The sequence below is a fragment of the Mixophyes fleayi genome, chromosome 1 (assembly GCF_038048845.1).
Source record: "Mixophyes fleayi isolate aMixFle1 chromosome 1, aMixFle1.hap1, whole genome shotgun sequence".
Classification (NCBI taxonomy): domain Eukaryota; kingdom Metazoa; phylum Chordata; class Amphibia; order Anura; family Limnodynastidae; genus Mixophyes; species Mixophyes fleayi.
In genome coordinates, this window is record NC_134402.1 from 221,155,948 (window position 1) to 221,300,126 (window position 144,179).

The following is a 144,179-nucleotide window of genomic DNA, read 5'->3' on the forward strand; positions in this document are numbered from 1 at the left end:
ATGGGCTTAATTTGCATCAAAATGTATGTTAAATTATTATCTTTTATTTATGAGGCACCACAAAGGGTCTGCAGTGCCATACATAGAGCATGGGACAAATCAGTACACGGTCTACAGGGCAGTACAAAAACAAAGTGCAATAAGTAGAAACACAGCTGAGAACAGGTAGAGGCCAAAGAGGTGAAAGTGCATTCCAGTGCAACGATAGGAGGCAGGTGGGGAGTGAAGTAAAAGAGGCTGAACTTGTGCCCAGTAGTGTGGGTGCCATAAACAGAATGAGGGCATTGATGGGAGATTCAAAGGAGTAGAGGAGAGACGTTGATGGGAGATGCAAAGGGGTAGAGGTGAGACAGGGGCAGGAGTTAAGTCTAGAGGTGGAGAAAAGAGGCTACAAAGCAGAAGACAGAGGAAAACAGAAGGAAGAGGACCCTGCTCAAGGAAGCTTACATTCAAAAGGGGAGGTGGAGACTGACAGGAAACAGGATGTTAAACGCATAACTCTAACCCCAGTAAGTAAGTAGTCTTATTTTGCTGCTACAGTCATACTCAGTCTGATTTTTGACTGATTTTTCTTTTTAAACATCTGCAATACCCATTTTGTATATCAAGATGACAGCTACCGGAGAGGACATTAGTGTTCATTTCGTTAAGGTAAACCACACTTTTATGTCCTAAATTCCACCCCTGTAAATGGAAACAAATATGTATATACAGTGGCTATAAAAAGTATTCACAGCCCTTGAAGACTTCTATGCCTGCATCATAAAATCAAACATTGTATTTAATTCAGGTATTATTGTCACATATTGACAATAAATGCTGTATAATTAAAAAAAACAGGATTTTTATAATTACCGTAAAATCTCTCTCTTTGAACACGAGTTGGGGGACACTGCTCAACATGGTGTATAGAGGGCGCTCTGAGAGTAATGGCACTAAAAAAAAAAAAACTTGTGTAGCCTGCTCCCCTCCCCTCTATGCCCCTTCCACTGCAAGAGCTCAGTTTATTACTAATCAAGCCACAAGAGGGCAAAAAAAACACCACAACACAGAACAGACAACAGACTTGTCAGAAGAAAGGGTGGAAGCGCAGTGTCCCCCAACTCGTGTTCAGAGAGATTTTACAAAAATCCTATTTTCTTCTTCACACTAGTTGGGGGACACTGTTCACCTTAGGGATGTTCCAAAGCTGCCCCTATGAGTGGGAATGCTCACAATGAGTGGCACGTAACACTTTACGGCCAAAACTTGCATCTTTTGAAGCAAAGCCGTGGAAAGGAACCTGGTGAAAGTATGAACAGAAGACCAAGTAGCTGCCCTACACAGCTGCTCAGCTGAGGTCCCATGCCGCGCCGCCAAAGAGGCGCTAACCGACCTTGTGAAATGAGCCGTCAGACTTTCAGGATCGGAAAGCCCTCCCAAATGTACGCCTGCCGGATAGTAGTGGTGATCCATCTAGCCACCGTCTGCTTTGTGGCCGGCCAGCCCCGCTTGCAATCGTCACACAGGACTAGAAGACTATCAGTCTTCCAAACCAAAGCTGTACGGTCCACATAAATCCTCAAAGCTCTGACCACATCTAAGGAGACTAAGTCCTGACCTGAGGAAGAACCAGCAGAATAATGTTCTGATTTATGTGAAACCTCGAGACCACCTTTGAAACAGTGGCTTAGTTCTAAGCACTGCACGATGGAAAATCAGCAGAGTTGCCAGACATGACAGGGTTGCCAACTCCGAAACCCGTCTGGCCGAAGCAATGGCCAACAAAAAGGTCACTTTACATGAGAGAAGTTTGAAAGAAACAGACTCCAAAAGGGTCAAAGGGCGACTTTTGAAGCGCCGAAAGGACCAAGTTTAGGTCCCACGGAGCCACTGGCGAAACAAAAGGCAGTTAGAAATGAAGTACCCGATGTAGAAATGTCTGCACCTCCAGTAACAGAACTATACGTTTCTGAAAATACACAGACAACGCCGCTACCTGAACCTTAAGGGACGACAACCTCAATCCCTTGTCCAGACCATCTTGCAAAAAAGACAACACCCCGACTAATCGAAAAGAATTAGTAGGCACTTTGATCTTCTCACACCAACATATATATGCTTTCCAAATAGGGTGATTAATAGTGGATGATCCCGATTGTCTCCTCTCTCCAAAAACCCAATCGATTTAGCTCCGGATGAAATGGATGAATGGACCTTGACTGAGAAAATCCTTCCAATCTGGTACCAGTAGAATCACTGGAACCCTTTCGCCTCTCACTTTCTGCAAGATCCGTAACAGCAGCAGAAGTGGAGGGTAAAAGGTTCACCAACTTGAAGTTCCAGTGTACCGTCATATCGTCCACCAAGAACGCCTAAGGGTCTCTTGACCTGACACAATACCTTTCTACCTTGCGGTTGTGCCCAGAGGCCATTATGTCCATTTCTGGCCGACCCCATCGAAAGACTATTTGAGTAAACACCTCCGGATAGAGCGACCATTCGGCTGCGTGAAGGGCATGCCAAATTAAGTAGTCAGCCTCCCAGTTGTCCACTGATGATTTATGTAAGCTACCGCCATAGCATTGTCCGACTGTATTCAGATCAGCCGACGTGCCAGGAAGGACTGTGCCTGAACAGAGCATTGAATACTGCCCGTAGTTCCAGAACATTTATAGGCAACCGTGCTTCCTCCGGCATTCAACTCCCTTGCAATCTGAGGTGAAGATTGACTGCCCCCCATCCCAACAAGCTGGCATCTGCCGTTACCACAGTCCAGTCCCACACAGAGAAAGGACGCCCCTGTTAGGATGTCCCTCCTCAGCCACCAGAGAAGAAACAGGCATGTTGTCTGTGACAACCGAAAGACCTGCGTTTTTAAGCGGGCATCCGACCTTGACCACTTTGCTCATTTCCATTTGCACAAGTTCCAGCAGGAGATTCTGGCAAACTACAGAGCCTTGAACGAAGAAACCATGCGACCCAGTAGCTTTATACACTGAAGTACTAAGACACGATTTAGAGATAAAAGATCTTTCACCTGACGCCGGCACTTTGTCTACAGGGAGAAAAACCCTCTGACAATTTGGGTCAAACAACAATCCCAGGAACACTATACGTTGGGCTGGTATCCAACTGGATTTTTTGTAGTTGATCATCTGTGTTCCTGCAAAATGGTCCTGGTCAGTTGCAGATGTACCGACTCCGCCTTGATCAGCAGGCCAGCTAGGGTAAAATAGTCACCCCCCTGTAAACGCAGCTGAGCTGCTATTATAGCCATCACCTTTGTGAACACTCGCAATGCGGTGGGCCAAACCGAATGGGAGAGCTCTGAACTGAAAATGCTCCAAACCCACCACAAACCACAAGAAACTTTGATGACCTGTCCATTTCGGAATATGTAGGTAAGCATCCTTGATATCTAAAGATGCTAAGTACTCGCCTTTCTTCATGGAATTTATCAAAGATCTGATGGACTCGAAAGCTGGGTACGCCTAAGCAGGTGTTGAGGTCCTTCAGGTTTATAATTGGTCTGAAGGACGGATCCGGTTTTTGCACCAGAAAAAGGTGAGAGTAAAAGCTTGACCTCTCTGCCCCAACGGGACTGGAACAATCACCCCAGCATCCCGAAGTAACTGCATAGCTCCCTGCAAAGCATGTCTTTTCTCTGACTCCCTGGGAAAAGGTCTAGTAATGAAACGCTGTGGAGGTGCCCCCACTAGGTCCAAAATGTATCCCCTGGACACTATACCTTTCACCCAGGTGTCTGTGGTGGACCTGAGCTACTGCTCCTGAAAGAGCAGTAGACGTTTTCCCACCACCGGAGACCCCGGTGGAGGATGCAGGAAGTCATGCTGCTTGTTTTTCTGCTGGCTTAGGGACAGGGCGACATCCTGTCTAGGCCTGTCTGTCTCTTTGCCCCCCCTCCCCTTGTAACTGGGGCTAGGCTTCTGGAAGAACCACCTCTTGAGCGACCAACAAACCAAAAGAAGCAAAAATGCCTCCCTTTTGCTTTTGACACAGCTACCTAAAGAACAGCGCTCTTCCCCCCCCCCCCCCTGTGGCCTGAACGATTAATTTGTCCAAAGTTGAACCAAACAAAGCCTCTGTCATATGGGGCAGATTTCAAAGCTCTTTTGGAATCGGCATCCGCCTCCCAAGATCTTAACCACAATGTGCGCCTAGCTGCCACTGCTAAGGAAGAGGTTTTTGACAACCCCTGACCCTCATTCAGAACCGCATCCCCTAAAAACTCAGCAGCATCTTTAATATGATCTGCCAATGGAGCCAACTCAGTTTTAGCCACGCCAGACTGCATTCCTGCATGAAGGGTAGTGGCCCATTTTTCAACAGCTTTAATGACCCAAGCTGCCGCCAGCACTGGGCGCAGGGACACCCCAGACACTAAATAAATCAATTTCAAAATCGCTTCACACTTTTTGTCAGTACTGTCTTTAGGTGACACTGCATTCGGCAACATTAAAACCGTAGACTTCGCCAAGTGTGCGATAGGGGCATCAATACTGGGATGAGTCTCCCATGATCCCACCTCGGAATCTGGAAAGGGGTAGAAAAGTGTGTATCGTCTAGGAATATGAAATTTATTAACAGGTTTAAGTCTGGCCTTGTCCCAAATTTCCAACAGTTGCGCAAGAGGAGGGAAGAAAACCGTTCTTTTCTTTGCCTTTTTAAAAATGGAGGTCTGTGATACAGACTGTTCCCCATCCGATATGTTAAGAACCTTTTGCACTGCCAGGATAAGGTTCTCAATGCCCTATTGTACATATCCTCCTCACCTGTGGGCAAGTCATCAGGGTCAGAATCCTCTAAAACAGGCCTGTCCAACCTGCGGCCCTCCAGGTGTTGTAAAACTACAAGCCCCAGCATGCTTTGCCAGTAGACAACCAGTTGATAGCTGGAAGGGCATGCTGGAACTTGTAGTTTCACAACATCTGGAGGGCCGCAGGTTGGACAGGCCTGCTCTAAAACATCACCATCTCCCAATTCTGATGGATCCGTGTCCGAATCTACTAACTCCTGGGCAATAGGCAGACCCAAGCTTTTACGCCGTCCACCTGCCATACTCGAGTGAATGGAGCCATTTCTTTGCAATGTTGCTGCTCAAACAGTCAGGATCAATTGGTGACCATTGGATAACAGCATTTTTAAAATCATTACACAGATTCTCGATGGAATGGAGGTCTGGGCAACTCTGTGATACTGATTTATCTGTGTTTAAGCCCCTCCATGGTGGCTATTGCTGCATGCTTTGTGTCACTGCTTTGCAGCAATATAAATTTTCCCAAAATGCCAAAGGTCTCTTGCAAGCTTCAGCAGGTTTTCCACTAATAGGTGTCTTGCTCAATCTATTTTGTCCACTATCCTGACAATTTTTCTAGACCATGACGTTGAAAAACATTCCCATAGCATTAATCTTCCATCATCATAATTCACAATAGATATAGTGTTGTAGGATAATGAGTATAGGCGTGTGCCAAACTTAGTGTTTAGTGAGGAGGCTAAAAATTGTACTCCATATTATCAGATCATAGTCCCCCCTCCACTGTCTAACAAACGGTTTACAATACTTAATGGAATTTTTTAACAATATTTTTTTTTTTTTTTTGCCATCCTTGTCTAGGAGTTTGGTGAGGTGCTGGGGCTATTGCTGCCCCGTGGACAGTTTCCCTCACCTCTGCTATGCAACACTAAATTTTACAAAGACGCCTCACCAATAATTGTCCGTCCTGTTTTCAAGATGACTTGGTCTAGACAAATTCAATTGTGTTATATTCACTATTTTTTTTATGATGGATTTAGTTTTGTAGGGGATATTAAGTGATCTTCATAATAAATGTTCTTGTACAAAAAGCATTAACTAACTCTAAAGCCTCTTACACACAGATGTATTTATTTTGGAAATTAAACACTTTTCAATTATGTGACATCAGAAGACAAGCAATTCCTGCAGGCTTTATTTAGGTATCTTACAAAGGCAGAATATTATTGTTTTTCATTTGTAATTAAGCTTTATTTAACATTGGCATATTTATTTACATCATGAAACATGCCAAAGCAAGAGTTTGAATACTTTATAGACACTGTATATAGAGGGAATGAGTGGGAACAAGACCACATGCTTTGGGATATCTAGGTTACAATATGGTATGTGCATAAAGCAACCCTCTTCAGATTTTATCTCTAATAAAAATAAAAGTGTATAGATATCAGTTCATCTAATTTTGTGTGTACAATTTGGCAAGGATGCCTTCTAGTTTAGAGCTCCTGCAGCTAAGACCCAGTTATTGCATGATAAGCTTTTTTTTTTTACTAAAAGTAAATCCACCTGTAAACACATACAAAAATAAAACAAAATACTTACCTTTGTTTACTTTAACCATTATGAAGAAAAGGTAACACTGTGTATTACTACATAGGAGAGTTCTGTGACTTCTAACTATCTAACAAACTGCTCTTCAGAACTATCTGCCATTATATTTTTCTTTTATTTGTAGAAATAATATAAAGAAGCATGAATTTTCCAATGTCATCATTCAGTCATTTTATTAAAACATGTTGGCCATGGACAACATTTGGCTGTCAGAATTCTTCTTACAATACAGAATGACTAACAGGAGGGCTCTCGAATCTAGAAACAGTTTCTGTAAATTCCACACAGAGCTTGAAATATTGTAGAGTCTGAAGAGATGTATTTTGAAATTCATTTAAAAAATGACAACAGTTAGGATCCTCTTTCTGTTGGGAGCCACAAATTCATTATTGTTTGTCCATAACCATACATTTCATTTTCCAACTAGCAAGTTCTCTGTACACCTGAAACATAATCGGTGTCATTTTAAGTCAGTAAATCACAAATGGGTAAATGGTGCAAACCCATGAATACACCCTCTGTATAAATTATATGCAGACAAAGACAGGTCAGGGAGGGAGGGAGGGAGGGAAACACCAATATATTGTAGGTTTATTTTTCAACAGGAGCAGAAAGACTAGATGTCCAAACCAGATCAGCCCTTTGTGCTACCTTGTGGAAAGTGACACTTAATGGATCCTTTTGGAGATGGTGGATGAGGAATAGAACACTAGTTAACATTTCAAAAAAAAATAATTCTCCATCAAAGTTTGTTAATAGCACAAATCTAAGAGGAAGACGGACTGTGGCATGGTCACTTGGTACTTCCTACCCAGTTTCTTTAAAAAAATTACAATCTCTTGGCATGCTGGAAGCATCTCATTGATTCTGCTCCTCATTACTTGCACTTGGTGTTCGGCTTCTGATCTGACTGCGTAACTGTTCTATTAGTTCTGGATTTTGCTGCTGCATTTGTTGGGCAAACTGCTGTCCTCTAAAATATAAAAAAATAAAAAATAAATAAATAAAACACATTTCATAAAAAGAAATTCCTAGGCTTCAAATCATTAATCTCCAAATTCTTAGACTAAAACATTAAATACAAATGATAAGCAACAGATATACTCCATCAAATAAATGGATGCACAAAAACAATCGTTCTTATTTAATGAACATTTCAGTTTTGAGTGGCTCTGTCCTTTAAGCTAGCCTCCAACATTAATGTAACACCTAGGTATGTTAATAATTGAAAAAAATATACAGAGAAATAAGGTGTTCTGTGGTGAGCAATGGACATAAATCTACATATTTTAATACTTCAACTTTCACTGCAAGAATTGCAAAATAATGTAGGTGCTGCATTTCAATAATAATGAAAATGCCTAAGGGACATTAACTAGAAAGTAGAGCCACATGTGGAATCCAAATACCCAGTTTAATATGCCTACTACAATGTAGGAAAAATGCCTCTGTTGTGTTGAATTAAGATGCAAAAGCTACTGAAAACAAAGTGGGAAGAAGAAAATAAATAAAAGAGAGGAATCTGTACATACGCTTGTATAAGACTAGCTAGGTCAGTAGGAGGTGTGTTTCCTGCAGCTGCTGCTCCAGCCATAGGATTGTTGGAACCAGAGATCATTCCTGACATTCTGAAAACCAAAGTACAGAAAAGAGTTAAGTGTATGGGATAAGAGATCAGAACCAGCCCCACAAGTGACAGTTCCTCCATTCTGGCTTTGGCTGCTCCCACACTTCACTTCTTTCCTCCAGACATAACTACATCTAGTGTCAATTTTCAAACAAAAAGTCAGTGCATTATGCCTTATTTAATTTGTACTGCTTCCTGTAATTCCTGTTCTATGGTACTGGTGTTGCACTGCTCATTTTCAAAATCCATATATAGGAGTTGGTAGGAAGGGGTGAAGGTGATTGTTCTAAAATAGCAGGGGTTGTCCAGTACTGGACCACCCCTTTAAAGGTAAGTGAAATACATGTTACATGTTCTCTATATTTTAGTGCTAATTCCCACCATCCCTCTTGCTCCACTCTTAACTAAATTATGGGGTTTCCTGTCCAAGGACCTGTTTCCTTGCACTGTTGGAATCCATTAACTGGACTCCAGAACAGAGGGCTCGCTGCCCAAAAATGCCACAAGCTGAGACCTATGTTGGCATCTTTTTCTAATCTCACTGCTGCGCTGCTTCAGGCCGCTAACTTTGTTGGTCGTGTGGTGATAGCACTGCTCAAATGTCATTGGTTTGAACTGGTGTAATGGAGACCTATTAAAAACATTGATCCCTACAGTGCAATGGAGGAGGGCCCACGGCGGGACCCATGTAATTCATGTAAGGGGGAGAAGAGAGGGTGGGTGTTAACTTTTCAGCATTTCTATTACAAAATGTGGAATTGCCTTAAAGCCTTGGTTATGTCCTCCTTTAACCATCATTCTAGTACACTACAGTATTCTTGATTCCATCACTTCTCATACCTTTGCTTCCATTTATATTCTCAATTGTTCCTGGTCTTATGGAATTTCTCCCTCTTAATTTAAGCATGCACATGTCATACCAATCCTTGAAAAGGTTAACTAGTCTTATTTGTCCAGTTTCTATTTTATCTTCTATCTGCTAGCTCAGAATTTTTGGAACATTTTGTTTTTGTCCTAAATGCCTCTTTCAATTGTATGGCGTTTTGGGCAATCTAGTTTTAACCGAGATCAACTAAAGAGGAATTACATTGCATATCTAATAAATAAAATTCCAAGATCACTTTTCTACCCTGATGCCCCTTTCAACCCAATTTATTTCCATACTCTTCACTCAGATACTACAGTACTAGACCATTCGTTTTGAAGTTGCTTATTCATGCCCTATTGCTCTTTTTCTGTTTCAAGAACTGGAATAATGTCCCAAGGCTTTGCACTGGGTCTTCTCATTTTACATTCTTTCTAGGATACCTTCCTGTATATCCCATAGACTGTAAGCTTACGAGCATGGCTCTCTTCCCGCTCTGTCTGTATATATTAACCAGTATTGTTTTATTACTGTTTGTTTCCAATTGTAAAGCACTACAGAAATTGTCTAACCGCAAAACTGCTCAGATTTACAATTAAGCATATTCTGATTCTCATGGACACATGTCTTAGGTTTAATTGCTATAGTTTGTGTGATTGATTTCCTTCTAGTTAATATTATTGGCCTCCAAACAAACTCCTTAAACACACACGGTGTTATAGTAAACCTTATCTCTCTGCACACACGGGAAACATAGCTAACTATATACTAAACATATCTAGAGATAATCTTGTAACAATGGTGTACCCACTTAATTTATAGCTTGGAGCGTATGTCCAGTATTGGGGTATCAAATAAACCCTCTAACGATTATGGGCATTATAACGAACTGTGACTCTTTGGGGGGGGTATTCAATTGTTCGTCCGGACCTCAGAAAAACTCGCGCTCTAAAACTATTACCGTTAATAAGGTAATATCGCGCGTAAATACCGTTCAAACGGTAATTTACTCGCTGAATTTCAGCTCGCAGCTCAGGGAGCTGCGAGCTGAAATTCAGCGAGTAATTACCATATTAAACGGTAATAGTTTTAGAGCGCGAGTTTTTCTGAGGTCCGGACGAACAATTGAATACCCCCCTTTAAATCGCTAAGTGGTATCGTCTTTAGCCTCTAGATAGTATAAGTATGCTTGTCAACACTGCACGTAGCAGAGATCGTATTAGCTAGATATGATCTATCCCTGTATGCAGCGTGCAATAGCACTCCTGTCCACTCCTATACACAAGATTCTTAGGGGGGTATTCAATTGTCCGCGGCTTCAAGCGCGGAAAAACTATTACCGTTAATACGGTAATCTGTCGCTGGATTTCAGCTCGCAGCTGAGCTGCGAGCTGAAATCCAGCGAGTAAATTACCGTATTAATGGTTTTTCCGCGCAGGATTACCGGATTTTCGGCAATCCCGCGGACAATTGAATAGCCTCCTAAATGTGTTCGCTTGAGAACACCTAGGGAGACCTATTGGACTGATATATTTATAAGCGTGACTCATTGATAGGTCCCGTGAGGACTGTATACAATTGCTCGTAACAAGCGCTATTCAAGCCTAATGCAGATCTAATGGAGCGGCATCTAAAGCAGGTTTTTTTTTACTATTTCTAACAAGTTTGTTCATTTGAATCAAAGGCAATCTTAAATATAAGATAACTAGGAATATTAGCAAAACTTCTGACAGTAAACGCGGCGTCTGCCAACGTGCGTTTCGCTATTAACTTTAACCTTTGCCTCGTTAAAGCTAATAGCAAAACGCGCGTCGGCAGACGCCGCGTTTACTGCTCAGTGGTTGACAAGCATACTTATACTATCTAGAGGCTAAAGACGATACCACTTAGCGATTTAAAGAGTCACAGTCCGTTATAATGCCCATAATCGTTAGAGGGTTTATATGATACCCCAATACTGGACATACGCTCTAAACTATAAAATAAGTGGGTAAACCATTGTTACAAGATTATCTCTAGATATGTTTAGTATATAGTTAGTTATGTTTCCCGTGTGTGCAGAGAGATAAGGTTTACTAGAACACCGTGGGCTAGATTTACTAAGCTGCGGGTTTGAAAAAGTGGGGATGTTGCCTATAGCAACCAATCAGATTCTAGCTTTCATTTATTTAGTACCTTCTAGAAAATGACAGCTAGAATCTGATTGGTTGCTATAGGCAACATCCCCACTTTTTCAAACCAGCAGCTTAGTAAATCTAGCCCCGTGTGTTTAAGGAGTTTGTTTTAGTAAATCTGAGCAGTATCGCGGTTAGACAATTAAAATTGTCTATTTTATCAGTTCCAATCTTATTTCATGTTTCAATCCAATATGCACTTTTTATATTTCACTACTAGAAAGTTTTAATGTATTAATATAATAAAGAGAAATTTAACAGAATTAGAATATTTTTCAAATATATTTTTCCATTTGAGTGCCCCACAAGATCATTTCTTTTCTTTCTTCTCTACTTTGGTTTATAGTAATTCAATGATTGGGTGCACCTGTCCTCGGGATGTATATTGTATTCTATGAATGCTTGATTAATATATACATTTGTGAGGAAACTTATGGATACCTGGTGCGGTCTCCTTTTCTTTTGTAAATAGATGCTATATAAATAAATTATGATTGTATTTAATGGAAAACTACCATCAACTCCCACAGCTCAATCATACCTTACAGTTGGAGTTGGAACTATTAGCCCTGTGTCATGCCCACAAATTGCCTGTTAATAACCGAGGTAGCAGGATTATCTCATAAAAGCAGATAAATCCTTCATTTCTTGTGTCAAATGATCACCATTTGTCTTCAAATATAGACTGAAATCTTGCATTCTAAATCACTAGCAGTGTGCAAAACCCAATCATGGCTGCACGTCCCCTGCCCTGTGAGCAGCAATTTTACATAACTACACGTCCACCTAACCATTTGCGACCAATTTCCTAATGTATGATGTCTGATCTTTTGGTCATTTTTATGTCCCTTCCCCCACACCTTCTACTTTAAGGTTTTACTGAAAAGGACTTTGCAGAAATTGCAAAGCAAGTGCAAGTAGTTATTCACTTAATATTGCCACTACCACACTAATACCCAATTTACAGAGAGGTACGTGGAGTGGAATTATAATATCTCTCCAATTATGAGAATATATTTAACTATGCAACAGATTTTTAAATGGAAATGTTATGATTGTTGTCCTTTAAACACAGAACACAAAACTTTGTGTAACATATTTGCACAATGTACAATGAATACTACAAAAACTTACAACTGCTGTACTTGTGGGTTATTCATGAGATTCGATGCCTGAATAAAATAAAAAGAAAGAATGTAGATGATGAATACCATCAGACATATTACAGATGTTGTCAATCATGATTACATCATGCACAGGATTACACAAAGCTAAGGTACTACCACTTGTAAAAGGGCATGCTCTTTTGTGAACTGCGATCTCCAAGTCACTCCTATCTACAAGTTGATGTGCTTGTATTCGCAACAGATTGTCAAACGCACCCACAAATTTGTAATTCATCATATAATAGGATTTTTATACTTACTTAAAATCCGTTTCTCTTATGCATTGGGGTACACCGGGGACATTGGGGTAGAGAGTAGGGACAGGGCGATCTGGCACTTTAAGAACTTCAGTTAAAGAAGCCCTAGCTCCTCCCTCTCTATACCCCACTTCCTGTTTAGCCAGTTTATGTTTAACCAAGCCCCCAGAAAACGGAGAGAGAGAGAGAAAACAGGAACAGAGAAAAACATTCTCTCAAAAATAAGACATGTCAAATAGTAGGAGAAACCAGAGCATTAACGGTGGGTGCCCGGTGTCCACCAATGGACTAAGAAAAATGGATTTTACGTAATTATAAAAATCCTATTTTCGCCAACATCCTTTGGGGGACACTGGGAACATAGCGGACATCACAAATCCGCATCACGGGAGGCAGCTCTCAGAAGAAACTGCACAAAACACCTTTCTTCCAAAACTTGCATCCTTGGATGCAAACACATTAAACTTGTAAAAGCAAGTGCATGTGTGTAGAGAAAACCACGTGGCTGCCCGAAACAACTGTTCACTCGAGGCTCCATGCCGTGCCACCCAGGAAGCACTCATAGACCTCGTAGCGTGTGCCTGAAGATTATCTGGAGCAGGCTGTCCAGCCCTACTATAAACCTGACGGATTACCGCCGTAATCCACCGTGCAATAGTCACCTTGGAAGCTGACCAGCTTCATAGAATCAGTCTTGCGCACATTCTGAGTCCTACGCACATAAATGCGCAAGGCTTGGACTACATCGAGAAAACAAAAAGAAACTTCGTCCTCCGAATACCTAGATGTAGTCTGGGCAGGAATGACAATGTCTTGATTTAAGTAAAACCTAGACACTACTTTAGGGAGGAAAGCAGGCTTGGTCCGAAGAACTTCCCTACCCTCATGAAAAACAAGAGGAGGAGATTTGCAAGATAAGACTGCAAGCTCTGAAACTCTTCTTGCCGTAGAGATGGCCAAAAGAAAGGCAGTCTTCCAGGTCAGAAATTTGAAATCTACCATATCCAAGGGTTCAAAAGGCTGATGTTTCAGCACCAAACGTAAATCCCACGGTGCTACCAGAGGTACATATGAAGGTTGCACATGGAGCACCCCTTGAATGAAAAAGTTTGCACATGCAGCATCACAGCGAGTCATCTCTAAAAGGAGACCGAAAGGGGCCGACACCAGACCTTTAGGAGAAAACTAAGGCGCAACCCACACATCCAGGCCGTTCTGCAAGAACAAAAGCAACATAGCCAATCGAAAAGAAGAGGTAGGATACCCCTTTTTTTCACACCAGGCAATATATGCTCTCCAGACTCTATGATAAATCTTTGCTGAACCCAGTTTCCGAGCCCGAAGCATGGCTTGCACCACATGCTCAGAAAAACCCTTATTTCTTAGGATCATGGCTTCAACAGCCGTGCCAATAAAGCCTGATGTTCCAAACCTAGATGACAAAAGGGTCCTTGAGTTATTAGGTCTGGGTGTAGCGGCCTCTTACCATGGATAGCACAACTGTGTACCAGGCCCTGCGAGGCCAATCCGGCACCACTAGAAGACCCGGAACACCCTCACCTTTTTTTTTTTTTTAAACACCCGTGGAAGCATGGCTACCACTGGGAAAAGGTACACTAAACTGTACTTACAAGGAACAGACATGGCACCTACTGAGACAGCCAGAGGATCTCTTGCGCAGGAGCAGAAGAGGCCAACCTTGTGGTTCAACCGAGACGCCATAATGTCGACGTCTGGCTGACCCCACCTGTCTACAAACTGGCGAAACACCTCCGGATGGAGGGACCATTCACCGAAATACAGAGTCTGACTGCTTAGGAAATCGGCTTCCCAATTTTCTATTCCTGGAATAAAGATGGCCATAACCGCCGGAACGTGAGCTTCAGCCCACTGAAAGATCTTGTGCGTCTCTCGCATGGCTAAGGGACTCCTGGTGCCGCACTGGTGATTGAGATATGCTACCGCCATGGCACTCTCCGACTGAGTCTACACCTTCCTTCCATGCAGCAAATGCTGCGCTTAACAGAGCACGGAACACTGCATACATTAATTGGAAGCTTGGATTCCATAAGAGTCCAAAGACCCTGAAAGCGAGTGTGAAAACAGACGGCACCCAAACCCCGAAGACTGCGTCCGTTGTGATCAAGGTCCAATCCCAGATTGGAGAATGGACGACCCCTGCAGAGAATTTGTTTTTGAAACCACGTAAGAAGCGAATGACGCACATGTGGAGACATGCGAAATACCTGGCCTGATAGATTCAGATGGGATTTGTTTCATTTCGACAAAAGTTCCACCTGAAAGTCCCATGCATGAAGCTGAGCAAACTGGACCTCCTCGAATGTCGATACCATCGTGCCCAAAACGCGCATGCCAAAATGAACAGAGGTTTGTTTTGCCGACAAAAGAGATGTCACCATCTTCTGCAAGGCTAGAATCTTGTCCAGAGGTAAAAACACCCACTGTTGTCGGGTGTCGAATAAAAGTCCCAAAAAGTTCATCCGTAGAGATGGGATCAACTTGGACTTTTTGAAATTGAGAATCAACCCGTGGGATTCATGAGTCTGGATCACTACTTGAATATGAGACTGAAGTACCTCTGGAGCCTTTAAAAGAAGATCTTCCAGGTAAGGGATGATCGCAATTCCCTTGGACCTTAGCAGAGCAGCCATGACCGCCATAATCTTGGTGAAGATCCGCGGGGCTGTGGCCAGACCAAATGGAAGAGCCTGAAGTTGGAAATGCTCTGACCGAAGCACAAACCTCAAGAAAGACGGATGACCCTCCCAGATGGGAACTTGAGAGATAGGCATCCTTGATATCTAGAGCCACCAAGAACTCTCCCTGTTCCATGCCATGGACGACCGACCACAAAGACCCAGTCTTCTTGTTCATTCAAAAAGTGGGTAATGTAATCCCTGAAATGACAGGTGGTTGTGGTAAACATCAGAGTGGCTCAACTATTTCAATAATTACTAAGGAAGAGAAAAAGAAGAGAGTTAAAGGCTGGTACCATTTTAGGTTACATGTAACCTATATTTTGCAAAGTATTTACACCCAAGGTTTATTTGAAACTATTGTTTTACCAGGAAGTCTCATTAATTCTACTTACCTACCCATATAATCATTGTGGTTTCATTGGCTAAAGCCACAAGTAATTTCATTGGACAGAAGCCCTACAATTTCATCGCCTCTTTACAACTGTGACATGAATTGCAGTCCAGGAAAACCCCAGCTCGTGATGAAGATGCATTCCGTACTCCAAGTAAATGACCATCAACAATACTTACAATGGACGGAGAGAAAAGATAATAGGAGACACCGTTGTATAAAGGTCGAGATAGGAAATATTATTGGGAAGCAGTGATTTTTCAATGAGGGGTCTCGGCTGACCACCAACAACACAGGGTATAAAAGAGGAAGTGGAGAAATATTACATAAAAGAAAGCAGTTTATATTAGGGAAGGCGGGAACAATGACCTCCACTGCAAGAGACACTAGTATAGTAAAAGGGGACTTTAATACTGTGGCAAAAGGTTTTAAGGGAAGAGTGTATAAAATGAGCACGGATAAAGAGAGAAAGCACAGTAATGTAAAGAGGATGTTTATCATCTTAAGGATGGTATTTAATAAAGTGTCATGGGTCCGTTTAACATAAAATTGTAATTTTGATAGCAAAATGAATGAATCAATCCCAGCAGTTATCTTCCACATATATACTTGTAAAGGTGTGCTTGATTTAACGGTCAATTCATTCTTCTGAAAGAATCATTCTACTAAAAACTGCTCATTCCAAATTCTATTTGATATCCTGGATGTAATTCTCTTTATCGGTTTTTAGTTTTAATATATGAAAAACAGCAAAAAATTGGACTTCTCTAGTTATTTAGGCTGGAAGTAATTCTCAGTAGCTTAGCTAAGGAAAACTAATTAACACCACTATTATTGTTTTGCAAGTATGTTAAACAGTACCACATCTAAAAGATATTATCAATATCATGATACATTAATATTTATTGATTACAATATATTTAATGTGTGCAGAATACAGTACATGTACAATAAACATGTATATTCTTTATCTAAAAATGAGAAATGTGCTTCCAAAGTAATACTACTTTTATAGTGCATTTGTGGAGCAATGAATAGGATTGCTTTAAAAATGAAAGAATGCATTGTATAAAAAATTAAGCACATTCCACAAAACAAAACACTATACCAGAGTAGTTAGATATGCCAGAGTAACCTAGCCCAGTGCTATGCAAAAGCTACGTGGATGAACTATTCCATACACAGTGGCCAAGTGATTACCACTTCTGCCTCATAGCACTGGGGTTATCAGTTCAATTCCCGACCGTGGCCGTATCTGTGTGGAGTTTGTATGTTCTCCCAGTGTTTGCGTGGGTTTCCTCCGGGTGCTCCAGTTTCCTCCTACACTCCAAAAACATATTGGTAGGTCAATTGGTTGCTATCAAAATTGACCCTAGTGTGTGTGTGTGTGTGTGTGTGTGTGTGTGTGTGTGTGTGTGTGTGTGTGTGTGTATTTAGACTGGAATTTACAGGGACTGATGTGAATGAGTTCTCTGTACAGCGCTGCGGAATTAGTGGCGCTATATAAATAACTGATGATGATGCAATGTAAAGCACAACAATATGAAATAGTAACAAACCACTTACCATGCTCATAAAGCCGGGATTGTTGAGCAGTCCAGCTAGATCAAAACCTCCAGGAGCTCCCATCTGTAAGAAGCAAATATAAACTTTATATTTCTTATACCCTGGATTTATCCTCGTTACTCAAAACCAAAGGATGGCAACGCACCGGACTGGGCATCTCTTTCATTTTCTGTTCTGCAATCTTAAGATTCGATTTATAGGTGTCATTCTCTGGATCCAACTCCAAGGCCCTTTGGTAAAAGCCCACAGCTTCAGAATGCTTATTGAGACTTGACAGAGCCAGACTGAAACAGAGAAGACGATTCTCATAGCAAAGAAAAGCTGAAGAGTGAAAAATCTAGATACATATAAAGACATGCTTGTTAATTTATCACAAGTAGTTCTTACCCCATTCTACCAAAGGCTTTGCTGTAACTGGGGTCAATTGTAATAGCCTCTTCACAGTCTCGCACAGCGCCAGCATAGTTTCCCAATTTACTGTAAGCTGCCGCCCTATGCAATACAAAAATGTAACAGGTTAGCAATACATACATAGTTAAATTACTTTACACCCTGTGCATGTAAAAATCTAAATTTTAGTGAAATGTTTTTGTTCTTTACATAAATATCCAAGGGTTATGATGCCATTTACCAGAGTCTAAGAAATGTTACTATTTTAAACCACATATTTGTTGCCACCTATTGTCTTTATTTTGAACTTAGAATATATTAAGTGATGTGTAATGACATTACGTCTTTTTTCTGGCCTCCATTTGGGTAACCCCAGCCATTGGGGTATTGAGTGCAGTCAAGAGCAAAGGCATTTTTGATCTTTGAAATTAAACATAGCCCATCCTCCTCCATACCGCACGCCTTAAGACAAGCATCCAGAGTCAACCCTCTGCCTGCTGCCCAGCATTACTTATCAAAGTCAGCAGTGAGGAGAATTTAGCCAGATCAACCTGCAAATAGGTGCTGCAGCAGCTACACAATACCCAGAAGCAAAAGGCAGTTCCAGGTGCTGGTGAAAAGAGAGGATTTTTACTTACCGTAAAATCTATTTCTCTTTCTCCACTGGGGGACACTGCCAGACATTGGGGTATAGTAGTAGGATTGGGAGTTTAGGCACTAAAAACTCTTTGATTTTTACTCCCCTCCTCTGCTATGCCAATCCTCTCCTAGATACCTCAGTTTTGACTAACCAAGTGTACTATAAGGAGCTGCCCAAAGGACAAAAGAATGTAAATCGAAAACATTCATAATCAGATCGTCTACAGAGCAAGGGAGGGAGCGCAGTGTCCCCCAGTGGAGAAAGAGAAATAGATTTTACGGTAAGTAAAAATCCTCTTTTCTCTCTCCTACCACTGGGGGACACTGCCAGACATTGGGGACATACCAAAGCAGCCTCATGGGAGGGAATGCTCTGGAGCGGCTGCATGTAATACTTTCCTGCCAAAGCTTGCATCAGAAGATGCGAAAGCCTGCAATCTGTAAAACTTTACAAAAGTATGAACAGACGTCCAAGTGGCCGCTTTGCACAGTTGTTCAGCCGAAGCCTCATGGCGTGCCGCCCAGGATGCACCAACAGCCCTGGTCGAGTGAGCCCTAAGCGTCTGAGGAACTGGCCGAGAAGCTCGGACATAAACCAGACTAACAGTGGAAGTGATCCACCGAGCAATAGTCTGTTTAGACGCCGGCCAACCACGCTTCTTGACGTTGTATAAAACGAACAGATCCTTTGTTTTTTACGAGTAGAGGCTGTGCGGTCCACATAGCACCGGAGAGCCCTAACCACATCCAGTAGATGAAGATCGTAATCAACAGAGTCAGTTGACAAATCCAGACGAAATGCCGGAACCACAATCTCCTGGTTGAGATGGAACCTAGACACTACCTTTGGAACAAAGGAAGGTTTAGTACGTAACACCGCTCTATCTTCATGAAACATCAAAAATGGAGAACTACAACAGAGTGCTGCCAATTCAGACACCCTCCTAGCTGAAGATATAGCTAGAAGAAAAACCGTCTTCCAAGACAGATGGTGCAATTCTGCGGTAGAAGGGGCTCGAATGGAGGAAGACAAAGAGCCCTCAACACTAAATTCAAGTCCCAAGGTTCTACCGCATGAGAAAATGGGGGTTGAATATGAAGGACTCCTTGTAAAAAGGTCTGAACCTCACTCAGAGGTGCCAATTTTCGCTGAAAATAAATTGACAGTGCAGACACCTGAACTTTAAGGGAACCCAGTCTGAGTCCCTTATCCAGGCCCTCCTGCAAAAAAGCAAACAGTCTAGACAGGCTAAACCTGGAAGTATGGAAACCCCTGGATTCACACCAAAGGATATAAATCTTCCAGATCCTATGATAAATAGCCGCAGAAGATGACTTTCTTGCCCTAATCATGGTGGCAATAACTCATGACGAAAAACCCTTAGCCTTAAGAACTAAGGATTCAGCAGCCACGCCGTCAAAGCCAGCCGATCTAAATTGAGATAATGAAGAGGGCCCTGAACTAGCAGATCTGCGCGCATGGGCAGACGAAACAGCTGATCTGCTGACATTCCCAGAATGTCTGAGAAGCACGCCCTGCGAGGCCAATGAGGGGCTACCAAGATTGCCTGATCTTTTTAGCTTTTTTCAGAACACGAGACAGCATCGGAAAAGGTGGGAACAGATACACCAGCCTGAAGCTCCACGGAATCGCCATGGCGTCTGCTGCGTATGCTCGAGGGTCCCGGGACTTTGCACAATACCGAGGGACCTGACAATTCAGTCTGGAAGCCATGAGGTCTATTTCTGGTAGACCCCATCTCTGGACTAGAAGAGCGAATACCTATTTGCACAGGGACCACTCCCCTGGATGAACTTTCTCCCTGATTAGGAAATCGGCTTCCCAGTTGTCCACTCCCGGGATATATACCGCCGAGATCTGGGGAACGTGATGTTCCGCCCAGATTAGAATCTTGGCAGCCTCTTGCATGACTGCCTTGCTGCGAGTTCCTCCTTGATGATTCAAGTAAGCCACAGCCGTGGCATTGTCTGACTGTATCTGCAGGTGTTTTCCTTCCAGAAACCACTGAGCTTTTAACAGAGTCTTGAGAACAGCTCTCAACTCCAATATGTTTATGGGAAGAGCTGACTCCTGGGGAGACCAGAGTCCCTGAAACCTTAACGGTCCCGTGACTCCTCCCCAACCCGAAAGACTTGCGTCTGTGGTCACTAAGGTCCAGGGGCCCGATTTGAGGTTCTGACCTTTGCTTAGCTTGCTCGTGGAGAGCCACCATGTTAATGACAGTCGAGTTAAAGGAGACAGTCGAATGAACTGTCTGTCCAACTGTTCCTGTGACCCCGACCATTTCCGGAGAATCTCTAACTGAAGAGACCGGGAATGAAATTGGGCAAACGAACTGCCTCGTACACCGACACCATAGTTCCTAGAAGTTTCATGCAGGAGAGCATGGACACTCGAGGACGATCCAATAATACTCTGAATCTCCGCTGGAGGGCGATGATCTTTTACTGAGGAAGAAACACCCTCTGAACCATTGTGTCGAACACCAATCCCAGAAAGCGCATGCGCCAAGCTGGGATGAGAGACGATTTTGCCACCATTCAGAATCCACCCATGGTCCTCCAAGAACTCCATTGTGGTCTGAATCTGGCGAGATAAAATCTCTGTAGACCTCGCCTTTAAGAGAAGGTCGTCTAGATATGGAATTATCGTGACTCCCCTTCGTCTCAGGGCACTTGCCATAACTGCCATGATTTTTGTGAACACTCGAGGAGCAGAGGCCAGACCAAACGGAAGGGCTCTGAATTGAAAATGATCGGAACTCACCGCAAACCTCAGGAACCGATGATGCTGTTCCCATATGGGAACGTGTAAATACGCATCTTTTATATCGATGGAAGCTAGAAACTCTCCCTCTTCCATCCCTGCAATGACTGTCCGAAGAGACTCCATTTTGAATCTCTGGACTACCACTTGCTTGTTCAAGGACCTGAGATTCAGTATAGGGTGAAATGTTCCGTCCGGCTTCGGAACCAAGCAGAGATTGGAGTAGAACCCCTGACTCCTTTCTGGCCCTGGCACCGGAACCACCACTCCCGCAACCTGAAGCTTCGCCACTGCCTCCAGCAGGGCCTGACTTCTGAGGGGACAAGCGGGCACCGGTGAGGAAAGGAACCTTATTAGTGGAAACTGGATTAAGTCTATAACATATCCTTTCGACACCACTCCTCGAATCCAAGCGTCCGACGTGACTGACCACCACTGGCGCTTGAAGAGAAGAAGCCGTGCCCCCACCACGGGTACCCGCGTGGGGGCCAAGGAGTCATGCTGCAGGTTTTTCACTGGGACGCGACGTTTCCCGTCTGGGAGCGCCCCTACCTCTGCCGCCGCCTCCTCTGGAAACCGCCGGCTGACCCCTTGGTGGGCCGCCACAGCCCTGAGAGAAGGAGCGAAAGGACCGAAACCGAGCTTGACGCGGTTTACGAAAGCCCATAGGAAGAATATTACTCTTCCCTCCTGTGGCTACCTCAATCACTTTCTCAAGCTCCGGCCCAAACATAGTGACTCCATCAAAAGGCAGGATTTCCAAGGACCTCTTTGATTCAGCATCCGTCGTCCACGAACGTAACCATAGGGAACGTCGTGACGCCATAATAAGGCCGCCAATTGTGGCAATGACTGCTACTGCATCCATGGATGCCTGTCCCATATAATCCGCCGTCTCCTGAATGTGCTCAGCGAGAACCAGGAGATCAGGTAGCGGAGCATTACTTTGGATGGCCGAGATCAACTGCTCTGCCCATATCTGCACCACCTTATTTGCCCATGCCAATGCCATTGTGGGCCTAAACAAGCTACCGGAAGCCACATATGCGGACCGGAGCGCATTGTCACACTTTTTGTCAGTGGGGTCTTTAAGAGATACTCTCTCCTGGGTAGGAATGGCAGAGGAAGTGGACAACCTGATAATGGGTCTGTCCACCTTAGGAGACGCCTCCCATTTAATACAATCCTCTGTTGAAAGAGGGTAAAAACTCTTAAATCTACCCGGCATAACGAACTGTTTTCCTGAGTTTAACCAAGCGTTAGTCACAATCTGTACCATCTCTGATGACGGTGGGAAAGACATAACCTGAGATTTAGTCCTTTTTAAAATGGAGAAACCTGAGGGAGCCGAGGGTGTAGGGTCAGCAAAACCAAGGCTATGCCTAATACCTAACACCAGGCTTTCAATATTACCCACGAGGTGGTCATAATACTCAGTGAGTCTTCCTCCTGAGTATCCGAGACTATATTCCCATCCTCATCTGATGGGATATCTGAGCCTGGGCTACAACCCTGGTTTAGATCCAGTGAGGCCCTTTTGGCTCTGTGGGAAACTGCAAGTGGGCGATCATCACTATGAGTCAGAGAACTCTGTGAGGATGTGCCTGCAAATTCTGTCTGGTCACTCGCCCCTGCTACATGTGTGGAGCGCTGCCCTGCAGTGAGAGATACCTGAGATTCTGTAACTACATTCTGACGTATCTCTGCAGCCTGTAACATCACCGTAGTAAACTTCTCCATGGTTGCAGCAAAGGATTTAACCCAAGGCGGCTCTACCATGGCTACCGGTGTTTGAGCTGGGGAGGGACGCTCCTGAGATCCGGTCTCACAAGCAGCGCAAAGGGCACCTTTGTCATGCTGTCCTTTTGAAAGTTTTACTTTACACATGGCACAAGTAAAATACAATGCAGACCCTCCAGAGGATCCCCTGTCAGAGGACTCCTTGTTAAACATTACTGGTTAAATACAGTATAAACTGATTATGACTAGACAGATAAATGATTATTGTCTAAACAGTTAATGTCAGAATACAGCTATACACAATTTGTAGCCAGATCTATATACCCGGATACAAATTAGCCCCACAGTAACTTTTAACCTCTCCCGCTAGGTAGAACAATCAACCATGAATGTTTAAAATGTTTTTGTACACAAACAAACACAGGATTTAACGATACCAGTCACAGAAGAGGTAAATGAGAGGAGAGAAGCGACATGCAGCTGCTCGGTGTGAGCTAAAGATGGCGACTCCGCTGTGCAGGATCCTGAGAAGTGCGGGAAACGATGGTCTTCCTCCAGCTCCGCCTTCATCAAAAAAATGTCTGCTCCTCACTAAGTTACCGAACAGCTCATCTATAATATGGCTGTCGGTAATCTCTCCACAACACGCTTGTTACAGTGCCCAGGTAGCGTGTGTGTCTCTGCCCTCCTCCTGCAGCGCCACTCTCTATAATAGAGGGAGCGCTAACGAACCCCCGCTGCTCGTTGTCAGGGGAGGTGGGGGTATGGAGGAGGGGGCTTGCCGGCTAGTCCGTCGGCGGGGAGAGATGGATCCTGGATCTCCCCCGTGCGACCCATCTCTGTGGCCCGCTGAAGAGGTTTACCTCCGTGGGCACCTAAAGCCCTATCAACAACTAACAGCTCGCTTCTAGGGGATGAACTGCCGGCAAGACTGGTGAAGGAAGACCCGGGCATCAGCCACTTCTTACCTTGCGCGGGGATCAGGGTGAAGGAAGCCCAGGACTATTCACCCTCTCTGGGACTTAGGATCGATCCCCGCGAAGCACCCTTAAGAAAAAATAAAATAAAAACGTGAAACACTATCACTAAATAACATATAGGCAGGACCCTATACTAAACTGGCCTAACTCCTAAGGAACTAAAAAAAAACCTGAGGTATCTAGGAGAGGAGTAAAAATCAAAGAGTTTTTAGTGCCTAAACTCCCAATCCCACTACTATACCCCAATGTCTGGCAGTGTCCCCCAGTGGTAGGAGAGAGAAAAATTGGTGGTGGAATTACTCTCCAATAACTGGGAGATCGGATGTCGTTTACAGTCGGAGAGTGGCTGGTCTAGATAAACGGCAACAATAGTTACGACTTCAATTGACAACCATAAACCATGGATCACTGGGTGTCGATGTAAGCATGCGGTCATATCTATATTTCACAAATGATATCCATAACACACCCGTTCACCTCTCTGCAGCAGAAAGTCACGAAGAAGGGGTTCTTTAGTAACCGAGGAGGCAGAGAGTCACTGAGTATTTGGCAGAAACGTTCTGCAAAATTGAACTGTGTGGCACAAGTATACATGAGGCACAAGTATCAGCTATTAGGCCTATATCAGATTCCATTAGTAGCTGGGAGGGGCTACTGTAATGGACCGTAGAGGCAAATCTATACTTTTCAAACAAACCTGCAGTGGAATATCAGGTTAACATTGAACAATATATTTGACCTTCATAGTTAATATATTAATATTATTGTGTTTACTGGTCCTTTAATGTATACACTGTAATAATTCTATTGACTTTATGTGACAAAGCTTAATTGTTTTATTGCAAAGAAGAAGAAAAGAAAAAAGCAAAAATATATTTCCAAAGAAATAGTAGACAATGTGTATGTTTGTTTTAAACCCACTGAAAGTAAACATGATCTAGATAACCAGTGAACTTTAACAATACTTGCATGTATTAAAACAAGGAGGTGGGTTGTTCAATTTGAATACACATTGACTGTTTATTCCAAATGCGTTGTGCTCTAAACATTCTTTTATAACTGCAAATACCATATGCTATAGAAACTTGTTACCACAGTTGTCAATATATACCTGTTGCAGAAATACACTGCATTTCTTGGGTTCAGTTCGAGAGCGGTGGTGTAGTAGGAGACGGCACTCTCAAAGTTTTCCAACTTCATTTGTTCATTGCCTAAACAGAAATACATCTGTTATTAAAGCCTCCCATATAAATGTCTGCTCAAATACACTTTTTTTTAAGGCAACTTATTTTAAAACAGATCAATAAGAAGATCCATCACTAGACACCTTTTTGTATCAATACATCTATTCCCTAGGGATGCAAGGTCCATGGTATTCAGTAATATACTAAATGCAAACTGACATTTTGTTTGGTTGGAGCCTTGCACCTTAGGCACAACATGTACACCAATCATTAAAACTATATTGCATTAGTAATTCTCAGGCCCGGCGCTCCCATTAGGCAAGGTTAGGCACTTGCCTAGGGCGCCGGGCTCTGGAGGGCGCCACAGAATACTAAATGACTTTAAAACTGTGCGGCGACCGCTGACCATACCTGTCACGGCCGCCGCACAGCATTCAGATGCACGGGGAGGGGGGGGGGGGGGGGGGGGGGGGGGGGGGGGGAAGAGGCTATTTTGTCACCACCGCCGCCTCTCTGCTCCGTCTCCTCCCCTCCACTTACTAGTGTCAGTGAGTGGAGGGGAGGAGACGGAGCAGAGAGGCGGCGGCGCCGATTTTTTAAAAATGCCTAGGGCGCCGTGGACCCTAGCACCGGCCCTGGTAATTCTTCAATAATAAGTACATTGCTCCCGTTAATTGGCCCATCCAGTAATGTTTACATTCATTGAGATGGAGAAGTACTTACACAGTATACAGTTACATTACAATATTTATCTTTTATGAAACTACCCATGCCTCAAATTTTACCTTCTGTTTTTAGTCTTTTCAGCTTCTGCTATATCTTCTTCTGATGGAGATGCAAGATTTGTAGTAACTGGTGTCGGATCCTAAAACCAACACATTATAATTAGAATATGGTGCAGCTGAGTATATAAACAGGCCAATTTTGATATTAAATACACTTGTGCAGGTTCAAACAAGAGGGGTGCATTATTGCCAAAAAACATTCAAATCTGCTTGACTACTCATATTACACAGTAAAGTGCAATATACACACACGTACTTACATACACGAGTATGTATGTGTGATATATATATATATATATATTTATATATATATATATATTACGAACAGACACAAATATTTTTCCTGGAATTATTACCCGTACAATGTCTCTTACTAATTACAAATACAAACATCATTTCTTGTAAGAAAAAGACATCCTATCCATCTTTAAATTTGGATAATTTGCCATCACCTCATGTGGTAAGCAATTGTACAGCCTAACCTCCCATACAGTGAAGAACACCATCATATGCTCATGGACTTTCTTTTATTTGCAACTGATGACCCTATGTATGGTTCTTTGTACGAAAAATTTGTTAGACAAGTCTTTGTATTGACCTTTGATATAATTATACATAATTAGCAGCATTTGGTTAGGCTAGGTACACACTAAAGAATTTTTCCAACCGTAGCGTTATCTACAATGACTGAAGGTTCAATCGCTCGGGCAATTTATGCCTACACACTGACACAATTTACATTCAAATATGTGCTCTCATCTGGTTCTCTAGTCATTTAGAGAATGACAGCACAATAGTAACGCATTCCTGTCACACTGATTAAAACTGTCTTGTTATAGCTATCCACATGTCCTTACGAATTTCGTTAGCTTCTGTGACTCTGAAACAAAATTTTCAGTAGCACTTTCTGCATTTAAATTACCGGGATATGTTCATTGCCGGCATCGACTGAAAAGACCATGACTCTGTAAACTCTGTGGAGATCATGATCGCGAGTGCATACACACTATATGTTCGGAAGGCGATAGACGAGATTATTAAACAGTACGACCCAACCACATGAAGCGACAATCGGCCCTTTGGAACGATTGTCCGCTCATCTTGTGATTAAACACAGCAACGCAATATGCAGCCGTTATTTTACTTTTCATTTGATAGCAAAGTGCCATTTTATTTTTATGCAGCAAGTTATTACTGTGTTGGCAACCCGACAGAGATTAGTATCAACAGCAAAAATGGACACCTTACTTTTCAGGTCATTAATAAAAAGATGCAAAAGGACAGACACCATTATTAACTTTAACCCAGTCTGAATATGCTCCGTTTATAAATACTACCTTTATTATAATCAGTTCTATATCTATGTACATACTTTTGCTGTAGACGCAGTACTCTCATCTGATGTATTGGACACCTTAACAAAAAACAGAAAGTAACATATCAGTTACACTACTTAGATGCAGTTTGAAACTTACTTTCTTTTAAAAAACTAATCACATCAGTTAGGTGTGACTGACCCTTTATCAAACCATGCCAACACTTTTATCAAATTATTGGTTAAAATCTGTTTCAGTGTATCTTCCAAAGTCACTTGAAATGATATACACATGACAGAAGTCAGGCTGACATGTCTATAAATTCCTAGTTCCCTTTTTAAGGATTGGTAACCTAACCCGTTTCCACCAATTTTGTTGGTATTGACTGACCCAGTTATGGAGGGAGTCCATAAACATTAGAAACCGTTGTCAATAAATTACTGAACTTGCCGTAACTGGACCTGTTCCTGTGTTAGTAAAAACAGGTTGTGCAGCAGTGGCTTAAGCACACCATTAAATGTTTCTTGTCTATTATTTTCCCGTAATTATCATTTAGTGATCAAAAATTATACATTTTATTTACCATGCTCTTTTAGTAGCTAATTAACTTACATAACGTATTTCAGTGCCTTCTAGTTTGTTTCTTAAATTGTGTAGAAAGTTTTCCAAAACATATAAAACAAAGAACAAAAAGCGCCCTGCAACTGGCAATGTGAATATGAGACACTCAAAAAAAAACAGAAAATCCAAAAGGGATTGAACATATTTTGCAATAAAGGATATAGAAGTGTATCTGACAAGCAAATACAGAACATTTCAAAAATATTGAAGAAGATAAGCCAGAAGGCAAAATTTATATATCACTAAGTACGTGACAAAACCAAAGCATTCACAGCACCAGGTGGATTTAAGAACCATCACCATACCAGATATAAAGGAAAGCAGGCAAGTTCTCTACAGGACTGGACACTCTAGGGGACCAAAATATCATCCTCATCCTCCAAGAGCCACAATGCCATTCTGGACCTATTCCAGTGTAACCAAATTTTCTTGAATTTCTTTAAAGCTACCATATATTTGTAAGTAAAACGATACATTGAAATCACCACCCTCCTGATCCAAACTAAACAGGTAAACCCGGGGATTAAGTGAAGGTTTTTTAAATAAATGTGTAATCTTTAGGAGTAAGCATTGTTCTACAATGTATATTGTATGTGTGCACTGACACCCATTAAGTCTTTAGGTAGTGGCAGCTTGTTTTAGGGTATGTGGGGGCTATCTATTGGTGTGTGATTTCACGAAGTTCTGTAACCAGGGTGAAAGTTGAATGTTTAAAGTAATTAACTCCCTGCAGCCACATTAGCCTGTCTTTGCATTTGCCCTGGTGGCAATGAGAACTATTTAGGGATGTCTAAATCTGTCTACTATGAACTGAAACACTTCTGGGTACATCTCCCATTCCTGCTCAGGAAGTCTACTGTCACACTGTCCTCCCCAGCTAAATGCATAGCAGAGAGTATCCTCCATTCTGCCAACAGGAGAATTTTTGCTCTCTCTTCTCATCACCAAAGTTTGAGTGCACCCTTGGAGGTTTATGAATGACACTGCTGTCTTGTTGCCTGAGTAAATTTGAAGAATATTGTGCGCAACCAAATGTTCCATATTAGACACATTGCAAAGAGAAATAAAAACTTGAAATTTCTGCAGACTGTCCTCATCCTTAGAATTGAGGGGATATGCTCTTTCATCCCTGCTCCAACTTCCTTTTCCCTCTAACTTACCTCACAGCCCATTCTGCTGGTATCTGTCGCCAGAAGATCTGGGCCCCCTAGAATCCTTAGTTCCTTCCATGTTTCTGTGGAGCACTACCATCTCAGTGATTGTGTTGCCAATGCAGACAGGTGAATAAGAAAGTGGAGATACCCCTTTTTTTTTTGTATTCCAAAATAACACATTTTCCAAAGGTTGTGGCCACAGCCCCTTTGTTCACGGTCTCCACGTCTTTCCAGTAAAAAGAGTGCATTGTATCCCTTTAGTGAGTGTTGCCATGGAGAAGGAAGGGTACATTTAACTCTGATTTCTTTATGTTTAAATTCTCACCCGAAGCCACACTGGTGGACACAAAAAATTTTCAAATAAACTACCTGAATATATGCTGAATTACAAAGGTCTCACATATCTCATTAAAATGTAAACAATCACTGTGAAAAGAACAGAATATTTACTGCTAATTCCATTTCTTCAGAGATTCCATGGCAGCATTAACTGTTTCTTTCCCTGGTTAAGCAGATGACAAAAAAACACACCACAAATGATATATAAGGTAACACCTCCTCTTCCCCTGGGTCTGAGTGACTTCCCAAAAATATAAACAAAACAAGCATGGGTGGAAAAAATTGGGCTGTCATGGACTCGAAGAAAAGAAATTCACTTAAAATAATCCATTCTTTTCTTCTTCGGACTCCACGGCAGCAATAACTATGGGATGTTCCAAAGGTACACAATTGTGAGAGCCACATAACATTAATTGCAGCATATTTGGCAGAGTTTGTTTTTTTATTTTAAAAGGTGAACTAAGCACATCTTTTCCAAACCGAGAACCTGAAATGGACAGGATATCCAGCTGATAATGACTTGCAAAAGTATGAACAGATGACCATCTAGCTGCTTTGCAGAGCTGTGTCACCGAGACCTGAGAATTGCTTGCCCTAGATGTTGCCACTGCTTGAGTTGAGTGGGCCCTGAGAATCTCTGGCACCTTGTAACAGATACTCTTGTAGGCCTGTTTAATGGAGATAGTTTGCTTAGAGGAAGTGTGACCTCTTCTGGGCCCAGGTTTCAACACAAGGAGCTATTATGTCTTCCCGATTCCATCCGTTCTAGACAGATAAGGAAATTTCTCTCACTAGATCCAGTAAATGTAGTTTTCTCTTATTGTCATCTTTTGAATGTGGATAAAATGATGGCAGTACCACCTCCTGATTAATGTGGAATCTAGATACCACCTTCGGCAGAAATTCTGGATTGGCTCCAAGTACCACTTAATATAAATAGATATTAAGAAAATGTTCCTTGCACCATCGTGCTTGTAACTCTCCCACTCTGCAAGCAGATTTAACTGCCATCAAGAAAACAACTTTCAATGTCATCCATCTCAAGGAGACCTTCTGCAGAGGTTCAAAATGCTCACACATTATTAAAATGTTTAGAAATAAATTAAGGTCTCTTGCGGCCACAAAAGGTCTTATGGATTGACAAATCTTCTTGTGAGGCTAATTTGACCTAGAATACGCTCAAAGCTGACATCTGTACCTTAAGAGTGGATGCTGCAAGGCCTTTGCTGAGCCAAGATCTGCAGAATGGTGGCTGCTACTGTATTGACATCCACTTGAGGAGGGTCATATATTTTCACTAGAAGCTGGAATACTTCTTGGTGGAGAAATCACTCTCCCAGGGGAATTTGCTTTCTATTGAGGAAATCTGCTACTATGCTCTGTTCTCCCGCTATACATAATGCAGAGAATGCAATCAGATTAATTTCTGTCCATGAGATGATTTTTGTCACTTCCATCATCAAAACTTGACTTGTGTTGCCCCCTTGCAAAATTGTCTGAGAGATTTCTGAGAGAATTTCCTTTCAGATGGGAATAAAAGTGTTGAACTGCTTTCTATACTGCTCTCATTTTCAAGATGTTTACATGAAGACGTTTCTCTATCAGAGTCCACTTGTCTTGCATAACTTGTACTTGAAGGTGAGCTCAACAACCAGTAAGATGGGCATCTGTTAGAATCATGTATTCTGGTTCCAGCAGCGACATCACTTCTGTGCTTAAGTTTGGCCTTTGCCAACAACTGAGCGAGTGTCTCATGGTTTTTGACAGGATAATGACATAGTCAAGAGACCTTCTTGTAGTTCCATTTACTTATGATCTCCAACTAGAGATTGCGGGTATGACATCTTGTCCACAGAATTATTTCTATGTTGGTTAAGAACATATCCACTGTGAAAGGATGGACCGCCTATGCCACCCTGTCTGCTGTTGCTGGGAACCGGCTGGGCTTACTTTGCCACTGTTCCTTTCTGTTATCCCAAATGCGGCCTCTCACAGCAGTAGGAGGGGCTTACAAGTGTTGTCACCACTGGACTCCTTACTGGCATACAGTGCCGGGTTTCTTCCGGGTAACTGACACTGCGAGTGTACCCCGTTACTGGTGTACCTGGGCTGGTACCCCTGACCTTGTCCTATAGATCAGGGTTGCTGTAGATGGATTCCCCCCTGGCCTATCACACTGGCCAGAGCTGCTGGGTAGCAGCAAAGCGGTGGTACTGGATGCTGGGTCCAAACCTCAGAAACAGCCGGGAACGGATTAGATTTTGGGTCTAATCTGTAGGTCACAGGATTTTCAGCATGGACGATGTTCTCAAGCAGGTCTCTGAAGCAAGTGATGTTTATTTGCAGTCACACTGACTGAAGGTATCAGTGCTCAGGTCAGATTGAATCAGAAGAACAACTTTTAATACAAAACAGTGCCTTTTCAATACACATTTGAAGATTAGTCTCAGCAGGAGGTAATCCGTCCTCCTGTACCTTTAACCAATCTTGGTTGATTCATGCAGTGTGCACGTGAATAAACCCAGAGAGGTTTAACACCTTTAACAATACTGCTAGTAGCAGGGGGGTCCCCCCCACCACTGTCCACGAGCTGCCAGGGAGACGGGGGCTCAGCCAACTCTCCTCCCCTGGTGCCTCTCTTTCTGGGGTGGGAGATTTAGGTTTTAAATCTCCCGCCCAATCTGACTTCTAGTGACTGGGCAAAAGTCCTGTCACTAGTTGAAGCTCTTTAAGCTCAAACTAGGGACTTCGTTTCCTGGAACCCCCAGGAGGCTCTGCACCTCCTGGATCTATTTTATTCCAGGACGCTGGTTGTTACAGGGTAAGTACTCTATACCTTTATTATACACATAAACACTGCAATGACATTCAAAAGACACATATTTACATTGCACATAGTTAACCCCTTCAACGCAGAGCGCCGGTTCTTTATCGGTGCTGCAGCGCCTACACGCACACTTTTCTATTTTTAATTTTAGCATACATTTATACACTCATTGGGGTTTAACCTCACATGCTGCAGCGCTGGGTGCTACATATAAAACAGCGCAAACAAAACATTTTTATTTTAATAAAGTATATTTTTATTAACCTCTTTTCACGCAGCCCCTAGCGCCTGTGAGTCCATTTCAATATGGCCGCCGCACTCGTGCGATGCCCAGCACTCTGGGGACCAAGCCACACGCACCAACCTCAGACTTTTTTTATGTATATATTTAAACTAGGGACCGGATCTTGACACACCTCTCTTGCAACAGTGAGACTTTGCTCTGTATAACGTCTATCCGGACAGCCAAGAAATGCATCTTTTGTGATGGGTTAAGATGGCTTTTCAGCTTGTTCACAATCCAGCTACGCAGATTCAGAAATTGTATCACTTGAGCAGTCTTGCAATGGACACTGATTTTCGACCTCATCAAATGTTGTCCAAACAAGGCCATATCGACCCATTTTTCCTTAGTTCTGCTATAAGTTACTAGTACCTTGGTAAATGTCCTCTCAGATGTTCAGTGTTCTCCCCCAACACCTATATCCGGGTGCTTCATCCAGCCGTTTTTATTTGCCACCTGGCTCTTGGAGCCCAAAAGAATCCTATTATAATAGATTTAACCATTGTTTCTCCTGTTATAACATGCACTATGTAAGGACTACAGTCAGCACTGTGTATTAGACCACTGACCACCAATCTGACCGGTGCTGCCAAGTCTGACCTCCAACATTTTTCATTATTATTGCAAAGTATTACAAGTGTCCCTACTCAACTGCTTCTTAATGCCGGCTGAAAAAATTGTCTGGGGAGAACATGGACATTGAAAGCACGAAGGGCAAGCATATAAACTTGAAGTGTTGGCTCAGTACACCAAATCTGAGAAACTCCCTGTGATGGACAGCCACAAAGATATGAAAAAAGGCATCCAAAAAATGTGAGACAGTCCTCTACACCTGTGGACATGAGGATGGAATTCACAGACTCCATAATGAAATGCTTGGTATGGACAAATTTGTTGAGCCCTTTCAAATCCAGGATTTTTTCATAAAGGACCCTGCTGTTTTTCTGACGGAGGGTAAAAAAAAAATAAAAAAAAAAATGCCTTCTTGACCTGCTGGAAGAAGAGATATTGCACGAGACTGTATTAATGATTGCAGACTGAATTGTAGGGCTACTAAATCCACACTGGTAAATGGAACTACCACCATTTCGGGGTAGCGATGAAATTCTATTTTGTACCCATTTCTTACAATATTCAGCACCATATGTCTGCATAATGTGCTATTCTTCCCTCTACTGGTATTACTGAGGACTGATTTTGGTAGTAATTATTGTTGAGTTCTCTGATTTGACCTTCCTTCTATAGTCCCTTCTTTGTAACTATAAAAAGATATTCTATAAAGCACCCCTATATATAGAGGCTTACCTACTGCAGGTGCTCTTCAGCTGCTTGGGATCCAACTCAGGCTCCATCTGTGAACCGGATTCAACAGGGATAGCTAAAAGAATCGCAGTGCAAACACACACCTTCTTCCTACTTTTTGTGGACTATGACCTCTGACGCGGTCTCCGCACATGCACAGACCACAATCCAGTATCAAACTGAAATTACTGCATGAGTACTGCTCCTAAGGTAGTAGTCTGCTGTGTCAGGAGTAGCCAGCCCCTCTACGGCTTGCTGCACTACTGCCGAGTGCCCGAGAGCTCCAAGAAGGCTAAGCCCCTACTCACAGAAAAAAAGCCAAACACAACATGCACTACCTATGCTAGAGATAGGAAAAGACATAGGGGAAGAGGAGGAGCTACCTTATTTACCATCCAGGGGTGTATTTTGTTACCTATCTCTAACTAACCAGGGAAAGGAAGCTACCCATAGTTATAGCTGCCATTTGGTCCAAAGGAGAAACACAGATTAAATACACAGGTTTAATATTGCAGATCTAGATAATATTGTGAAAGATATTTCTACCTTTACTGTAGCTGCAGCAAATAACTCTGGAAGGGTTTCAGATACGGCCAAGGTTTGATCCTCCATAGAAACATCAAATGCGGTTTCCAGACACTGGATTGCAACTGTGGTGAACAGATAACCAATGTATTATTAACTCTTGTTATTGTCTCATTATAATGTTATCATATTAAGCACAGATGATCTAAACAAAAATGAAAATAGAATGAATATACACCGCAACAGGTGGATTCAAAAATTCCTAGAGGATTAGTTCAACTCATTAATAGGGGATTTTCATATCGCTATCATCTTTACCAATCTCCTAGGAGGGGTGCACCCACACCAAATTATCAGAAATTAGAAATAAAGAAGGGGAGAGTGTATTATTGGGGCACTCAAGAAACCAATGAATTAAAACATATATAAAGTTGATTGATATGCATTAAAATAGTATAAAATGTCAATGGTAGAAACATTAGCGAAATATTAAAACATGAGTATGGAAATGTAAACCAGAACATTAAGTGATAAAACTAGCAGTAAGACACCGCTAGATCGCGCCACAAAGCCCTATATTGTATAATTATTTTTAAATATATTTATGGTGTGATGGAAAGAGATCTTCCTATTGCCTTAATTATACGGGCGATATATAGTCTCCAATACCAAGGCAGAAAGCTCTATAGTGATTTTGAACCATAGACATTGGATCATGTAAGATACTGTGAAGATACCGGGTTTATCTGGCCCAATGCTACCCACTTCACGCTGGCTGGCCACCCACGGGTGCCTTGCTATGCCAGGGAAGTCTACCCAGTACCTTCTAAGATTCGTAGTCACTCAGGCAAATGCAGTTATAAAAATACAACAGAATATTCTACTGTTGTTCGTATGACAATAAATATAATGTACACACAATACAATAAATGCCAGGCAGGTTTACCACATCATCTGTCTCTTACCCCACTAGCTTAAGGAGTTATAGTCACCTGGCTGTCCAGACTTCACGACCCATGGATCTCTCTCAGCTGCATATATAGACTCTAGTTAGAAAACGACAACTCAAAACTAGATCTTGCACTCTTCATGAATGAAATATCAGAATGAACACCCTTCCCCCCTAGAGTCGTTCCTTATATCTCAGGTCTAATTTCCACAGTCTTTCCCCTCCCTGGGCAAACCCCTGGGTCTATTCTTCTTAACCATTGGTCAGTGCAGGACTAGGGGTTTGGACAGTGCAGTGAAGATGAGTTGTCCTTTCACAGAAGCTCCCTGCTGGAATGCAGACAGAAGGTCTGGACTAGTCCTAAGGATAACAATTGATGCTAATTGGCTTCCCCTACTTCCAAGGATAAGGTAGCAGTGAGCACCTCCTAAAATTAACCCCTTACACTACTTTGTGATGTCACAGGATCTCCAGCTGTTCCATGCTTCCTGTAGAGGAAGGAGGGGGGCGAATGAATGCAGCTGCAGCCCTCTCACCTGTATTGTGGACACCACCTGATCTTTACCCATAACCCTCCTGGCTTCAGTTTAAGGACAATGAATAACATTACTGCAAGTCATCAATATATAATACGCAATATACATATTTACATTGAACTACAATGTCCCCTTAACCACATGTAATTGGACAATGCAGTTGTAGTCTGGTGAGCTGGGGAACAAAAGCAAGGGCTATAAAAAGTACTATAATCCACATTATGTGAGAAACGACACACAGAATGGTTAGCGTATCACACTCGTTTTGTCACATATACCATCATGAGAGTTATACCCCTTTTATCCCAGATATTTCCAGGAGTATTGCTCTCCAAATATTTCAAAAGGTGCATCACTATCTTTATAAATAAATGCAACCTTTTGTAATTATATTTTGACAATCAGGGAGATTCATATTGCTATCTGCTAACCCATTCAATCAGTACATGCAGTAGGTGCGTTAGTATTGCACCCAGAGCAATACTATAGGTAGAAGGGTTTATTGGATTTATACGAGCACTCTCCCAATATCAGTGAGGGGATCTGGGTGCAATATTAACGCACCTACTGCATGTACTAATTGAATGGGTTAGCAGATAGCAATATGAATCTCCCTGATTGTCAACATATAATTACAAAAGGTTGCATTTATTTATAAAGATAGTGATGCGCCTTTACGAGAGCTGGTGGAGGCAATAGGAAGATCTCTTCAGCAATAGGGGTTCCATCACACCTTAAATATATTTAAAAATAATTATACAATATAGGGCTTTGTGGCGCGATCTAGCGGTGTCTTACTGCTAGTTTTATCACTTAATGTTCTGGTTTACATTTCCATACTCACGTTTTAATATTTTGCTAATGTTTTCTACCATTGACATTTTATACTATTTTAATGCATATCAATAAAATTTATATATGTTTTAATTCAGTGGTTTCTAGAGTGCCCCAATAATACACTCTCCCCTTCCTTATTTCTATTTTATGATCCATTAAAAGTCAGAGTAGTATCACCAAAGCCAAACATTTTATTTTAAAAATGTGTCTTGATCTAAAAGGTAGAATAATGCAACGCAGAACTGTAAGATTAAAAACACCCATGTGCACTAGTTCTTAGAGCTAGACAAATAAAATGCTTTTTAAATGCTACTACTGCCTAATTTTATCATGTACTTTGTTCTATATCAGGGGAAATGCTTCACAGACTGACATCAGTGGACATTTCACAAATCATTGCAACAAGAAAAGCTTGTGCATTTTCTTCAAACATACCCCACAATGAGAAGGTAAATATAGCCAGGAATAAGTGGGTAATACCATTCTGTGAGGGGGACAGTTGCCTGGTTCTGGTGTACTGAGCTGAATGCATGATGTGAGGGAAGTAGCTAGCAGCAAAACCCATAAACTTTAGAGTTCTCCAATTGACACATCAGTGAAACACATCCACAAGTCTAAATAAACTCATGAAACAATTGCAACATAGATTTTAATTGCTACAATTAGAAGATTGTAAAATGACAAGATACTACAAACACTGGAAACATTGTTATATTACAAATGCAAAGGCTGCGCACAAAAATAGAGTAAACAGATTTACCCAGTGTTAATTCCAGGACTGTGGGTAAGTGCAAACAGTGCTGTTTTGAAGAGTGTGGCCCCTGTGACTCTACTTTTAACGCTGACATCTTTAAAATAGTAGCTCACAAAAAGGTATCAATACAGTGGTCATGTTTGACCAATTACAAAAACATGAGAATTTAGGTTCCACATTGAGACACTTTGGTGGAAGACTACCAAACCCATACACGTTTATCTATTTCACTGTAGATCAGTGGTTTCCAAACTGTGTGCCACAGCGATCTCACAATGGTGCCACAGCCAGGGCCGGTGGTAAGCAAGGCGGCAGACTACTTGGTAATTATTTGGCTAAGGGGTGCCTTGAAAAAATTATTGAGACCCTAGGAGTGCCTCGAACTGAGAAAGTTTGGGATCCACAGCTGTAGATAATAAATGCCCCTAGAACAATTCAGTGGGGTTAACCTGAATTTATTGCAAAACATATGTCTAGCGATGCAGCTATACTAATTTCATCTATCAGCAGTTTAGACAGATTCAATAAATGACAACTAGTTCTAATAAAGTGAGTTAAAGAGGTTTTTTTTTTTTTAAATAGTTTCATTGCACTTTATTTAATGCATGTTTTGTATACATGTTTAAATGTTTTTGGTAAATACATTTTTAGGGAATGCCCTCCCTTCTAAAGTTTAGTGTGGTTGTAGAGTTTAACCCAAATAATATGCCCAGGCGCTCTTGGTATTTTGTGTCTACTTGAACAGGATGTCTGACTACTACACAAAATTATGGTTTCTGCATTAAATATTCCAAAAACTTGTACATATTAAATGTTCTATTAGATAACTAAACATTGCAAGACAAGAATGCTAAGAAAACTTTAAGGGAAAGAATAAAATCACTAACATCATTAAAGCATATTACAAACCTCAGCACACATTATAGCCTACCTTCAAGACTCTCTTGGGCATCGGAAGAAAGTCCACCATTATGCAGCTGGTCATGTAAATACTGGATTATAGAAAATGCCAAATGCTTCTTATCAGCCATTATATATGCAAATGTCTTAAGTCACAAGAGCAGTCTCTGCAAATACATAAGAGTTTGTCAGAACATATGCTCTGCAAATCTGAATGCAAAAAGGAGCTTAGCTAAATTTACTAATTTAAAAATTACATCCAAAGCAAAGTTAGGGAGAAAAAAGCACATGACTTACAAGCCTGCTGACTATGAACTTTTTACTCTGACTCATAATATTAAACATTATTTGCCAGGGCCAAATTACTGCAACATTCTGCTATTAATTACAGAAAATACTAACATATGATAAACAGGTTTTCTACAGACAACAAGCAATATTCATAGCCAGCTATACACCAGCCTACACATATTTACTCTGCCTCTATTGCACATACCACCTTGTACAACACAGTTACATTACTAAAAATATACACATTGCCACAAAGTGGCAACAAACATATCTGCCACTCTCTACAAAGACATTCTTACACACAAAAGGGACATGCCAGACAAAATGATGCCTTGCGTTACATTGTGCAGCACTAACGTATGTATTCTCGAAACAGGGTGAACAGCCCCTGGCATACAATCGTGTTTGTACAAGTTATATCACTTTACAATGCATAAAACTGAAAACGATTTAGAGAACCAGACACTGTGGACTGTTGTCCCTTGTTAACCTTTGTCATCCCAGAACATATCTGCAAGAATTGAGATGGTAGGAATAATCTTTGACGTTAGAGGGGTCTCTCGTCCAGACAAAGTGGTGATTTTATTGGTTAACATAACACCCCACAGCACACTGCAAGCACCATACCCCCCTTCTGTCCCTACACACTACCCCTTCCTCCCATATGTTTCCCCTTATAACTCCCAGTGTGACTACAGACAGAGTATAAGTACCCCTAAATCAGCCCCCTGTCATTAGTGAGGTCCCCTCTCACCAGACACTACGCACATGCGACCACTCAGTCACTGGGAGCCGGAAGCGGAATCAGCTGTTGGTGAGAACGGCTCCGGAAGTGACGTGTCCTTGCTGCTCAGATGTTCGGGCTCAGGGTTTGCGTTTTTTCCTACAAATTGTTGTCATTTTAGTCAGCATGTAAATAACGTTATACATATACTATGTATTAAGCAGAGAAACATGATAGCCCTGAGTACTCCGCCCCCTCAAGCCGTCATTATGACCCCACCCCCTGACATGTTATAATCTCCTCCCTGCATCCACCCTGTACATCGTCCCTGCTAACACATGGCACCGACAGGTAATTAGCGGGCACTGGGCTCACCTTGTGTACGTGTAGTAGAGGGTCTGTTGTGCGGAGGGAGCAACAGTTTTACGCCTGGCTGCATTGAGGGGAGCCGGTTATTGCAGGGGACTGATCTCATGTGTAGTGGGCAACCCTGTACTTCTGTTACAATTTCATTTGTCCTCACATCATTGCCTTTCTCTAAAGGTAATGCTCATCTAACAGGCAAACTGCAACATGTAGTGTTGCATACATAGTATACGTTTGTGTGCTATTCCTATAGCAAGTATAATTATAGCTATGAACATGGTATTAGCAGGTGATCCAAGGCATTTTAGAGGGAATGAGTAACATTTTTCTGTGACAATATTAAGTAACAAATATAGCATGTACTCTTCAATCCTCTATGATCACAGCCTGGAGTTATGATTGTATCTCTTTTTTTTTTTAACTTTAATTTCTCTTATTGTGTGGTAGGTCATATGATGGAGCTGCATCCCAAGAATGAAAAGAACCGACTCAGATGGGATCTGACTCCAGAACAAATAGGATTAATGGCCTCTGAGCTCGTTGAGAAAACCAAGGATGTATATGACATGGTTGGCTGTCTTGACATAAATTGTGTGAACTATGACAATACATTAAAAGTACTGGCTGATGTGGAAGTAGATTATACAGGTAAGCTTATATTGTATAAATTAACATGCATTTATTAGTGATGCCTACATAATTCTAATAATTAATGAGTTGTATTACATATTTCAAAGAAATTAACCATAGGCATGGTAACATATCATGCATTTAAAATTTTAATCTGATATTATTGTGCATGATCAACCTAAAATCCAAACAGTGGTGTTTGATTGTACTGAAAATCTTCCAGCATACTGTTTGTTTTGTTATGAATTCACTAAGGGTGCATGCATAAAGTTAACATTCATTTTGTCTCACTTGATATCAATTTGCAGAATGTGGGGGGATAATATAAAACTATCAATAAAAAGCTGTTTTTGCAAATTGTGTTCTCTTATGTTTTTAGTACAATAATTACTTGCATAATTTGTTTACTGAAAACATCAACATCCTCCATTGCTTTCCCCCATACTACATTCAAATACTAATGTCTAACAGTAGTGCCAGCCGCATGCCTGCTCCCAGGCAGTTTCTACCAACATCACAGCTACTCTGTTTTGTAAGGTACTTTCATTCGGGTGCAAGGTCAACATTCAGGTATTTTTTTTTTTTTTTTTTATTTTTTTTTTTTCAGTAATTTTGTTGACTCCCATCTTTAAAGTAAGGGGGCCACTTGTCGTCTTGACAGCAGGAAATTAGAGTTTTTGGTTTCCCCAATGCAGGCACTTATGGATAAGCAATGACTAGTTCATAGTATATTTAGAAATGTAATATCTAAATTTTTATTGTGTTCGGTGTGTAAGTTGTAATACATGGCTTTTCAGTTATATACACAGTGTGTAGATACTTTAAACTGGGAAAGCTTGACCATGATGAATGGACAGAAGTTGCATTGAAGGGCTTACCATATTTGTATGTGAAACGGATGGTTTATTGTGATGTATAGCTACAAGTTTAAATTTGTAGACACCCATTGTAATATCTATTCAATACTTATGTAAAGGAGAAAATTATTATTTTAAGAAATATGCAAATTCTGTATATACTAAATTTGTTTTTTTGAGAGGTGATGTGTCATGTACTTTGTCTGTGACAGCATTAAGGTGGCTTAATTGGCATTCTGTACAAATTATAAGTGGTTGCTAGTTTCACATAAAAGAAAGGGGGGAAATATGGGAACAGACCAGCTTTAGACTTCACTATAAACCTGGATACTCCATATGCATTGCTGTCACTGTCTCAGAGGTAAAGTCTGCAATTGCCATTACCATAAATCACAATTACGTTGGAGTCGATAAATTAGGCCCAGTATTCCAACTAGGATGTTTTTATGGAGGGACCTCTTGCCCATTTATTAAAATAAATGTTATCTTAAATACTATGCATATGACCCCTTTACTGGGAGCTACCTAAACTTTTAGGTTCAGCTTAGTTTGACGTGATATGACATACATTTGTAAACTGGTATTAAAGTGTTGGACACCAGCCTTAGTATGTTAGGTGCTACGAATAATTGTGCACCCTGTGATTTGTTCATTCCTTCTATACATTCTTTATTTTACTGTTTCAGCAAGGTAATATTTAACAAACAAAATCCTTGTATTAGAATGTTCCTGTGTTGGTTTTTTTTTTTTTTTCCCCTCCGAGCTCCCAGAAGCTTTAATAAGAGAACCATGAGCTCAGCATTTGTATAGCCTGTTAATTGCTCATTGAACACTATTGTAGCTCTGGGAAATTTCCAGCATTCTCATTGCTAAAAGGATTAATGTGGGATCCATATGGTAATGACTCCTATTCAATAGTTTTGTGATCTGTACAATTGCTGTCCTAGTTCTGCACTTTGTCCTCGCATTACCTACAAACTACGACTCTTATTTACCATTCCAGTTCAGAGGAACATGCTGGATTTCCTTCAGCACGTGTCTTCCAATATGGATGTCCGTACAGCGAGTACAGAAGCCGATAAGACCTTGTCCGTTTTTGATGTAGAGAGAAGTATGAGGGAAGATGTGTATAAAAGACTTGAGCACTTACAGGTTAGACCGGGATGTGTGTTGTGACCTATATACAATAAATATTAAATGTTTTTCTCCTGTCATTGTATAGCTGTTGCATGTGACAGTTTCCCAGTGCAGGTGATGCCTAAGGGAAATCTAGAATACATTGCTTTGTTGCTCACTGATATTAAAAGTGCACTAAACATTTTAGGGTTTTGTTAGATGGTTAATATATAGCAGGAAACTAAAGAACTCGAAAGTGAGTATCTGCTCTCTGTTCAACATTTAGGGAATGGGGAATGTCTCTTCTCTCCCACAAGAGCCTGTCCACCATCAATGAGCTGTACAGTCTTGACAAAATTCCAATAAAGAACACTTCAATCTGCCCTAATAACATCCTTTTGCAGAATATGGACAACAGACAACCATGGTTCACGCCTGGTGGTATAGCAAATGCAAATCGTGCTAGGATTACACTAATTGATTAAAAATGCTCTGCATACCTCTTACTTCATTATTTTACATAGTTTATCTATGGAAATATAAATGCTTTTAAACAAAGAGGCAGGCAGAGTTATTCATGATCATAAAGGGTGGTGTCAAAGTAAAACTAGGCTGTCAGGTTTCGATAGAGATTTTAAGTTTATGTGACTCATTATTATGATCATTAAAAGGTTTATCCAGTCACACCCTTGTCCCTGAGGCTCAATCTTGGTACAGTACTGCGTAAGTCTACATCTTTTTTTCCTATTTGATTAACTATAGTAAGCCAAATCGTTTCATTCTATGGTTATCTCCAGCAACAAGGTCCCAGCTTACTAATTAAACTTGCCTACACTGCTTATATAAAACAAATTATCTAGATAACTTTTAGAATTAGAGTAGTTTAGAGCTGCTTATTGAAAAATGTTGGGTTCCTAAATGTTTGAAGACACAGAGAGGGGGGTGGGATTGCACCAAATCCGCAATGGTTAAGTACTTAAGATTTAAATTTTTTGCTCTAAGTTAACTACATATTGTTCATATCTATCTAAAATCGGAAAAATATTACTTTTGAGCCTAGGCCCTTTAAATGACATGTGGAAGAAGGGCCCTACACTTGTCACATCAAATTCCAGTAAAGATTTAATGCAGTTTTACATTAAGCATTGGTAATGCTACTCATTAAATTGAAAAACAAATTTATCAAACTTCGTTGATCAAAATTACAAGCTATCTAGCACATTCATTTAAATTAAATGTTATATTGCTTGAAGTGACATGGTGCTAATAGTTCTAACTTATTCACTTTTATGTGCCTGAAAAATACCTACTGAGCTACTTATTGCCATGCTCACAGGGGACACAGTGGTCTAAGTTCAGATAAATCAAAGAAAAATGTCAGTCCCAGGATAATTTAATGTAAATCATAGCCCTGACCTTTGATTTTTGTACCTGTGATAATATACCAGCCAGTTCGCGATGGGATGAAGTAAAAAAAGAAAGTACATCTTGTTTCTAATCCTATACACATATCAGGACATAATTAACCATCCTATAGTTACCACCAAGTACAAACATTTGATAAAATCTATTTCTGTGACAAACGACAACACAGAACAGATTTAGATTTCGCCATTTCATTTCCAATCCTCAAAAATTAAGCTAAGTGCATCCCAGGATTGAATAGATCTTGGCCCACCCCTCCTTACAACACTACAATTGACTTGGCCATTCCAAAACCTTAAACCCCCCCGCCCCTGCCAAACTATTACAATTTCGCTGTGTTGCTATTTGACCACTTTTTGTGTTAAATTGTCCGCTCCACTAAGTAGATACAACAGTTATAATTTGTATGTTTCAATCATTACAGACAATTCTTCCTCCTGATTATATGAAACCAGAGGCAAAGCGGTTCTTGGATAGATTGATTAAATATGGTCAGAGAAATGGCTTAAACCTTTCTCCCGAGATCCAACAGGTACCTTTTTTATATTTGTTATCTAATGGAGGACACTTATAACCACTGTTCTACAGGAAACTATGTTGAGAAGATGGTGTTGCCCATAGCCAATCCGATTTTGACGTTTAGAATATAAAAGCAAACATTTGATTGTGTGCTATGGCAAATGCCATCTTTTGTACGTAGTTAACAGTAGTAATTATATAATCTATTGTCCTACTCCCTAACGTTTTTTCCACTGGCTGCATGACTGTTTCCCCTACTCCTTCTTCCATTACCGCCATGCAGTACACACCAAGCTGCTGATACACCAAATATGTTATATCTACCTACCTATTTTGTAAAATCCCTTTAGTTCACATATTCATATACATGACATACTAGATTGACCACGCTTTTTCAAGTACCATCGTGTAAATTTATTAACCAGCTTCTGTCCCCACATTTCCACCTGCATTTAACATTACTGGCAACACTTTCAGGTTTATCCACTGTTAAACATAACATGGTCATATTTTATGTTCCCTACTATACTATTGCTTATGTATTCCAGAAAATTAAGGACATCAAGAAAAAGATTAGTACACTTTCTATTGACTTCAGCAAGAATTTAAATGAAGATATCACATTTCTACCATTCTGCAGGGAAGAGCTAAGTGAGTTCTGAGTGCATGGACAATTCATTAAAAACTTGTGGCGTGTTACATAACAGGTTTACATTCATTCAGTTCTCTTTGGGAGGTGTGTGTGTGTGTGTGTTTCATGTATATGTATATTATATATGTTTCATATACAGTTTAATTGGATTAAATCCACCACAGTTATTGATGATTCAAATATGAAATGGTGATCAGAATTAAGAAACCTAAATGTCCCAAAATAAACTAATGCATTCTCTCCATTAAGTGAAGACAAAGTTGAAGTCTCTACAGTCATCATCTCACTCTACAACCTGTCCCCTTGATCCTGTTCCATTCCAACTTCTCTGTGTCCTCTCCTCCATTGTAGGCTTACCTCTTCATCTCACACACTCAAAAGAAACAATCTCCTAATCCAGCCTCTTTCTACTATCCTATTTCTCCTCCTTTTTATACTAATTTCTCAAGTAGTTTGGAGGCAAACTTTTGTCTTTCTTTCTCTCTTCTCATTCCATTCTCGACTCTCTGCAGTCAGGTTTCCGCCCCCCAACATTTAACTGAAACTCCTTTCAAAAGTGGTCCGTGATCTACTTACTGCAAAGTCTAAGGGTCTTTTCTCCATACTCCTACTCCTGGACCTCTCTGGTGCTTTTATCACTTTTGTTCACCCTTGTCTCCTACAATTTTTTCATTGTACACATCTTCTCTTGGGGCACTAATTCGCTCATTTGGTCTCCAGTACCACCTCTATGTTGATGGCACCCTAATCTCTATCTCTCTCCCCTCCCTTTCTGTACCATCTTGTGTAACCAACTGTCTCCACCAGTCTCTTTGCTACCTAAAGCTGAATATGTCCAATATAGAGCTTATTATTTTCCCTCCTGCCAGAATCGCCATCTCCCTTCAAATCTCCTTCACTGTCAATAACACCAAAACTTTCTCAGCCCCCAAGCCTGCTGCCTTGGTGCACACATGACTCTTCCATCTCATTTATTTCTCACGTCCAGATTCTCTCCCCCAGTCCTGTCAACTCCAATCTTAAAAACATTGCCAGAATACACCCTTTTCTTACTCAATATGCTTCAAAAACTCTTATCCATTCTCTCATTTCCCATCTTAACTACTGCAACTTCCTGCTAGCTTGAATTCCTGACACCCATATATCCACACTTAAATCCATCCTAAATGCTGCTGATCTTCCTCTCAAAGCTCCACATCCGCTGCACCACTTTGCAAATTCATACACTGGTTCCATGTGTCCTACAGAATCAAATTCAAATTACTCACTTTTACCTACAAAGCTCTCTTGGATCTATAAACCTGTACCTTGTCCTCATGTCTGGTAACCACTACTGACTCCCACCTACAAGTCTTCTACCGTGTTGCTCCCCACTTACGGAATTTTTTACCATGCTCAATTGGGCTTTCCCACAGCCTTCAAATCTTTAGACAGTCGGGAAAACCCATTTTTTTTTTTATTTGATATAAAGCTGACCTTATCCCTGATAATACTATTCACACTAATACACCCTCACAACAGTCCCAGTCTCCATTGTGAGCACACTCGCACCTCTAGCTTCAGCTATGCCTTCTTCTACTTAGAAGGAAGACAAGATAAATGCAGAAATGTAAACAAAAAGTATGGAGGACCCTGCTCATTGAAGAGCTTATATTATATGTCCACGTTTTATGTATACTGTGTTTTCCCTAATGTACAGCATTGCAGAGCACTGTGGAGCCTTATAAAAATGATAATAAAATGATGTGTAGTAAAGCAAACAGATATATTATTTATATCTGACATTCCTCCTAAGTTCTTGTAACTAGACCCAATCACTTGTATAAGTATGCTATCACTTGATTTAGGAAACCATTTTGTGAATCTTTTGATTGCTTTGAAGATATATCTACTGTACAGTGTAATTCAGTGTTTTCTGCTGGGATCAGGATTGTTACACTAATCTAGGACAGCAACCCCTGGCACGCGTGCCAGGTGTGGCATGCAGATCACTTCTGTCTGCCACACTGGCACTCCGCAGGTACTTGGCTAAAGCAGCCGATGATGGCTGAAATGGAGCTTCTGCGTAAGTATGAGGAATATTGTAAATTTGGGTGGCGCAGCTATGTGGCATCATTTTGAACTGGGGTACATTTAGTTTGTTGGTCCTATTAATATTATGATATCATAAAAGACCTAATTACGTGTGTTTGACACCCACACCCAACTAGCACACCTGGTCTTGCCTAGATTTTAGCCAGTACACTGAGAGTTTAGAGCAGGGGTTGGCAACCTTTTTCTGTCATTGTAAACATACCTTTTTATGTTTATTGTAGAACATTGATCTTGGCTCAAAATTCTGTATTTTCTTTATTCTGCAACATCTTCAAGGCGATTTTGGCCGTTTTTATATGTTGCCACTCATTGTGTTCCGTTACAAGAACTTTGGATATTTGGGACTGACATTGTTCCTAATTTAATGAATGCACAGCTATGACTGCTTTATTATACATCCTTTATTTTTCTTTGAAATGTGTTCCTAATTAGAACAGTGTTTTTAATTTTGAGTCTTATTTCATATCTGTAATGATCATAGTAGAATTTTAGTTGTCAGCTTATTAACATATTTTTTTTTTTTATTTAGTCTAAATTTTTAAATCTTGTATCAAAATACAGGCTAATGGGTCTTGCGCTAGGACTGCAGCATATGATGTGCTGCAACGTTTTGGAGTTCAAAGAAACGACCATCTCTCAAGCCATGTTTGCGAACATTTGTTTGATCTCCGAAATGTTACACCACGTTTTGCGAAGATGTTTTGGCATAAGACCCATGTGCTGTGTATTTTATTTTATTTTTTTTCAAACTATGATTTGGTTTACAGTGGGCCTTCCAGATGACTTCCTGAACGCCCTAGAGAAAGCAGAAGATGGGAAATTAAAAGTCACATTAAAGTATCCCCACTACTTCCCACTGATGAAAAAGTGTTCTGTCCCCGAGACACGGCAAAAACTAGAATTAGCTTTCAACTCTCGCTGCAAAGAGGTTGGTGATAACATTTGTTGCTTAGAACTAGCCTACATCCTAAACACCAGATTGACCCCTTTAGTATTGCTCTGGACTCTTCTAGGAGAATGACAGTATCTTACGGGAACTTGTGAAACTTAAGGAAGAGAGAACGCATTTTCTTGGTTTTGAAACTCATGCTGATTTTGTCTTGGAGATGAACATGGCAAAGAACAGCAAGACTGTGGCAAGTTTCTTAGGTAAGCATATTTTCTTCACTTGTGTACTGATGTAAAACAGAGCAGTGTTTTTGTTTTGATGATCAACATTAAGGGTGCAAAAGCTAGGATTGATGAGGAGTTCTGTCTTCATTGCATCAAGCAATATATGCACACCATTATTTCTTGATTGCCAGCTTGCCCTGCCATCAAAAGTTATCATGAGAACTTTTTCACATATTGATAATATATAATATTTATAGATATGAATTATCACAAATGGTAAATATATAGTTATGCTCATGTAATTTACGCAATATTATGACTTTGAAAATGGTTTTACATATATCTTTTCGAAGATGAGTTATCCCAGAAACTGAAGCCCCTTGGAGAGAAAGAAAGGGCAGTCCTTCTGGAACTCAAGAAGGAGGAGTGTGAGAAGAGGGGTCTTGCATTTGATGGGCAGATTAATGCCTGGGACATGCGGTACTATATGAACCAAGTGGAGGAGACCACATACAGTGTGGATCAGAATCTGCTCAAGGAATATTTTCCTATGGCGGTTGTAACCTCTGGGCTGCTAGATATTTACCAAGAGCTGCTGGGTCTGACCTTTCAGTTGGAGAAAGATGCTCCAGTGTGGCATGAGGATGTGTCTTTGTTCTCTGTAAGGGATGCTGGTACTGGAGAGCTTATGGGAAATTTCTACCTTGACTTATATCCTCGGTAAGCACATAAAATCTAAATATATTTTCGTGTTACATTGTTCAATTCTGTGCTTGTCTTGGAGTAAATCTAGGCTAGGAGGTTTCTAAAACATTGATGTTTTCTTAAGGGAGGGAAAATATTCCCATGCAGCTTGCTTTGGGTTACAGCCTGGTTGTCTACTGCCAGATGGCTCCAGGCAGATATCTGTGGCTGCCATGGTTGCCAACTTCACTAAACCCACGCAGGATGCACCATCCCTTCTGCAGCATGATGAAGTGGAGACGTATTTTCATGAATTTGGGCATGTAATGCATCAACTCTGTGCCAAGGTAGGTGGCACCAGATTTATCTTGTTTGTAAAGGTTGTGTTAACTGGAGCTTTAAAACCATATTTGTGCAACAGGCAGATTTCGCAATGTTCAGTGGAACAAGTGTGGAAAGAGATTTTGTTGAAGCTCCCTCTCAGATGTTGGAAAATTGGGTATGGGAGAGAGATTCTCTGCAGCGGATGTCGAAACATTACAAAACTGGCAGCCCCATTCCAGATGACACATTGGAGAAGCTCATAAAATCCCGCCTGGCAAACACAGGTATTATGCATTAGTAATTAATCATCCTTAAAATATCCCTTGTGTCTAATCACTGTTTGATAATGATTGCACTCTGTGAGGATACCGGGTTTAACGTAACCTTCTGTGCAGCACAGCTGGCCTACCCGGTACCTACCCAAGGTTCAAAATCACCCAGGCAAATATCCGAAATAAAATAAATAAGTTTATTTAACAAAATGGTGGCACAAAACAGGAATAAACATATTTAAATAATAACTTGTAAAAAATAACACTACAGTCTGGCACAGACAACATACAGGGTATAATGAAAATACCTCACCAGTATACTTGTCACTCTCAGGGACTGCTGTCTATCAATCAAAGCTTATCCCCCTCTGTCCTTTAAGGCTACCAGCAAAGGTAGTGGCATTCAGTCACTGTCGCTCCACTTTCAGCAGACACACAGCTCCCCGAGACCTGGAGTGGTTGATCAGGGCAATGGCAGTACTCCAGGGACCGATTGTCCGTTTCCTGTCAGGGGCAGAGATCTATATCAATGCCAGTCTGACTTCAGCTATCACTTAGTAGTGAATGCCAACTTGCTCTCCTCTGTAGCTCTCGAGTCCAAAAAATGACATCAGCAATTTCAGGACCTGTCTGGTCCTTTTTTCTTTGTTTACCTTTTAACAGGTAAACATACAGAAAAAGGGATAGCAGATGTGTCTCTCCTAATTTTAATTAGGGACAGGTATTGTTCTGTGGCTATACAGCAGAGTTTGTTTAAACAGGAGAGATCCCAATCCAGACATTTAAGTACACAATGCAGTCCTCTGTAATTAAACATAGAGCTCTACCTGTGGACCTTTTTACCCATCTTAATACTTGAGACCCCCTGGTGGACAATGATCCTTTTGCCTAAGCTGATACAATGGACTAGTCTGCAAGATAACATTACATGCTGGCACACTTTTAACTACTTTCAAAATAGAATATATACAAGCTTAAATATGACTTGACAAATATGGGGAACCAGAGGGCTAGAAAAATTATGTTTTTATAGCCCGCAGTTTGTAAGAAACGAGGTGCAGACAGGTTGAGGGGATATTAATATCTCGTTTCCCCACACACTTTCTTAGCAACTGTTTGGTTAAGGTATTCTTCCACAAAACTTATTGCATAGTAGTTTTTTTATTTTTTGTACAGGTTTGTCACAATTTTCCTTTTTTTTTTTTTTTTTTTAGTCCCTAAATCATCAGGTGTGAGACTTAAAGTCGTTTTCATGCAAAAGCAGGAAAAGTCTACCAATGCTAAACTGTTAGGCTTTAAAAAGGACTGTCTTCATTTCACTACTATATTGCCTATGTGTTGCCTTTTAACATCTAAATAATTGAGGCAATCAAAACATTCTTCCTTGAGTTACTCATTACAGAATTAAATGTATATTCCTTATTCTTAATAGTTGAAGGTGTGTGTATATAATATATATTATAGTAATAATCACACATTTATTTATTTTTTAATTTCTTCCTTCCTATAAGAGACCTTTAAACTAGAAAGCTGTAGTAAAGAGGACCTGATATTTAGAGCTGGTGTTTGTTGTAAGAATTATGGATGATTTTTACCTAGAAAGAGAGCCCTGTAACCTGTGATCTCTGGCTGCTTAACCATTTTAGATGTACTCTTGACAGAATTCTGGTATTTGCCCGTTAGAGTAAGGTAGCTTGTACACCATGGCCAGCAGCACACCACTTAAGGAAAGGGGTTAAGATTGAGTAATTTCAACACTGGCTGGGAAAGTAAATTACATTTTACTTTAATGATACACAAGTAATGTTGTCATTGTAAATCCGGTTTGTTTTTGGTTTTTTTCAGGTCTTCTGAATCTTCGACAAATAGTTCTGGCCAAAATAGATCAAGTACTACACACGCAGAAAGATTTAGATCCTGTTGATGAATATAGCAAATTATGTAAAGAGATTCTTGGAGTTCCTGCAACACCAGGTGAGAGGATGAAACCAGATTTAAGGCAAACGTGTACCACCTGTCCATGAACAAGGTTCTGTTAGTAGGCATATGATTAGGCCCTCCATGCTGGGGGTGTTTTGAATATCTGTTTTCATTTCTGTAATTTACCAGCTTCACATGGAATATTTTTCTTGTAGTACCTTTAAATATGTTTGCAGTTACAGAAAGCAGCATAGATCTTCAGACTCTGATAGGTCTGTCTTTACAGAAGCATTGATACATTTCTGGCTAACATGCCAACTTTTACCATTATATAATTATTTGTACTCTGTGCAATGAAGGCTTCCCAGATACTGTACAGTTCTTGCTTGCAGGTAAAATACTACCAATGACCACGTCTTAGTTATTCCCTATCTTAAATTAACACTGCCTTTTTTTTTATTTTGGTACTCAACCACTTATATGCAAAGTATGGTAAATATTTAATATTTTGTATGGTGATAAATGCTAGTTCACTGTTCTTTATACTAGAATGTTGTGGGTCTGAATATTTTAAACATGTTTGTTTGGGGTTTTTTTCTTTGCTGTCCACCAAAAAACACTGTCATTCCAGGGACAAATATGCCTGCGACTTTTGGGCACCTTGCTGGCGGATATGATGCCCAGTATTATGGATATTTATGGAGTGAGGTATATTCTATGGACATGTATTATACACGATTCAAACAAGAGGGAATCATGAGCCAAAAGGTAAGAGCGATACTCAGAATCAATACAATATATTTTTCGTTCTTCTAATTTGAGAAGTTTATTTAATTGAAAAATATATTACGACATTTAATTAGCACAATTTTAACAAATGATTGCAAAATAACATTTATAGATGCTGATTGAGTCACTAGCTGCTAGACCTAATGATTGTAGTGTGATAAGAAAGTCATAGATTTATATATGGAAGACTTGGGTTCAGTTGCTTAGAGTAATGTTTATTGTGCAGATTTCTTTACATGTTAGGCAGCTTAAGGGAACCTTGATAAACCAAAAGGCAAATCTTTTAAAGGTGGCAGGGACCACATTGAGCTATAGCGTCATTCACAATCCTTTCAATTGGCGACTACTTCAAAGCAGTTGGGAGGAGGAAATGGGAAACTGTCGTAATATACATTAACAATACTTTCTGCTTGTTTCATGGCTTGTCAGTCTGCATTTTGAAACTCTCTCTCCAGGTGGGTGCAGATTACAGAAACCGTATCCTGAAGCCTGGGGGATCTCTGGATGCCAGTGAAATGCTACGTAACTTCCTGGGTCGTGACCCGAAGCAGGAAGCCTTCCTTCATAGCAAAGGACTGACCAATCGAACTTGCTCTATGCCTTTCGCTTGCTAATAATTTGGAATATAATTATTTGCCATCAGACCTAACTGTTTTTCTGGGAGCATGAACTATTAATTTCTAAAAGGTTCTATGCATAATAAACCATCAAAGCTTCAGTATATTGTCATCTGTATTTTAAGGGTTAAAAAAATATGGTGTACAAACTCTATGCCAAAAAGTAATTTTATTTGTATAGGAATAAAGATGCATTATAGGCTCCCCCATTTCACAAGTCAGTTGCATGGAACAGAAGCTGTGTCCCTGGAATGTGCTGCATACAGTTGTCTCCCCTCTGGTTATGGCAATGTGTTTTGTTTTTTTTTTTATTTATATTTTTTTTTACAGATCTTAATAGTCACTATATTTATGTATATATTACACACATCTTCGATTTTAATTGAGTCAAAATGTGTCGCACAGAGGAAGTCCCAAACTGGAGAGCTACCATGTTCTTGTCACAGTGGTGGATTAGTTATTGATGTAATTGAGAATAAAATCGGTATTCAAGAAAGCAGCAGAAAGAAGGTAAAAATATTTTGGGTGGAGTTTTTGTTTATATTCTGTCTAGTTCACATGTTCATACGGTCATTAAAATGACAAATGTTGCAATATTGCAATCATTGTGTTATCAACATTCTTCTTGACTTAAAAAAAACAAAAACAAATGAAAGGTCTTAAGTTGGCAAATTCATATAAGGGACACCTTGCTTTCTTGGGTTAAAAAAATAATAATCAATAACTAGTAACTGATGCACCCAAAGTAACTTTGTTGAAATCAACACCCTGTCTTTTCTGGGCAAAACGGGTAATTAAAAGTATCGGATATTACAAAATGTATTGCAGTGCATAGGTTATACCCAACTGATTCTGTTGAAATGGTTTCTGCTCCCTCCTTCCCAGGAATGAACTGTTAGTGGCAGACAGCCACTTCATTGTCAGGATGGGATGGTTTTTCTAAAGTGAAAAGGCTTATTTGCATTATCCAGCCTGTGGTGCCAGATTTATTTTTCTATTTAAAGAAAAATATCATGGTTGCACTATACTTTTAAACAATGGAACTAGCTTGAAAACATTTTGCATGGACTTGCAATAACCTTTATGCACTTTATTATACTATTGACTGTAAGTTGAGAATGCCCCACACATTAGATCGTCATAGCCATTTTTGCCTATAAGTTCTTGACACAGGTAATGTTGCTATTTTATGGAGACCTCCGATATTCTTTATATTCTGCAGTTCTAATGCCAGCACAATAAAAACCCACAAAACTCAAATACAAATGTGATTGTTTAAGCCTCTGTGCCAAATGGCAAAGCCACAAATCTGCATCTCTTACTCAGACCACATAGTTCAAGTAGCCGCTATAATCTGGCATGATGGCTGCATCCATCGAGGAATGCCATTGATTACAAAGCAATAATATTACAAAAAAACACATCCTTGCTTGTCTTAAGTAAAAAATAATATTCTAGTAATAATGAAGCAAATTTGGAGGTTGTCACTGTTATAGTAATAGTTTTTTTTCCTTCGGTGTAAAGTGTCGGCAGTGTAAGTGCCGATGAAATGACTACCACCGCCTCAGTGCAGCCATTTGTCTTGGAGGGCTGCTTCTGCGGTCCTCCTATTTTTCACAGTTGTCCATCACAGATATCTGAGCTATTACTAGAGTCTGTAAATGATTGTAGATAACTGTTGATATGTTTACCAAGACAATTTCCAGAGTTAACATTTTAGTCTTAGGACTCCCTGTTACTGATATCATGTCAGTTTGCTGATATCTGTGCTGAAATGCTTGTGTTGCCTGTTTTAGATACCTGTTACAATACAGCTGTAGGAAATCTTCTCTAGAAAGTTTCAAAAACCAGAAAGGAAAATGTTCTGCTGCTTAGTGATCATATACACAGTGACGTGATCATTGAGTGTTTCTACCTACAGACATTGTGAGGAGCAATTTTAAACAATTTAATGATATGAGGGACAGACCATGGTAATTTGTTTTTATTCAACATATTTTATGCATGATGGAAGATTATGAAAAACCCCTTATCCAAAAAGCTCAAAGTCCCAAGCATACCAGATCCCATAACTGTAAATTGTTACAAACAGGGCTGCCATCAGAAATCGTGGGCTCCAGTACAAATGAAACAGGCAGGGCCCCACCCCTTTTGGTGAATGCCCCCTCCCCCCAGAAAAAAAACAAAAACTTAATTTATGACATTAAGGGAGAAAATAACTACGATCCCTCAAGAAATACAGCTTAACCCATTATCATACTTGGAAGCCTAATCTCCTACAAAATTCAGAGTAAAAAAAAATAAATGATAAAATATACTTACCCAGATGTTGCAGCTGCTGCTTCTTATTCTTACAGCGGCGGGAACATCAGTGTGACGTCAGGTCACACCACACCATCACTCAGGGGCGGTTTGGGAACTGAGTGGCCCTGGTAAAAATTCTGGAAGTGGCCTCACATGGGTGGGACCAAACAGTGGGCTGGTCCAACACAAAAGTAGGCGGGATTAACGTGATTATCCATAACCACATCAGTTATCAGTGGCAGGTGAGGCTAACGGAACACGCAGTGGTAGGCAGAGTCACAGTAAGCAGACACAAAGAAAGGTTATAACGTATTGTGCTACACCCCAAGTATTTACTAATGTAGAACTGAAAACTGTCATGTAAGAGGAGTGTGACTATATTGTGTAAACAAAAAGACATTTGACACACCGCACAGACAGGCCATGCCAGCCTCCTATCTATAAGAAAGTCATTCATTCAGAAGTTCCTATACCATCAAGCATTGAATTCTGACTAAATTGCTCCTCACGTGTGCGAGTATGTGGTAGGTAAATTATATTGTAATCTACACAGGGACTGATATGCATGAATAAAATGCTGGTGTTCCATACAGATGTACAACATGTTCATAATATTTAAGCCATATATTGTAAGCTTGCGAGCAGGGCCTTCCATATATTGTAAGCTTGCGAGCAGGGCCTTACCTCTTTGTCTGTTTTACCCAGTTTGTTTATTACTGTGTTTGCCCCCAATTGTAGAGCGCTATGGAATATGTTGGTGCTATATAAATAAATGATGATAAAGAGTTAAAATAATAAGTAAATGCTCTGCAGAAAGGAACTGTGAGTTTCCAAATTTGCAGGATAATCCATTCAATACCTAATGACTTTACTTACTGTACCTGCTTAAAGGTGACCAGGTAGAGAAATAAAAGAAAGATGCCAGTGCTGGAATATTGCAAGGACAGCAGCACTGTCAGATGTGAGAGTACCACTGTTCTGCAGTAGAATCAGGTCATAAACGTGTAACATGGTCTCATAACAAGAATAAAATCCTTAAATACTACCAAATAATGAGGATGAAATACAATTTTGGATGTTATAAGACATAGAAAGATGACGCAGTAGGCTGGAAGCAGATTTACTCCACAAGGAAATTCTGTTGTCAATGATGATCTGATATTAGCTCAGTACTCTCTCAGAGTGTTCAGTTCAGGTCACTTACCCATAGGAGTGCGCAGAACACTTCATTAAGGTGTGCACCCAGGGACACCGAGCGAGGAATGCTCCGTGCCGCAGCTTGCTGCCGGAAGGGCGTGTACAGCAACGTCTAGGGGGAGGGTGCCTTATAGTGCCTTCAGTTCATAGAACACCAAACACCAACTAATATTGCCCCCAAATCAATCACATCAAACAAGTGCCCCCGGAACATATTATGCCAAACAATACTGCCCCCAGATGATAATATGCCACACAGTAGTGTCCCCAGATAATATTATGCCAAGTAGTGCACCCCAGATGATATTATGCCACACAGTACTACCCCAATTCAAATTGTGACACACAATACAAACAATAAAAACTGCTCTGTAGTCCTATATGTGAGTCAACACACCTCTCACACTGATGTCCATTCCTCATTGGGTAATAGAAGAGCTGTGAGCAGCCTATCTGAGCTCCAGGATGTTGAGCTTCATGCAGTGGCGGATCGGGGGGGGGGGCGATCGGGGCAATCGCCCCCCCCCTTAGCAGGGGCTTGCTGCCGGCGGCTGCACACTATGTGCAGGTCCTCTCGGCAGTGACAATGTGCTGCCCGGCTGCTCTGATTGTATTTTAAACACAATCAGAGCAGCCAGACAGCACATTGTCACTGCCGAGCGGAACTGCACATAGTGTGCAACCGCCTGCAGCCTTAGAAGTCAGAAAGGGGGCGGGGCCTAAATCGCACAGGGTAGAACATTTTTCCAGATCCGCCCCTGGCTACATGGGATCTCTCTCCCTCCTGCTTGTGCTGCAGCCCACCCTCAGTGAAAAGCAGCCTGGTGATTTACTTCCAGGACTGCTCCACTGTCGGCCGTCGGGGCCGCCCCCTTGTGGTCGGCGTAAAAACAACATGCAAAAAAAAACGAATGAATGAAAATATGAGAGCCAGTACAAGAGTACCCCCGCCGTACCCACTGATGGCGGCCCTGGTTACAAATGAACATGAGGCAAAATTTGTTCCACAGGGTAACTACATTTATACATCAGACTTCCTATCCTACTGAATAAGAACTACATGAAGCCGATTAAACTCTTGTAACTGAATACTAAAACATCTGCCAGCACTTGACTATTTTAAATAATTATATACCATCTGCAAATACCGGTTAATCAAGTACTAAAAGCTGTTAATACTTGGCAACCAGCTAATAACAGCTTTTGGTATTGGATTAACCTGTATTTTAGGTTTATGCTAAACTATATTTCAAAGGGATTTTCATAATTCCTGTCCCTTTCTTAATTGCCATTCTAGGTCCAAGGTTAAGACCTTTCAGGAGGCTAAACAAGTGGTATTTGTACCCTTAAGAGCTTCTATGGAGGAGGTGGTGTTTATAGCACTGAACAGTCGTCTGGCTCGAAGTACTTGAGTTTATATAAAGAAATGAGCCCAGGCACATGTCATCCTAGTGACACAATGGTTATTTTGAGTTGTGAGGCATACCTAAATTCCTATAACTTGTATATTCCAGGATGCTTTAGATAGGATTGTAACTCGGGGCTGGTAGTACTTAAGGAGAATAGGCCCAATCTCTAAAAAGGCATGTCACATTTTTGGACTGTCCGCTGGTCATTGACAGCTGGGAAAGGCTTTGTCTCTTCAGCTCATCAGATCCTACTTCTTTCACCTTCAAACAGACAATGGCAATTTAAACATCATTCCTTAGTGTAAAGTAGTTACTGAATTTGAGTCTGTAATGAAATGCTGCCTCTTTATTAACCCCCTATAGGTTGTAAGCCTGCAAACAAGAACTTTTTACCTCTGTTTGGTTACACCCAGTCTTGTTTTATTATGGTTTGTTCCCAATTATGACAACTGAGTATGCTGTGCTATAAAAATATATAAATAAAAGTAAAGGATCCACAACTGTTAATAGCATTTATACCATACTTGCCAACTCTCCCGGAATGTCCGCGAGACTCCCGAAATTCGGGTAAGGCTCCCGGGAGAGCAGGCAAATATCCCGCATATGGCATCTTGTGCCTTAAAATTACGCGATTCGCGGTCATTTTGGCCCCGTCTCCGCGACAAAAATGTCATTTTGTCACTGGGGGTGGAGCTAAAATGACGCTACTTACCCCTCCCCGCTCCCCGTCTGGGATCTCCCGGAATTAACTTACCAAAGGTTGGTAAGTATGATTTATACATATGAAAACCTCTCTAGCCCAGGCCCTAAATACACCTATAATGAGCTTGATGATCTAGTTCTATATAGCAATGTGTTTATTTATACTGTAATACAGCTTGGGTATAATTGCAACAAACGGAAGAGGAAGGGTTTTTGCTTGGGCAGTTGTTGAAAGTATGGAGGCAATGACACTTTTATGCTTTTCCACACAGAAACATTATTATAATTACATGCTATATTGGGTTCAAAAAAACAAATGTTGGCTTTTATCAACAGTGACAATTTTTTTGTATTGTGGTTTTTATAGTAGACTTTTGGCCTAGTTCTGTGAACCAGATGTTCAAGTAGTAGATACAATAATGCCTAGTCAATTAATTTCAATGCAATTTAAAAGGAGAGTCATATGTGTCTTATTTACATTAACTGTACTTGTTTCTCATTTATACTGTACTGTGAAAGCTTTTCTTACAGCAGTAGTGTGCATGTATGTAATACATAAAATGAGAGCAAAAATGTGAAGACAGAATGAACACACCCAATTTTTGGGCACTATATGCCCAGACTGGAAGTCTGCCAAAGATTAGTTTGATTCAATGAGATTGCAAATACCAGGTATCAGATATACAGCAGCCAATCCAACTTTACAATGGGCATATTCAGGATAAATGTGTTGCAAATGTATCACGTACTAGTATTTTGGCATCTCTGAAACTCAAAAGTTTAATCTAGCTGCTAATAAAAGTAAATAACCAGTTGATTTTGTGAGAGCTGAGTCATATATTCAAGAGAATTAAAACTTTCACTTTCCTAGTAATCGATGACATCACTGAAGTATATCATTGATATACAAGTGGCACTTATGAAATTATTAGGTTCTATCCTCCTGAATGATTTGTTCAGTGCACAAAATAATGCTACCACTGGGTTCATGTCTAAGTGCAAAACAGCTGACAGGCACTACAAAATCTATGGTGGTGGTGGTGTGCTCCTCTACTTGCACAGCTGCAACTAGAATTATGCCAAAGTACATAGTTTTAAGGATTAAAAGGAGGGCGTTTGCAGACAAGTTTTCACTAGTTGATGATGTGCAAATTTTGGCATACTGAGTGCACTCCTTTTGAGTTTAGGAGGAAAAACAGAAAAATATCAAATCTAATATCACTTTAGGACAGTCATTAATTCAAAGTGATGTTTTCACTCTTCCCACCATATACAGTTCCAATCTGACCTGCAAAAGTAAGTGCAGATTTATATTTCACATTCTGATTTTGTAAACAGCCCCTGAACATGTAGCTGTGTCTGTGAGATGAACGGATAGAAACATTTGTGCATAATGAGAAACTCTGTGTTGACACGTGTTTTGTATTTTCGTTAATCACTTTTATTGTTTTCAAACTATCTCTTTGGTATAGCATAGAAGACTATTCTAGGTCGAAATCTGATTTGCTACATTGTAATCCTGAATTTTTGTTTTTCTTATTTGATGCGTAATTAAACTTCCATTAGTGTACTGTAGTGTAGTGTACTGTACTACATATTTTCTCACTATACTAGTGCCCATATTTCTGTACCCTGCCAACTACCTGGCAGATATCTTGACTTGGCTTACTGCCTCATTCCCTCACTAACCAAGTGTATGTATAACCTTTTATGAAATGTTTTATCAATATTTCACTACTCCATCATATTCTGTTCTGGTGCTGCATTCACTTGCACTCAACCACAAGTCATAACATGCCTTGTTCATTTCAATGATTACCACATTATTATAACTAAAATGTGCAATCAATAGTCCCATCGAACCTGCCAGAAATGTGCTTTTCAGATACCACCACTCCATTGTCTTTGTGAACTGCTTAATCCTGTTGCAAGCTTTGCAGCATTTTCAGGGCATATTCCATTCGCTGTATTATGAGTGGAGGACAACTGCTCTGCAACATTGGTAGTGGCACTGTACAGCTCTGTCTGTCTTGGTCAATAAAACTCAGTAGATAATACTGCTGTCCTCTGCTTAGGATGATCTTTGTGCGGTCATGGTAAAAATTCACCTAGCAAAGAAAACCAGATACATTACACAGCACATTAATATTAGGGTGAAATGCAAATAATAATGTTCAAACTGTTTGTTGCTATCACCTCTCCACTCATTTCTTGCAAAAAATATTGTACTTTTGAATCAAATAAATAGTCCGCAGACCCCTACATCCCAGTGATTGTTATAGTAATGCTGATGTGATTCACAGAAAACCACATGCAAAGCAACTGTGTATTTACTTCCCACATTAGTACAATGCTCAATCAACCTAGATGTTTAGAACACTTCATAAATTAGCTTGATTTTTTTTCTACTTATTCTGTGTCTTCAATCCATTTATCCAATAACATCATTGAGGATTAGTATAGTGAGCATAGAGAAATCGTTTCCTCTATAGCTAGCCTATATTTCATACACCTAGTGTAGTGGCATTCTGAGTGCAGTGTAAATATTCATGAATTTCATTGGCTAGGCATGATTACCTGTAATGTCTTGTTACTGAACAACATCAGCAGAGCCTGGTCTGTCTTCAGAAAATACAGGAGACACAAGGTCCTGACATTGAGGCTTGGTGCTGCCCGGAGATCTCCACCCTGTCAACGCAGTTTCCAATTTAACATATATTATAAACATAACATTTTTAGCCATCAATTTACCATGTTAAATAAAGGGTGAGAGCATTGATAATAGGATTTTTATACTTGCGTAAAATCTGTTTCCCTCAGTCCATTGGGGACACCGGGGACATTTAGGTATAAAGAAGGACAGGGCGACCTGTCACTTTAAGAACTTCTGTTCAGTAAGCCATAGCTTCTCCCTCTCTATACCCCACTTCCTGTTTCCTCTGCTTCTGTTTAACCAAGCCCGCAGAGAGCGAGAGAAAAGAGAAAAAACAACATTCTCTTAAAAACAAGACCTGTCAAACAGTATGAGAAACCAGAGCGTTAAGCGTGGGCCCACGGTATCCCCCAATGCACTAAGAGAAACTGATTTTACATAAGTATAAAAATCATATTTCCTCTATCCGCCTTTGGGGGACATTGGGGACATCCCATAGCCGCATCATAGGAGGGAACGCTTAGAAGAAACTGTACGAAGCATCTTTCTCCCAAAACTTGCATCCTTGGATGCAAACACATTAAACTTGTAAAACCGTGTGAATGTGTGCACAGAAGACCACGTGGCTTCCCGACACAGCTGCCTACTCAAGGCACCATGGCATGCCACCTAGGAAGCAATGACTGACCCTGTAGAGTGCGCCTGAAGATTATCTGGAACATGCTGCCCATACCCCCTATAAGCCTGACGTAATTCAACATGCAATAGTCACCTTGGAAGCTGGCAACCTCTCTTGTTTGCAACATAGAGGATAAAAAGATCCTCAGTCTTGCATTCATCCTGAGTCCTATGCACTTGAAGACAGTGCACAGTCATGGCAGGAATGACGATGTCCTCATTTAATTGAAACCTAGACACTACTTTAGGGAGGAGTGAAGGCTTGGTCCGAAGAACTGCCCTATCCTTACAAAAAAAAACAAGAAGAGGAAATTTGCAAAACAAGGCTGCAAGCTCTTAAACTCTTTTCACTGTAAAGATGGCCAAAAGTAAAACAGTTTTCCAGGTTAGAAATTTGAAATCAACTGTAGCCAAGGGTTCAAGAGGCAAATGCTACAAAGCATTCAACACCAAATTTAAATCCCAAGGAGCTACTGGAGTAACATATGGACATTGCACTTGAAGCACCACATGAATGAAAATTTGCACATCACACATTACAGAGATTCTTTTTTGAAAGAAGACAGAGCCAACACCTGACCCTTAAGAGAACTAAAGCGGAAACCAGCATCCAGGCCAGCCTGCAAGAACATGAGCAACCTGGAAAATTAAAAATAAAAGTAGGGAAGCCCCTTCTTTTCACACCAGGCAAGTTTTTCATATCTGATGATATATCTTGGCCGAACCCGGTTTCCTAGCCCAAAGCATGGTCTGCACCATGCGCTCAGACAATCCCGCTAGCTCGAAGGATCATGTCTTCAACAGCCACGCTGCTAAAATCAGACACTTCAAACCTTGATGAAGAAAGGGACCTTGAGCTAACATGTCTGGGTGTAGCTGCAGGCGCCATGACCGACCACCCCACCATGGAGAGCACATCGGTGTACCAAGTCCTCTGAGGCCAATCCGGTGCCACAAGAAGAACTGGAACACCCTTCTTCAACACCCTCAGAAGCATTGCTACCAGTGAGAACAGGTAAATGAAGCAGAACCACCAAGGAATGGACATTGCATCTAATAAGACAGCCTGAGGACAGAAGAGATGGACCTTGTAGTTCAACTGAGTCGCCATCATGTCGACGTCCTGTCTACCAGGCAAAACACCTCCCGATGGAGAGACCATTTGCCAGGATGCAGAGTCTGCCTGCTGAGAAAATTGACTTCCCAATTTTCTACTCCTGGAATAAAGATGGCCATAACTAACGGAATGTGAACTTCGGGCCTCTGAAATATCCTGTGCACCTCTCGTATTGCTCAAGGACTCTTGGTGCCGCTGTGATGTCTGAGGCATGCCACCCGCCGAGACAATGTCTGAATGAATCTTCACTGCCCGTCCCTGCAGTAAATGTTGCATGCTGATCAGAGCATGAAACACTGCCCGCAGTTTCAACACATTGAGTGGAAGTTTGGATTCCTTCAGAGTCTAAAGACCCTGAAACTGAGCATGAAGACAGATGGCCCCCTAACCCCGAAGGCTGGCATCCGTTATGATCAAGGTCCAATCCCAGATTGAAAATGGATGCCCCTTGCAGAGATTTTGTTTCTACAACCACCAAAGGAGAGATTGATGCACACAAGGAAACAGACAGAATACCTGACCCGACAGATTCAGATGGCATTTTTCCATTTCGACAGAAGTTTCAACTGGAACTCCCGTGCATGAAGCTGAGCAAACTGGACAGCCTCGAAAGTCAATACCATCTTGCCCAGAAGTCTCATGCTGAAATTCACAGAGGTCTGTTTGGCAGCTAGAGATCATCCAATCTTCTGCAAGTCCAGAATCTTGTTCAGAGGTTAGAACAACTGATGTTGTCGGGTGTCGAATAAAAGTCCAAAAAAGATCATCCGCTGGGTTGGGGTCAACTTGGACTTTTTGAAGTTTGCAATCCAACCATGGGATTCCAAAGTGTGGATCACTATCTGGATATGAGACATAAGTACATACTTTGCCTTCAAAAGAAGATCGCCTTGACCACCATGATCTTGGTGAAGACCTGCGGGGCTGTGGCCAGACCAAAGGGAAGAGCCTGAAAATAGAAGTGGTCTGACCGAACTTCAAACCTGAGGAGGGACAGGTGACCCTCCCAGATGGGAACATGCAGAGAGGCATCCTTGATGTCCAGAGCCAACAAGAACTCCCCCTGTTCCATGTCATGAATCACCGACCGCAAAGATTCCATTTTGAACCTGGGCATTCTGACCTGAGTGTTCAAAGATTTCAGATTCAGAATGGGTCTGAACGAGCCATCTGGTTTTGGCACCAGAAAAAGGTGGGCATAACATCCCAAACCTCTTTGTGAATCCTGCATTGAAATAATCACTCCGGAAGCAATAAGGGATTACAGAGCCAGTCGATTTCATAGACATGCGGGAAGCCCTTGGTAAAGAACCACCTGGGCTGATGACAGGTCGATTATGTATCCCAGGTCCATTACTCCCCATACCCAGGCATCCATAGTAGACTGAAACCACCTATTCCTGAATAAGAGAAGACGGGCTCCCATCACTGGCGACCGCGGAGAGGCAAAATGCCCATCATGCGGACTGCTTGTCTGCAGACTTAGCTGCCGAACTCCGAGCAGACCAGGCCTGACAGCCACGCTGCATACCACTGGCCCGAGGAATATTGACCACAAGACTTGCCTGAAGACCGAAAGGACCAGAACCTGGACATCCTTTGTTTGGGGGCATTGACAGGAAGAAAAGTGCTTGTTCCTCCTGTCGCTTGACTGATGGAGTCAAGCTGAGGTCTAAACAAAACACCCACGGAAAAGGTAATTGTCTTGAGCATTTTTAAACTCAAAATCCGCCGGACTTTTTTATTATTATTATCGTTTATTTGTAAGGCGCTACAAGGTTTCCGCAGCGCCGTACATGGTACAAACAGTAGACTATACAGGGTAAGACAGTACAGAACAATAAACACAAAGCACCAGTACTTCAGAAACTCCAGGCAGGCAGATACAGTAGAGACAGAGCGGAAGAACAGGTATGGAGACAGAAGGGAAGATGGGCCCTGCTCATACGAGCTTACATCCTAAGGGAGGGTAAACAGAATCAGGTACATAAGGGAGCCAGTGAAGCAACGGGGAGAGAGAAAGGGGGCAGGGGAGAACCAGAAGAGGTGAGAGGTTAAGTGGATGGTTGGTAGGCCTTAAGGAACAGGTGAGTTTTAATAGCCCGCTTGAAGGAGCCAAAGACTCCAATGAGCCAAAACAGAAGAGGCAGATATTCGTGCCCCTATCAGTCCCACGTCCAGAGCCGCCTCCTCTAAAAAATATGTAGCCCTCTGAATTTGCTCCACCAATGGTAGCAGTTCAGAAGTCCATCTCACTGCCATCAAACCTTTAGACAGTTGTTCTGACCAGTGTTCTACATTTGTTGACCCACATCGACGCCAAGGCAAGCTGAAGAGCAGCACTTGCCACCACGAAAATAGACTTAAGGACTGCCTCAACCTTACGGTCTGTACCATCTTTAAGAGTGGCTGCACTGGGAAGAGGAATGGTATTAAATTTGGCCTTGCAACTGTACCATCCACACGTGCAGGTGCCTCCCGTTTTGCAAGAACCAGAGGAGGAAAGGGATAACCTGACTATGAGATACCTGTAACTTCCAATCTGGAGAAGCTCAAGCCTCAGCCAACAAATCTTCCATTTGGGAAGAGGCGGGAAAAGACAAAGATTGTTTTATCCTCCGCAAAAAGGAAAGGTTCTGCAGCGCCAGGGACAGCCGCCTCAGAAATCTCAAGTACCTGACGCACAGCCCATATTAATTCCTTCACACACTGATGATCAAGGTGAACCTCCTCCACCACAGAAGGAGTGTCCATGTCAGAATCAATTGCTACTTCACCTTCCACCTGGGAAAAACTGTAGAATCTGACTCCATTCCCTACATGGGTGCCGCCACCCGCTTTCGCTTACGTGAGGAGGACGTGAAGCAGATTGCAACATCCGCTCTATGGGGGTGCGGACCAAGCCCTGTACTGCGGACGCAAGCCCACGTACCCAGGCCGGTTCGTCAGAATCCGCCATTGGTTCATCCGGGCCCTGACAGCAAACAGGAACAGCATCCACCTCAGTGACCACAGATGAAGGGGTATTTGAAGAAGGACCGTCGACAGACAGCATGCGACTAACAAGCAGCGTACAAGTGGTGGCTGACTGTCCAAACAGTAACTTAACATTACAGGCAACACAGGTGAACTTCAACATAGAAGTTACCCCAGCCTTAACCCATATGGATTATCCCCTGACATGTTAACAGATGAAACAAAACACACAGATAAAACAGTCAAACAGTGAAAAACACAGTAAATAAGACAAGCAGCACACAAATAAAGTACAGAAAGTGAGCCTGCAATACAGCCAAGTGGCCCCCACAGTCCAAAGGACAAAACCCTGGGGAAAAAATCACCCCAACCCATTACTTTCCAATACCCAGGACAGAAGAAGGGAGAAGCTGAAGATGTAAAATGGCTGCCTATTCTGGTGTCTGCACACCAGGGAGTGAAAGCCCACCAAGGAGAAAGTGCATGAGAGGAAAAACACCTTCCTCCAGGGCCCAGCAATGGATAGGCAGGCGTACAGCCGGACAACCCCCTCCACCAATACAGTACGTAGCAGGGCTCACATTTTTTTTTTTACCCCCCCCCCCCCCCCCCTCTCCCAGCACTGTGCTGTGAGAGGCTGTACTTGCCTGCTGCCATCCGACCTGCACGCAGTGTTGGTCGTGGCTGCTTCTCTACAAGTGCAGCAATGGAGGATGGAAACAGCCTGTGGCGAATGTGTCTGGCTACTAGGAGGGCATAAACAACGTTGGTAGAGGGGAACGTGCATTCTCACTACACACACAGACAGTAATTGACAGCCACAGCTGCGGGCTGTCACAGCATGATGCAGATGCCTCTAATTCAAAAGTTAAAGCAAAACAAATAAAGGTAAATGTAAATAAAACATAATAAGGCTGTAGTAAAGCCCAAACACAGCCTGTTCCCCGGGCACTTCAACTAAACTGAGAAAACGGGAAGTAGGGTATAGAGAGGGAGGAGCTAGGGCGTAGTTAACAGAAGTTCTTAAACTGCCAGTTCGCCCTGTCCTACTCTATACACCCAATGTCCCCTGTGTCCGCCAAAGGAGGCCAGACAAATAACAATATGAACAGCGTAATACATAAGCAAATTAATAATCTAGCTGTGTAAAAATTCTGCTGACTACAAATGGTATTTTCTATATGCAGCCATCAAACTTGCCAACTCTCCCGGAATGTCCGGGAGACTCCCGAAATTCGGGTAGGCAAGTATGCCGCATACGGCAACTTGCTTCTCAAAATGATGCGATTTGCTGTGAATTGCGTAATATTGGCCCCGCGACAAACCGTCATTTTGTTACGGAACCAAAATTACGCGATTTGCAGCACCACGCCCCTCCCGCCCTCCAACCACGCCCCCCTGCCTGGAATCTTTCCGAATTAAGTTTCCAAAGGTTGGCAAGTATGAGCCATATAGGAAAGACCAAGGCAAAAGTACCTGACCCACACAAGTTAAAGCTGAAGCAGTTTTACCTTTGTTTTATTAAGCATAAAAATAGAACAAAGCTCAAATGAACTGAAAAGATTACTAAACACTTCTTTATATTGTTCAGATTAATATGACAATTAAGTACAGTGTCTGCATGTAGTCAGTTTGATATGGTTGCCAAGTCAGCCATTTAAAAGCAATACAATTATGAAATACAACCCAAGTTGCAGTCATACCAATCTAGTTTACTGCAGAATTATTTGCAACAGAAGTTTTAAGCTATGCTTATTCATAGCTGTTGATGTGCCCTAATTATATGCATCATTTATCACATGCTTCAATAAGCAACATGAATCATTAGGTCATAAAGGTAATCGTTCTAAAGTAATTGACAATAAAATTACAATATGAGGTATGTCTATTAAATAATGAGACTGTGATTCCACCTAGTAAACAAAGCAGTTAGAACAGGTTATAACTGCATACATAGTAACCTTGAACCTATCTGAACCTGCATGACAAGCTGCAACACGTTCAACGTTCAGTTAAATGTGAGTCTCCATTTAGTTTGGTTGTATTTTTTTGTAGAGTGTTGAATAAATGCTAAGTTTAAAAGTTGAACAACGTGTCAATTTGAAATTTTTAGTAAAATTGCACAAAACACCAACAGAATTTCAAATGCTTACTACGGCCTATGGGAATGACTGCTTGTCTTGTGCGTGTGTGTTTTGAGTGGCACAAAAGATTTAGCGAGGGACGTGAGAATGTCGAAGATGATGAACGCCCCAGACGACCTTGCTACATTTTCAGTTGATGCTGTAAAGAAGAAAACGGCAGATATGTTGAAACAAGTGACAGAAATTGATTTGATCCAGGTCTTTGACCAGTGGAAGACAAGACTACAGCGATGTATAAGTGCAAAGGGGGGGGGGGATATTGAAGGGGACAAATATTAAATTTGTAATACCAATAAATAAAGGTGAGTTATTTAATCAGTCTCGTTATTTAATAGACATACCTCATAGATATAGTTATAATCTGGGCCTCATGTAGACATAAAATGACGCAATTACGCGTGTATGCTGAGCTATGATCTTACGATACATGCGATTCAGCATACTATGATAAATGCGGCTGTTGCATGCCGATTTGTGTAAAGCACATCATATGATTTAAGTGCATGATAAACTTTGTGTGTATCATCATGCGGTAAGGGTGCCAGTCACTGAATGTTTTTTTTAATGTTGAATAAAAGAAAAAAAGAGAAATTAAAATAAAATGATTTTAAAAAGATGCAAATTGCAGGTATACAAACTGTGTGGGATTCCTCTGCAAAAGCCGCTGCGAGCACTAGGCTTTTGTTGTTGTTTAATAAGCAGCTGCTACACATACTTTGTACCAGAGGTTGAGAACTCACAAAACATATGTCTCCTCCTCATCTGAATGTGGTGTAATTATCATCATCATCAGCAGCTATTTATATAGCGCCACTAATTCTGTAGCGCTTTACAGAGAACTCACTGACATCAGTTCCTGCCCCATTGGAGTTTACAGTCTAAATTCCATAACATAGACACAAAGACAAGGGTGAAATTAATAGCAGCCAATGAACATTCTAGTATGTTTTTGGAGTCTGGAAGGAAACCCACGCAAACACGGGGAGAACATACAAACTCCACACAGATAAGGCCATGGTTGGGAATCAATTTCATGTCCCCAGTGCTGTGAGGCAGAAGTGCTAACCACCAAGCCACCTTTCTGCCCTGTATGTTACATGCCCCCTACTGTATTTGCTGAACAAGACTGTTCTCCCTTGTTCCTTTTCTCTAAATGTGAAGAGTGGTGTAAGAGGCATCTAAGTCACATGTACACTTTTTCTGTGAATGCCCAGCATGGGGAAACATATTTTGCACAAAAAATAAATGTATGTCTATCTCTACATGAGACACTTAGGGGCATATTCAATTGTTAGCGAGAAGGGTGAAAATCCCGCGCTCGGAAAAAATAAATAAATCCTGCGCTCGTTTTTTCCTGTTCTAGCGCTCGTTTTTTTTAAAAAAGCCGCTCAATTCAATTGTTAACATTGCATCCACCCCCTCGCGCTCTACTATTGGTCCTAGCGAGTTTGAAATGAGGAGTGGTTAAGGCAGTCATTTTAGTATAAAAAATGAATGCAAATTAATGCAATCAAGAAGGGCCCCAGCACTGCACAAGAGAATGGGCCCCCACACTGCAATCAAGAAGGGCCCCAGCACTGCAAGCAACAATGACCCCCCCCGGACAGGCAGATTTAAAGATTTTACAAGCAGGAAAACATTTCTTCATTTACAAACATTTCTTGAACACTGGCCAAGCATGGACATTTGGAAGGTACAAATATTTGTGGGACAGTGGGCAAGCCGGACATTTGGAAGGTACAAATATTTGTGAGACAGTGGGCAAGCCGGACATTTGGAAGGTACAAATATTTGTGGGACAGTGGGCAAGCCGGACATTTGGAAGGTACAAATATTTGTGGGACAGTGGGCAAGCCGGACATTTGGAAGGTACAAATATTTGTTGGGACTTTGCGTAAATGAGTGTGTGTAGGTAAAGCATCAGAAAACTGAGGATTTCGTCCATGGTGAGTATTTTTTTTTTTTTTTTTTTTAATAAAAATCTATGGTGTACATGGGGGTGTTTACTGTATTTTTTGTGGTTTTATTATTTTTAATAAAGATTTGTGGTTGGAATGAGGGTGTTGTGCTTTTAGTTAACATTTTGCTTTGTGGAACTACAGATCACAGCCAGCCGTGGGTGTAAGAGCATGTTGGCACTTGTGGTTCTACAAGTGCCAACATGCCCTGGGTGCCATGGGTACGCTGGTGCTTGTAGTTAGACAAGTAGCAGCATGCCCACACTATTTAGGCCAACATGGCTGGCTGGGACATGTAGTTCCACAAATCCAAATTGTGTTGTTTTTGGGGTTTTTTTCATACAAAATCCCCATTTATTACCCTACTACCCACAGCCCTGGGGTAGTAGGAAGAGCCCTAGTGCTATTGGCACTGGGCTGGGTGGCCCTAGGGGGGTGGCCCGCTTACATTTTTCAGCGGACCACACTCCCTAGGGAATCCAGGCCAGCGCTGAACAGTCTGTGGGTGTTTAGTCATTATGGCCGTTTCTCTGGAGCTTCTCCCATCACTAATATAAGTGCAGTGTCCACAAACATGCTTCTCGTTTGACTGACTGCTTATACCTTACCTCCAATATATTTTCCTGCATGTACTGGGAGAAGAACCTCAGTATCTTCATCTTTACCTCCAACTTGTAGGGTGGACTCCATTCAGGGAATGTAATGTGCTCTTGTGAGCTGCTAGAATAACAAACTTTTCTGAAAGAAATTAAGAGTGAGCCAATACATGTTTGTCATGCTAAAACTATGTGATGTTGAATAATTTTGTGTCAAAAAAGGCAAAAGTATTATAGGAGTGATAGAAATATAAGAGAAGATGGCACTAATGGTATATACACATATACTTCATATATATATATAGTCAAGTCCATAAATATTGGGACATCGACACAATTCTCATATTTTGGGCTCTATACACCACCACAATGGATTTGAAATGAAACTAACAAGATGGGCTTTAACTGCAGACTTTCAGCTTTAATTTGAGGGAATTTACATCCAAATCATGTGAACAGTGTAGGAATTACAACGGTTTCTATATGTGCCTCCCACTTTATAAGGGACCAAAAGTAATGGGACAAACTAAACAATCCTGTCACTTTTTAATACTTTGTTGCAAATCCTTTGCAGTCAATTACAGCCTGAAGTCTGGAAGGCATAGACATCACCAGACGCTGGGTTTCATCCCTGGTGATGCTCTGCCAGGCCTCTACTGCAAATGTCTTCAGTTCCTGCTTGTTCTTGGGGCATTTTCCCTTCAGTTTTGTCTTCATCAAGTGAAATGCATGCTCAATCGGATTCAGGTCAAGTAATTGACTTGGCCATTACCAAGAAAAAACTCTTTGGTTGCTTTTGCAGTATGCTTCTGGTCATTGTCCATTTGCACTGTGCAGCGCCGTCCAATGAGTTCTAAAGCATTTGACTGCATATGAGCAGATAATATTGCCCAAAACACTTCAGAATTCATCCTGCTGCTTTTGTCAGCAGTCACATCATCAATAAATACAAGGGAACCAGTTCCATTGGCAGCGATGCATGCCCACGCCATGACACTACCACCACCATGCATCACTGATGAGGTGGTATGTTTTGGATCATGAGCAGTTCCTTTCCTTTTCCATACTCTTCTCTTCCCATCACTCTGGTACAAGTTGATCTTTGTCTCATCTGTCCATAGGATGTTGTTCCAGAACTGTAATGGCTTTTTTAGATGTTGTTTGCCAAACTCTAATCTGGTCTTCCTGTTTTTGTGGTTTACAAATGGTTTACATCTTGTGGTGAACCCTCTATATTTACTCTTGTGAAGTCTTCTCTTGATTGTTGACTTTGACACATATACACCTACCTTGTGTAAATTCTATTCAGTGCACAGGCTTTTAAAGGGATATCGTTGACATCTATTTTTATTGAAATATACAGGTTGCACTATGTTTGTATTTGCTTCGCTTTTATATACACCATTTTAGACAAGTGCAAGTGGACTGGATATACAACAGAGGATAAGATATACATCATTTGGAATCTGTAACGTATTATATACTGACATTTATCAATTATAGATGCTTTCCATCTCCAGGAACTATATATATGAACTATATGTGTATATACCATTAGCGCCATCTTCTCTTATATTTATATTTTTCATATGTTTTTGAGTACTTATAGGGGTTTGTGTACAATAAGTTGAAGGGTTGCATTTGGTTGAATTGCGCAGAACAACCCATAATATTGTATTGTCTTTATTATAGGAGTGATACCTTTATTGGCTAACCAAAATAAATTTTTATATTTGCTAGCTATCAGACCACAGAGGCACCTTCATCAGGCAAGTATTACTGAGAAAAGGGCACAACATTTAAGAAATGTTACATCAAGCAATTTGTACAGGGGGGATACATCAAAAAGATAAGCTAAAATAATAAAACGGAGGTTTTCATTAGGGATGGAAGAGTAAAAGTCATAAGAGTTCAGAGATCTGGAGTCACTTTGCTCTGGGGTGTAAAGTGTGTCCATGTAGTGGGTCATATCATAAATGCAGGTGTTAGTCCTTGAGTCAATGAATGGAATGTTCTCATCAGCTTGAATTCCCAGACTTTCCCCTCCCTGTAATTTTTAATAAAAATCTTTCAGTATTAAGACTTTTAAATCTGTCGTACTGTATCCTGGTCCAGAGAAGTGTTTACCAATGAGGGGGAGGAAGGGGGAGTGTCCAGAGTCTTCTTTATTGTGTATCTGTGTAGTTATCATCATCATTTATTTATATAGCGCCACTAATTCCGCAGCGCTGTACAGAGAACTCACTCACATCAGTCCCTGCCCCACTGGGGCTTACAGTCTAATACACAGATACAGACAGGCACAGACTAGGGTCAATTTGTTTGCAGCCAATTAACCTACCAGTATGTTTTTGGAGTGTGGGAGGAAACCGGAGCACCCGGAGGAAACCCACGCAAACACGGGGAGAACATACAAACTCCTTACAGATAAGGTCATGGTCGGGAATTGAACTCATGACCCCAGTGCTGTAAGGCAGAAGTGCTAACCACTACGCCACCGTGCTGCCCTAGTCTTCTTTATTTCTATTTATTTCTTCTTTATTCCTGCACAGACACACAATAAAAAAGACTCTGGACACCTGGACACTTCTCTGTAGTCTTTATGATGTATCCCACCCTCCTGTACAAATTGCTTGATGTACCATCTCTTAAATGTTGTGCCCTTTTCTCAGTCATTCATTTGTAAACTTGGCTGATGAAGGGGCCTCGGTGCTCTGAAAGCTAGCAAATATAAAAATGTATTTTAGTTAGCCAATAAAGGTATCACTCCTATCATACTTTTGTCTTTTTTGACACAAAAGTATTCAACATCACATAGATTTTTTTGGCTGACACGGTACTGCAATAAATTTTTTTTTTATTTTGCTACACATTGTCATGCTAAAACTAAAAGTGACAAAAAATGTCATTGTACTTTTATACTTACTGCAAATGCGGGGAGAGAATAGTGTGTGTTCCGTCACTCAAGAGGACTCCTGTACAGTTGTCTGACAGCTGGTAGCCAAAGCCATACTTATTAGAGTAGTCCACCCACTTAGTCACCCACAGGATGGGACAAGTCACCTGATCTTTGGGATCCAACTCACCTGAATGATGGAAAATATGAATTCAAAACCATTTGTTATCATTTATATAGTGAACCATATTACACAGCCTTTTACAGACAATAATCAATCATTCATATCTGTCCTGCCCCATTGGCGATTACAGGCTAAATTCTCTACCACACACACTTTTAAAAGCAGACTTAAATTAAAATTAGGATTTTTTTGAAGGTATAAAAGGTTTACTTATATTTACTAATAACTACTTTTCTATAACCCTCCATTTATAAATCCATGGTCTTGTAAGAAATATTCACTGTCAACAGCACCAAGCCCCTAAGGAGTACACACTACTTCTGCTTGAACTCAGGTCAGTTGCATAAGAGTACAACTAAATTACCTAGTCTCAAGAATCATATTTTTATTAGAGTATATCCAGGCACAGCCCAAGGGATGAATTTCTGATATTGAAAATTGAACTAGGTCTCTCCCCATTTTATTAACTAGAAAATCTCACTTGCTATGGGGCCTGGCGATGTGCTGACTATTGACTTTGGAGACCCCTGCTCTTCTGAGCATGCACTATAATCTCCAATGCACATGGCTGGCCCTCGCACATGCTCCAGGTAACTTGTAGCTGAGCCCACTACCCCCAAAATATCTTTTGCGACAGGGTCCCAATGACTGCTAGTTAAGCCCCAGCCCTGACTCTGCAATTGAAAGATAAAAGTAAATATTTTCATTATATGTTTATAGTTAGGACTAACTGATCAGAGGGTAAGTTGCAATAGCCTTCGATATGATCTTTCTAAACTTAGCAGGTAAGGTCTCTGCGATTATACAAGGACAGTTTTTTTTCCTTCAGTTGTCTTATAATCTGACCATGTGCAAAGTTTAGCCACATATTGATATGGGCTATGCCCTGTTAAATATAATGCCATACAAAAATAATTGGAAGTGCCTCTAAAAATCTTAGTATTCCATGGGCTACAAGTCACACATGTTTATCTAATCCAACTGCATTTAACACACAGTAATCTTTAATTCATAAATGTCCAATATGCAATGAACGATTTGGACTGTCAAATATGCTATCTTATTAATAGTTTAATATACCCATTTCTTTTACAACTTTATGTTAATCTAAACAATTTTTGTAATGTCCACAAATTAAACAAATTCCACCAAGTGTTTCAGAAATATTAAACCGTTCAAAATTATAACATTTTGCTTTCACCTGGTATGATGTTGCAAAGACAGTTCTCTAATATAAGTGTGACATCCTCCACCACTCTCTCCATGACGGTCTCTATCTGCACTGCAAGAAAATAAGAGTACATAGAAAAAAGCCTGAGCTTCTGACAGAGCATAAAAAAAGCAAAGTGTTTACGTAACATGGAACAAATTTGGTACAATGTAACTGAATTCTCCTTTCTCGTCCATTGTGTTGATTGTATCAAAACATATTGCAGGTTTTATTGAAAGTGAAGAAGTCTCTCAAATCGGGTGGGGTACGTATTTTCGAACACTAAAATCCAGACAATTATTACAATCACTTCAAAAGGGCGATTACTATAAATGCGACATTGATTAAATTTAGACATACGATAATTTAGGTCCACACTATGTCTGATACTTCTTATAGCTGCCAGGTATAAAATGCGAAAAAGGGTGGCGACTAGTAGTGTCGTCATTTCCAATGGTCAGAATGAGATAGGTGGTTTTAAAACAGCAATGCCACAACCAGCCGCCTCTATACATTATACATTGGGCTATGTGATGCAGGACTGCAAGGAGTCTGCTTTCAGTAATTGCCAAGTGGCTGGTCATAACAATAAGGGCAGTCCCAGAAATTTTGCCAGCAACCATTGTGAGTTGGCAAGAGCAATCTACAGACCAATGGGTTTGGAGGTATAGAGCAGAAGGGATACTGCTGTAAAAAGGAAATGCAAGCAAAAGTGTGTAAACAAACATTCCATCCAGTCACTTTTCCCTGCCCACCCAACATCATTCTTACCCCTCCCACTCCTGACCTAAACCACCCCTACCCACCTACACTACACTCTCCTACTAAGGCAAGTGAGTGCCCTGAATCATATGTTTCCCTCTTGCTTGGGCTACTGGAAGCTGAATTGTGTCCTGCTGGAAAGGGATAATCTAATGGAGATGGTAAGGAATGAATACATACCTTGAATAAATAAATGTTTTTTCCACATCTACGTGACTGGTCAAGGTTTGTATTTAAATATGTCAAGGTTTTTTGACAGTTAGCAAGGTTGAAAAATGACACAGGTCCATTGAGTTACACCTGTCATAAGTTCTAATTATGCTGATTCAGAGAAAGGCAAAACAAAATCCCCAGTGTGACATCTGAAAATTTAGTCTCACATAGGATAAAAAAGGACACCTTCCTGGTCCCAAAAATGGCAAATGGATAAATGCCCTCAATCAATCACCTCCATAATGTCCTCTAGTAATTTTTTCTACATTTCTTGTGAAGACATCAAATTAATTTCTACATTCTACTGAATTTGCCAACACCCCTTTATGTGTTTTTTTTTTCAGGTACAAGGCCAACAACAACAATCGTGTGAGATGTAAGGCTGCAAAGGAATCTTAAGTCCCTGCAGGACCTCCAGCGGTACAGCTGTAATATGAGAGATGAGATGAGGAGACCAAAGAGAGCCTGATGAGGAACATAAGTGTATCATATTCCATTCCAAATGGGTAACCAGGAGAAGAGTGAGAAGAGTAACTCTTTCTTTTTCTGAAAACTCCACTCCAGCCACATGTCTGTTAGAGACATAAATACTAGCAACATCAGGATGTGGTAGGAGAGTGTGATGGGAGTCAGAGACTACTACACCATCCAAAGACATGAATAATAGTTTCCTGACGGGCATCACAAACATTGCAACATAAAATACAGTGAATGTTCCCTTGATGTTGGTGGAGCTGCACTTTGTCACCAAATTATTTTAGACTTAGTAACACTCAGGGCTCCTATGGTCTAGCAGCAGTGCACAATGTAGCACTGTGGGACCTTGTTGGCCAGGAAATGTTGGAGCTGTATAAGGAGATGGTGATGGAAAGGAAAAGATGATCATGATCTTGTATAAGCAGACGGGTGAAAGATGGGATCTTAAAAATTGACATCCCATCTCTCCTAAATGTGGACTACAAGGTCCTCACCAAGGTACTAACCAACTGACTAAATTTTGTAATATAGCAGATCATTAACCCTGACTAGACTTGTGGCCTTCGAAAATAGCACTATATAAGATGATTTTGCCCTATTCCGAAACACAGTTCACTATATTAATGATAGGTATGTTTATCCTAGATAAAAAATGAGGTATTTGATCATGTCTCCCGTGTATTTATGGTTATGGCTCTGCATGGGTTGGGAATGGGAAAATTGTACTTATCATATGTTAACTTGATGTACCTGGACATTTAGAGCATGGTGCTGGTGCATAACTGGAAGACTAACTCATTTCCTGTGTTTGATAGAGTCAGACAAAAGCTGCCCTCTTTCGCCTTCTTTATGTTTGTGGCTCTTCACTCTACATGAACAAAGTCACTGTCTTCTGTGCACACCAGTGCCCCATGACAGCATTTAGCTAGACCTGAAAAACGTTGGCTGAGCTTCAGGGGCAAAGTAGAAATTCAGAGGGAATGCTCGTCAGACAGTGGCATCTGTCATCCACCACACCCTTTCTCTTCACCATCAGACCCTAATCAAGATTCTTGGTCAGTGGAGAGGATGTGACCATGAAGTGCTGGGATGAGAGGCTGGCAAAGGTCAAGCAAAAGATTGGTCTTTGTAGTGTCAGTTACTTTATTATAGAAGGTAAACCACTAGTGCTGTGCAATAATATTCTCCCTGTTCTGCATGGCCGCAGTCTACATAAACATCAGTAAAACAGTGTTGTTATGGGACTTCAAAATGGAGTAATAAGGGGAGTGGTGTACAAGCAGCCCCTCTAAGGAATACTTAATATCATCACCATGCTTTGGGCCTTCTTTGACTGCAACTGCCTCCACAGGACTCAAACAGACTACACTAAAGACTATGTGGGAAACTCCATGCATCAATTCTTCCTTCTAGGCCACTAAGAAAATGTGGCTTCCAGCATGCTTACCTACAAGCACAAAGACATAGGACCCTGTCTCTCAGGATTTTCATGCATGCCAGGAACCTATGCATACAGACACTGTCCATTGTGCATAATCAACTCTTCTGGGAGTGTACTTATGCACAGGCTCCACACTACCTGCAATAAGAACTCTAACACTATGGAACTGATTCATCTTAGTTCTCAATTTATTATTATTATTATTATTATTATTATTATTAATAATTTATTTATACGGTGCCACAGATTTCGTAGCGCCGGATACAGACACAAGTAACAAATACATGGGTAATACAAATAAGTAGCGCAGACGAGTGTGAGTAATGCTATGGGGACTCACACAGTGCAGCAAAAGACATCAATTTGTACGCAATTTGCGTTTGAAAAAACATACATGCTCGGCCATATTCAAGTACAAACGGATCTCATGAAACATTACCATTTGAATATGGGTATAGGTACACTCTGACCATATGTTCCTTGCCATATGCAGGCAGACATAACACAGTGCAGGATACGCACATGTGCAATATGAATGCCCATCAGAACACATGCACTAAAAAAGAGGTTTGGTGCATGTGTTTTTTTTAACAATTAATTTACAACTATTAGTACTATAAAGATTAATAAAAGTATTTTTTTTTTTCATGAAATACATACATTAGGATGTTCTTAATGCATTCTGTACATAAAATGCATTTTTTTCGTTTCTCTTACTTATAAACACATGTTCTGGCATACATACGTGTAGTTATCACTATCAGTCAGCACTTACACCTGCCCTGTAGCTGGTGCAAGTGATATGGTCACTTGTGTGAGGCCCCTTTCCGAACATGGGCAGAGCAAGTTTACCTAAGATACGGCAAGCAATGGAACTTGGTCCGAAGATTAATCAGACCCTATGTGCCCAGGATCTGTCTTTCATACAGCTTGGTAACTTATGTCCTGGCTCTCACACCTATGGGTCTGTTTCGGAGGCCTGGTGCCTTATGTGTTTGTGTTAAGCACCCTTCTTAGCTTTCCAGGAAATGACTCCATCTGTCTTATCTACAACCTGCTCAGTATACATTATGTTATGTATTGCGTTCTAATGTCTGCTTTATGTACTTGGGTGTATTACATTTCTGACTATCCTATTTCATGCCTGTTCTTCATGCATTTTATGTTAATAAAGTATATCTTTAAATGTAAAAATGGACAACATGTACATTATTCCCTGTATACAGATCTGATCAACTAAAAACAAGTTTACGAAAAATATCACAGTAAGAAATGAGATACAGCTCTGGCTAAGACCACCCTGTCATGTACAATGAAGTACATATTGCCTGCACAGTATAATACAAAGCATTATTAATGTTATCCCACTGGGAAAACTGAAGCTCACTCTGGGAGGCCGACCTTCTCCTGTGGCTCATTCTTCCTTTCATGAGAATGTTCACATATTCATCACAAGGTCTTATGGCATCTCCTTCTTTTTCTCCCTGGCAAAGAGACACACAAGAGGTCTCTCCAAATGTGGAAAACTATATCTGTAGAGCATGCTGTCTCCAGCTACCCTCTTCCTCATACCTCACACTTCTTATCTGTACTGAGAGACATCAGACTCTGTGTAGGAACGATCATCGAGCTGTTCTGTCTTCCTGCTTCTGAAAACTCTGCAAATAAATTGGATGGTATCACCGAATGTGATTTTATGATATTGCATAAAGTTATATATAACAATTATTGTAATATTATTAATTAGAAAGACATGAAAAAAATATATAGTCATTGTTTTATTTCCATCCCAGTATCATTTTTAATCACATGCTGTACCTGTGCCTGCACATGTCATTGTGGCAATTGCTGTCTATAGAGAGCATTTGGCTAACAATTAGACCTCATAGCAGACAGCTATTGCACGTGGACTATAAACTAATAGTCTGTTTTATACATTTTTGATAACTTTTCAGTGAAGCATCACTGCTAGTACACTTTAGTCACTTTAAATACAATATATTTATTTTTCAAGACAGTGTTATAACAGTTTTTCCCTATTTTATTGTGCTTAAGATACACAAATACATATGCTAAGCACTAGTTTGTTTTTCTGTGTGCAGCTAATTACCACATAACTCTAGGGGGTATATTTACTAAACTGTGGGTTTGAAAAAGTGGAGATGTTGCCTATAGTAACCAAATAGGATTCTAGCTGTCATTTTGGAGAATAAATGATAACTAGAATATGATTATCTGCTACAGGCAACATCTCCACTTTTTCAAACCCACAGTTTAGTAAATATACCCCTAGGTCTGTACTGAAACTCTTCCTTCAACCTCTAGCAACACTATTCCCTCCATACCAAAAGAGTAAGATTTATTATTAAAATAAACAGAATTTCAAAGAGTGCTTTGCTATCGACTGCAGTTAGACTAAAACTTAAAACAAGCCCTGTTATTAGCAACACTGTTTACGATATAAGGAATGTCAGTTGTACTAAAATATATAGCACAGCACACAAGTTTGCACAAGATGAAAATTTACCACAGTTAGCCATCTATTGCTTGACGCGGACAGGAGTTGCATACCTGAGCAAAAGGATTTATGGAACACTCCTCTGTATAACACTTTAGCTGCCTTCCTGAAGAATCTGGTGAGGTGGGAGGAAAGAGAAAAAGTGGGAGCTGTGTGGCAGGTGGTAGATGACAGCTTCTCAGGTGTGATTTCCTGAAGACAAGAAATTACTGAGTGATGATAAAACACTTGTTTTATGTTCGTCTATGGCATTCATGATTGGTTGCATACACCATAGTAAATATGTTCCATTGCAGAGTACAGCATTTATATGTAACCGTCTCTCTGTGAAAGCTTTGGACATCTCTCCATATTGTGCACTATAAAATGAAAGCCTTATCACACCAGTGTGATGGTTCTGTACCTGGGTGAAGAAATCATGTGCAAGTATGTCCTCTATACATGGCCTGTTAGTGGGGCAGCTCGCAAGTAAAGAGATGATTAATCTTCTGCCACTGGGAGATATGTAAGAGGGCACAGGGAAGAAGCCTTCTCGGATGAAGTAATACATCTCTTTCTGTGACTGGGCTCTGAATGGGGAATAACCACTCAGCAGTGTGTACCTAAATGAGAAATGTAACAAAAAGACTTGAGCTCTAACAACGTTTTCCCTTGCAGATTAAAACACTCATGAAAATGCTCCTAAAATGTCTCAAGTGCTTGTTAGCAGATGAGCAGCTTCTAAAACACATGTATGAGACCAGCCAAAGTAACACTAAGGGCTAGATTAACTAAGCTGCGGGTTTGAAAAAGTGGGGATGTTGCCTATAGCAACCAATTTAGATTCTAGCTTTCATTTATTTAGTACCTTCTACAAAATGACAGCTAGAATCTGATTGGTTGCTATAGGCAACATCTCCACTTTTTTAAACCCACAGCTTAGTAAATCTAGCCCTAAATCTCCATGCAACTGCAATAAACAAAGGAGCCAAATGCTAGCAATGTCCCATACATTTGTTTGTGATGCTTTTAGCACAGAAGTAGATATTTGCAAAGTATTAAATCATTCTATTTAAATGTCAGGCTTAAAAGAGCACTGATGGAAAAGGCTGATGCTATGACTACTTTCTGTACATTAAATAGCATTTCAGTACTGTAAAACAGACTTAAACACACAGATGTTATAAAGTTTATGTTTTAGCATACATTTCTAAAGCCTATTACACATGCTTTTACATTTAAAGTTGAAATATAATGTAAGTGAATAGACCAGTGCTCACACATTTATAGAAAGTGTTCACTTAACTTTGCTTTCTTTATTTAAATTTCCACATTGCCTGAGCATTAACGCTCAATAAAACATAAGGCCTCATAGGCAGAGCCATTAATTGTGTGTGTGTTTAATGTGCATTAAAGCATAAGAAAACAATACTTTAATGCTGATAGAACAAAAAAATTATGTAAGCACTTTGCGGCAGTTTTTATGCTGCCTGCAATATTCACAAACTTCTAGGCTAGTTAAAGTATAATGAATGATAGCACTCATTAACTATGTACTACACTATACTGTTGGAGAGGTTTGAGAACACGCTCCTAACAATACTTTTCTAGAAATAAGTCCTAGTTTGTGGCAGAAGCAGGCAAAGGACATCAACCTTGATTATGTTGCAAGCACAGAAATAGATTGAATCATAAAATTATCCAATGGGGACATTTATGAAAACTGATGTACAGCATAAAGGTCTTGTAAACTATAGCAACCAGTTACATTATTACTGACAATTTTCTAGTTCTAGTTAGAAAATAAGAGTAATCATCTGGTTTGTTGGTTGATTGGTTGTTGTGGGACTTTCTTGTCCTTTTTACTGTTCCTCGTGCTTTTAAGCCATGCTCTACCTCTTATGGAATAATGTAAAGTAAAAATAATTCACATCTTTGAAGGGGGAGGATCTCTGGAGTCTCAAAGGGATTCCTGCTCTCAGAAATCTTTACAAAGATTTAACAATTTGATGTACTTACAAATACAGCATGCTGTCATTGTCCAGTGGGACCCTGAAGGTTCAGATATTAATCCCCCCACCCCCCTCGAATCCTTACTGTGTATGGGACTTTGCCCAAAATTGATTGGGAAGTTGCCCAAAATACATCAAATGTTATGTCCCAAAAGAAGTTTGGTCCCATTCTTGGTTGCTTTGGCAGGGGATGTCGGTGATATCTCTGAGGAGGAGTAGAGAGGAGTACTAAACAGATCATAGGTGATTTTTATCTAATGTGGTCTTTTTGTATAAGCAATCAAATTTGGAATAAGTGATTGAATACTTAAATTATTTGCTGAAAGTAGCCCTTACTTGTGAATTTTAGATATGTATATTGAGAATGGTGGGTCCAGGCCCCTGTATCTGGTTGGTTACTATTGGATGCAAATCTTTTTTTTTTCATTTGCACCAGCTTTCAAAAAGGTCCTCCATTATCTGATGTTAGCTGTAACCCCCATACTTTCTCTAATTCACAAGGTGCCAAAGGTGAAATGCAGGACAAATACTTGTAGCAAAGAAAAAAAATACAAATCTCATTACAGTATCATGCATCTCTTACATTATGCATCCAAGAGCCCAGATGTCTGATTTGAAAGAGTGACCATCCTTGGCCAGAACTTCTGGAGATAGGTAGTTTGGGGTGCCACATATGACACTGTGGTGAAAAACACATGTAGTCAGAGAATGCTGAAATCTAGAAGCAGACGTCAACAGGTAAATAACATACCATCTATCCTTACCCTGGGACTTTTTCACACTGCTCCACAGTTGTTGCCAATCCCAGGTCCCCAATTTTTATAACCATGTTCTTGGCAATGAAAAAATTACCTAAAATGACATATTAAACTTTGAAACATGAATATCTGGACTAGGTACGGACAATCAATGCAGTAATATATCACAGTTACTCATATGTATATAAGTGTTTGTATTGTTGCACAGCATCTTCCATATTCAAATATAAAGCATAGTTAAGGGGCTATGGTATTTTTAATGTGCAGCTGAATTAAAGACATTATTGAAAATGCAGCCAATCAATTCACTTGGAACTAATGGCATCTCCCTTTGCTTCCAAACTATTTGACCGGCATGTGTACAACTACTGCCTGACCCCCTTTCCCTCTACTCACTTTTCTCAAGCCTCTGCAATTGGGCTTCAGACCTCAATACCTACTTTCAGAAATGTATAAGTATCATTTCTCCATACGTATCCTCCTTGACCTTTCTGCTGCTTTTGACACTGTTGATCACCCACTCTCCAACACACCCTTCACTCGATTGCTCAGTTATTTCCTGGTTCACTTCCTACCTATCAAACTGCTCCTTTTGTTTCTCTACTTCTGGCACAGTCTCCCCTCCACTCCATCTATCTGTCGGGGTCCAAAAATGCTCTGTTCTCAGCATTCTGCTTTTCTCTCTTTATACCTCTTCTCTTGATGGACTATAATGTTCCTTCAGTCTCCACTTCCACCCTCTATGCAAAAAACACACATATTTACCTTTCCTACACTGACTGTTCTCCTTCTCTTTTATTCTGTGTGTCCAAACCACTTTCTGGTATCTCCACATGGATTGCCTAAAGTTAACTAAAGCCCAACATGCTGAAAAAGAGCTTATCATCATCAACCACCTAGTGTTACTAGCTATACTCTAGACTGCCTCATATTGACAACACCACACTCTCCCTAATCCCCAAATGCTTGATGTCATCCTCAACTCTACCCTTGGCTTATCTCCACACATCCAGTCCCTTACATTGACTTGTCGCCTCCTCTTTTGAAACATTGCCAGAATATTCCCCTTTCTCACTCAGGATGTTACCAAAACCCTTATCTATTCTCTCATTATCTCCTGCCTAGACTACTGCAACCTCCTAGTATCTGGCCATTCCTTAACCAATCTTTCCATTCTACAAGCCATTCTTAAAACCTTGGTGAGACTGATGCTCACCACTTATGAAACTCCCTATACTACCTGAACAGTCTCTCCCCCATCTTTTAATCTTCCAATTGCTCTCTCAAAACCCTCTTCTTCACTATAATCCATTCTACAGTCAGAATCTACACTCCAGTCCCACTAATTCCTATTGTTTCAGCATTTCCCTCTCCCTCTAGACTGTAAGCTCTCACAAGCAGGGCACTCTCTACCCTCAAGTTTGCACCTCCTTCATCAACCCTATATATACTTGTTCTGCTTTTATGTGAGATCTGTTGCTGTAACTTTAGGAGTAGCCCACAAAATACTTACCTATGTCAGCAGTCGCGGCGGTGCCCGTGGCCACCGCGACCCTTCATGTCCTGCTTGTGACGTCCCGACCATCTCCATGACGACTGGGCGTCACTTCCGGTTACCACGTCCCGGTTGCCTGGGCAACAACCGGGACGCTTCAGGCTCTCTGCCGCCACGCCCGGCCAGCTTTCTAACAGCCGGGTGCGTGCACAGGGCTGTATTAACCCAGCCATTCTTGGCTGATTAATTATGCTGCAGCTTATTCATTAGTGCAGCTGGGCGCACTAGATCCTATTGGCCCGACTATTATTATTAATTAGTCAGGTCCTGGGAATACTATCAGGGCTTTGCCCTGATTGGCTGTTAGCACTATTTAAGGCAGTGAGGACTGAGCCTCACTGCCGGTTATAGTGTCCTGTTTCTGTACTGCTGCCTGCTACTTTGTTCCTGTGTTTGGTGTTTAACCTGAGATTGATTACCCGTGTATGACCCTTGCCTGTTCCTGGACTTTGAACCTGTGCTTCTGACCCTGATCTATTGCCTGAACCCGGATTCTGATTCTCTGCTAGTGACCCTGATCTTACGCCTGTCCCTGGATCCTGAACCTGTGCCTGTGACCCCTGACCTTGGTTTGTTCTCTGGATACGTTGTCTACTGCCGGCCCGGATTCTGGCCTGGACCCAGGGCCGTAACTAGGGCTGTGCGACAGGGGCGACCGCCCAGGGCGCAATGTTGAAGGGGGCCGTAATTTAGGAATATTTTAGGTTAATTTGGTTTAATTTGAAGGCTGGGGGGGCGGCATTTGTCTTTCTCGCCCCAGGCACTAGAATTCTAAGTTACGGCTCTGCCTGGACCCCACGCTGCTATCTGTCAGAACACTCTATTCCTGGATTCTCCTTATCCGGTACACATCTCTCGACCCTCTGTTTGTCTGCAGCCAAGTCTGTCCCCATCACTAGGGGCAACAGTGAACACCAGACTTCAGAGCAGACTCCGGGTTTTGCTGTACCAGCTGGAGGGGTTCCTAACAACCTACAATCGAGGTCATTTATGAAGACCAAAATGTCTGCTACACAGTTCAATATCAGTTCAATATTATTAAGCTTTATTTGTAAGGCGCCACAAGGTATCTGCAGTGCCACATATATTACAAACAATAGACAAACAATAGACCTTACAGGATAAACAGCATAGAACAATAAACAAGTACTACTTAGACTCCAAAGACACCAAACAAGACCAAAATCACTATGGCTGGGGCAGAAGTAATAAGTATGAAGACAGTAAGGACGAGGACCGTGCTCGTGAGAGCTTACATAATAAAGGGAGGGCAATCAGACAGCAAGCACAAAAGGGAGTCAGTGGAGGGAATCAGGTGCAAGAGGAGCGCGGACAGGGACAGGGGAGGAGGGAGGTGAGAAGAACAAGCATGTAGAAGGTTAGGAGGATGGCTGGTAGGCTAAGAGGTACAGATGTGTTGTAAGTTCCCGTTTGAAGGTGCACAAAGATTTGCACTGCCACCGAGGCGCATAGGTTTGTAGACCATGACTGCATTTGCTGAGAAGCAAAATTTGTAAAGTCTGATGAGGTAAGTTGGGCAGTGTACCTAGTTATACAGAGCAGTGCAAAAAGGAGATTTCATTTTGCAAAGTAAGATTAGAATAAGTGTACTTTTTTAGGGGCTTTCCTCTCTGTGAGGAGGGGCTCACATGGCCATTTCTACTCAACTTTAATTTTACACTTTTAGTTGGAAGTCACCAGTTCTTGCCCAATACTTTTAATGGGATCCATTTTGAACCTCCACTTTGTACTTTGGCAGGAGATGTGCATTTTTATGCACATTCAAAGCAATGCAATAAAAAGTTTCAGACACACAAATGTGCTATATACAATAAATATAAACCAAGTGTCCCTTCAATTTCATGATTAATATAAAACATAAATTAGGCTAAACAGAGCAGTATTTTAGGGTAGGAATGGTAATCTTTATTTTAACAAAATGGGAGGGGTGTACTAAAGTAGTAGGAGGTTGGATTCTAATGTGATGTTTACATATTTGTACAATGCACCTCTATACAGATATTCCCACCAACCTACACACCTGAGCAGACATGGTCCCTTGAATTGGTGGACATACAAGTGTAAGACCAAGGCGGGTGTGGTACACATCCATTGGCCTTTGTAAATGAATACCACTGCATGTATTGACCTTACTATGTCCAGTAGGTATGTAATACTGTTTGTTCTGCAAATGTAGCATTCAATATAATCAATTAAACTGTGCGACCAAGTGGCTAAATGTGAATGGAAAATAGTACTTAGTTGATAGCACTAAGCTATAACTTTTTTCATAGGCAAATAAGGTTACAGTTGGCAAGAGTAAAACAATGTTGATTAAGTACTTTTTGCAGCACAGTGATTATGCCATTTCCTCAGTATGTGTTAAAATCACTTTATCTATGTAACTAAAATAAGAATAATAATGTTTAAATACAAACTCTAAAGAAACTGTATGCTTGAAACTTAATTACTGTGGAACGTACATATTTTGTAAAAAAGCTACAAAAGAGAGTATTACCAAATTTGAGAGATGTAACATAACATAATATAATATAAAATAACATGACTTGTTTAATGGTTCCACATATGCTTGTTTTCTAAGGCATGCTCCTATTTTCCACCTGAAATGTGTAACACACAATGATATATTTTCTAAAATGCCAACTGCTAATGCTCCCAAATATAAAAAATAAAATAAAATAATGGTTTTATATTATTTGCTAAAAGAAAGGAAATTATAAGGTGAAGTTAATTATGGTCTGAGCAAACCTCAGGCCATATGGGTCTTCCGATTTTTCATTACAGGAGCCTTATGCTTGGTATGTAAGTACTCGGTTATTTTCTGTTATGATATGGTCAGTTGTGTCTTATGTGTCTATGAGTGCTAATTATTGTTTTCTATATAATATGAGTTTCTATATGTATGTCAAAATACATTTGTGGTCAAGTCCCCTTCATACCCCATGTGCTAAAGAATCCTGCACCAGAAGAGCTGATGTCCAGTGTTTCAGCAGCGAATGGGTTAAATCCCAGTGTGATGCGCCCAGGCTACAAAAATGTATTAAAATATGCACTTTTAAAATAAACGTGTATATATAATGTGTGTTCTGCTACGCCGTAGGTGTTAATGTCAGGTTAAATTCTGGCACTGTGTGTCAGTTTATGGCAGTGTAAATATGTTTTAAAATGTGTTTTAATGTATTTAAATATACATCTAAATATATATGTTTAATTTACACTGGTTGTCAAGCCATCCCTTGATTCAGGGGCTGCAGAAGCAGCCCCTGAATCAAGGGGTGGAATGTAACCACACAGTAACCCCCCGGCAACCGCAGTACAGTGGCGCTTCATGAATTTAAATGTCAGAGAGCTCCAGCAGTGAAAGCCCAGGGACCGTTGGCCTAGTGTCTAGCCACTCGCCCTCTGGAGACAATTTTGGCTTGAAGGGGGATCCAGACCCCAGTACAGGATCCCTGGAGGTATTTGGTTGGGAGACTTAAAGATTATGATTAGGGGGAAGCACACCCACCCCTGTCGCTAACAGTGTAAAATCTCTCTAGGCTGATTCATGTGCAAGCTATATGAAACAGCCTGGTTAAAGGGACAGGAGTCTGGATTACCTTCTGCAAGCACGTGTATAAGAAACTGTATATAAAGAACAGTATTGTCCATGAAAAAGAGTATCCCATCTTGTGCTTCTGGCTGATCACCAGTAGCTCACACTGGTATGTAATGGTAATTGTAAGTACCCTTTAAGATCAATAAACATAATTCTACTTTTAAGCTTTTAATATTCTGCATGTTTCCTATTTCCTGCTGTACTTTGCGATGAAGGTAAACTCTATCTGTTCCCTGCTGTACTGTGTTGAATTTAGCACCCTGTGTCAACACTCTGTCTACTACCTGCAGTCTTGATCCATAGCAAGCAGTCAGGATGAACCAGCTAGCCACCAACAAAGTAGAGATGCTCACTGACTCCCGTGAAGTGGTTTTGGTTTTGGATCTGGATTAGCTTTGTGTTTGGGTTTTGGTTTCGGCAAAACACCCTTGTGTGTTTTTGTTTTTGTTTTGAATCTGTATTCTTTTAGAAAAATTGCTAAAATATGCTAAAATCACATAATTTTGCACTTTTTTGATCCTACATTATTATTAACCTCACTAACACTAATTTAAAGTTGCAAATTTGCAGTCAATTTTGACCACCTCACAGGTCACAATATTATTTTCATACACTTTCAAACAAAGATTGCTACCTCTCCTGTTTCTGAGTGAGCTATGGTACAGTAAAATGTATCTGCAGATTTAGACCAAGCCAGTCAACCCTATAATTTCCATTTCAGCAATGACTCTTAGCAATGGAGCACTCTTTTTTGTCTGTTACCTATATAACACTTCTGAATTTGCCTGCAAATTCAGAAGACAAGCCTGCTAGCCCTCCTATTTGTATTTCAGCACTGACTCTTAGCAATGGAGTACTCCTCTTTGTCTGTTACCTATATAATGCAGTAGAATTTGCCTGCAAATTCAGAAGACAAGCCTGCTAGCCCTCCTATTTGTATTTCAGCAATGACTCTTAGCAATGGAGCACTCCTCTTTGTCTGTTACCTATATAACACTTCTGAATTTGCCTGCAAATTCAGAAGAGAGGCCTGCAAGGACTAGTATTTGTATTTCAGCAATGACAATTAGCAATGGAGCTCTTGTCTTTGGTTGTATATAACACCGTACACTTTTGGTGCAAATTCAGAAGAAAAGCCTGCAAGGACTACTATTTGTATTTCAGCAATGACAATAAGCAACGCAGCTCTCCGTTTTGTGCTACCTATATAACACTGTAGAATTTTACTGCAGAATTACACCAACCCTATAAGCACTATTATTTGTATTTTTCTGCAATGAGATTTAACACTGGATCTATGGAGCTCTCCTGAATGTCACTGATTACTTTGTTTAACACTGCTACCACCCTCCTCTTTCAATTCTCTAACTTTGCCGCCCAATTGCTCTACACTCTATGCTACCCTTTTTGTATCCCTCTCTCAAATGGCGCTAGATCGCCATGGAGGGCGGTATTTATAGATTCCAAAACTCCCGAGATTTGAGATACGACAACGTCACAATGACGTTTTGCTTCGTTTTCTAATCCTAAAAAGCGCGAAAGTACTGAGCCGACTCGGTTTAGTACTCGGATCCCCCAAGTTCGGGTGTGTTCGGTTTTCGAGGAACCGAGCCTGAGCATCTCTGCAACAACAAGGTGCCACAGCAACTATACAATACACTACACAGTGAAGGAGCCTGTTGGTGGCAGCAACTACTCTCCTACAACTAGTGAACAGTTGGCCCTTACTGTCGCTGTCTGGTGTCTAAGAACACCAGTAGGATTGGTCAGTAGCATCAGGTTAATGACAATAGGAGGGAACCCCAAATAAACCGTAGAGTGATAAAAAAAAAAAGCAGGGTAGCAGAGTAAGTCCATTCCATCACAACACTCATTAACAATATTATGCAGACAAGCATCTAAAAATGTTTGTCTTCCCAGTGAAAAGGACATGTTTTTAAAACATAAAAATGAATGGCAGATATCTTAGCATTTACTCTTTTTGCTGCTTATTAAATGAGACAATCCAGTGCATTTGATCTACTTTCAACAATAACACTGAATCCACAAATAATAATACCGTAATGGACATTTGAACAATCATTTATTTCTAGTGAATTATGTTGCAAGCTACCTTTATCATTGGTATCAAAGGGAATTAATATTACAGTGAATATGAAAAGCATTCACCTCATTATCTTTACAACATGGAATCAATATGGATTTATAATGGAATTATTAACTCTAAATAACACTAAATGCTCTGTAATGCCAAGTAAAAAAGCAACTCTAAAGATTTTTCTTAATTGATTAAATATCAAAAGAAATATAATAATTGATTATTTACGTATCTTCCTGTTCCTTTGTTATAATACTTAGAAGCACCTTCTCTAGCTTTAATTACAGATTTGAGTCTATATGGGGGAATATTGGTGAGCAGCAATTTTTGAATTATTCCACAGTTTCTTGATGGGATTGAGGTTTGATCTGTGACTAGGTCACTCCAGTATCAATCTGCGGTTTTTGCAAGCTGCCGATAATCAGCCACTTTGTGGGGCAGATTTCAAACAGCAATATCTTTAAAGGCAAAACATCTACCCTCAGGACTTTGATTTGCTTTATTTAAGCCACTCCAATGTGGATTTGCTGTATGCTTTGAATCATTGCCCTGCTGTTATATCTTCTCATCATCATCAACCTTGTTTAGTTGTAAGACGCCGTAAAGCTCTGCATAGCCAGATAGTCGGTATAACCAATCATACATGAAAACTGAACAACAGCATACGAAGTTTACAGATAAGCTGCAGGAATGAAGTAGATGGTAGAAAAAGCCCTTTCCAAGGTCTCTTTCAGACCACACCAGATATTCCTCCAAGATTGGTCTTTATTTTTGTAATCCAATTTATCCCTTATTTTGACAAGTTTTGATGCAGAGGAACATCCCCATAGTATTATGATCCCACATCCATGTTTCATGGTACGAATAATGTTCTTGGGATTATGCCCAGTGTCTTTTTTGATTCTATGATGTAATAAAATGTGAAAAATGACAAAAGGGGTCAAAGTCTTTTATAGCCATTCTACGTGTTAAGTTATAGATATGTGACTTTACTTGTGTATGTGCCTGATTGTAAATATATATTAAAACACTCACTAAAGTATGTATAGGCATTTGCATGTCTGTATTTTTCAACACTTATTTATATTTAAATGTATATGTGTTTGCAAACAGAGCTTGTCCTGTAGACAGAGGAGTTGAACATTACTAGAATAGATGACATGTGTTCCTCTGAAGCTCCTGCCAGAAACAGCCATGCTAAGTAACTGTGTCTGAGTTTTAAATTTGTAACTAGTAGAATTTTTGACCTGTCTGGTTGAGAGCACAAAGGGGTAGAGGGTTCACTGATGGGGTAAAAGGACTGGCCAGTCTCTTTGCAAATAAAAGCTGTTTATTTCTAGCACGTCCTATCCCTTTCTTTTATTTAAAGCAACACTATCATCAACATTGTGCATAATTTATAGTTATGTTTAAACACAGCAATAACTGACATGCTAGTGTGGAAGAGGGAGATATTTTTTCTGAGTCTGGTATTTCTCCCTAGCCTTTTGACTAAATTAATCTTGGCTCAATAAATAAATGCAAAAGCCTAAAACTAATGAATTGAAAGCAGGTTAATTAAGTCAACATTATTTATATACTGTGTGTATATATATATATATATATATATATATATATATATATATATATATATGTGTGTGTATTTCTAATGGCATGTCTGTCATTAGCAGAACTGTAGAAGGATTTACTTTGAAAATATATTTGATGTATAGGGGCCTGATTCATTAAGGATGTTACAATGCAAGGGGTGCAAACTAGTTTTCTGTTTTGCACATTAGTTAAACACTGACTGTTTTTTCATGTAGCACACAAATATCAACTTTAAATTTCAGTGTACAAATAAGCTATCAAGTATTTGTGTGCTACATGAAAAAACAGTCAGTATTTAACTTATGTGCAAAACAGAACACTAGTTTGCACCCCTTGCATTGTAACATGGTTTTGTCCAGGAGACTGAAATAAGATACCTCTCCATTTAAGATCCTTAATGAATCAGGCCCTAGGTCTGTATATAAAGATGAAAAAATAATAAATATATTTCTATAGATATTCTCCTACTTCTTGTACGGGCTGTGAGTTAATGTTAAACTGTTACCTAGCAGTACAAAATGTCAAGAAAGGGCAGCAGTGGCCAAGGACAGAGATTAGTGAGTGTTAGTACAAAACAGCAGGAACATATACTGATAACAAGACTGAGTGCTCACAGCAATCCACTTCCTTGCTGATCAATTAGGTCATGGGGGAAAGTGAATATGCAGTTTCAAAATGAATAACCATGATCTGTACAATATTTTGACAGATTTTTGAAACATAAAAAAGTCAATCTTTATTGTGGTCTAGTACCCTCTAAGGAAGGCACGCTTGTTATTTATTTGGTACGATTTTACATTGAAGTCTCAGGGGTAAATTTATCAAGTAGCGGGTTTGAAAAAGTGGAGATACTGAGATATTGCCTATAGCAACCAATAAGATTCTAGTTATCATTTTTTTGAGTACATTCTACGAAATGACAGCTAGAATCTGATTGGTTGCAACATCTCCACTTTTTCAAACCCACAGCTTGATAAATTTACCCCTCAGATTGCATGGTTTCAGGGCAAGTATACAGAAGCAGCTTCTCTTATTGCATTCCAAAATGAATGCTACAAGAGAAAAACAATAGGAGAAAAATAAAATTGGTATATTAGCGCGGTCTATTGATAGCATTGCTGTGTGGTGTCTGTGGATAACAAATACACAGCAGCACAGAGGTTTGTAACGCTATATGAGGAACTGTTCATATGGAGCAGCCCTTATTAAATACGACAAAAAATGCTTTACACACTTCAAGTAGCTGAAGTATCTTATTTTCTACTTGAATGCATTTGTGGATTCACTGCTGTGTTCCTTATATTTTCAACGTATACCGCAAAATCATTTCATACAATATCTAGAAATTATAGGCTTTATTTATTTTCACTTTGTATTTAAAAAATGTCTGATGTGCTTCATCTACTTTTGATGATCCTCTTAATGTGTGCTATATTTATAGACAAAACATATCTTTGAAAGAGTATATATTTGAGGAACACAAGGCTTGTGAGCTACATGTACGGACAACAATTCATGAATGAGTCTGTGAACGTGTGAAGCCATTATGTAAAAGGGTGACAGGCCAATTTAGAGATGTAGAAAGATGAGAATTACGTGAGTAGTTCTGCGTTTTATTACATGTAGAGTAAGTGCCAGGTTTTCTCAGTCTGTGTGTGGAATGTCCTATTTCTGGATCCAGACTGTGACAGAATATTCTGGGGAGACACTACGTGACCGTCTTGATTTCGCTTACAAAATAAATGCATGCTTCATTGAGTTGGAAATTACATCCCAATACTATGAGAATGGCTACAAGTGACAGAGAGCATCCAATGTACAGTTACAGCAGATGTACTATAAAATATGGTACTCACTCAGTTTCAGGTCCCTGTGGATAATACCATGCTGGTGTAAGAACTGCACCCCTTGTAGTATCTGCTTCATGTAGTATCGCACCTCAGGCTCTGTCAACAGTTTACGTACTCTTAAAATGTGAGCAAGAGACTGCAGGAGAATAACAAAAGGACATGGAAGTAAACAATGAACATATAAGAACAGACAACCAAGAAATGAAAGAGGGGAATAGGAACATTTTTGCACTGAGATTCTATCATTCTTTGCTGCAATACTTTAGCCCATCGAGTCACTCATTTGAAGATTATTGTACAACAATAGACATCCCCTTTGCTGTATGCTTTATAGTTCAAAAATACTATTGCTACCCAGGGGTGGGTTAAGACGATATGGGTTTGTACATCCACTATGGGCATTTCAACTACATGTCAAAGCCAGATGCATGGCTTGCTGTATAAGGTACATTTGACATGTAGTCAAGACTTGCGTGCTCCTGTCGCACACCCCTTTTCTGGTCCTGAGTCACATTATGGACCCTCACCTTCCCTTTTCACATATTATGCACCCAACATTCCCTGCCATTGTCACATATGCTTCCCACCATCCCAGACCTTGTCACATATGACAACGACTCATATATCCCCCTTCCTCCCATTGTCACATATTATATGTCAATCCCACTCTCCCCTTGTTACATATACTCTCCCGCCACTCAATTCTGCTACATATGCCCCAAACAACCCCTCTCCCCTCCTACCCATAATAATTAGGTTGTTTTTAAATCATTGTTATTACCTGCTCTAGTGAAGTGAAAACAAACAGCATTTAAACTATTAATTTAAGTTAATCAAAATTTTAAATAGCTTTTTTTCAGCACTAATTGTTAACCGTTCAAATTATTATTACATTAAACAGTTTTTGTTCTGTTTTTTATTATCAAAGGTGTCTGGTTGACTACGGAGGACATTTCTAGTGAGTGGGGAAGGGAAATGGTGTGTGTGTGTGTGTGTGTTATGGAATTCTTTTAGAAGAGTTGTTAGTTAGCATAGGGGAAATATGAAAATAAATGTTGTGGAATAGTTGAGTTAGTCTTTAATGCACATTGCTTCTACTAAGGGGAGACATGGTGATATAGGTTATTTAGCACATTGTCCTGAAGGAAAATTCAATGTAAAGCCACAACTGAAGAATGTGCCTTACTTATAAAAGCTATGTTACATCAGAGTTAGTACCCTGTGTTTGTGACACTTGCCAGTGCAGGGCGCTGTAGCATAACCTCTAGGCTATGTAACACTTGTGTCTGACCATAGGATTATAGACCGACAGATAGAAGGAATTACAGTTGTCAATTACTACTGTATGTAATAATGTCCTATGATCACAGTGCTGTCATAATGAATGGGAATTTTTTCATTAAGAATAAGCTATTTTGTCCCTTTAATTAAGGCTATCAATTGTATTTTATTAAAAAGTTTCACTAAAGATACTTTATTAAACATATCTGAATATGTTATCTAGCAGTATATGTTTTTATATTCTAGGCCAGTGATAAGCAACCTGATACACTTAAGGGACAGCGGTTTTGTTTTAATATATATATATATATATATATATATATATATATATATATATATATATATTGTTATATGAAGAGATTTTAGTGCACTGTATTTGTTTCTGTTTGGAGTTTATGCTTTTTTGCTGGGATGTGTAGGCATTCCCTGATAACAGCAGCCTAAGCCTAGCAGATATTAATGTGTGTATTTTTTTATTTTTTATCTATATTATCTTATCCAATCTGCGCCTAAAGTCTCTCCAGCTTCTGGAGAAAAAAAATTCGGAGGCAGCATAACCTTCAAAAGTGCCGTACATTACCCTTAATCTCAGTAATAAGTTAAGAAAATAGATTTAATTAAAGAAAGAGACCTCTATCTGTAATAACATAGGGCCAGAAGTTGCCCATAGCTGTTCTAAACTGTTAATGCCCTCCACCCCTTACAATCAGTTGTATGTGAGGTGTCCACCAAACCTTGTGTCTGCAGTATTCCAGTACCAGGTACATATACTTCTGGTCTTGAAAATGGTGATAAAACCTCACAATGTTTTTATGTTTCAGGTGGCAGTGGAGTTCAATCTCTTTTTCGACCTGTTTACAAAACACAACAAGATGTAATGAGGTAACAACAGCATAGAGAGGGCAGACAGCATGTGATGTTATGATTATGATATTATAATTATAATAGATCTTCACAAAACCAGTTGTGACAAATGTATGTATTGTGTACATTCACTATGCACTCGTCTTGCACAATACTATTTAAATTGCCAGTAAAGGTGATGGACAATGGACATGAAGCAGTTAACAACATTTGCAAGCATTAGTCCTCACCCCTCCTCTTTGCTGTATCACAAACTTTCTTGTGTGTAAGATCATCTTCACAGCAAACACTTGCCTGCTGGACACATCTGTGAATTTGTAGCACCTCCCAAAAGCACCCTAAGAAGACATGAAATAATATTAGTGTTGTCACTAATGACACATGCTAATTTATACCTTACATCAAGCAAGTGACAGACGTCATAGGCATCTCATTTCTGCCACTAACTTCATTGCAGAACCTGATTCTCTAGTGAGCTGCTCTTCCAAAGCTGTAATTAGCATTTCATAGCAATCTATCATGTTATAGCAATCACATAAACTCAACTGGCCCTTCCCAGGAATGTAATATAACCGACATCTGTACATCTTATTAATAGTACTAAAGACAAAGATATATAAAACAAGAAAATATGTTTGAAATAGACTCTTAAGGTACATTGCATATACATACAAAAAAGAAGTTGAATATTCTGTGCAGACAGGTGAACCACCTGTAGTACACTAAAGACTGATGGCTATGGGTTCTCCATATAATCCAAGTATAGTGTCCTAAAAAGTGTCCTATTTTATAAAAACATATTTTCTTGTTATACATGCTTTAGGCAAATTATCTTAGTTGTTATTGTTATAACGCTGAAGTAAATAATATTACCTTCCCTAGGAGTTTCCCTCTTTTGTATAGTCTCCCAGAATCTGGATCTTCAATGAGATAGTGAGTTCTCTCTGTATGCAGACTGCTTGACATCTCCATGGCCAGATCATATCCAAGGAATAATCCTCTACCAGGCTCCCAAATCACAGGCAAAGGACAAACATCCAGCCACCAAAACAGTAGTGCTCTCCCATTGGAGCAACTCAGCTGGGACAGGGAACTTAAGAGGTGGGAGGAGAGAAGAGAGGGGAGGAGGGAGTCACGAGAAGAGAAGACAGGAGGGAGGGGAACAAACGGAGAAGACACATGGGAAGCTAATGTTTAGCTTGTTTATGTTTATTAACGTCAGCATTGTATATTCATAGCTGTAAAGCTGTTCTACTCTAAAATAGCCTAATTGGCCGTGTAAATTGCAGTTAGGTCACATAAAAAATAAATAATAGTATTTGCAAATCATCTTATTGACAACTGGGATATGATCTTTTAATAAAATGAGAGGACATTTTCTTTCAGCAAAGAATTCATATTCTTCTGAATATTTTTAAATAAGTGCCAGAAATGCAATGCTAAAATGTTCCAGTGACTTTTTGGCACAGAAAAACTCCACACCACTCTCTCAGTCTGCTCTGTCTTGAGAACTGAAATATTTCATTGAAGTATCAAATTGAAGTGGCAGACAGTAATGTAGAGACACAGAATGGCACTTAAACAAAACACTGTATTTTGCAACAGATTAGAAAAGTCATCACCCTCTGCCACAATTGCTGCTTATGAAGATTAATTGCTGACTAAAAAACATAAAATAGGATTTTTATACATACGCAAAATCCATTGGGGACACCGGGGACATTGGGGTTTATAGTAGGGACAGGGCGATCTTGCACTTTAAAACTTCAGTTAACTAAGCCCTAGCGCCTCTCTCTCTATACCCACTTCCTGTTTAGCTAGTTTATGTTTAACTAAGCCCACAGAAAGTGGAGAAAGAGAGAAAACAGGAACTGAGAACAACAACATTCTCTTACAAAGAAGACATGTCAAACAGTAGGAGAAACCAGAGTGTTAAGGGCGGACGCCCAATGTCCCCCAATGGACTAAGAGAAACTAATTTTACGTAAGTATAAAAATCCTATTTCCTCTATCCTCCTTTGGGGGACATTGGGGACATCCTATAGCCGCATCATGGGCAGGGCCGGTGCAAGGGTTTGCGGCACCCTAGGCAAAATTTTGCCACCGCCCCGCCCCCCGAACACACTAAATAAAAAAATTATTAGATTTTATTTACCTTTTCTTCCTCTAGCTGATCTTCGCGTTGCATGCTGGGAGGGGAGGGGGGCATCGGGAAGAACTTTATTCACACTGTCTGTCAGTGAGAGACAGTGTGATACTTCGGAGGCGCCGCCGAACAGACTATCACATGATCACAGTGATCATGTGTGAGAGTGAGATGCGCCGTGGACACCCCGCCGCCGCTGCACTTCTCTCCCGAGCCGCTGAACCGCTGACTAGATTAGAAAATCTAGTCAGCAGCGCCCTGCAGGTCCCGGCGCCGTAGGCAACTGCCTAAGGTTGCCTAATGGGAGCACTAGGCCTGATCATGGGAGGGAACACCTAGAAAAAATGGTATGAAGCATCTTTCTCCTGTCACGCGCCGTCCCTGTGTCCGCTCATAGACGGCCGGTTGCTAGGCAACCGGTCGTCACTTCTGGATCCCGGCAGCCGCGCACGCGATCCACAGTATCCGGCTGTGGTGTTCAGCGTCACCACCGCCGTAGGTAGTTCTGCCCCCTTCTCCTCTTATAAAAGTCTGACTCTGGCACCTAATGAGTGCCAGAGTATTAGGTCCCATCCTAGCTCCAGCGTTCCTGAGTATTCTTCCTGTGACTCCAGTGTATTACCCGGCTTGTTCCTGACTATCCCTATTCTGTGCTCCCTGTGAATTGACCTCGGCTTGTGACCATTATCTTTTGTGCTCCTGATACCTGACCCAGCTAGCCCCTGACTACGGATTTGGATTCTCCCTGTGGCATCTCCTGATCTCTCGGTTCTGACCCGGCCTGCCTGACACCGCTTCCATCCTTTTGCTTCACTGGTTGCCCCCTCTGAGGACCGCGACCTTCGTGTTCCCGCAGCGAAGACCATACTTCCTTGTGGGGATTCCTGGTGAAGACCTGGGACACGTTAGACTTCGCACCTCTTTGGTGAGTAGTGCCAAAACCAGTAAGCAATACTCTGAGTTCGTGACATCTCCCAAAACTTGCATCCTTGGATGCAAACACATTAAACTTGTAAAACTGTGTGAACGTGTGCACAGAAGACCACGTGGCTTCCCGACACAGCTGCCTACTCAAGGCACGATCTCCAAGAAGAGGAGATTAGCAATATAAGACTGCAAGTTCTGAAACTCTTCTCTCCGTAGGGAGGAGTGAAAGCTTGGTCCGAAGAACTGCCCTATCCTTATAAAAACAAGAAGAGGAAATTTGCAAAACAAGGCTGCAAGCTCTGAAACTCTTTTCGCTGTAGGGATGGCCAAAAGACAAACAGTTATCCAGGTTAGACATTTTAAATCAACTGTAGCCAAGGGTTCAAAAGGTGGAAGCATTCAACACCAAATTTATATCCCAAGGAGCTACTGGAGGAAAATACAGACGATGCACATGGAGCATCCCCTAAATGAAAATGTGCACATCACAAATTACATAGAGTCTTTTTGGAAAAGAAAGAGAAAGAAAGAGCCATCACCTGACCCTTTAAAGAACTAAAACGTAAACCAGCATTCAGGCCGGCCTGCAAAAACATGAGCAACCTGGAAAATCAAAAAGAAGAGGTAGGAAACCTCCTTTTTTCTCACCAGGCAATATAGGTTTACCATATATCTTGGCTGAATCCGGTTTCCTAGCCCAAAGCATGGTCTGCACCATGCGCTCAGACAACCCCTTAGCTCGAAGGATCATGGCTTCAACAGCCACGCCATTAAAACCAGACATTCCAAACCTTGATGATGGAAGGGAGCTTGAGTCAACAGGTATGGGTGTAGCGGCAGGCGCCACGACCGATCTCCCTGCCATGGAGAGCACATCGATGTACCAAGTCCTCAGAGGCTAATCCGGCATCACTAGAAGGACTGGAAGACCCTTCTTCAACACCCTCGGAAGCATTGCCACTGGTGGCAAAAAGGTAAATGAAGCAGAACGGACATCGGGGTAAATGTATCAAGCTGAGTTTTCCGGCGGGTTTGAAAAGTGGAGATGTTGCCTATAGGAACTAGTCAGATTCTAACTATCATTTTGTACAATGTACTAAATAAATGATAGCTAAAATCTGAAAACTCTCAGCTTGATACATTTACCCCATGGCGTCTAATAAGACAGCCAGAAGACCTGTCGCCTGGGAACAGAAGAGATAGACCTTGTAGTTCAACCGAGTCACCATCATGTCGACGTCCGGTTGACCCTACCTGTCTACTAAGTGTCAAAAGACCTCCAGATGGAGAGATCATTTGCTGAGATGCAGAGTCTGCCTGCCGAAAAAAATTGGCTTCCCAATATTCTATAAAGATAAAGATGGCTATAACCAACGGGGCATTAAGTTCTGGGCACGGAAAATTCTGTGCATCTCTCTCATGACTCAAGGACTGTTGGTGCCACCCTGGTGTTTGAGGTATGCCACCTCCATGGCATTGTCTAACTGAATCTTCACCACCCGTCCCTGCAGTAAATGTTTCATGCTGATCAGAACATGAAACACTGCCCGCAGTGCCAACAATTGATCGAAGTTTGGATTCCTTCAGAGTCTAAAGACCCTTGAACTCAGCGTAAAGACAGAAGGCCCCCCAGCCCCGAAGGCTGGCATCCATTTTGATTAAGGTCCAATCCCAGATCAAGAATGGACGCCCCCTGCAGAGATTTTGTTTCTGCAACCACCAAAGGAGAGACACAAGAAGATAGGTGGAATACCTGGCCGACAGATTCAGATGGGATTTGTTCCAATTCGACAAAAGTTTCAACTGGAACTCCCGTGCATGAAACTGAGCTAACTGGACAGCCTTGAAAGTTGATACCATCTTGCCCCGAAGCCTCCTGCTGAAATGCACAGAGATTTCACTATGTTCTGCAAGGCTAGTATCTTGTCTGCAAGTAAGAACACCCATTGTTGTTCTGTGTCGAGTAAAATTTTAAAAAAGGTCATCCACCTGGATGGGATCAACTTGGACTTTTTGAAGTTGAGAATTCAACCGTGGGATTCTAGAGTCTGGATCATTTCTTGGATATGAGATTCTGCCTTTAAAAGAAGATTGTCAAGGTAAGGAATAGCTCAAAAGAGTACCATGATCTTGGTGAAGACCCACGGGGCTGTGGCCAAATCAAAGGGAAGAGCTTGAAATTGGAAGTACTCTAACCAAAAATGCAAACCTGAGAACCTTGATGTCTAGTGCCTACAGCCTTGTTGACCCACGCCGCCACCTAGGTGGTGCGCAGTGAGGCACCTGCCACTTTGAAAATAGACATTAGGACGATCTCAACCTTACGGTTTGTACCATCCTTAAGAATAGCTGCATTGGGAAGAGGGATAGTAGTCACTTTGGCCAACCTTGCAACAAGAGCATCCACACATGGAGGCACCTCCTATTTAGCAATAACTCGGGAGGAAATGGATACTATGAATGCAGCCGACGAAACACCTATAACTTCCGATCTGGGGAAGCCCAAGGCTCAGCTAACAAATCTTCCAATTGGAAAGAAATGGGAAAAGACAAAGATTGCTTTGTCTGCCGCGCAAAAAGAGAAGGCTCTGCAGCAACAGGGACAGCCGTCTCAGAAATGTCAAGTACCTAATGCCTTATATCCTCCACAGTCTGATGATCAGGATGAACCTCCTCCACCATAGAAGGAGTGTCCATGTCAGAATCAACCGCTAATTTGCCCTCCTCCTGGAAAGACCAGTCAGAAACTGACTCATTTCCCTGCAGGGATGCCGCCATCCGCTTGCGCAAAGAGGACAGTGTAGAAGATTGCAGCACCCGATCTAAAGAGGAAGAGACCAAAACCAAACCTTGTACTGAGGACACAAGTCCACTTACCCAGGCCGGTTGATCAGAATCTGCTGCGACAGATCAAGCCGCACCTTGACTTAGGGAAGCAGAATCCACCTCACTGGTCACAGAGGAAGGGGGATTTGAAGAAGGACTGCCCACAGACTAGAGACCACACCAATTGGACAAGTTTAGCCACAGTATTGTAAAGAGATCGAGCCCAGGCGGGCTCCACTGAGTCAGAACCAGAGCCAGTTGGAACACTGGGCATGCGATCCTGAGACTGACAGGTGTGCGCACCTGTCTGTCCAGACAGTAACTTAACATTACAGGAGGCACAGGGGAACTTCAACATAAAAGTTACCCCAGCCTTAACCCGTATTGCGTTTCCTTTACCTTACATGTTAACACATGGGACAAAACACACAGTTAAAACAGTCAAATAAACAGTGAAAATTACAGTATATGAGAAAAGCAGCACACAAATCAAGTACAGAAATTGAGCCTGCAATACAGCCTAGCAGCCCCACAGTCTAAAGGACAAAACCCTGGGAAACATCCACTCCCATCCTGTCACCTTACAGGACACAGGACAGAAACAAGGAAAAGCTGGAGCTGTAAAATGGCTGCCTATTATGCTGTCTGCACACAAAGAAGTGAGAGACCACCAAGAAGGGAGTGCATGAGAGGAAAAACACTTCCCCCCAGGGCCTGGCACTAGATTAGCAGGCGTCCAGCAGGACAACCCCCTTCACCAATACAGTTCCTAGCAAGGCTCACTATCTTAGTGACCCTAGCTCTGTCCCCTAAGCATGGATTATTTTTCTTTTTTTTTTTCTTTTTTTAAATTGACCCAAAAACTGTCTCTAGTAGCCTACTTTGGGGACACACTGCAATTTTCTACACCAACCCCTTACCCAGGGCCGGACTGGGACTAAAAATCAGCCCTGGCATTTAAAATACAGAGGCCCACCTCAGTTCAAGCATGAAAGAAGCTGTGTGCCGCCGCGCCGAGAAGGGACTACATAGTTTTGTGGGTGTGGCCAACATGGGGCATTGATACATACATTATAATAAAACATTACATTTATCACAGCCCCCCTCAGTGAAACAAGCCCCCCTCAGAGAAAAACAGCCCCCTCAGAGAAACACAGCCCCCTCAGTGAAACACAGCCCCCCTCAGAGAAACACAGCTCCCCTCAGAGAAACAAAGTCCCCCTCAGTGAAACACAGCCCCCTCTCAGAGAAACACAGCCCCCCTCAGAGAAACACAGCCCCCCTCAGAGAAACACAGCCCCCCCTCAGAGAAACACAGCCCCCCTCAGAGAAACACAGCCCCCAGCCCCAGTCAGTGAGACACACACAGCCCCCCTCAGAGAAACACAGCCCCCCTCAGAGAAACACAGCCCCTCAACGAAACACAGCTCCCAGCCCCAGTCAGTGAGACACACAGCCCCCCTCAGTGAGACACAGAGCCCCCCCTCAGTGATACTCATAGCCCCCACTCAGTGATACCCATAGTCCCCAGCCCCAAACACACAGCCCCCCCCCCAGTGATACACACAGCCCACAGCCCCAAACACACTTACCTTGTTGCTCGGCGGAGAGAGTTCAATGTGATGTGCGGCTGTTGCCAGTGATCACATGGGACGCGCACCATGTGACAGGTGCCGTCCCATGTGATCAATATCACATGACCGCACATCTCATTGAACTTCCTTCCGCCGAGCAGCGCGCAGGCATGGTGCGCCACCGGATCGGCCCAACTAGCCATCGGCCCTTCTGGCATTTGCCAGAAGTGGCCGATGGCCAGTCCGGCCCTGCCCTTACCCAACACTGTGCTGGGTGAGCGTACACTTACCTGCTGCCATCCCTCCTTATGTAGTGGCTGCAGCTTCTTGCGTGCTGCACAGCAATGGAGGACTGTGCCCGGCTCATAGGAGGGCTAAAACAATGTTGGGAGAGGGCGGCTGGCAAAGGGAGATCCTCCATGGTACCTCCAATCCCCCCTCCAGACAGTGCACAGCCGTCGGTGCTGTGCACTGTCACTACACAGAAAAAGCATTTGACAGCCACAGGCTGTCACACGACTGGAGGTAGATGCCTCTGATTTCAATAGTAAAATAAAATCCCAAAAGGTAATAGAAATAACCTAAATAGGGCTGCAGTAGAGCCAAGACACAGCCTGATCTCCGCACACTTAAACTAAACTAAACTAAACTAAACTAAACTGGCTAAACAGGAAGTGGAGTATAGAGAGGTAGGAGCTAGGGCTTAGTTAACTGAAGTTATAACATGCCAGATCGCCCTGTCCCTACTCTATTCCACAATGTCCCTGGTGTCCCCCAAAGAAGGAGAGAGAAAAAAAGGACCATCATAGCAGAACCTAACAGAGCTACAGAATGCAACTTTTACAATTTCAATGACAATTGTTTTAAAAACATTTATTTTAGAAATTCTCAATACAAATTGTCAAAGTCAGCAAATTGGATAAAGTCATTTCAATTAAAGTCGAGCAAACTTGGTTGTCTTTGTCTGAAAAAGATGCGTACGGTACGCTACGACGTACAAGGGCACGTTACGGCGTGAAAGGGCGTACGCAGCTACTACACGTGGCAGCAACAGTATTTGGTCTTTTACCATACATTCGCACAAACACGCATACTTGTAAAATAGTACACATTAATGGTAGTTGCAACACATAGTCAGTTATGTCGAAATATAGTAGTATTTATGTGTTATATTAAAGTTACATGCATATTAGTGAAATATACGGAACAGGTTGAAGGAATCATATCATGAGTGGTATCATAATAAACCTCTTTACATTTCCTACTGTTTGGTTCACTCTGCGAAGGAATCGCAGAGTGCATACACAAGTTATGAATGATAGGGAATTATGAACTACTTAAGACTAAGGAATCTTGGCGGGAAGAGCCGAGCATACCCCCTGGAGAGGTGACCCCCTCCTTTGGATTCCTTAGGATGAACTAGCCAATGATTGACAACCCCTTGGACCTTCCTGAGACCTGGACCAATAGATGCAAGCTATACCATCTTCATTGTATTACTGTATTTCTGTGTGTATATAAGCAGCAGCTTCTCATCTAGTGTTCAGACATCTTGTCCCCAGACTTCAGGATTGAATGACTGCACACTGGATCCAGAGCGCCTGCGATAAGTAACGGCTGTATTTATTATCACTTCGCTTGAACATATTATTCTACTATTTGCGAATAAATCTTTGTGCGTTGGAAACACAAATCGAGGTTCGACAATCGTTATTGGTTAGCGACAATACGCACATAACAAAATTTAAACAGAGAACAAAACATAGGTATGTAAAAACAAGATAACAGGGTAATAAAGCAAAAACATTGTAATTAGATTACAGTATAGGAAACAGTAGAGCATAAATATTCCAAGAAATAAGATTCAATGAGATTTTTTACTTTTTTCATAAATACATCTCTTGAGGATAGTTCACCACACTATAGCTGTTGAAGCACTGTCACATGAACTGGCTTTAATATTGAATTGACTTTACCATCCCATTAGTAGCTTAAACATCAGCAGTGCTGGACTTAATCTCTCCCTGCCCATTGGCTACATTTGCTGTGCCAGGATTCCAGGCCTCCATCCCCATGCCAAAGATTTTCATGAATCCTTTAGAGCAGGCTAACATTGGTAGTCCCCTCTTTTGGAAACAAATACTGGCCATATTTATATTGTTTCTACCTTATTCATATTGTTGCCATTTGGTTCCATTTTAAAAGGTCAACAAAATTCCAGGTAGGTATCATCTTTATAAAATAAATGGATTCCACTAGAAACTTAAAATGATATTTTTTGTTATGTTGGCAGACATGTGTTCCCTAACATACCATAGCCAACTATATATAAAATGAAGAAGTATATTGTATATTAAATTAGAAACAAAATGTAAAAACCTATTGAATTACAAACCACTGGTGGGAAATGAGTAAGCATTCTTCCTTCACTGCAATCCAGCCTCCCTAGACCATACCTCCCACACATAGGTGTGTGTGTGGCGGCTTACAGGGCCTGGTGGTGATGCTGAGGCCCCTGATTCCACTTGAGGACACACTCTGCTCTCAAAAGAGCACATCATAGGCCTCTTCTGAGCAGGTACTGGTCAGGCACATACTAACTGCAATCATATTTCAGATCGTACATGCTCAGAAGAGGCCCATGCTCTGCTCCATTGAGAGTAGAGCAGGGTGCCCAGGTGGCAAGAATGACATTACCGGGCTACTATGCCCTAGGCCTTTCCACAAATTCAGGTCTTAACATTTTTGTTATGTCTGTTGCAAACACATAATTCAGATTAGAATATAGAAGATAATGAAATCCACACTGGTATAATCTGCTCCATTTTCTACATTACATCAGCAATATGTATGAAATAATTAGCTTTAGTTGAACTACATAAGATAATGTAGATCATCCACTAAAAAGAGGGACAGAATAGATTTCAGTGGTGGTTGTCCTCAGATTTTATGGCAAATTAATAAAAGGCAATACACACAGGAATTGGTGTTTGTGAGACAACTACTTGTTTATCAGAGCTGAATTTCCATAAGTGACACTAGATGTAGTGATCTGTGCTGCTCAACGTCGTCCCGGTCGTCGTAGCAATGATTAGCGCGCACGCCTGGCTGCACCTAATGCCGGGACGCGGCGCTATCTACTGCAGTGTCCCGACCGTTGCCTAGGCAACGGCCGGGACGAGACCCGGAAGTGACGTCCCGGTCGTCATAGCGACGGCCGGGACACAGGTGAGATGGTCGCGGCGGCTGAGCACCGCCGCGGTTCGTAACAGTACCCCCTTGAGGAGGGGTCAAGGAACCCCGGCATCCAGGTTTATCAGGGAACCGTTTAAAGAATTCCTTGAGGAGTTTGTTGGCGTGTAGGCGTTTCTGGGGGACCGAAGAACGTTCTTCTGGGCCATAGCCCTGCCAATGTACCAGAAAATGGGTTTGACCCTGAACCCTCTTGGAGTCGAGAATTTTCTCTACAATGACTTCATGGGAACCATGCAAGTTAACTGGTCGAGGTTTGGGTTTTACCGGAGTCTCAAACTTGGAGAACAAAACAACAGGTTTCAGGAGGGAACAATGACATGTATTAGGCATTCTCAAAGAAGATGGAATCTTCAGCCTGAAGGCAACAGGATTAACTTTTTTTATAATAGAAAAAGGTCCAATGAACCTAGGTCCCAATTTCTTGCAGGGTTTATTGAGCCTAATATTCCGGGTGGACAGCTAGACTTTGTTTGCCACCTTAAGAGAACAGTTCCTGCGATGAAGATCTGCAAAAAATTTTGAGGCCTGAAGCAGGGCGGCATGGACTTTTTTCCAGATAATTCTGAGACGGGAGGCTGTTTGGCGTACCCCAGAAGAACCAGAAGAGTTGACTGAAGCAAGACCTGGGTTGGACCTGGGATGAGGGCCGTAGTTGCAAAAGAAAGGAGATGTGCGGGTGGAAGAATGGCAAGAGTTATTGTACGCAAATTCGGCCCACGGAAGTAAAGATGTCCAATAGTTATGAAATTTGGAAACGTAGAATCAGAGAAATTGTTCCAATGACTGGTTGACCCTTTCTTTTTGTCCATTTGACTGCGGGTGGTAGGAAAAGGAAAGACTGACGTTGATGCCAAGGTGGTTGCAGAAAGATCTCCAAAACTGATCGATGAACTGAGAGCCACGATCAGAGACAATATCTTCAGGCAAACCGTGGAGATGGAAGATATGGTGGATGAATAATGATGCCAGTTTGGGCATTGGGTAGCCCTGCCAAAGCGATGAAGTGAGCCATCTTGCTAAAATGATCGACCACCACCCAGATAGTATTGTGACCGGATGACCAGGGTAAATCTACAATGAAATCCATAGATATATGTGACCAAGGCTTCCTTTGAGTAGATAAAGGCATGAGTTGACCCGACGGAGAACTTCTGGTAGTCTTGGTTCTAGCACAATCTCTACATGAGAGTACAAATTCTTTAACATCAGCGGTCAAGGAGGGCCACCAAACCGTGCGTAGGAGGACTTCAGTGGTCTTGAATACTCCAGGATGTCCGGCAACCTTGTTGTCATAAGCCTCAAACAGTACAGCCTCTCTGAGATGGACCAGTACAAACAATTAACCCGACAGAGTCTCAGGAGGAGAGATCTTATGGAAATTTTGGAGAACAGCACCCAAATCCTGGGTCAATCCCGAATGAATAGAGGATGAGGGCACAATAGGGAGCGGCATAGCGGAAGGAGAATGAGAAGACACAAAGCTGCAGGAGAGTGCATCCGCTTTAACATTTTTTGAACCTGGTCTGTATGAAATAATAAACTTGAAGCAGGTAAAGAACAAAGCCCAGCGTGCATGTCTGGAGTTAAGACATTTGGGCGATTCAATAAACAACAAATTTTTGTGATGACATGAACAGCACTCTCCAGCCAGTGTCGCCATTCCTCAAACGCCCATTTAATAGCCAAAAGTTCTCGATTCCCCACATCATAATTTCTTTCAGCAGCAGAGAATTTTCGTGAGAAATAAGCACACGGGTGCAATTTATGATCCTGAGGATCTTTTTGGGACAGAACAGCACCAGCACTTCTATCAGAGGCATTCACCTCAATGACAAACGGCAACGCAGCATTGGGATGTCTTAAGACTGTAGCAGAGGCAAAGGCAGACTTCACGGTTTCAAAAGAGGCAATAGCATGAGCCCCTTTATGGGTTAGGGCCGTAAGAGGAGCTACAATGTCGGAGAAGGAATAATTAAATCTCCGGTAATAATTTGCAAAGCCCAAGAATCTTTGTATGGCCTTCAGATTGTTTGGGCGTACCCAATCTAAGACTGTTTGGACCTTGCGGGGATCCATGAAGAAACCCTCTGGGGAGATAATATATCGTAGACAAGAAACTTTTTGGACCTCAAATTCACACTTTTCTAGCTTGGCAAAGAGTTGATGTTGCCAAAGTTTAAAAAGGACCCGTTTCACATGAAGGCGGTGCTGGTCCATGGATGAGGAATATATCAGGATATCATCCAGGTATACTACGACAAAGCGCCCCAAGAACTCTCGTAGAACACCGTTAATGAGATCCTGGAAGACAGCAGGTGCGTTGCATAAACCAAAAGGCATGAGCAGGTACTCATAGTTGCCTGAATGGGTATTGAATGTGGTCTTTCATTCATCCCTGTCCTTGATGCGTATGAGCTTGTATGCTCCTTGTAGATCTATCTTGGTGAACACTGAAGCACTTCTGAGTTGATCAAAAAGGACCAATATGAGTGGAAGTGGGTAAGTATTTCTGATGGTGATCTTATTCAACCCACGGAAGTCAATACAGGGTCGAAGAGAGCCGTCTTTTTTGACATAAAGAAGAACCTGACTCCTACCGGGGATTTAGAAGGCCTAATAAACCCCTTTTTCAAATTCTCTTTAATGTACTCCTCCCTTAGGGAGTTTAGAGTCAGGAACTAGGTCAATTGCACAATCGTAGTCACGATGAGGAGGTAACGTGTCAGCTGCCTGTTTAGAGAATACATCTTGAAACTCATGGTAGGGTATAGGCAGCTGATCCAAAGAGACCTGGAACAGACAAACAGGCACAGATAAACAGGATGAAGAACAAGACGGACTCCACTGAATGATGTCTCCCTTGTTCCAATCAATGACCGGATTGTGGAGCTGTAGCCAAGGAATGACCCAAGATCGCCGGAACGGAAGAGCACCTAATAAGATAAAAGGACAAGGCTTCGGAATGTAGCGCCCCCACGGTGAGTTGTAATAGTGGTGTCTGTGAACACACTTTTCCGCCTGGTAGAGGATCTCCATCCAGACCACAGACAGTGATGAGTGATTCAAGCTTAATGATGGGTATTCCCAAGCAATGGGCAACGTCCAGATCCAGAAAGTTTCCAGCGGTGCTACTGTCTAGGAAGACAGAGACAGGAGCAGATTGTGCACGAAAGTGGTTGGCCTCCCTGCCAGTTATTGTCACGGATCAGAGTAGAAATATAGCTGAGGAGTCATGGACAGGTGAAAAACAAACAATGTTTATTGCTGGAGAACAGTTGATGACATAATATCTTGCAGAGTTTACCAGATATACAGCTGATGCAGGTAAATAGGAGGTGAGGAAATATTCCATGCAGCATGCACAGGGAAATGCACGGATAAGTCCCAGGTACAAATAAGGAACAGGTCAGCAGATAGTATGCTGAGATAGATCCCAATGCAGCATACAATCACAGGAGCAAGGCAGGAGAAAGAATCACAAGGTGAAACCACAGGATATGACATCAGGGTGACAACAATAACCAGCCCTGTGTGCTGGGAGTAACAGGTATATAAAGGGAAAAAGAGACCACACCCAGGTGCATGGAATAATTGGAGAACAGAAAGGTTAACCCTTAAAGCACAAGAAATGCACAATAGCAGCACCTCTGGACATCAGAGGTACTGCTGCAACCACATAAAAGAACAAATACAAATAATAAAGTCCAAAAGGTAGGAGCTGCCAGGCGGATCGTGACAGTTATAGTTCCAGTCTTCTGTGTCTACGCCTGCTCCTGAGTTCTGTCTGGTGTGCACCTTTGGATTGATTACCTGTGTATGACCTATTGCCTGTCTCTGGATTCTGAACCATTGCCTGTGACCTTTACATATTGCCTGTACCCGGACTCTGAACCATTGCCTGTGATCCTGATCCATTGCCTGTCTCCGGATTCTGAACCGTTGCCTGGGACCCTGACCGCGCTGATACCTGACATCCCCTCCGGTGCTCCATCCAGTCTGCAGATCGCTGGCCTGCCTCTGTTCCGTGTGTCATCTTTTGTACCTGTGCGCAACCGTGGGAGTATAAACTTATACTTTGAGTTTAAGACCTGGGGGCATCTGAGTACCTGTGAGCATAACCAGTCTCTACGGCAAAACAGAAGCAGGATCCAGGAGGTTCTCCCAGACATTTTGGGAAAGTAAGCAAGAATGGTGCATTTGATTTGAAACTTTGCTGGACTTCAGTGATTGGCTGTCATTGTATTCATGTAATCACAGTACATGGAGCATAAAGAAATCAAAGAGCAAACATCAACACATGTCCCGTGTGTAGCCTTATCAAAGGAGCTTCCAGCATCTTGGACACTAATCCTTCCTTTATTCAACTAGGGTTAAAGATAAATACCAAAGCAATACACTATGAAATCACAGTGTATTGTTAAATCCCTACAAGCGGAAAACTGGCATTTTACGCACTTAAAATAAATTGTAACTGAAAAACACACTCAGTTATCCCCATAAAAGGGGAAAAGCTTGGGGGCCTTGGAGTTCTTCATTTTCTGAAATACTACTGAGCCACTCATCTCATCCAGTGCGTCCCCCTCCATTCGCCCCTGGCCTTAGAATCTGGGTTGATGCTAATGCTACTCTCTCCGACACCTATTCTCCAGCCTCACTCCTGTGGTTGAAGCCTCACCACCGCACCCCTTCTCCCACAACTTGCTCCCACCCTAGCATTCTTGTTCACAAGCTGGTCCCACACTGTGACTTCATACGGTTTGGCCACTAATGCCTGTCATATCCTTCCTTCCCTCCAGGCTCACACCCGACTCAATTCCCATCTTGGACACAATGTGACATTAAATTTCTTAAGAACATAGCCCCCTTTCAACTGTTCCCTACATTTGCTGACCTACAAACCCAACACCATATCCCCTCATTTTGCTTCTTTCAATATTTACAGCTTTGACACTTTTATTATACATTAGACGTACAGTGACTGATATCCACAGACTTTCCCTTTAGTATCCTTCTGCTCTCTTCGCTCTTCCTCCAGAGACCTCATTTCCACCTTCTATTGTCTCATTCTACTAATAGCCCCTCAAAGAGCCACATGAAATGAAATGGAAGGAGGACATGGGGAGAAGCTCAATGCGGAGGACTAGGACAAAATTTGCCTGAATATAGCTAAAACCTCAATTTGTGTCAGAATTAGTGAAAATGCTCGCAAAATCTATTATAGATGGTATATGGTCCCACACAGGCTTCATATTACCTCCCCACTGTGTTGGCGCCTGTGTGGTCAGGTAGGTACCCTGCCCCATGTTTGGTTGCACTGTCCAAAATGACTCCCCTTCTGGACATCATCCCTTTATCTTCAATATTACTCAAATTTTGCTCCCTGCCTCTCTTTCCTACTCCTTACTATTTCGCCCCCTGCCCGATGTCAAAAACATACTCAAAAGCTAATCAAGCATATACTCAGTGCAGTCAAATGCCAGCTTGCTCTATTTTGAAAGAATCATGACTACCCTCCTTTCCTTCCATTGTCAACTGCATATGGCAGGTCTACCACATGGAATACATCGCAAGTATCCTATGATACACTCCGGTCCCCTTCGCCGGGGTGTGGAGTCCCTGGACCACATACTATGGTTCCCCTCCACTCTAGACATTCTAATCAATTACCTCTTACATAGTTGGCATAACGTTTGTACTGCCCACTCCTATCCACACACATCATAGTGAACAGTGACTTCCTCTCCCTATTCCCTTCTACCCTATTCTTCCCTATTCTCCCTTTTCTCACTCTCTATCTTTTCTTTCCTCCCCCATCACATTCTTCACTTACAATATTGTTTCTGCATAGCTACATTTGCTCTTCTCGATGCCTTATATATATATATGTACATCTGCTTATGTTTATCTCCTCTAGTAAAGATCCCTACTGTCATCTATGCCTGGCTCAACTGAACAATCTGTATCCAGTTATGCTGTATTTGCTCTTGTAAAATTGAATACAAAATGTTTATTTAAAAAAAAAAAGGGGGGGGGGAAAGCTGACATTTCTAAAAATTAATCAACAATGGATAATCCCAAAATCCCCCATTGCAACATTTACCTGACCTGAACAATAAGTGTGCTATTTAAATAATTTAGGGTATAAGGTTTGGCATAATGTGGAATGATAGCATTGATTTGGAACCAAGAAATATTCTGCAACAAGCAGAAACCAGACTACATAAAATATTAAATACAATGTTTTTGTTTCATTTTTCAGTAACGCCTTCTCAAGATCCCGCTGACCACAGGTGGTCATTTAAAACACACAAAACTATTGAGGTGCAGTGTAAAATCCTCTTTGGAGTCATCATACTACTCAATTTGGGCTGATGGACCCCCTTTACTGCCAAAATGAAAACGTTTTCAGGGCAAGATGACAATCTTTGCAGAAGTGCGAACCGATAAGATGATTTGGGCAGACAGGTCCTTGCAAAGTGTGGACCAGTGCAAATAGAATATTTGTTTTGCAGACTAAGATTATTAAAATTAAATAAAGGAGTCTAGAATGGCCATTTCTAGGGTACTTCACCTCTCTCTCTCATTTGGCCCCCACATCCTCTCTCTTGCTAAATCCTGCCGCTTCCAGCTGCGCAACATCGCTCGCATCCGGCCCTTCCTCTCCCATGATGCCACCAAATGCCTTATCCACTCTCTGATCATCTCCCGCCTGGACTACTGCAACCTCCTCCTCACTGGCCTCCCCCATTCTCATCTCGATCCCCTTCGATCCGTCCTTAACGCTGCAGCTAGGCTTATTTTCCTCTCTCGCCGCTCCTCTTTTGTCTCCCCCCTCTACCTAGCCCTTCACTGGCTCCCATTCCCCTTCAGAATCCTCTTTAAGCTCCTCACACTCACCTACAAGGCCCTCGCCAACTCCACTGCGCCCTACATCTCCACCCTCCTCTCTATTCATGCTCCATCCCGCCCTCTCCGTTCTGCCTCTGACCGTCTCCTCTCTTCCCCCCTTATAACCTCCTCCCACGCGCGTATCCAAGACTTCGCCCGCGCTGCCCCCCTCCACTGGAACAAGCTCCCTCCCTCCATCAGAACTTCCCCTAATCTGTCCAGCTTCAAACGGGCCCTAAAAACCCACCTTTTTCTTAAAGCCTTTCTGTCTCCCACTTAACTTCCTACCTTATCTTCTGCCTCTGTCCCCCTACTCTCCCTCTCTCCCCTGTGTCTCTCTGTCTGTCCACCCCTCCCCTTAGATTGTACGCTCCTCTGAGCAGGGCCATCTCTCCTCCTGTTTCCACCACTTCTAACTCTGCTCTCCAGCTACTTAGCCCTCCTCCTCAAAGGTCCTCCACCCCACGTCCACTTTCGCTCCCTCCTCCCCCCTGGGGGTCTCCCTGTCTTCCGCGCCCCCCTTCTTGGGCCCCGTCATTTTCGGATCCTCCCTCCCCCTTCCCCGCCCTCTCTAGCTGTGCATTGAGCGTACTGAGTTGCTGTGTTTACTGTACTGTGCTGTCTCCCATTGTATTGTGATTTTGTTTGTCTCTGTACGGCGCTGCGGATGCCTTGTAGCGCCTTATAAATAAATATTAATAATAATAATAATAGAATGGCCATTTCTAGGGGCACTCCTTACTATGCAGAAGAACACAGACATTTCCAGTCTGTAAAAGCACCTGTGTATTGCGCCAGGTCAGAGTTGGTGGAGATTGGGTTTTGTCCATATATTTATAATAAATACATAATAGATTAAGCTGGCATTACTTAAGACTATTTGCCAAGTCTACTGAAGCTGCCACCACTCCTAACAATGTAGTCAAATGAAGAAGCATCAGACCATCACAAGCTCAGCAGGTTTCTCTGTTTAATCTGGCTGTAAGGCCTTGAGTCAAATTACAGAGGAACAAACAATTGTTTAAGCAAAGGTGGATTCCAATAACAGGAAGACTAATTAATGCTTTCAGTCAAGCTGGGGTAAATAATTAATGTACCTGTGTGGGGAGAGGGAGATTTCAAGGTAGGTATTTTTTGGATCAAGCCAGAGGCGGAACTAGCAAGCTGTGGGCCCCACTGCAGGGAGCCAGGGAGGAGGAAAACGGGGCCCCTGACCCTCTGCATCTGCCATACAGCAGGCTCCACTATCTCCATGGGCCCCAGTGCACGGCACCTGTCCCACCAATGGTAGTTCCGCCACTGGATCAAGCAGAAGAATAATCAGGAACATAGCCTAGGGTTGAGAGCAAGAAGGGTAGGCGAACAATGCCAGGGGATTAGAACCGGGAGGGAAAGCACAGGAAGCCAAGTTTGTAAACTGCCAGTTTTCTGGTGGCAATGCAGAGAGTGTTGGCCGCCTCTTGCTGACAAGCGTAAAAACATTGAGCAAGGTGCGGACATGCAGAAACTTGGTTGTAAAAGTGCCAGTTGACATTTGACATGTGCAGAAACTTTGCACATAAAAACATTGCTAAGTGCATATGTACAAAAATATTGTGTGTGTGTTAGGCTGACGGTCTGATCACCAACCCACAGAACTAGATGGCGGAGGTCTTCACCTTTAGCAGCTGCCTTTCCCTTAGAGCTTGATGTGCTAACCGGTACTCAGATGCCCCCAGGACTTAACTCCAGGTGTACTGTGGGTTGGTAATACAGGCCCGTAGCGGCAGGCCAGGAGGCTGAATAGAATGCAGTGGATGGTCAGACAATAGCCGAGGTCAATGGTCAGCAGGATAGTCAATAAACACGCCAAAGGTCAGGGTCACAGGCAATATAGCGGGGTCCAAGGTACAGGCGAACGAATCAGGGTCACAGGCAAACAGCCAAGCTCCAAGGTACAGGCAGGGGTCATACACAGAAGATCAATCCAGAATGTATACACCAAACAGCACAGGAGCAGGTTAGCAGACAGGGAACTGGACGCTATAACCGGCAGGGAGGGTAAGCTCTCCCTGCCTTAAATACTAAGAGCAACCAATAGGAACCTGTCCTCAACCCACATTTAGGTGCAGGCTAACAAATGAAGTGGACTACTTAATCAGCCCACAGGCTTGAGTGACTCTGCATATACGCCCGGCTAAAATACCATACCCTTAGAGCACTAATACAACACTGAACAGAACATTAATGCTAAAATAGAGAAGCAATTGTTGTGCAGATAATCAATCAATAATCATACATTACATATGTAGCCCTAAAGAAATGTCAGTCTAGTTCTTGTTCAAAAAACAGGCAAGAGAAAAATAGAATTCAGTCCAGTGGCGGAACCACCATGGTGCGGCAGGTGTCATGCACTGGGGCCCATGGAGATAATTGGACCCGCTGCATGGCAGATGCAGAGGGTGAGGGGGCCCCAGTTACCTCCTCCCGTCCTCCCTGCACTGGGTTCCACAGCTAGTTCCGCCTCTGATTCAGTCACTTATGATAAACTGTATCCAACCTATAAATCTGATCCTAGTCAAAGGGGATTTAAACCCTCACTATATTTTAAACCTAATAAAGTAATTATTATACCCAGATTGCAGATTTGATAACATCTATTCACATTACACTATATTCTTCTGCAATCTGCACAACAATTATAGTCTGACAGTAGGGGGCAGCATATAACAGATGAAAAATACCAAACACATAATATAAAATAAACGCAAGAACTTTAAAATAGGCAAAGTGTTCTGAATTCCGGGGACAGTCACAGGTTTTAACACTCTCTTATACCACAGTTTAAAGTGAACATTTCTCTACATGTATAACATCAGAGCACAAAGTAAGAAGTACTCTGGGTAGCAGAAACACTAAATATTTGTTATTAATACTATATTTTTTTTATTGATTTTTGGCTTACCGGTATTTGTTATACTTAAACTATTGTGGGGCTTCAACACCAGAGTGTTCAATAATAATGTAAATGATAAAGGAAAGAATCCAAATCATGTGTCTAGACCTGGTAGGAGCGAATCCAAATATGGAAACAAAATATGAGAAGGTAATTTTAGAGATTTGATAGTGCATGCTATGGGTGGATTTGGAATATGGGCCCCATAGCAGCCAGCACAATGATCGTTCATTTTTTTTGAGTTGAGAAAAGGAATAGCAGTATTAAAAGTTTAATTGTTCATTCTGTGGCCTGGAACATGATTCATTGCCCTCATTGGTCCAGTAGTGCCATTACTTCAGCATTTTGTGGTCTTTACTGAATAAATTGTGGCTATATATGGCGGCCGTGCTCTAAAATTCAAAAGTTTGAGACAAACATGTTTATCTCTTAGGGGGGGAATTCAATTGGCCCCATTACTCTCAAAAAAACAGTTAGAGACCTATTCCCAATTGTTGAAGTATGGGTGACTCCCCCCCTCCATGTCTGAGGCCCTAGTTTTTCTCATACTCAAAACTGGTAAGTATGCACTATACCCGGACTCTTACTGCCCTATTTCCCATATCACTACTGATGCCAAAAGACTGGCAAAAATTCTATCCATGCGACGTAATGGGGTTATTCACGAGATCGTCCACCTGGACCAGATGGAGATTATGTCTGGCAATTCCAAACTTACTAATGTCAGATGATTATTTACACAGATTCAGAGGACCCCGCCAGTGGGGGAGAGGGCAGTGGTAGTGTCCCTAGATGCGTCCAAGAACCTTGACTCCAGATGGGACTATCTGTGGCGAGTACTGGCAGGTTTTGGCATTGATCCTTGTCAGTCTTGAACAATTGCTGTACTCTACACCAGCAGTCAGGATTTGTTTCAATGGCAATACGATGGCCCCATTTGGTTTGGGTCGGGGAACTTGTCAGGGCTGCCCCTTATCCCCTGATCTATTTGCATTACCAATAGAGCCCCTGGACTGTCTTATCCATTCCCAAGTTGACATTAGAGGCATCAGGATGGGTAAATACGCTGACAATATAGTGAAATACGCAGAGGATATGCTGATCTGAAGGGTCTTTGACTCGCCTTCTTGAGGTGGTTAAGGGCTTCGGAAGCTTCTCAGGCCTTAAGATTAATTAGAGCAAATCTGTGGTTTTTCCATTAGGTTGGCAGATTACACCTTGTGCTAGTGGGGCAGCTTACTCCAACAGCTGAGCACATGTAATGCTTGAGGGAACTGACCTAATCCAGTTTAAACCAACACATAAACATGTGCTGCCTACAGTATTATAGAGTATCAATCTTATTTTAGTCGTAACTAGCGATCTCTAGGTGCGATTGCTACTCTGTTGACACCGGATTTCTACTGGTGAAATGAGGAATGATATAAGACGAAACACCATACATTTCTTAGGACCTGAACCATAAATACCTGTAATGTAAATTTATCTTTGCATAAATGACCTTTAAGTTTTACTAATAAACTGATGTGAGTTGGAACTTTATTAAATGTGCACTGTTTACAAATGTAAGTGTAAATGTAAGTGTGTGTATTGTTTTCTGTGCAATTAACTAATCGCAATTGCACAAAAAACTATTACAATTGATATTTGTTTAACTTACACATCGACAGATAAGTTTAAATATTTTAAGGATATGGGTGACAGCTCAAGCATCTGATTATGTTTGACTAAATATTGATCCGGTCACTGAATATTTGAAACTCAAATGCCACTTGTGGCAAAAGCTTTGCCTTATGGTTACTGGTAGAATCAACCTTATTAAAATACCTCTACCCACTTCAGCATTCCCCAGTGTATCTGCTGATGCAGATGTTCCGAACTGCTAATCAATGTTTGATCTCCCTGGTCTAGGGTGGCAGGAGAGCAAGGGTTCATTTTAATACACTGTACAGGTCCAAAAATATGGGAGGGCTAGCTCTGCCTAATCTTAGAATCTACTATTTACCCTCCCAGCTTGCTCACCTGGTTTACTGACTCTGTGACTCCCCGGACACCTTCTTCAGACACTTTTTGGGTGAACAGATGGACATCTCCTATGAACCATTGCAGGTTCTGCTGAACAGGCATAGGCATCGTGAGGTGGCCCCCTATAATACGGCAGGCATCCATAGTCTGGTCAGTGACACATGCCCTCTTAGGATGTGAGGGGCAGTACCAGGATACTGTACTGTGGTTTAACTTTAGTTTAAGGGAGCTGGTTACACTGGCAGATATTGTGTTCTGGGGAAGCGCGGAGTACATATTATTGGTCTGGTGTATGTGGATAATCTTTTACAATCATTTGAACAGTTACAATCCACCTTCCAGTTGCCCAATTATCAATTCTTCAGTTATTTGCAGCTAAGACATGCCCTAGGGTCTCAGTTTGTCAGAGGGATGCCTCAGATTCTTGACTCTCCTGTTAAAAATGTACTGCGAACTGTGTGATAGTGTAAGGCTATAGCTGTGCTATATGCTCTGCTCCTGCCTCAGGACCGGCTGGGTTAGACCTCCTTAAAAATACCTGGGAAACTGACCGCAGATGAGGAATTGAGTTTGATGATAGAGGGCAGTAGTGACGCCACCTCATGTCTGCGGTTCCAACAGGTGCATTTATACGTGTTAAACAGAGTGTATTTCACCCCATCCTGCTTGTGCAGAATGGAAAGATGCTCTACCTCTGAGTGTCCTAAGTGCGTCTCTGCCCCGGGCATCTTTTGGCAACCGTTGTGGATCTGTCCAATGGTCCATGCCTTTTGGAGCGGAATATGGCTTGCATCTCCTCCACACTGTCTGTTACACCCACTATGTGCCAAAAAGTTTGCCTTTTTGGGATTATGTTGGCAGAGAATTTTAATAAGCCACTCTTTAAATCCATATTTACCCTGGCTTCTCTAACCAAAGTGATTCTGGCCAGGGGTTGGATGGTGTCTGAGTCGCCTAGTGTTCGTAACTGGACCACTTTGGTCAAAGAGGTATTGCAACATGAACAGTTTATGTCCTAAGGCGAGCTCAGGGAGGACAGAAACCTCCCGTGGAGCAGAAGGGCTTCTGCTCCACGGGAGGTTTCTGTCCTCCCTGAGCTCGCCTTAGGAGAGGGGCTATGCACAAGTATCATCATTGGTATGAGTTCCGGTTTGTTATTCACCCACATCAAGATGATGATGCTGGATTTGAAAGTCACCAGGGGGAGAGCAAGTTCTCAGCCCTACACATCATTACTAGGCGAGTACTATGGTTTGACCCTTCGAAACATTTTGGTCCTCCATATATTGGTATTAACATACTAATTTGATGCTAGAGATGCTCAAAATTGGGTCACTGGTCTTGCATGTTCTTAAGTTCTCCAAGCTCTTTGGTTTACACGGTTCAGAAGTATAATGATTTATCTGATGTGGATTGTTAGTTGGGAAAAACAGACAGGATATTTTATTTGTTGTGTTTGTAATGTACTGAAAACTCAATAAAAATACTTTATCTAAAAAATTGGGCTAATTCAAACACATAATTATAAAACAAAATCTGCAATTATTTGGTTACAATAAGATTACTGCAGTTGGAAAATAATATTGGCATAGTGAAACTCTTATATTACTTGATGTATAGAGATTATGCTGTAGATGTTTCCTGGGCCTCATCAAATCATAAACATCTTTGCATACAGCTGGACATAGAATGAGTCGTTGTACTGTAATATCATTATGAGCTCCATATAAAAGTGACCTAACATGGTCAGGTTTATATTGGGTGAACTCACAGCACATTTATTCTCTCAGTCTAAAAGCTCAGTCATATTTTTACATATGACAGCAAGCACAGATGAGTTAATCTACAGTCTACAGAGAGCTCAGCCTGCTCCATATATTTGCTCTATAATTTCCGTGCTGGAAGATTTTATGTGAAAACACATTTACTGTATCTGGATTTACTGAAAAGAGACTTCAGTCTGTCAAATGTGAAATGTTACTATAAACAAAAGCTAAAATCAGCTGCAAACAAAAATCAACTGACAAGATATAGATCAGTAGCATCCTCTTTAGAGATGAGGTTAGATATTATTGCATGTGACTGCTCCTTATTACTTTACTGCATATGGTTACTCCTTAGTTTCATTGTGTTATTGAATCCATAATAGGCTGAGATACTTTATAATCATAATTACCTACTTTCACGGGATGTCCTGGAGGCTCACGGATTTCGGTTGGTTGTCCCAGACTCCAGGGAATGTAGGCCACCCTCCCGCATCCTGCCCGTCTCCTAGTGAAGTGGGCAGGATGGGGACCTCGATTTCCACATTTGTGGAAAATTTCGCCCACCTCTACTTCATGTTCCCTCTGGGAGATAAAGGAATAAAGTTGGCAAGTATGTAGAGAACAGGGGGAAGAGGAGACTAGAGAAAACCAGGGGGGAGAGGGCTGGAGAGAACAGGGGGGAGAAACTGGAGAGTATATAATATATTTTAAAAAACAATTTAATAATTAATTAAATAAAAGCAACAATGTCATTAACAGAGTATATTAAAACTTGTCATCAGCACTGTAGTATTTTAACCAGGGAAGCCGTGTCTTATCAAAATTTTATTCATTATAGAAATAATGTGTTCCATTTTGTAGAAATACCTGATCTCCATGATCTCCAGATCTTCACGACCCTGCAATTTGAGAAGTTGCAACAATGCAATATGACAGATTATTTCATTGAGGAATTTATGAGCCCCTGTAATCGGTAGCGGAAAAAGAATGAATTCCCGTCAAAGAGAAATGTTAAAGTCTGTGAGTGTCTTTATTAGATTTCTGCTCTCAGTCCAATACTTTGCCAGTTTAGGGCAGTTCCATCAGATGTGAGCAAAAGTGCCAGACTGGGAACATTGGTGCCAGTCTGATACCATTTATAATGTAACTTACAGAAGTGTTGCTTGATTCTGAAATATATTGAGGACATAGGCAATTTTTGATGACTCAAAGACCAATCCCCATAGGTGAGTGTAACCCCCATATCATGTTCCCATTCTGTTTCAAAGGAATATTTTTCAAATGAAGGGGGGGGGGGGCAGCCATTATTTTGTATATGGAAGAGATTAATTGAGCTTGTGAATATATAGCGTAATAGATTTAATATATTTGTAAGTACTGATGACAATGCTCTCTGGAAAGATGTAGTCTGACTTGTAAGTTAGAGAACTCAGGGAAGTACCTAAAGGGGTTAAATCATTTACTAGAGATGGGCGGACTCGGTTTCTTGAAAACCGAACTCACCCGAACTTCGGGGTTCAGAGTACCGAGCCGACTCGGCTCAATACTTTCACGCTAATTCGGATTCCAAAACGAGGTAAAACTTCATTGTGACATCGTCGGATCTAGCGATTTTATGAGTCTATAAATACCGCCCTCCACGGCGATCTAGCAAAATTTGAGAGAGGGATACAGAAGGGGTAGGATAGAGTGGCAAAGAGAAGAGCTCCATTGATGAACTACTAATCTACAAGTCCTTGCAGGCTTTTTTCTTAATTTGCACTAATAAGTATAGGGTGTAATATACACCCAAAGAGAAGAGCTGCTTTGGTAATTTTGTCATTGCTGAAATACTAATCTACAAGTCCTTGCAAGCTTTTTTTTCTGAATTTGCACTAATAAGTGTAGGGTCTAATATACAACCAAAAAGAAGAGCTGCGTTGGTCATTTTTCTTAAAATACAAGTCCTTGCAGGCTTTTTTTCTGAATCATCATCATCATCATCATCATCATCATTTATTTATATTGCGCCAACATATTCCGTAGCGCTTTACAATTGGGAACAAACATAGTAAACTAATAAACAAACTAGGTAAAACAGACAAAGAGGTGAGAAGGCCCTGCTCGCAAGCTTACAATCTATTTATTGGACAATGGGAGTTTGACACATGAGGTTAAGTCTACATTTGGAGTCGGCCCAGCCAGACTGCAAAGGTAAAAGTGACTCATAAGCTAAATGATCCTGTCACACAACAATGTTGGTCAAAGGGTAGTTGTATAACAGATGGTAATAGGGTAATGTAATGAGGTTATGAGGGTGGTTGAGGAATATTATAAGTTTGTCTGAAAAGGTGGGTTTTCAGAGAAGCTTGAAAGCTTGTAGACTAGTGGAGAGTCTTTTTTTGCAAGGGAGAGAATTCCATTGAGTGGGTGCAGCCCGTAAACAGTCACGTAATCGGGATTGGGAGGATGTAATGAGTGTGGATGAGAGATGCAGATCTTGTGCAGAACGGAGTTGCCGAGTTGGAAGATATTTTGTGACAAGAGAGGAGATGTATGTTGGTGCAGCTTTGTTGATGGCCTTGTAGGTTAGTAAGAGTATTTTATATTGGATTCGGTAGAAAACAGGCAACCAGTGTAGAGACATATAGAGTGATTCAACAGAGGAATAACGATTTGCAAGGAAAATCAATCTTGCCGCAGCGTGCATGTCACACACCGCTCTCATAACTAGGTGCTGTTGTGTGACTTGCCCTATAAGGAACTATGTTGGTGCTTGTCTCCTGTTTCAGAGTCTCTACCTTTTCATAGCTGTTTTCTGTTATCCTAATTGGAAACCTCCTTCTGAAGCTTATTGGTTACTGAAGACTATATCAACCTCTTGTGATCAGGGATTCATTGCCTGATCTTCGTGTTACTCACACTACCGTGGGTTCTGGCTGCATACCTATCTCCCTGAGTGTCTCCTGGATGTTATTCGGTTGCCAAGATTGCCTGTCATCGCTGATCTCTATTTGGCCCTGCTGAATACCATTTCATGGTTCATCTCTAAGCTGCAACTATTCATTGAACTTTCATCTGCACATTGAACTGTCGTGAGTTGTTTGTTATAAACTGTGCTCATATTGATTGGATTCATTACCGCTCTGCTCGGCTGTTCATTATTCTGTTGAACTACAATGAACTTCTGGTCATCTGTGGTTCTAGGTCTGGCACGGCTATTATTATCATTCTGCTGTTTGTGAATTGCTGGACTATTTCTAAGAATCATTGCCGAGCTAGGAGCCAGTTCCTTTAATTAAGTTCTGTGCGATATCAGCTGCTTTCTGTCAAAGGGATGAACTTACGTTTCTCTGTGTGTTGGACTTCTATTGTCACGCTGTACTTCTAGCAACATTCTATTGCATGTCTCTAGGACTATATATATACATCTGTTGTTCCGCTGACATGAACCGTTACATTACCTATCACCATCCGCTAAAGTGAATCACATTCCATCTGGATCAGCCAAGTCTATTTACTATCCTCATCGGACTTTCAAGCTGTGTCAGTGATTCTCCTTTATTGCTGTCTGTGTTACAAGGTTACAAGTGTTCTGGATCATCATCTCAGCGTTGAACTGTATTTGCTTGTTTTTCATGCTGTTGCTCATGGTTTCCACTTGAAGTACTGATGTGATTGTTTTATTTCTCAACTACCGTGTGCTCAGCACAGCTGAGTTGTACATGCCTTTTATTACTGCTGTTGCACCATTGAACAATATACTAAAGTTGCAACACTACTTTATCGTCTGTGTATTTCTTTATTGTGATTCTCCATCTGAACTTATCCCAGCGTGTTTTGTCTCCACCACCCTCTGCTTTACCATCTAAGTAGAGGTTGGGGATCCACAAATATTCCTAGCCGTGACAGTGCAAAATAGAGGGGTTTGAGTCTGGGTTTGATGTAGGGGTTTGAGTCTGTTTTTGGGAAGACCAGTAAGGAGGGAATTGCAATAGTCATGTGGGAGATGATAAGTGCAGTTTTAAGGTTTTTGCAGTGTCTTGTGTGAGATATGTGTGAATTCTGGAAATGTTTTTTAGATGTATGTAACATGATTTAGATATAGAGTCAATGTGGGGAACAAAGGTGTGAGTCAAGGATTACACCTAGGCAGTGAGCTTGTGGGGTGGGATTTATGGTCATGTTATCAACAGAGATAGAAATGTCAGGTATACTCTTGTAGGTGGGTGGGAATAATATTAACTCTGTTTTAGAAAGATTAAGTTTGAGTTGACGAGAGGACATCCAAGATAAATTGGCAGAAAGACAATCAGTTACACGGGACAACACAGATGTCGAGAGATCAGGAGAGGATAGATACATTTTGGTATCATCCGCATAGAGTTGATACTGAAATCCAAAGGAACTTATTAGATTTCCAAGAGAAGCGGTATAAATAGAGAACAGCAGAGGACCTAGCACTGAGCCTTGCGGTACTCCAACTGATAAAGGAAGCGGAGCAGAGGTGGCCCCAGAGAAATTAACAGTGAAAGAGCGATTAGAAAGGTAGGATGAGAACCAGGATAGAACAGTGTCTTGAAGCCCTAGGGATTGCAGCGTTTGTATGAGAAGAGAGTGGTCAACAGTGTCAAATGCAGCCGAGAGATCCAGGAGAATTAGGAGAGAGTAATGGCGTCTAGTTTTAGCAGTGATCAGATCATTGACAACCTTAGTCAACGCAGTCTCTGTGGAGTGTTGAGAACAAAAGCCAGACTGAAGAGGATCCAACAGGTTGTTTGCGGAAAGGAAGCGTGTGAGGCGAGTGTAGGCAAGTCTCTCTAGAAGCTTGGAGGGGCACGGCAGCTGAGAGATGGGACGGTAATTTGAGAGAGAGTTTGGGTCAGAATCTTGTTTTTTTAGAATAGGAGTAATCACTGCATGCTTGTATAGTGACGGAAAGATGCCAGTAGAGAACGAGAGATTACAGATTTTAGTTAGAGGTGAGATGAGCACAGGAGACAGTGATCTACCAATTTGCTAGGGAATAGGATCAAGAGGACAGAAGGTAGAGTAGAAGGATAAGAAGAGAGTAGAAATTTCCTCTTCATTTGTGGAGTCAAATGAAGATAGGGTGTCAGAGGAATTGAACCAATTGCTTGTCGAGGAAGAGGATACCAATTCTAGTCTGATCTTATCAATCTTGTCCTTGAAATAGGAAGCAAGATCCTGGGCACTGATAGTAGATGGAGGGTTTGGGGTGAGAGGATTGAGAAGAGCTTTAAATGTCTTAAAAATGCGTTTGGGGTTAGAAGCCTGAGCATAGATAAGAGATTGGAAGTATGTTTGTTTTGCAGTGTCCAGAGCATTTCGATAGGAGCGGTAGATAGAAGTATATGTGAAGAAGTCATTAGAGGTGCGAGTTTTAAGCCAGTGACATTCTGCTTTTGAATTTGGACTAATAAATGTAGGGTTTAATATACACCCAAAGAGTAGAGCTGCGTTAGTCATTTATCTTAATATACAAGTCCTTGCAGGCTTTTTTTCTGAATTTGCACTAATAAGTGTACGGTGTTATCAAAATGGATTCACAGCAGTACACAGAAGAGCAGGAGCAGCAAGCAGCTGCTGCAACCAGTCCTGATGATAGTTATCCCTGTACGTCATCTGGTAAAGCCTATGTAAATGTACATGGTCTGTTGAAGTCAGGGAAAAAAACAAACAAACTGCAAACAAAAAAATAAACTGCAGTGTGTTTGTTTCGTTGCTCTGTCGCTTAACATCCAGCCCGCTCGCTGCAGTATCTGGCTGAAAGTGTATGAAAAGCATATTGTGACCTGTGAGATGGTAAAAATTGAATGGAATTCACTGGAATTTAGTGTTAGTGAGGTTAATAATAATGTAGGTATAAAGTAATACCTAAATTATGTGATTTTAGCCCAAAAAATGGATTTTGGGAAAAAATAGCTAAACAAAAATAAAACCAAAACACGCAAGGGCAGTTTTGGCAAAACCAAAACCAAGACCAAAACCCGAAGGTAATCCAGATCCAAAGCCAAAACCAAAACCAAAACACGGGGGTCAGTGAGCATCTCTATCATTTACCCAGTTTGAGAAAGTGTTCGGATTCACTCCTGGGTGTAAATGTATTAAGGTCCGATTTAAAACGTCAATGTGTTTAAAGCCAAGTTTTGCCTTTAAACACATTGCTGTTTTAAATTTTGCCTGCAAAATCACCGAATATCGCAGATTTGCAGAAATTGGACCTTAATACATTTACCCCTGGTATAAATGTTGGGTTGTTCCACAGGGAACATAATGAGGCTGGTGTAGAAATTAAATTAAAGGATGATGTCACCCAATCCCAGAGGCTGCAAGAGAAAAGAATGGTGGGGACGATCTTCAATGGATTTGGAGAAACCATAGGCAGGCAGCATTTGTAATCTGCTCAAATGTCAGCCCATAATATGGACCCTGAGGGAGTGTGAATGCACTGTGAAATGTGGACTGCCATATAGTATTTTTTTAAAGCCAAGGAGACCAAAGCTACAATCCGAGACATGCAAATGCAGTGTCTTCATCCACACCAGTGGACCTTTTCCAGCCCAAATAAATTTAAATGTAATTTTCTGTAGGGTGGAGAAATAGGAAGTTGAGACTTGAGTCAAACGGTCTGAAATAAAAATAGTAATCTGGGAATGATATTCATTTTGATGTACTCTATTCTACCTAACTATGCGATAAAGAGTGGGTGCCATCTTTTTAGGTCATTTTTAATTTTCTCAAGGAGAGTGTTGAGATATTGGGATTACCTCTTTACCTCTGCCGCACATGAGTCATTGACTGTGTATGCTGACATTACCTCTTTAGCTGTGGTGAGTCATTGTACACGTGTCTCATTAAATTAAGGTGTGCTTCTCTCCTGACCTGATTGGATCTTTGGAGTTTAAAAGTTCCTCCTGTTCTATGTGATTTTGTCAGTGAAAGAGCTTCACTCTGGACTTCTCTACAGTCTCCTCTATGGGATTCTTCATTTTTCTGATTATAGCTGCAACTCTGGCTCTGTTATCCTGACTAACAGCATACAAGGACTTCTGACTCTTCACCCTGGCAAACTGCATTATAATTCCAACTCAGCATTCTGGAATCCTACTTACTGTGACGTCTCTCTGTGAGTACAGCATTTTGAGCATTGAATAGCCTATTAAACATTGGTTAGCTGGCTAGGAAGGAATTTTTTTATATTGCCTGCTGATTATGACATTGAAGGACTCTGGGCTTGTCTCAGTTGTGGTTGGATTTTTGCTGTCTCCAGGTAGATCAGGAAGATTGGATTTTATCCATTACCAAGTTTGTACTTTAACAAGTCTGTGACCTAATTATTCTGTGTGAAGCATTACAGACTGTCAGTGTCTCTGGTGAGCATTTATTCAGTATAGCTGTCAGAGACTGCCATTACAAGATACTTTGTTCTGTGTTTGCAAATCAGTAGCAAGCTGTGTTTTCACTGTATAAGATCGTCAGTTTTTGTGGATTTGTTCTATTCTTGTTATTTTCAATTAAACTCACAGTTGATTGATCTTCTCTCCTGCCTCTACCTAACAGAAAGGGCTAAAGTTAGCAGAATGGCAATGGTCATATTGTTTAGTAAAAGATTAACTAAATATTTTGTTTGAGTTGATTGCCATTTGAATTTCACTTTTTTCTTTGTAAGGGAAGCTTTGTTTAGATCAAGAGTTTCTGTTTTAAAAGGGTTTAATTTCTAACCAGAGAGTGAAAAAGTAAAAATCCAGACTTCTAAAGCCAGATATTTTATGTGTGCTGAGCATAGGAATTGATTGTAAAGTCTTATTTATATATATTCTTTCCATATAGTGTATTGCTATAATAAAGATTTTTTTTCAGTTTTGTGGTACGTGTATTGATTCCCTGTGTCCAGGACTACCATTATAAATCATTGTTGCAATAACAATGCAGCAATAATGTACACAGAACTTTCAGGTCATCGGTGTGAAAGCTGGAAATGGGGTCTCCTTAATGCTATGTATGACAATTGAAGAGCAGTAAAGAGACAGACATAATATCATGAGGGTGTAAAGTAAGTTACAACATTCTGAAATAGCTCAAAACATCGTAACAAAACATATGTTTCACATGGCACGTAGCACATGTGAGGAGTGCAGGGTCTAGGCTTACTCAAGGAACCCTGTAAGTATTTATACCTCCTAATCAGTGGTGGGATTCAAAAAAATTAACAACAGGTTCTATGTCCTAATGACCATTTTAACTATACCAAAAGATAAACCGAAAGGTAGTCTAACAATTCACGCATTAAATACTGCAATAAGAACAGTAAAAGAGGTAAAGACAACTAGATTATGTGTAACGTAAGATTTTAAATATTAAATACCTCATAAACAGTTAGTGAAGATATTTTCATATTGCTGTTTGATTAGCGTCCTCACTTGCAATTTTCTTTGCTTTTATCCGAGCATCATCAGCTGTGTGATTTACCCTTAACCATCTTACTTCTTATTTTGCTTTGCTTTCCTTATTGACTCAGGCCCATATAATTTAACACAATAGACGTAAATTCAAAATGAAAAAATAAAAATCATTCTAAAATAAATAACTAATCCGGCACGTAGCATACACTAAAAGACTAAATCAGCACAAATACTGCACAACCAACAATGTGTTTAAATAAGTTGCATACCCAACAATAATGAAGCAATTGAAACAAATATGTTACTGAATACTCCTAAATATGAATATTCATAAGTGTTCTCCAGCATTAAATTTAGACAGATTGTGCCATTGTCTCTTACCTGTTCTTGCTCTTCTCTCTTGCAGCTTTGTTGTCCTCTCGCTGGCTTGTGAAAGTTGGAGTCCTGTATTGAAAATGCAAAAATTGTATTATAATGCAAAATGTTAACAAACCCTGAATGATTAGGCTCCTTAGTTCAAACAAAACACTTCATTATGGACAGATAAAACTACCCCATTGTACAGGCATATATAAGCAATATCTGAACATTTGTGGTCAATAAAATATTAACCTCTACCAGCCCCATCTCACTAGTATTTAATATTCTAGTGATCGCTGAGACCACAGAGAACATCCATGTAACCGTCACGCAAAAAAGTTATCGTGCCTCCCAAAGCTGCTCTATTTATTAAATACCCCCTTAGGCATTTCATTACCCCTGCAGGTATTTTCATTACAATAACAACTTCAAACAGGGAATAAACTCAGATACACAAAAATAAATTGTGTACTTCCAAAATAGTTATTACTTCCCACTGTAGCTGTTAATATGGACTATTGTGCTCCCTCTAACTAAACCACGCATCTAAAGACAACATAAACAGCGTTGTGGGGAGTAAACTGTATAAAGATGTATATAAATAGATATATATATATATATATATATATATACATCTTTATACAGTTTACTCCCCACAACGCTGTTTTTGTTGTGTTTAGATGCGTGGTTTAGTTATTATATATATATATATATATATATATATATATATATATATATATTTTAACAAAATATGTATAGATAAAAAACTTGTTAATTAATAATAGCAAAATTCATTTAACTACCCACCTTCAGTAATTTTCATTTTTTTCATTTCCTCCTCTTATAGCCATTGCCCTCCCCCCCCGGCAGCCATTTTTCCTTACTCCCCCCTGCATGGTATTTTCATTAGCCCTTTCCTACAGTCATTGTCACCCCTGCAGGTATTTTCATTTCCCCCTCCTACAGCCATTGCCCCCCCTGCAACCATTTTTACTTATCCCCTCCCCCGCAGGTATTTCCTTACACCCCCCCAAAGTAATTTCCTTATACCCCCCCAAAGTCATTGCCTCCCCCTGCAATAAATTTTACTTATTCCCCCCCTGAAGGTATTTCCTTATACTCCCCCTAAAGTAATTTCCTTATACTTTCCCCTGCAGTCATTGCCTCCCCTGCAATAATTTTTACTTATTCGCCCCACAGATATTTCCTTACACACACACCCCCCACTCCCCCAAAAACAATGACAAAAAAAATACTCTTTCTTGCTTAAAACTAAAACGAAGGACGAATACAAATGAATAAACAAATTACCTGAGCAGGCTGCTGGCATTCACTGTGCGCACCCAGCAGTGAAACCGCGTATTCAGAGGCTCCTAGGCGACTGCGCATGACATCACGGCGGCTGCGTCAGGATGTCACATCGCGCAGCCGCATGAAGTAATAATATGCAGTTTTCCAGCAGAGCATCGGAAGCTCTGCATGCCGGATCGGGGGAGGGAGCCGGGAGCCGGATGCCGGATCTGGTGAGAGCCAGGAGCCAGTGCCGCACAGCAGGCCAGCAAACGGTTAAACGGTTCTGCCGAACCGCAAGTATTTTAGGAATCGGTTCTATAGAACCGGTGCGAACCGGCTGAATCCCACCACTGCTCCAAATCCTATGGTAGTTACAACTCCAAATCAGTCTATTACTGTTTAACTCTTAATGAATGTCCCATTACAACAGTACCTCCTGTACTGTATTTCATTGTGCTTGCACTACTGGGGAACACTTATGATCCCCAATAGCAGAAATATACAGTATGATTAGTGTAAATAATGAGCTGAAATACACAAGGGCTAAGCAAATTAATGTGACATACTTAATATATTATTACTGCAGTATAATATATATATATCACTTACATCTAATGGGCCAGATTTGGACTTAAATCCTTGTTTGCCAGGTGTGACTTGCATAAAATTTATTGCACTGCACATTTGCACAGCTTGTGCCATATTTTGAATTGAATGTATCTTATCCTTGCGCCCACTTGCGTTTGTAGAGATGGGACAGGGTTATTCACGTGTACGTTCAGTACAGTAGGAGCATGGAGATACAGGGCAACCATGCCCCTTAGAGGTACAGACTATTTTGACTTACACATATTTTTAAGATATGCCTTTCATGAGGCACATATTTGCGAACATCATAGGCCCGGTGCAAGTTTTTGTTGATGATAATGGTGGCTGAATTTTGTACATAAATAAATAAATATATATGCATAAAGAGCTGTGAAAGATAATAAATCCTTATCTTTGGACATTATTTGACATCACTAGTTGTCAAAGATGATATAATTCACTAGGGTCCATTGTAGGACATATACCATCAATGCCAGAAAATAGAAAAGATTATATATTACACAGCTGTTCCTTCAATACACTGTTTACAATAGACAATTCCTTATAACACTATACATTCTTCCAAGAAATAACTGCCCTGCTTTTAATACCAAGAATAATCATGTACTTGACATATATAAAAATATAGATATATAATGTGAATAATATTTATATATAGCTCCAGGTGGTGGTTTCCATCATGTGCCTCAGCAATTGTCTTGGAAAACACATGTTACTAAAATGCACATCTCATTATTTACAGAATGAATTCCTCAAAAGTGTAGCCAAACAATGCACAAAGTATTATTTTTTTGTTTGTAAACCATAAAACAACCATGAGAGCACATATATTGAAAGATACAGTGCACCCAGAAAGTATTCACAGCTCTTCACTTTTTCCACATTTTGTTATGTTACAGCCTTATTCCAAAATTGAATAAATTCATTTATCCCCTCAAAATTCTACACACAATACCTCATAATGACAATGTGAAAAAAGTTTGTTTGAGGGTTTTGCAAATTTATTACAAATAGAAAACTAAAAAAATCACATGTACATAAGTATTCACAGCCTTTGCTCAATACTTTGTTGATGCACCTTGGCAGCAATTACAGCCTCAAATCTATTTAAATATGAGGCCACAAGCTTGGTACACCTATCTTTGGGCAGTTTCGCCCATTCTTCTTTGCAGCACCTCTCAGGCTCCATCAGGTTGGATGGGAAGGGTCGGTGCACAGCCATTTTCAGATCTCTCCAGAGATGTTCAATCAGATTCAAGTCTGGCCTCTGGCTGGGCCACTCAAGGACATTCACAGAGTTGTCCTGAAGCCACTCCTTTGATATCTTGGACATGTGCTTATGATCGTTGTCCTGCTGAAAGATGAACCGTCGCCCCAGTCTGAGGTCAAGAACAGTCTGGAGCAGGTTTTCATCCAGGATTTCTCTGTACATTGCTGCAGTCATCTTTCCCTCTATCCTGACTAGTCTCCCAGTTCCTGTCACTGAAACACATCCCCACAGCATGATGCTGCCACCACCATGCTTCACTGTAGGGGTGGTATTGGCCTGGTGATGAGCGGTGCCTGGTTTCCTCCAAACATGACGCCTGGCATTCACGCAAAAGAGTTCAATCTTTGTCTAATCAGACCAGAGAATTTTGTTTCTCATGGTCTGAGAGTCCTTCAGGTGCATTTTGGCAAACTTAAGACAGCCTGCCATGTGCTTTTTACTAAGGAGTGGCTTCTGTCTGGCCACTCTACCATACAGGCCTGATTGATGAATTGCTGCAGAGATGATTGTCCTTCTGGAAGGTTCTCCTCTCTCCACAGAAGAATGCTGTAGCTCTGACAGAGTGACCATCGAGTTCTTGGTTACCTCCCTGACTAGGACCCTTCTCCCCCGATCGCTCAGTTTAGACGGCCGGCCAGCTCTACGAAGAGTCCTGGTGGTTCCGAACTTCTTCTATTTACGGATGATGGAGGCTACTGTGCTCATTGGGACATTCAAAGAAGCAGATATTTTTCTGTACCCTTCCCCAGATTTGTGCCTCGAGACAATCCTGTCTCGGAGGTCTACAGACAATTCCTTTGATTTCATGCTTGGTTTGTGCTCTGACATGCACTGTCAAGTGTGGGTCCTTATATAGACAGGTGTGGGCCTTTGCAAATCATGTCCAATCAACTAAATTTACCACAGGTGGATTACAATTAAGCTGTAGGAACATCTCAAGGATGATCAGTGGAAGCAGGATGCACCTGAGCTCAATTTTGAGCTTCATGGCAAAGGCTGTGAATACTTATGTACATGTGATTTCTTAGTTTTTTATTTTTAATAAATTTGCAAGAATCTCAAAAAAACTTTTTTCACATTGTCATTATGGGGTATTGTGTGTAGAATTTTGAGGGCAAAAAGGAATTTATTCAATTTTGGAATAAGGCTGTAACATAACAAAATGTGGAAAAAGTGAAGTGCTTTGAATACTTTCCAGATGCACTGTATATCCACATCTATATGTAATTAATTATTCAAATGCAAACATACTTGTAATGTTAGCTGAATAGATCTATAGAATAATTTATATCTACATTTAGTTATATATATCTACATACCTATCCATGTCTATGAACCCAAACACATAGAAATAAGCTATCTCTATACATATGAGTATGTAATCAATAAGTATGCGACGTTATATTTCTGTTAACTTGCATTCCCAAATTTGTTGATTTATAGCATGCTAAATTCTGAAAATATAAAGCTAACTGTTCCAAAATGTGGCACAAATGTATTATTTCATTCAAAATATCTGGTAGTTAGCAGTGATGGGAGAAACAAAGTATTGTGTGATTACATCACATAAACATCATTTTTTTTCTTATAAAAAAAAATGGGGGAGGAGATTTCTAAGTAATTTAAAATATAAGGGGTGTTTCCTTAAAGAAGGAAGGAATGGTCTGAATCCAAGTTGTGAGATCAGTTTTAGATTTTATAGAAGTGATGTTCTGATCAGTTTTGAGTTTATAAATCTTCCTCATTTTCAAAATCAGAGTTAGTGCTCATTCATATGCCTGGATTCCATCACGGGACAACAGGGGGGAATCTTTGTGAGAAGCAATCATTTGACGCTAAACCCTGTAACCCTGACAATGTTGATTAAATGAACATGAAGTTTTGACATCTGCTCTCGTCTGGAGTGTTCAGAATGTGCCTGGAGTATTGGTGAGTTTGCATGTATGTAACTACAAAGCTCCGTTTAATGTAACTTGTTTTACACAGTAGTTGCTTTGCATTTACAGATAAAATCTAGATAATATATTTCAGAGCAATTAGTGGAGCATTTATGTTACTTCTCTTTTGTAACACAGCTATGTTTCCTAACAGGCTCAGTGTTCCAGGTATAACATTGGTATTGGTCTCATTCACTATCCATGCTCCCAGCCAAGCTCAGGTGAGATATAACATAAAATAATTACCTTTTAGGCTTCCCTGAAAGCTGAAAAGCAGATTTACTCCAAGGGAAAAACCTAATGGGAAAAACATGTTTTGTTAACTAGCTGTAGTTATTGTTTTCTGCAGTGATTCCCTTCAATAACCTTTCACACAGAAAACCTGGTGCATAAAGATAAAATATGCTTCCTCAAATGGAACAAAGGTTATTCCAAATATTGTCTGATAAGTTCCTGGCTCAAAAACGAGCTCCCGATTACTGTAATCGTAAATTCTCTATGAAAAATATACAATTACCACGACCGAATGCTAGTAGCTTTCTTACAGCACATTTTGTTTTCTTTCTCCATCTGCATTCATAGTGCTAACAGCACACTCAGCTTTTGTAAAATTGGCCAAGTACTTTCATCCTTGATCTTATCCCAGGAGAGATAAATTCTCTGGATTGTCCTTCCACTGCGTTCTGTCACCAGCTGCTAAGAGGGGAGCTATCAGGGAGGCTGTCACCACTCAAAAACTCCTGCAACTGCTCTCGCCTCCGCAGCAATACATGGGGAAACATGTACTCACAGGCATCTGAGTTATGAAAACAATGTGCATTCTACAAACATCCCAGTTTTTCAATTAAGTTTCATTGACCTCCAATTATGCAGGCTAGGAACATTGTGGCTTTACATAGTCAAGTAGACAAAGCCCATAGACTATGACAGTTCAACAGTTATATAGCTTTTTACTGTTTTATTAGTTGGCAAATGTCTCTATAAATACATTTTTCAGTACTAAGCATATGCATATAAACTATATGTGCTTGATCGCATGTGGTTAATATGTGCTGGACACATTTACAAGTGTTTTCAAATCCATCCTGAAAGAAAATGGCATGGAGCTTTTGTCATTTATTTTAATGGTCCATTTCATCTCTGAAGGCAGAAACTTCATTGAAATGAATGTGAAGAGCTCCGTAAATAGAAATAAAGAGCCTGGCTTTGTTCCCATTAAAGCAAATTGACAGTGTGCATTGGGTCCCCCTGCTAGAGTGAACATAGCGTATGGTCCCCCTGTCAATCTATGCTGGGGTTATCGCAGGGCTTAAGCCTTAATGGGTTGTTGCTCAAACAGCATGCCCGACCCCTCAAAATTACAAGCCTAGCGTATATATATATATATAACACTAAATAGCTATAAGAGCATAACAAAAAGAGCAACAAATAACAGATATATCTGGCCCAACATCACACTGCTCCCCCTTCGTCACTCTGCTGCCCCCTTCATCACACTGATACCCCTTCATCACACTGTGCCCCTTCATCACACTGTGCCCCTTCATCACACTGTGCCCATTCAACACACTTTTTCCCTTTCATCACACTTTTTCCCTTTCATCACACTGTGCCCCTCATCACAGTGTGCCCCTCATCACACTGTCTCCCTGCATATTACACTGTCCTACTGCATCACACTGTACCCCTTCATTACACTGTTCCCCCTTCATTGCAATCTGCCCCTTCATCACACTCTGCCCCTTTATTAGACTGTGACATATGCTCCCCAGCCCAGCCCAGAAATAGCCGCTTATCCAGTCGCAAGTTGTTTTCCATGCTCACCATGATGTAATTGGTTGGCGATGAAGGACAGTCTGAGGAATCATTGCTTCGATCATGCATGAATGAAGGTTAATCTAATCTCTATTGAAATTAGGAAAAAACATGACGAGTGCCATGTAGTTCCATTAATGTCAATGGCCCAATCATTTCTATGACCCATTGATTTCAACGGAGTTTGTAGATATAGCACACAATGAATGGGCCATATGAATAAATATTCCACTGACATGAATGGAAAAAATACAGCAAAATGTTAATTAAACATCTTATGTTAACTCCTAATGGGTATGTACATAATGCACACAGATAGATAACAATGTGCTCTTTTCAAGTGCTATGATATGGTTTGAATGCCCTAAAATGGAACAAGCAGAATCCCAAAAAAATGCCACAACACAAACCCATGCAGACGCTAGTATGAATGTAAATGGGTATGGACACGAATAAATTGTATTTTATTTTAACATGTTAAAACTATATGTCAGGTGCAGCATTTAAACACCAGTGAGTAACCAGTTAATACTTTATGATGGGAGTTACAGTGCATTAAAATCTTCCTAGACAGCATGACAGTTTTACATACACCTACCCAGCCAAAAATGGCCTGCTGAAATTAGATCCACTTCTCATCTTCCCCAAAACTACTCCTATAATGATCCTGTCCTGCCCTGATCTGGTTGACTCTTTCTGACAGCACATTCACTTCAGCCCAAGACAAAGCAACGCCAGTCACCACATACTGTCTCCGGCATTCAAGACCTCAATAATGTCACATCAAACAGATCTGCTACCTGCAAAAGTGTTTCCACACTGATGAGCTCCACTGGTGAAAACCTCCTTCCAACGACAACTTCATTCACTAGAAGTTCATTCTTTAATCTTACAACACTGCTCTTTCGCTTGCCAAGCAAGCCTACTTTACTCTCTAATATTCAAATAGTCTTCTATCCTCCAAGAAACGGTCAACTTCAAATCGCTTCTCTATTTGCTTGCACCACCTCCTCCTTTTTCCATCACAGTCCATGACTAGGAACTGGGTGGGATTAGAATTAGTGTGATAGTCTAGACAGGGAACAGGTCAGAGAAATGGGCTCAGGGTGATAGGAGAGCTTAGAAGAAGCAATAAGGATGTGCGATGGGCCTAATTTAAAGGAAAATGTCCAACATGAGGTCATAAAAATATGCTTTGTGTACTGCACATCCACAATAGAATTGTGTAGCCGTATTCATAGTTTTAAAAAACTTACACTTGTGGTCCATTACTCCTGTAGAGGCGGTTCAGGGGCATGCAAGTGCAAGTTCAGTACAGAAGGGACATGAACACATAAGAGTAGCATGCCCCGTGCAGTTACTGCCTAGTTAGACTTTGCTGCAACTCCAGATTGTGGGTCCTGAAGGCCTGCTGTAAAAATATGTGCTGCTGCTGGTTACTGTGTTATAATAAATAATTTAACAAAACCATGTGTGTTCCCTTCTCCCAAAAAAAAGTAATCAGCACCAGTACTAGCGCTAAAGCAGGGACAATGAGTGTGGAGTCACCCTGAAAAAGTCATAATGAAGCTTCCTACATACCAGCCAATTAGACTCAAGTCACTCTGTTTGACCAATTACGTATTGGCCCTTCATTCACTCTAGTTGCAAGTACTATTGCTTTTAAATCCATGTGGACTACTTTAGGAACAAAGAAATAAGATTAGGGGTAGAATAAAAAGGTTAACAAGGATTTGGGGAGTTTCTATTTTCATTGATCTACTTTTAAAGTTGGCATGTGTGTGTTTTTTCTTCTTCTATGTACTATTGTGGAGCTACATGTTTAAGCGAGCTCTGATTGTAAGGGCATAATGGTTCTGGTAGTTCCACAAACTCCAGCATGCTCTGGTTGCCACTGGTAGCCATGGGCAAGCTGATAGTTCCACACCTGCCAGCATGCCCAAGCAATAAATGACTGCCAGTCCTTGCTGGGACTTCCACAGTAGTACTTCATTTCTTTTCACTCTCAACTATTACCCTATCAGTCACCACCTCAGTTGTGCCAGGGTGAGCCCTAGTGCATTATTTAGCACTGGACTAGTTATCCCGCGTAGGAGTGTTGTTTTTTGCTGGCTTGATTTACCTAGGGATTTCAGCCTTGAGCTGACTGGGCTGGGGCTGGTTTATGAGGGTACCCCTCATACAAGGGATCAGCTCTGTATTTTGAGTTGCATATATCTTAAGATACACATGGAGGGACACAATTTTGTGGTTTGAGGCACCACCGGGAAACTTATTTATTTAATCAAGTTAATCTTTAATTGTGATAGTGTGAATATACAGGGCAAAGCAGCAGGTCCACTGGCAAACTAATAATACCACAACTCATCTGGGCCTGCCTCAGAGGTTAATAATGTGAAGCACTGCAGTGATTGGGGTATATATACATTTGTGCTTAAAGGAACAGTAAATGACAATCATTTGAAAAATAAATGCTAAAAAATACATGAATACATGTTTAATATTTTAAAAATATGAATATACTATGTTTAATTTTGGGAAACACTCTTAACGAAGAATATCGCAAAAAGAAATAATACATTATTACCAACATTGAATTTCTAAAATAGATGACTTGTAAATGCTGATTGATAATCACAAATATCAACCTTTAAAAGAACATTAAAAAATGGAATATTCCTTCATAATGACACAGTATCTAACCATCAACATAGATCTTGATCCAGAAATCCTGCTGTTTCCATGACATCAGCATCACAAAGGTTGCCTAATCTGCTATATCAAGCAACCAAATTTTGCAACCAAAAGTGTAAAAAAAAATCTTCAATTGTAGACACCTGGGGGTATATTTACTAAACTGTGTGTTTGAAAAAGTGGAGATGATGCCTATAGCAACCAATCAGATTCTAGTTACTATTTATCTAGTACATTCTACAAAATGACAGCTAGAATCTGATTGGTTGCTATAGGCAACATCCCACTTTTTCAAACCCGCAGTTTAGTAAATATACCCCCTGAAGATCTGGAACAAACTGAACAAGCTCCTGCAATATATTCATCTGTGACGCCATTGTCAATAAAGTAAAATGCATATTGATAGGAAACTTTTAAATTAATGACAAGACAATCATACTGTTTGCCCAGCAAATAATCGTTGAGACAGCTTCTTTTAGAGTTAAAATATGGACATTCAGTGCAAATTGTACAAAGGAAAATCACTGGGAAAGTACTGTGTCGTGCAGTACTTGCAGATGGATGAACAATGTGTGGGGAGGAGGAATCATAAACTTTATGATAACAAAACCTCATTCAGTGTTTTACAGAAACCCTGGAACAGCTGAGAACAGGCATACAACAGATTATATCAGTAGTAAAATATGTGACATCCTAGAGTAGATGGAGTTATACATATTATGGTAATACAATGTGTATTCCATGGATACAATTTCTGGAAATTTTTCATTACTATTTCATTGAAACATAAGCATTTTCTACACGAACAGCCAAACATGTATAAGAAGTAAGAGAGTTAAGGGACTTATGGGTACTGATGTGGGGGTATACTCTAGGTTACATCAGTATCAAACAGAAAATTAATAAAACAATATATCATTAGATTGTCAAAAGTCTCTTATTGAACATAAAAGTAAATAGTCACCCATTGCTATCTGGGCTAGATTCAATGTACTAGGAGAAAATGAAACAGGAGACACCCTATGATGAATTCAGATGAAAGACAGCCAACCACATACCAGATATGGAACTAATTGCTTATCAAATAGCCCAATGTACAAAGTTATTCCCTGAACTTTGTTACAACATATGTCTGCAGATAACGCCCGCTATTGTATTGGCACCAATGTAGTTCTGGAGGACTCACATAAAAGTGAGCATAATGATATCTCAGATGTATAAAAAACATAGGAAGTAACACATAATAGTTTAGTATTCTAAAATAGATTAACAAAAGTATTAAATCAGTGTAAAAATGCGTACATTAAGAGATCAACGGTTTGTCTGTTACACGATAATGTCATTTTTAACCCAAAATTACTTTAAATGGTTATGAAAATCATCCATTTAGGTGCCTTTGCCACCTAGATATGATCTTTTCCACTTTAACAATTTTCCTGGCTACTATGTCATTAGATTAGAATGCACTCAAAATTGTAACCTGCCATAGTGAAGGTACTAATCTACTAATTCCAAAGTATATCAGAAACTACCTATAAGTTAGGAATGGAAATAGGTGCATTTTAATGAAAAGTGCCTTTAAATGGAAAGTGAAGGACAGAACTCTAAGGGTAGATGCTAATATTGTATCAAATAAAGTCCTTTAATAAATATCATGCTTTGATAATGATGATGATAGACCAGCACTAATATAATATTTCCAGCAGCAAAGTGGCCCAGAAAATTATAATTAAATATTGGCAACAAATAATCAGCGAAATCGAGGCCATCTTGGGTAACTGTGTCCACCTATCTGTACAGAGAGTAGTCTTCTATTCATTTTTAACTATAAATCCCTAAAATGTGCTTAACTACAAAGTATAGAAAAGCAGCAACCTTAGCAAAACAGCGTGGATGCAATCATTAAGTTGTAAAAGACCAGATAGGCGTAAAGTTCTGAGCTACTTCCCAGACAAAATTGTTACAGGTAGTGGGGGAAATAATAGTGTCAAGGAGTGGAAGGAGTGGTCTGATCCTGATGTTTGACCCAAAAGCTGATCAACAACATGATTTTTCAATTTGGCCATACACATAGGATTATTGCCCCTTTTTTGAAACCCACACATGTTGCAATTTGAGGCCAGAGTCTGTGGCCAGTTTCAGTCTTGACATTACACCCTCCCTCCTGTCTCTATACCATTTCTTCTGCTCCAACCTAGCTATAATAGCTATGCCTGGAGCTCTTGGAGTTTATGGTATTATTTGTTTATTGTTCTGTACTGTTTATCCTGTATAGTCCACTGTTTGTAACATGTACGGTGCAGCGGAATCCTTGTGAAGCCTTACAAATAAATTGCAGCGGAATCCTTGTGAAGCCTTACAAATAAATGATAATAATAATTGACAAAACAAGAAAGAACCTGTATTGTCTGTTTTTATTTTGTACTCAATAAACAAGTCATGTGCACTGTCATTGCCTCATTTTGAAAGTGTTGCATGATGGAATATACAATAATTTATTCAGCCAACTACTCTAGTAAATTAGTATTTTGCTAATCTCTGCCACTGACACTGTATGCAAAGTACATCTGGGGTTTTAGAGCCAAAATGGCATACTATTTATACCCAGATCACTATATGGAGCTTAATTAAACTACTGCTCTCAGTTTAGTGAGGTCAGATATAACTAACATGATATGAGACCATACTTCTCAAAAAAGTGATGCCACTTTTGTCACAACTTTCCTACAAGTTTCTTACAAAAAGGGGTATTATGATTCTTGATTCTTTCATAAAAGTAGGTGACAGACAACAGGAGATTGCAAAGTGAAAGAGTTTTCCTCTCATCCTCTGGAGTTTGGACATCGTGGGGGCCTTGGACTGCCTGCTCCAGTACATGTCAGGAAGGAGTGACACTAAGAATCCGCAACTGTCTAAGGTGAGCAAACTAAGGAGATCTCACTATCATCAAAATTGTCACTCAAATGTCACTCATTCAGTTTTTTTTAATTTCACCACAGCTAACTCTGACTGAGTGCCAGCCAGTGACAACAAGGAGCAGTATACCCGGCAGTCTCTTACCTAATGGCTACTGCTCCTTCATGTCTGTGAAACGCTGGGAGTGTGGCACTGGGCTATGACATCACAGCCTAACACCACACTCCCAGTCTGAGGAGCAGAAGGAGGGTTGCTGGAGGTGCAGCAACAACTGAGTCCTAGCAAGCACTGGTAACAGTCCCTCAAATCAGGACTGCCCTATGTAAATCAGGACAGTTGGCAGCTATTTTAGGGTCAGACCACCTGTTCTTTTCATTCTTCAAAACTGGGTATATACAGAAGAGTAGTAATGTGGGTGGGGCTAGAACAACTTGTAACATATCAAGCATTTCATCTCAGCCAACTCTTGCATTCCCATGTGTTTTCAAGTTCAAAGTGTATGGGGTCTAGGCACAAATGTCACCAGTCTAAACACATGTAAATATTAACAACAGCACAGAGTAGTAATATAAAGAGTGGCACAGTTGGAGAAATACTGTCAGACACAACTTTTTATGACATAATGTTTATACATTAAACTTAATTTTTGTTGGAGTAAAAGCTCCTACATTGTGAAGCTACAGCTTTTATTTCTTTAATGCTACCCTCTTAGTCACAAAGATATGTACTTTTCACTGTACTGCAAATGTTATATAACTGTGTTATCACAAATCAGTTGACAATGCTGCCTATACTGTAGCTATCCTGAGCCCACTACCTGTGTGACTGGATCAAACAATACTACATTGCTGCTGTGCAAAGCTCTTCTAGAGAGACAGTAAAGCGGAAGGGTTAGGTACCTTATACCGATGAGGGAAACAGTGACATTGGATCCCCTGACATGATGAGAACGAAGGTGTAATTCCTGACAGAGTGGTAATAGTGACAGCTTCAAAAAGAGACGTGAAACAATTCCGAAAAATGAAGATATACTATGTTGATAACTTATACTAGAGTAGATCCATACAATACTGGTTAATTCTAAAGTGTCACACATATAATGTCAATCAAATAACCTTTAAGTTCTCCCAAAGTTATTGAAGAGCATGAAGATGCTAATTTAAGGAGGCGCTGGCTGTACAATATTATTTTTAAAGCCTAGAACATTGTACAGCCGGTGCCTCCTTTAATTAAGTAACAGGAGCTGGGATAAGATTGAGTGAAGGGAAATGAGGACATATGTCATATTTTCTCAAACACATACTTACAGAAGTCATGTCTGAAACTTAAATGAAGGAAAACTCATGACTTGTTGTGTGAAGGTAATATCATCTTTGTAGGACATGTTGGTAAGAAGTATGAAGAATCCCTGAGCAGAAATGTGTTTTGAAAAGAGGTTCATAAACTAATTTGCATTTACACAGTCTTTCTGGTTCTGACATCACAGTAGAAGGGAGGCTGTGCATGTTTAAAATGTAGTGTAAGTTGAAAATTTTTGGGAGTCATGCTCTCAAAGCAGGAAAAATCTGATCATTTGTGAGTGTACCATTTTTCTGTTGTTTACTTTTTTATTTTTACAAGAAACTATTGTATTATATTTTTGTATGACATTTTGTTATCTGTTTTTCATCTTCAGTGTTGTGGATTCCTTTTCCATATTAAATCACACTTAATAAGTTCATGTCTCTGTGTTCTTATGAAGTTAATGTCAGATTTTGCTTGGTATTAGAATGCTACATAGTTGAAACAGAGGAGACCATTTGGATTTTGATAATTCTGGGTCATGGGAGATCAATTAGTTTATGTTAACTCTGATTAAAATAACTTGTGATAGATTAGTAGATAACAGGACAATTGAAGACTTACTCAGTAAGAGTGTCAGCTCTTCAAAAACCTTGGTGGTGGCATAATTGGTAAGGCAAAAGGGAAACAGACAGAGAGAGTTTTAATCATTTTAAAACAGACTAGGTGGTTGTTTTTGATTAAAAATTTCACACACATGTCAGGCAGGTTCAGGTGAGCGCTAGATTGTGACACTCTTCTATAAATCAAAGCACAGAATATATATTTTTTCTTTTTAAATGTTTAGTATATGTGCCCAAAGGTTGTAGTTTTTTTAAAAAAATAAATATGATAAAGAATTTAAGCCATGTATTATTGTAATTGTTGTTATTGCTTTGTATATTGGAGTTATGCTAATGATAATAGACTAAAGTGATCATTGTTATTAGGAACCTGTTATTTTCTTTTTGTATTATTTTGAATTATATTGTAGTATAGAAATTTTATAGAGTTGATTTGACTTTCATCTTTCACAGGGAGAATGGGGAAGTAATATGTGCAGGAGAACAGAGGCAATATAAATCTTGTCAGTCCAGGGTAAGCAATTTCACCCTATGTGTCACATGTCCCCTCCTAAGCTCTTACGGGCAGCGTCCTCTTTACCGTGGTGTAGGTTTGGTGCCTTGTCTTGTAAGCTGTGTAAATAAGAAGCATGGTGTCATTGGGGGAAGGGGGCGGGTGAGGGGGGATAGGGTTTACCTGTACGTAGCAAACTACCCGGGTTTGAAAAATCATGCGGTTGTCTTTGATGTGTAAATGGTATGGTTGAGAATAAGGAAAAATATGTTGTGTGTACCAATTCTCCTAGAAACCTTGTAAACTCCATCAAAATTTGCTATGGAGCCTTAAGTTTTCTAGAGCAGCCCCCCCTGATATCCATAAAAACTTAAAATTATAGGCATAAGTTCGGTGCTCGTACTGTTGGCCTTTCCTTATTCTATGTAATTGTATTCATGATTTTACAGCTGTGCCCAGAAGATGCTGTGCCGTTTAGGAACCTGCAGTGTGCTCTTTACAACAGTAGGCCCATCCCAGGCTCATCTCAGCAGAGATACAATTGGGTACCATTTTATGGAGGTAATCAGAGAAAAGTATATTAAGTCATAGATAAAACCTATTATTGGGTTTACTGTCAAGTAATCTATACCAATTATCTGTACGTAGTTTCTGAATAATATCTGTCTATTACTAATGATATTATGAACCTGGATGCCTGTGGTAATAATATATATATATTT

General features: G+C 40.9%; 4 protein-coding genes across 8 annotated transcripts in view; 2 read left to right on the forward strand and 2 right to left on the reverse strand.

Annotated features, from left to right (window-relative positions):
- Positions 1–6,516: 6,516 nt before the first annotated feature.
- Positions 6,517–39,124, reverse strand: SGTA (small glutamine rich tetratricopeptide repeat co-chaperone alpha). Its single transcript, XM_075205483.1, is given in 12 exon segments — positions 6,517–7,343; positions 7,903–7,998; positions 12,171–12,208; positions 17,137–17,199; positions 17,282–17,420; positions 17,524–17,628; positions 24,785–24,884; positions 25,643–25,658; positions 25,660–25,722; positions 34,031–34,134; positions 38,017–38,152; positions 39,031–39,124. Coding segments are annotated over 11 exon segments (939 nt in total). The 5' UTR covers positions 38,117–38,152; positions 39,031–39,124; the 3' UTR covers positions 6,517–7,228.
- An 89-nt stretch (positions 39,125–39,213) lies between these two features.
- Positions 39,214–52,479, forward strand: THOP1 (thimet oligopeptidase 1). Of its 2 annotated transcripts, none has more exons than XM_075205446.1 (13): positions 39,214–39,351; positions 39,814–40,014; positions 41,857–42,005; positions 43,819–43,926; positions 44,462–44,564; positions 47,427–47,587; positions 47,673–47,808; positions 48,126–48,492; positions 48,602–48,803; positions 48,878–49,064; positions 50,898–51,026; positions 51,604–51,740; positions 52,217–52,479. In XM_075205446.1, exons 1-13 carry the CDS (start codon positions 39,339–39,341, stop codon positions 52,373–52,375), a joined length of 2,052 nt encoding a protein of 683 aa, XP_075061547.1. In that variant the 5' UTR covers positions 39,214–39,338; the 3' UTR covers positions 52,376–52,479. The 2 variants fall into 2 exon arrangements, with proteins under 2 accessions (XP_075061547.1, XP_075061539.1); XM_075205438.1 differs by lacking the exon at positions 39,214–39,351 and adding an exon at positions 39,371–39,543.
- Positions 52,480–59,408: 6,929 nt separating this feature from the next.
- PLK5 (polo like kinase 5 (inactive)) lies at positions 59,409–96,496 on the reverse strand. Of its 3 annotated transcripts, XM_075205457.1 has the most exons (15): positions 96,293–96,496; positions 95,650–95,757; positions 95,290–95,406; positions 93,281–93,410; positions 82,569–82,656; positions 82,388–82,483; positions 80,217–80,415; positions 79,867–80,005; positions 78,868–78,953; positions 78,683–78,779; positions 74,394–74,474; positions 73,039–73,198; positions 70,125–70,254; positions 60,568–60,678; positions 59,409–60,098 (listed from the first exon to the last, which is right to left on the reverse strand). In XM_075205457.1, exons 1-15 carry the CDS (start codon positions 96,389–96,391, stop codon positions 59,907–59,909), a joined length of 1,833 nt encoding a protein of 610 aa, XP_075061558.1. In that variant the 5' UTR covers positions 96,392–96,496; the 3' UTR covers positions 59,409–59,906. The 3 variants fall into 3 exon arrangements, with proteins under 3 accessions (XP_075061558.1, XP_075061566.1, XP_075061573.1); XM_075205465.1 differs by lacking the exons at positions 59,409–60,098; positions 60,568–60,678 and adding an exon at positions 66,055–66,160; XM_075205472.1 differs by lacking the exons at positions 59,409–60,098; positions 60,568–60,678; positions 70,125–70,254 and adding an exon at positions 71,894–72,159.
- A 36,842-nt stretch (positions 96,497–133,338) lies between these two features.
- Positions 133,339–144,179, forward strand: part of ADAMTSL5 (ADAMTS like 5) — a 23,949-nt gene continuing 13,108 nt past the window's right edge. For both annotated transcript variants that reach the window (XM_075205493.1, XM_075205501.1), the window contains exons 1-5: positions 133,339–133,627; positions 133,790–133,856; positions 140,925–141,061; positions 143,418–143,478; positions 143,907–144,018. In XM_075205493.1, coding sequence (XP_075061594.1) covers positions 133,611–133,627; positions 133,790–133,856; positions 140,925–141,061; positions 143,418–143,478; positions 143,907–144,018 — 394 coding nt within the window. In that variant the 5' untranslated portion in view covers positions 133,339–133,610. The remainder of the gene's footprint in view (positions 133,628–133,789; positions 133,857–140,924; positions 141,062–143,417; positions 143,479–143,906; positions 144,019–144,179) is intronic.

Excerpts from the sequence above, each read along its gene's own strand:
- THOP1 (XM_075205438.1), top strand. The coding sequence starts at position 39,474 with ATGTGTAGTGGGCAACCCTGTACTTCTGTTACAATTTCATTTGTCCTC. Across the intron at positions 39,544-39,813 it reads ATCATTGCCTTTCTCTAAAG|GTCATATGATGGAGCTGCAT; the intron begins GTAATGCTCATC and ends ATTGTGTGGTAG. Across the intron at positions 48,804-48,877 it reads TGCATCAACTCTGTGCCAAG|GCAGATTTCGCAATGTTCAG; the intron begins GTAGGTGGCACC and ends TTTGTGCAACAG.
- PLK5 (XM_075205457.1), bottom strand. The coding sequence starts at position 96,391 with ATGGAGATGTCAAGCAGTCTGCATACAGAGAGAACTCACTATCTCATT. Across the intron at positions 82,657-93,280 it reads CCACAGGGACCTGAAACTGA|GTAATTTTTTCATTGCCAAG; the intron begins GTGAGTACCATA and ends ATGTCATTTTAG. Across the intron at positions 74,475-78,682 it reads GAGAAGGTCGGCCTCCCAGA|TGCAGATAGAGACCGTCATG; the intron begins GTGAGCTTCAGT and ends ATTTTCTTGCAG.